The sequence below is a fragment of the Rhinolophus hipposideros genome (assembly GCF_964194185.1).
Source record: "Rhinolophus hipposideros genome assembly, chromosome: 7".
Taxonomy (NCBI): domain Eukaryota; kingdom Metazoa; phylum Chordata; class Mammalia; order Chiroptera; family Rhinolophidae; genus Rhinolophus; species Rhinolophus hipposideros.
In genome coordinates, this window is record NC_138053.1 from 73,703,756 (window position 1) to 73,847,934 (window position 144,179).

Consider the following 144,179-nt stretch of genomic DNA (forward strand, 5'->3'; position numbering starts at 1 on the left):
AGCCCTAGGAGAGAATATATTATGGAATAAAATCCTCAATAGTTTTAAATTTTTGAACAGTTAAATTTTGAATACCTTTCATATTCATCAGAGACAACTCTTAGAATCTGAATAGATTTAAAGACAGTATCCCATTCTGCCTTCTGGTATTTTTCATTGTCTTGAGTTTAGACCAATGCTAAAATCCGTGTAGATGAATTTAGTATTTGTAAAACAAGAATGCTTCAGTTATGTGACTAAAAAAAATACTTCATTGTGTAAATATCAGAAATAATATGTAGAGGATAAAAATATAGACATCTAATAAAAATAGTTGGTGTATAAGTCAAGGTTCATTGAGGAGACAAATCACCTAGTAACTTGAACAGGAAAAGTTTAATACAAGGGATTGGGGTATTAAGGGATTGGCTAGTAAAAATTAAAGAGAACTCTACCGAATGTGGGAAGAGCAGAAATCAGGAGCAGCCAGTACGCCTAGAGCTGAGATAGAGCACCCAAGGAAAAAGCCTCCCACCCCTGAAGCTGAGATGCAGATGTCAGAAAAGGTGTAGCGTAGCTCCCTGGATGTTGAAGTGTCTTGCTTCTGGAAATTGCTGGAAAGCCTCCAGAGGGATGACTGGGGAAGTCCTTCATGGGAAAATGCCCTGCCCAACAGCATTCTGCTGTGAAGCTGCCTGAAGGGGCTCTGGGGAAAAAGCTGGTCACCAGGTACTTCTGGCCAGTGCACATGGCAGGAAGCCGGCACTGGAGAAGCTACCCACACTGCAGGGGCCTGGCACTGGGAAATCCACCCCATATTGTAAGAGTTTGACCCTAGAGAAGTCACAGGCCTCTTTCTGAAGTTTACCAAGGATCGTTTTAACACAGCTTAGCGCTCTTTGACAGATCAACCTGAATAAAATCTGCTGACAATGTATTAACACCTTCTGCATATTACACACTTCATGTATTTCAATGTCTTGAGAGATTTTAGGAAAAGTTTGGGTTGAATTTGTAGTAAGTACATAGAAATCTAAGCCAGTGAAAAAAACATGACAAAGTATTAATTCCAGACAAAAACAAAAGTCTTTTAGTATAGGTCAATTATAATGTATATAATCCAATAAAGCAACTAGAAGATTCTCCATGTTAAAATTTCAGTCAAGTAATCTATAACCATTTTAGTAAAAATAAAATATACTAGAGTTAGAACAAATTCCTAACACAAGGGCCGGCCCTGGTGGCGCAGGCGGTTAGAGCTCCATGCTCCTAACTCCAAAGGCTGCCGGTTCGATTCCCACATGGGCCAGTGGGCTCTCAACAACCAAAAAAAAAATCCTTATTAAAAAAAAAAAAAAAATTCCTACCACGAAGAAAACAAAATTTCCATATGAAACCAACTTAATTTCTGAAATTAAAAGCTCTATGGTTCATAGTGTACTTGAATTTAAATATTTTGCTCTATGTGGGAGAAATAGATTAAATTAATAATATGTACTGATTACATATGTAAGGAATAATATTACTGAAAAAGAAAAAAATCAACATATTTTCTTATGTAATTTATTGGTTATTAAAGGAAACCACTAAAACTATGTAACAGCTCAGTTTTTCACAGTATATCCTCTTGATATGTTTAACATAACTTGTAACACAGCTGTACCATTGTAAGTCTTTCAGGAAATATAAAATATTTTAAAATATTTGAGGAAAATATTTTACAATGGAGACCAACCTTCCTTAATTTTAAAAATGTTTTAGATTTTCCTTATTTAAAAGCATTTAAGGGTCATAGATAAACTTTAAATGGATATTGCTAAGGGAAAGAAAACAGTGTGTAAAGACTACAATACTGTATGATTCCAATTATATGACATTCTGAAAAAGGCAAAATTAGAGAAACAGTGAAAAGAGAAGAGTTGAATATATGCAGCACATGTTTTTTAGGGCGGTGAAATATTCTGTATGATCCCATATGGTAGATACGTGCCATTGTACTGTTGTCAAAACCCACAAAACTTTATAGCATGGAGTGAAACTTAATGCATACAAATTTTAAAAAATCATTTGGGGACTGGTCCGGTGTCTCAGGCGTAGGAGCTCCGTGCTCCTAACTCTGAAGGCTGCCGGTTCGATTCCCACATGGGCCAGTGGGCTCTCAACCACAAGGCTGCCGGTTCAACCCCTCTAGTCCCACAAGGGATGGTGGGCTCTGCCCCCTGCAACTAGCAAAGGCAACTGGACCTGGAGCTGAGCTGCGCCCTCCACAACTAAGACTGAAAGGACAACAACTTGAAGCTGAATGGCACCCTCCACTACTAAGATTGAAAGAACAACTTGACTTGGAAAAAAAGTCCTGGAAGTACACACTGTTCCCCAATAAAGTCCGGTTCCCCTTCCCCAATAAAAATAAATAAATGAAATCATTTGGGAGGTTGTGGTGTAAGGCCTAATATTAAAACTCCATATTATGTGTTACCTTGACATTGGAAAAATTGGTAGAGCCTAGGATGTCCTAACTGAACACCCCTCCCAACTCTGCTCCCATAGGTAAGTTTCTCTAGCTATGCTACCCTCCTTACCAAATGGACTAGGCACAGTTATTGCTAACCCCTGAGTAGTGGGTTTCAGTTCGCTGGCAGCTTGTAGAATTATCCAAACAGCTAATCACATTCTTTACAGGAACCAGGGGGCAGCCCACCCTCTTGATACTACAAGGAGAGCAACCTCCATGTGGCCCTGAGTGCTATGTACTGCTTTCTTCCCCTAGGCTGTAAGTTTGTGTGACCAATAGATGCATTTGATATAATCTGTCGTGTGTTGGGTATTGTGTGTTTTGCCCTCATAACCCTAGGGAAGGAATTCCTCCCTCACCAACAAGGTGACTAGGAGGCAGTTAAAACAGAGGTTGGGGGATCCTATGATGAAATGCAGACTGTGACAATATAACCTATTTGAATTATACATGTATGAAACCACCTCACTGAAAAAGGTGGAGGGAATAGAGGCTTACCTAAGAAAATGGTGGAGTACAAGATTACCCCTTGGAAATGAGTGGGGTCTGTAAGATAAAAGACAAGAGGAGCTGTACCAAGCATTGGACTCAAGTTAATAAAATTGTTATCCATAGGGGTAAGGTTAAGAATTCTGATACTTCCGCAAATACATACTCAAATTGAACAATTAAATAAATGAATGTTAGGTAATGGAAGCTAGATTTCTTCCCGTTGGAGTGGGAGTTTACAAATAAGCTAAGGGAAGAGGATAAAATAATCTATGTGTAATGGATTAGAGTTGGTTATATGGATCAGTATGAAGTCATATTTAAATTAGTACAGATGGGGTGGTTCCACATATAGAAAAATATTTGGAACTATGGGTATATTTATTGGTTAGTATATACATACATATTTCCCTGCTCTGCCAGCTGAGAGGGTCTAGAAGCAACGACACTCCAGACACCAAATTTTGATTTCTAAAATCACTCTCCAATGAAAGTAACCAGGATACCTTGGGGCTGATCGTAGGCCTGGGGCAGGAAATCTACAAGATGAGTTTGGAGCATCTTGTAGTGCCAGAAAGTAATGAGGTGCTAAACAAAAGCAAATAACAAAAATGACATTGATGGAGGCATATCAAAGGGGTACATGAGCTAACTGAAAGAAAGATCACCTAGTGACCAAAGCTGGAACAATTTGCGCAATAAAATGAAGCAGTACTGGATTATAACCCAGTGCAAAATATTCATGAGTTCATACTGCTCTAAATAAATGATTGAGTAAATAAATAAATCGAAGAGACAAATCTGTAAAAAATTCCAAATAGTTTATTCAGATAACCCATTCATTCCAAAGGGTGGGAGCAGAACTCCCCAATTCTTAAGTGTGGGCTATGCTTAGTGACTTCCTTCAAAGAGTACAGTATGGAAAGGAGAAAAAAAAGAGTGTAACTTTACAGTAGATAAACCTGACAAACACTACCTTAGCCAGGTAATCAAGGTCAACATCAACAGTAACAAATCAGTTTGATAGTATGAACCCTTGTTAATGTGTGTTCTTCCTCCCCAAATCCCATAACACCAGTCTAACCATGAGAAAAACACCAGACAAATTCCAATAGAGGGGCATTCTACAAAATACCTGACCAATACACCTTAATAGTATCAAGGTCATCAAAACCAGGAGTATCTGAATAATTATCAGAGCCAATCTAAGGAGACTTGACAACTAAATGTAATGTGGCTCCTGGATGGGATTCTGAAAAAGAAAAATAACATTAGACAAAAACTAAAGAAATTGGAATAAAGTATGGACTTCAGTTAATGATAACGAATCAATATTGGCTCATTAATTGTAAGAAATGTACCACATAATGTAAGATGTTGATCATATGGGAAACTAAGTCTATGAGAACTCTGTACTATTTTCACATTTTTCCTATAAATCAGAAGTTGTTCTAAAAAAGTCTTTTAAAAAACAAAAAGTATCTGGGAAACCTAAAGAGTAATAATTCCAGCAAAATAAATAAATGAGAAAATAAGGAACTCGGGAAGGAAAATACAATAAATACAGGAATGAGGTTGGAATACTAAAACACATGCCTTTACCAGGTTCATTTTTGTTAGAGGTAGGCTGTAAATTTGGGAGAGCTGAAGTAAGGCTGCTTTGCATGTCTGCTTTTCCAGCACCCCTCAGTAGACGCCTGCACTGAGGACAGAGCAGCAGCAACAGATTGGAGGGAGCTAAACTGGGCCAGTATGTAAAGGGAGACCACACATCTCTGAGGCGTCAAAGCATAACTCGAATTTTCATTTATCCAAGGTCTCCTCGGAAGGATATGGCTAAAAAGAACTACTTTGATAAGTCACCTGGAGTGGAATAAGACCTCCCAACCTCACAAAATGCATGCTTAGATGGACTGTTAATGCTGTCCAAGAAATTAGGGCTGGTCACCACAGTGTCTGTTCTCTGGGACACTGTTTCAGCAGTCCTCTTTCTTTCAACTTAAATGTTGAAAAAATTTTTCAAGAATATTGTTTTGATGGGGACCAAGTCACTAGTCTGAATAGAGAGCCAAATTATTAGCCTGTTCAAGGTGTCGATGTTTGTCAACCCCTTGTATTACCAATTTGAGTAAAAGCACGTTTAACAACAACCAGAAAGAGGGCAGTCTAATTATCTCTCCCCCCAGCCCATGATCTCAATTGATCCAGGGGTACAATTTAGACTATCAGTCTACCCTTCCACCTATTTCCCTTAAAATAGAGCAACAAAGATCAATGTGCCTGATACTCAGTTAATCAACTGAAAGACAGCAGGGTTGACATTTTCTTATTATAAGGACCGTATCAGGACCAACCAACTACACCCACCTAGAGATAGTCCAAGGGAGTCCGTGAACGGTGCTAAGATTTCCCCCAGAAAACAGTTCTGGGCTTGTATCATTAAGGTTGAAGCTTAAAATTCGTCATCATGAAGGGGTGGCAAACATTTTAACCTGAAAAAAAATTCAAACCAAGAGTTAGGAGTCACCTACCCTAGTTAACAATTATCCACAAACTAATTTTAATCACTGTAACTTCCTGGGGACAAACATAAATTGACTACTTTTCATTCTGTGTCTTCCATAGGTTTATATTGCTTGCAGATCTTCTTAATTATTCATGTTCTCTAAGGAAGTGTTCTGTCCTTGGATCCCTTAACTCTACAAACTGGGGAGATCTCGTCCTCAATCATTGCCCTACTTCATCTGCCATTTGTTTGGTGATGATACCCAATGTGTATCTCTAGACTGACCATTTTTTGGAGTATATTCCTGGATATTCTTACCTGAATGTCTCCTAGATGCCTTAACGTTATGAATGGATTATTTCTATTGAACCCCTCTATTCCCCATCCTCCCAACAATCTCTCCAGAAACACAGGAGGTAATTAAGATTTCTTCCTTTCTCTCTCTGTCCACATCAATCTCTGTACCTCGCTAATTCCACTTCTAAATACACCTAGAATTTTTCCTTTTCGTACGTGGTGCTTGCCTCATCATTTCTTCACTAGATGATTGCAAGTCTCCTGTTTTACCACCACTTTGGTCTTGCTCTTCTCCAGTATATCTTCCATACAAAGTGAGAGTTTAAAAATATATTTTTTTAAAGTTAATTTTTTTGACTTTGTAATATATTCATAAGGTTTGAAAACAAAAAGTTGCAAAAGGATACACAGGAAAGTCTGCCCCTTGTGCTGGACTTAGTCACCCAGTTTCCCTTGCTAAAGGCACCCATAGCCATCAATTTCTCTGGTAAGGAATGTATTTCTAAAATGCATTGACTTCACATTCTCCCATGGCTCATCACTCTGTACGATAATGACCAAATTGAGAAGCGCATATGAGGCCTTTCAGGATTTAGTTCTGTTTACCTCTCCTTTCTTCTAAGGAGTCGCTTTGTACATCCAGATTTCATCCCCTGTAACCACTTGCTCTTCTCTACAAAGCCTAAGGCTTCCTTCCCTGTGATTTTGCATATGTTGGTCCCCTTTCTTGGGATGCCTCCTCCAAGTTCCCCGATACCCCATACCACCCTTTTCCTGGAGTACAAAGCACCATGTATGTCTAAATACTCCCTTAAATGGATTCAAGTTCAAACTTTTGTGGACCTCCACAAATAAAGGTTACGCCCTCTTCTCATAATGCTTTTTTAGGACCATATATATATTTTTATTACAGCACCTATGATATTGCTTTGCCTTGTTGGAGGCAGATACTGTGTACCTTTGCTTTTTGAGTCCTCAGAGTAGAGCAAACTGCCTAATACCTACCCGGTTGTTGTTCAATAAATATTAGTTACAAAGTAATGACAACTAAGCTAAGGAAATATTAGGCTGCATTAATAGCAGTGTAGTTCTCAGAATTTTTAGTTCTGGACACCATGTTTAGAGATAGGCATTGAGGAAGTGTAATATCCACCTGACAGTGCAGGGTCTACGCACACTGTGATGGTCTTAAGACTGAGGACTCACAGCTCCCTTAGAATCTCTGAAGGGCTACAGAGCAAGCAGCTGACAAGTAACTAATGCTCCTCCGAGACCGGAGGTTCTCCACCAGCGTTGGGTCATCCTGGTAGTCTTCATCAGCACTGTGATGTACTGCAACTTATTTGTGCTAATAAAAGCCGAAGTACTGAAGCATGAAAACTATTCCCCCCCCCTTAAACTTGAGTAGATTCAAGGCTACTTCTATAATGTCACTCCTGTCCACTTATTATGGAGTGACATAATAATAATTATTATTATAATTAATATTATTTCAATATACTTTGCTCTGATAGGGGCAGAGCTACAACTGATGGGTCCTGAAACTGGGTGTAAGCCAGTCTACCTTATCTTTGCTTTTACCCTGGAAAATGTTGAACATGTGAATATTATCTATCCTTGGGGAGGGGAGGGGGGAACTGCCATCCCAGATTATGAGCTCCTCCAGGGTAAGGAACATGACTTTTCATTTTCTATCTGTCCACAGTGTCTGGTGGTTCACAGATGCTGGAAGAAAAGAAGGAAATGAAGGTCTAGGGAATGGATCAATGGGAGAATTAAAGGAAGAAAGGGTGGAAGAAAATGTGACAACAATTTTTAAAAAAGAATGAAGGAAAGAGATAAAGCAAAGGATTAAAGGCAGCTCATTACTTTCTTAGAAACTGTTAACTGGATTCAGTTTTGAACACAACATAAGAAAAAAGGAATAGCAATAAAAGTTGCTTAAACAGATTATGGGAGATTGGATAAGGTGACTTCTAAGTTCCTATTCAATTCTTTGATCTATGATATTAGGTTTTATTTCCCCCAACTATGCTTTTGAGTAAATAGTGGCATTTAATGAATATTTATTAAATAGAATTATAATCTAAAATAATACAAAAGCAGAAACAAACTGATGTTTCTGCTAAAAAATAGTCTATATCACTTTCTTAATTGGGTCTTCAAAGTTTCATAAAGATATTGGCAGTGGGTTTTCAAAATTCAACTTCAGTTTGCTCCCTGGTAAGATGCTCTGTGGCTTAATTGGCACCATATAGAGCTGAGATACTTTTTTTTTCCTTTTAGGTTAAAAAAAATAACAGAAACTTGCTGGGCTAAATTCTAGACATGATGCAAATTTAAAATTAATTTAAGATGCTATTTCTGGGGGGAAAACTTAAAAGTTTTTTCCTCTAAGAGAATCCAGAGAGCTCTTTCTGCTTTATAGCGATCCAAAGAGCCTGAGCTGCAGAAACTCACAAGGCAAATGGGTAAAGGTGAAGAAACCAGAAAGCAAAAATTACAACAGTAACCACTGCCTGCCCACCCCTCCCCCACCCCAAATCTCACATCAAAGATTTCTTAACATTTTTGCCCTTCAAAACATGTGCTGTTCATAGTAGAGTAGGAACTGATGATCTATCCAAGGATAGTTGTAACTGTTCTCTGCTTATTTTATGTAATTCTAAACTCAAATGCTTTTGCTTCTCCTGCAGTACCTTGCTTGGATCAAAGCAGTTAAAAGATGGTACTTTGATGTCATAAACAGAAAAGTATATAAAAATCAGGAGAGTTGGGTAACATTCACTAGAAAAAAAGGTGATTATTTTTAGTCTTTTACTTTTTATACTATTTTCATGATGAGTCCAACTCTGCCTGACACTAGCCCAAATGCTATGACACTGCAAAATTGAGATCCTATAAACTGTTGTTTTTTGGGGGGAGGGCACTTGATTTTTGTCCATGTTAGAGGATTATAATTGACTAACAAACTCACTTAAAAATTCTATTACAAATAAGTATACTTTCTCAACTTCCCCTCTGATATGGCGTGATCCCATTTGTATTGATAATAGACTAAATCTTACTCATTTCTAGTACAATAAATATTTGTCAACTGATCTGGTTGATGCAACCGTAATCCTTGTTTTCAGTTCAGTTCAAGTCTGTATTTTACTGATAATCTAAAATAGTAATTCCTACACCTCAAAATATCTGAGTAACATCTCAGGCCCTGAACACAAATACATATCCCTACCCTGTTCCTTCCGACAGAGTTTGCTTTGGGGAGGAAATTTCAGGAAAGCGTCCAGCAGGAAGAGAGACCGACAACGTTACTTGAGCTGTCCAGGTGCCCAATAGCAACAACTTCTGGTTCACAGTAAAAATAAAAAGAGACGCTGGAGACTGGGAGGGTGGGAAGACAAAAGGGGATGGAAACTCTATCAAAGAAGCAAGTGACAACTCCCAGAGGTTTCTAGATCCCGTGCGCGAAGGGAAAACCAAAAGGTTAGACGACAGTGGCGGTGCGCTGTCTCCAACCCCGTTTCAATTCGCGCTGCACGAGTAACGAGCCGTCCGTCTGCCCTACCCGAGCGGGCTTCCCGGTGCCCATCTTCCCTCTTGGAATCACTAGGAGGGCGGCTCCCCCTCCCAGGGTGACACTTAGAGGCAGACACTCCCGCGGAGAGGACAGGAGCCAGGGGGCTGCCGCGCAGGTGGGCGGGCGGGCGCCGCAGGCCGAAAGGATGCAGGGCGAGGAACGGGACCCCGGCGCCCCTCCTAGCGACCCCCTCCCGCCCCGCCAGGGGGAGCGTCTGCGCCCGAGCGCGGGCGGCGGGGCCTCGGCGGGCTGCGCAGGGCGGCGGCTCGGCGGCGCGGCTCCCCTCCCGCGTCCCCACCCCCTCCCCCTCCCCGCCCGGCCGCCCGCCCGCCCCCGGCGCGGCCCTGCCCGCCCCCTCCGCCCCCTCCCGCGGCGCCATGCGCAGACTCAGTTCCTGGAGAAAGATGGCGACAGCCGAGAAGCAGAAACACGACGGGCGGGTGAAGATCGGCCACTACATCCTGGGGGACACGCTGGGGGTCGGCACCTTCGGCAAAGTGAAGGGTGAGGACCCCCGGGGCCGGCCACGGCCCAAGCCCAGGACCCAGGCGACTTCCGCTTCTCACACCTCTTCATCCTCCCGCGGCCCCTGCGCTCCCCGTCTCTCGGGCTCCGCAGCCCCGGTCCTCCCGCCGGCGGGAGCGGAGCCCAACGCGGCCGCCGGCTGCGGCGCGGCCCTCCCGGGCCGGGTGGGGGTGGGGTGGGACCGGTCACCATGGCGACGGCGGCGCCAGGGGCTGGTCCGTGCGAGGGGCGGGGATGCGGAGGTGCGAACTTTCTCAGGTGGGCGGTCGGGGGCTGCGCGGCGCGCTCCGAGTGCTGGGCGGGGGCGTCGGGGTCTCCTCCCAGGGCCCCGGGGAACCGAGGCTGTCGTCCCTCCGCTCAGGACCGGCCCATCAGTTCCCTGGCATTCTTCAGCATTGCCCTTATTTCTGTCCTCTTTAGAGAGGCTGTCTACTCACCTGTTCAGGCTGATTCTCCAGTGTGAAATCTGTTACCCCCAAAGTCTGGGGGTAGCTTAGAGAATTATTAAAAAAGAAAAAGAAAAAAAAGCCATCTTGTCGGAAAGGATAACTAATTTTTTTCGGAGCAGTTAACGAACATAAACTGGTCCAATACTTGTGATGCATGGTGTATATTCAGAATGCAGACTCCGTGCCTTTAGTGTATCTGAATTACCAGTTTTGCAGTCTGTATGCCAAACCCGGTAGTTAGTGCAGATGTTGCCTCCAGATAGTGTATTAGTTCATTAATGCAGCTCCTTTCCATGTGTTTTCACAGGATATTTATGTTTTAATAAACAATTTAGTGTACATCATTTGATTTTTTTTAAAAAAGTGTGGATTCTTTTACCCTTGTGTTTCAACACGGTATTTGAAAATAGCAAACTTGCTCCAATCCACCAATTGTGGCACAAGTTTAATTGCAAACTTTGTGACACATAATTTTTTTTAGGTATTTGACTTTGTTATTAGGGATGATGCAAAGGAAGGAAATACAGAACTGATAATAATTCATGCAAGGGCTTTGAATAAATAATAGCGTGTGACTTGAATATACTAAGCGCTAGGTAAATACTTGACTTAAAAGGAAAAAAAAGTTTGTGAAAGTCTGTACAGCGAATTAAATTAGTCTTGCCCTACTAGAGCTAAATAAACATTTTCTGATTTTATCTAGGGATGGAAGAGGAGAACTCTTCCTTCTCTTGTCCTTTCTGAGTCATAGAACTGGAAAATTGCTGTATAGCTCACAGGGAAGCAACTGCCTAAACCTTATGAAAATCAGCAAGGCCTACAATGTAAGAAAGTAAGAAGCAAATGCCAGAATAGGGTAATAACAGCCATTAGGGTGGGTCTGTATTAGGTCAGTAAGATGTTTCTGTGTCCTTGAAGTTACTTATTTTGGCTGTGCTGTCTCTACTTTTATGTTAGCATTTACAAACTTCTTTCTTTTAATTTACAAGTAGGTGCTGTGTTTCCCCCAAAATAAGACTTAGCTGGACAAGCAGCTCTAATGCATCTTTTGGAGTTAAAATTAATATAAGACCTGGTATTATATTATAAAGATATAATATATAATGTATTTATATATTATAAAGATATAATAATGATATAACATAATATATAATATATTATAAAGGTCTTTATATAATATAATACTGGATCTTATATTAATTTTTGCTTCCAAAGACGCATTAGAGGTGATTGTCCAGTTAGATCTTATTTTCGGGGAAACACAGTGTTTGTAAGAAATGCTCATTAATGCCCCCAACATAGTGATGACAATCTTGATGTCCACCCCTCCCAGAGTTCTGCTTGGATTAGGATGCTCATCATTCTCCTAATACAGATCTGAGCAGAGTCAGGTCTCATTTTCTTTTTTGCTAGGTGGCTTTTGGCATGACAGATAGGAAAGCAAGAGGAAATTTTTTGTTTTCTGGATTTGATCTGTCATGTGGCTTTGACACAGTGACCGCTGTTCCTTAACCTTCTCTTCCACACGTGCCTCTGTTGAAGTGTCCCACACACAGTCAAAGTCAGCAACCTCTCCAAATGTAGCAAGGACAATAGTAGTCAAAGGATCATAAGTTTCATAGGTATGGTTCAATTTGTTCATAAATACATTAGTTGATGTTGGTCAAAATCCTCAACCAGTACATTTTTTAAGTTGTTAATTAGGTAGGATGCTTTTTGCCCCATGTAATAGAAAGTCCAACTCAACCTAGGCAAGAACGTCTCTTCCCTTGGTTCTCTCCAGAGCAAGGAAGTCCCAATGTACCTCTCATGAGTCTTGTTGGTTTATCCAGTCCCTCTGGCCTGGGATGCCTTGTGTCAATGGCTTAGGCCTGTGTTCCTAAGTAGGCCCTAGCAAGGGAGATGGAATTACCCGTGGGGGAATATGGCCCCCTGTGGGATATGTGTGTGTGTCTGTTGGGGGGAGGGCATTTAAAAAAAAAATATTTTTCAGTTGCAGTTGACATTCAGTGTTATTAAGGGCATCTTCTTCTGAGGTACTTGGATGGTGTGAGGGGACAGGATAGACACCTACACAGAAATGGGTATTAATTATTAGGAGACAGGGGTACATAGGTGCTCAGTGAGCAGACAAAATTAGCTAGTTTACTGGTGACATTGGTAACTTACACTGGCCTTAATTCGGTAAGAATTCTTATAACTAATATGATTAGCCATATATTTCAATGGAGATAATTTGGAGTAGATAGAGCTTTTAAAATTAAACACATTGGTGAATTTAACATAGAAAAGAAATCTAGATGTGATATTGATACACAGAACAATTCCCAATGTAATAGTCCGTGCTTAGAGGAAATTTAATTTTGGGGAAGGAGTGGACTTTAAATTCATAGTGATTATTTTTTTCCTGTTACAGGCAAAAAAAATCCTTTGGTAATAACATTTTGAGGGGAAAGTTCAAACAGACAAGTAGGGTTAATTTGTAATTGTGCTTGAATTCTCTTGTTTTACTTCTAAGGTGTTGTTTTTTTCTGGTTGTCAAGGTGTTAGTCTCTACTCTCGTGCTGGTCCATTCCCCTTTCCTCCCAGGTAGAACAGTTATAAAAGCATGAGTGAACAAAGTCCTGTGACTACTGCAGTAAATTAAAATGGCAGTTTTTGTTAGTTTTCCAAGAGAAGAGAAGGCTGTCTTTTTAGTAGGGTGGGTGGTCTTTGGCAAAGAAGTTGTTTATACATAGAACCTATTAAGTTGGTGAGTATTTCTACATAAAACTGCAATTTCAGGTAAATAGGTGACTGTTCTTTTTGTGAATGAATCACATGGAAGTTATTTACACATATCTTTAATTAAAAAAATCTGTATGTGCACTAGAGCTATATATATATCAGCATGAGTGAATCTCAAGTATGTAAGGTTAGGCCACAAAAGCATAAGTACAAGAATATGTAATCATGTTATTTATATATATTTAAAAACATGCAAAAACACTCATACATTGCTGGTGGGAGTATAAATTGGTACTGCCTTGATAGTGTGAGAATATTTATTAAAATTAACCCAGTAATTCAACTTCTAGGAATTTACTCACGGAATTTATTGGGCTCACACAATAAAGCCCAGGAAACCGATTGATATAGTGCAGACCATACCCATGTATCCGAAGGGTTCTTTTTTTCCCTGAACAGTAGGTAACAACGTGGGAGATGATTCGAATCTGGGTAAAATGAGAATATAGACTTCGGGGTGGCCAAAGAACCAGAACAGATGTTGGTACAGGATAGGCTCTCCTCCTCCTGCCGGGTCAAAGAAGGTAGTATTTAGGTTGCTGTCAGTCAGTAGTATGGTAATTCCGGCGGCCAGGATGGGAAGGGATAACAGAAGGAGTACAGCTGTAATTAGGACAGACCATACGAAGAATGCTGTTTGGTATTGAGATAGGGTGGGGAGTTTTATGTTAATGATTGTAGTAATAAAATTGATGGCCCCTAAGATGGAGGATACCCCTGTCAGGTGAAGGGAGAAGATACACTCATGCATGTGAAACAATGAGTTATTCATTGCCATATTGTTTATAAATGCAAAAGATTGGAAGTAACCTTTCTAATAGGACAATAGTTAAGTTATGGGTTTTGTTTTTTTTGTTTTTTTAGTTTGGGATATGACCTTTATTGAGCTTATCCACCGGAGTGGAAATAATGTCTGTACAAAACCAAATGTTTGTTACTATAACTTCTGCATCAAAATTAAAATCCAAACAGTTTTTTAAAAACAGTCAACTCAATCAAACAAAACCCACTACTTCAGAATCAATAGCTTCTTTGAAGCCACAGTAACACTTAAATATGGTTAAGACTCGAATGCAGAAATTTGGTTGGTTGGAAAGCTAATTAAACTTCCAACTTGCTCAAATAGAATTACAAAAAGGCAAAATTGTGTTTTTCACAGAGATACAGTCCACTGGAATCACCAACACTGGACAGCTGTTAGAGTATTTAGAATCCTGAGATGATAAGAAATCCAGGCATCCTTTAGACAGTCTTCTGTTGTCCTTTCTTCCCAATCAGAGATTTGTGGATGTGTGGAATGACGCCACCACCAGCAATTGTAGCCTTGATGAGAGAGTCCAATTCTTCATCTCCACGAATAGCAAGTTGCAAATGACGAGGGGTAATACGCTTTACCTTTAAGTCTTTTGATGCATTTCCTGCCAATTCAAGTACCTCTGCGGTGAGGTACTCCAGGATGGCTGCGCTGTACACAGCGGCAGTCGCGCCCACACGTCCATGGCTAGTCGTCCTAGATTTCAGGTGTCCATGAATACGGCCCACCGGAAACTGCAAGCCGGCTCTCTGCGAGCGGGAAACCGCCTTTGTCTTGGCTTTTCCGGAGTCCTTCCCAGCCTTACCGCCAGCCATTTCAAATTCTGCTGAAGCTCAAACAAGCAAGGCAGAGACAGGACTAATCAAACACCAAGCGAGATCCCACCGCCTACTCCTTCGTCGCACCGCGATTCAAACTGCCAAGTTATGGTTTACCAATACCGTGATATACCTTGGAAACTAAGAAAAAAAAAAACACAAGATACTTTATATGTTTAGAGAGTAATTTCCAAGGTGTATTTTTAAGAGGAAAAATAAGGGGGTAGTAGAATAATGTGTATAGTATACCTATTGTATATATAAAAAGCAGGGCAAATATGTATCTAGTTGTAATTGCTTGCAACTGTATAGAGTGTCTTTTTAAAGATACATGTGAAACTGTTACAGTAGTTGTTCAGGAGAGAACCAGGTAGCAGGTATATTTCACTGTATATCCTTTTGTACTTTTGAATTGTGTAGTGCAGGTATTATGTGTTCAAAAGAATACAGAAAATTAAATTAGAAACATAAACGTATGAAAAACAATGTTACTGAATTGTTTATGGATTCATTTGTGGGAAAGACAAACACCACATTCAAGATAGTGGTTACCTCTGGGGAAAGAGGAGGGAGAAAGATCTGGGAAGAGTCCTGCTGAGCTTCAGTTTTATTTATACTGTTTTGTTGCTTAAGCTAGTGGTGGGTGAGACATGGGTATTTGGTTTGCCTTTTGGGATGCCTGAAATGTTTTAAGAAAAGGCAGCATTCTCAAATTTCTACCTATAGCTTTTAAAGTTTAACTCCTCTCCAGGATTGTGTTTTCCATAATACCTTTATAAGTGAGATTTTTATTCTTTTAATTTTAGAGTGGAAATGAAATCATTAGGTTATTTTAATATCTTCAGTAGATATTTCTGTCTTTGTGACATCTCTTTACTATTTAAAATCCTCTCTAAGTATGATCTTGTTTCACTTCAGGATTACATATCTGATTAGAAAAGCATTTGTTACAATGTTTTACAGTTTGAAAAAGTTCCCTTTAGAGAGCAAGAACAGGTTGTTACTACGGTGTCCCCCCCCCCCCCCGTATTATATTGTATTATATTATACTATATTATATTAATTATATAAGATCTGGTCTTATAGTAAAATAAGACAGGGTCTTATGTTAATTAATTTTACATTAGAGCTGATGGTCTAGCTAGGTCTTATTTTTGGGGAAACACAGTAACTAATATTTAGTTGACTAACCTGCTGTGATGAATTCTGGTAGCTTTTCCTATGAATGATATACAGGTCTTACATGCAGAAATACCTGTCTTCTATTTCGTTCAAAAGCAGCACCTTAGCACTACTGTCACAGTCCCAGTGTGCAGAATACAATTTTGAGTTTTGGAAATGGGGGAATTCTCTTAGTAATGCATATTCCTGACATGGTCCATTTACGACATCGATTGACTGTGGAACAGCAATTAATTTGGTGGCTGCAGCTGAGTTTAGTCAATGGAGAATCTTTAGTCTAGTTTTGATAAAAGAGTTCAGGTTTTGCTATTGTGCCAAGCCCCTTTTCCCCTCTCATGCACAGTGATGGTCTGGTATAGTGGATAGGTCAGAAGACTCGGAGTCAGAAAACCTGTCCCAATGGAATCACTTAATAGCTTTACCTCCACAAATTACATCATCTCTCTTTGTCTCATATTACCTGCTTCATAGGTTTATTGTGAGGCTCAAATGTGGTAATGTGTGTTTCCTGAACTATAAGACACTATATTTTCAAAAGTATTATGCTACTGAAATTCTAATATTGAAATATTTTAGTAATTGGGATCAAGGCAAATATTTCTGTTCCTATAAGTAAGGAAAACATAACAGATTATCATCATATGATGGCCTTAAATTACCAAGATTGCTGGGAAGAAAGAGGGAGGAAAAGAATAGTCAGAGGGATACTGCCTATACTGAAAGAAAATATTTTAGTCATCAATGTTGGGACATTTGAAAACCTTGGAAGGAAAAACCCATATCCAATTAAGCCTAGGAAATACCAGGTTAAACAAATTTTAAAAGGATTCTCTACTACAGGGCTTTTCAGAGCCTTTACGGTGTTAATATGCATAGTGAGAGTTTACAAAAGAGAGAACATATGTCCTTTCCCAGGACATAAGTCCTTTCCCAGGACAAAAAGATTATGAAATCTTTTTCTGTGGAGTTTCCAGTGCTAGTGTTTGGTAGAGCATACTTTAGAAAATCTATTATAATTTTAGTTTTATGACTTTTCTAGCCCATAGAAAATTAGAATCCCCAAATTAGAACACTGAAGAGGGGGCTGTAAGAGTTGACTCCTGATAGTCTGTGAATGGTGAGGCACAACTTCAAAGAGAAGAACACCACACGCTGGAACGTAATAGTCTAGGAGCGAGAAGTCCTGTCCAGGTAAGTAACTCCTATGGATGTCACTGTGTGAGGGCACAAGGGAGTAACTAATGCTCACACACACTGAACACCTGCTTGGTTCTGGCGGCATGTACAGTGTGTTCCATTTAAGAATACTTAGGCATGTGTAGTACAGTATAGAAAACCTGTTTTCAAAACTACTACTACTTTTGTTCGCTTGTTAATGGTGAATATCATATTTTAGAAAACTCACTTATAAACTGATAAGCTTAACTGTATTCGTTTCCTAGGGCTATAGTAACACAGTACCACAAACTGGGTGCCTTAAAACAACACATTTATTCTCTCACAATTCTGGAGGCCAGAAGTCCAAAATCAAGGTTAGCAGGGTCACAGTCCTTTTGAAGGTCTAGGAGAGAATCTCTTCTTGCCTATTCTAGCTTCTGGTGGCTGCTGGTGTTCCTTGGCTTGTGGTAGCAAAACTCCAGTCTCTTCCTCCGTTATCACATGGCCACCTTCTGTGTGTGTGTGTGTGTGTGTGTGTGTGTTTCTGTTTCTCTCCTCTTCTTATAAGGACACCAGTCATTAGCTATAGTGCTCACCCTAAATCTAGAATGATTTCATCTTGAGATCCTTAACTAATTACATCTGCAAAGACCCTATTTCCAAATAAGATTGAGTTCTGAGATGGTGGCAGGTAGACATGAATTTGGGGGGAGGGGACACTATTCACCCCACTATACTTGCCATTCTATTTTGTACGCTTATAATTTTATGCTCTTCATTTCTCCTTAATAATGCCTTAAGTTTTGAGAAACTTTTAAATTGGTTTGATAGAATGGATACAATGTCTTCTTGGTATCTTGTCTTAAAATACTGACATTGATGTAAGGTGGGTTTTTAGTAGACTGGATTCATTTTCTCATACAGGAAAAAGGTCATAGTAGCAGTACCTGGCATATAATAGTTGCAGGTACTCAACAACAGTTTCTTAAATGAACGAATGAATCAATTTTTAGAATAATTCTTATTAGCATAGGGGAATTCAGTCTATTTTTTGAACTACAAGACTATAACTTAAGGATTCCTCTAATATGTTAACTTCTGTTTGTTTTATTAAAAGGATATTTACATTTGTATTATTAAACTGTATAATGTCCTTTTGAGGATTGTCTTTTTTAGAAAGTTATTACACTTCACTCACTATTTTTGGAAACAGCACAAGTTTTTGAGACAGACCTAGATTCAAATTTTGGCTTTGCAGGTCACTAGCTGTGTAACTTTGGGCAATTATTTCACCTTCCTGTGCTTCATTTATCTGTAAGTGTTGCTAGTTATACCAATCTTCCAGGGTTAGTGAGAGTTCCTCATACACCTGGGTATGAAGTGGGTATGTCGTGAATATTAACTAGTAAATTGTATACCTACATTACAGCATAGTATAATGTATGTCACCTAAATTTAAATTTTTCAAAGTCTTCATTTAAAATGTATACTCAAGTAAATGAACCTGTGTTTTGTCTCTGTGCTCTCCTATGACTGAACAAGTATTCATATAGTTTTTAGGTAGTAGTTGAAATCCCTGTCAAGGACTTGGTGCTATGGGTATCTGTGTCTAGCAGTAGTAATCTGTTGAAAAAGTCAGGAGATGGGTTGAACTTTGGAAGCCACAATTCTCAGGATTGGTGATGATTGGAAGGGTGAGGATGGAACAGATTGGTGGGTTTGAAGTTTATGGGAATGGGAGCTAGAGGCATAGAAATGACAGCTATTATTTATTTAGCTCTTGTTATGTGCGAAGTGGGTATGTCATGAATATTAACTAGTAAATTCTATACCTAAATTACAATATAGTATAATATATCACCTAGATTTATATTTAAAAAAAATAGTCTAGGGGCAGCTGGATGGCTTAGTTGGTTAGAGCGTGAGTTCTGAACAACAGGGTTGCCTGTTCGATTCCCACATGGGGCAGTGAGCTGCGCCCTCCACAACTAGATTGAAATAACTACTTGACTTGGAGCTGATGGCTCCCGGAAAAACACACTTAAATAAAAGGTTTAAAATTGCCTTTAAAAAAAAATGAAATACCACCCTTAGTGTTATTCTAGGACATTGACCACCCTTTTACTGCCTTAAAATGTTCTCTTGTCTTACCCAGCCATGAAAAAGGAATTAGTTTACTAATGTCTCATTAAAAAAACCCAAACTAATCACTATCCTATCTGTTTAGTTATCAGTGTCTTCATGTATGCATTTGAACCATCTCTTTACAGTTGCTGTTGAGGCACCTGCCCGCTCCTGCCACCGGTTCAATTTTTGACTATATAATCATACTTTCGTGATGTCTTTTATTGTTTCAAAAGTGAAGACGTTATGCCTTTATATGTCTAATTAATTTATAATTTGATGAAATGCTCACATATTAAAAAAGTTTTGAGCTATATCTTGATTGGTTATTGATTTCATTCCGTTTATCCTTTTTTGGGAGGTGGGGGAGCTTCTAAGGTGGAATAATATTCTGCCCCTTATTACTCATAAGTTGAATTTTACTTGATTCCCTATTCCCTTCCCTCCTATTCTTGCTAGTTTCTTCCTCATTTTCTGGTATGTGTTCCATAAAATTTTGCCACATTTCTGTTGCAATTCACTGCTTTCTAAATTATTTTATTTTTTCTATTGCAAAATAGGTCTTGCTCTGCTCTTATTTCATAACTTCTGTATTCTCCTGTCACCCTGAAATAGTTAATTTTTCTTAAAACATTCATTTCTTGGGTGAGCTTCATGCATATTCTCCTCCCCTCCCCCCCCATTGTATTCTTTTGCACTGTAAAATGTGTTTGTTTTCCTCATGTTATAGTTATTGGTCATCTTCAAAGCCCAGGAAGGTCTGTGGACACCGGGTTGCTTTTCGTCTGTACTGTTTTCCCTGGCAGCATTAACTGTATTTAATGCCAGATGAATTAATTTGAGAAAATGTTTTGAATCTCCTATTCCAGTACCTTATTTAAGGACAGAATATACATCTAGAGTTTTGGATAAGCCCCAGTTGTTTCTTAAAGGTAACTGGGGTTGAGATTAAGTTGAGCAGGGTATGTATGATATGAGAGGAGACTGGTTGATGTGTGATGAATTGGAGTTCAGGCCTAAATAGATTCTGCTTTAATATTCTTTCCAAGTCTCAGTCAGCCAGTATTATCCAGTATTGTGCCTATTTCCCAGTCCTGTTTTAGCTGTGCAGTTAATGAGAAAAGGTTCCTAGTAAACCAGGGCTTGGAGATGTTGGGGGTAGTTTGGACAGGTGAGACTAGTACTTCTTCAGGGATTAATAAACTAGGTCTCAGAAAGAAGATACTTCCTGAGTTGGGTTTTAACAGTCAAGTTGACCATTCTTCATCACATCTGACTGGTATTAGAGATTGCAGAAAGCCTTATCAGAAATAAGAATGTGCTTGATTTCCACAATTCATTTTAACTGTGACAGGGTTTTCTTCCTCACTGATTTCATGTATATTTTTATGAGGTTTTGATGGAAGTAAATCCAGTGCAATCTGTTAATCTGCCATCTTTGAGGAAGCTGCTATAATTTCTTAGCCATGGATGGTTTTGAGATTAGTTGAGCTATATTACATATAAAGGATAGTTAAACTTAGAGATTCCTTTTAAATTGGAGTAGTTTAAAAATGGTATTTTTACCTTACGATTCTGTGATAATCCTTTTGGTTAGAGGAGACTATGTTGCAGTTGCACATTTGCTCATTTGCTGCAAAGATTTACGTTGTAGCGGTATTGTGAAGATTAAACAAGGATCTGGATGAAATGAAAGTTGAATTTAGGTGGTAGGTTGTATTCTTGAAAAGGAATCAGAATTAGGACTCTGATGTAAACAACATTTTTCTTTGAGTCTTATTTAACTTTTTTCTCCCTTTGTGAAATATCTGTAATTTGACCTTGGATTTAATATTAATTAAAATACTTGAACAAAGTAGCAAATGCTTAAAAAAATTTAAAATAATGAGGAGCTACCCCATCCCCTCTTCTACCCCTGCCAATTTGCAGGGGTAGTGGTGGGGCAGAGGACCCCATCACTCATTGTCTGAGATAGCCTGGTTGGGAAAATGTTGAATTGTTGAAAACCATTGAACCTGATGGTCTGTAGGTTCTCATCCGAAATCCCAGATCAAGCAGGAAAGCCTATTAAGATTGGAATAATGAGAAAAATTCTTTGTTTAAAATAATGTTTTAAAGACAAGAAGTTTAAAATATTAATGTTGAGTATTCAACTAAGAAATAGTAAAAAAATATTGTGTTAATCTACTAGGGCTGCCATAACAGAATACTGCAAACTGAATGGCTTTAACAACAGAAATTTATTTTTTTCTTCTTTTAAAAAACAGAAAATACATGCTTATGAACCATATTCTAAAAAGTTCAAGGGGTTATGGACAGGAGAAGTTTGTTTATAGCATGAGGGAATTTTTTGAGATGATGAACTGTTCTGTAACTGATAATAATGGTGGTACACCAATTTCTACATGTGTTAAAATCCACAGAACTGTATACCCAAAGAAAAAAGTTTAATTTGTATGTCTGATAGTTAAAAAAATGAAAAATAAAGAGAATTTAACAGAATAAAAAAGTATACAGCAAAAAGGAAATCTCTCCTCTTTCTCCCTTAGCTCACAACTTTCCTTGGTGGATAAATGACTGTTACCAGTTTCTCATATATTATCCCACTTAATCATTCTTAAACATATAAACATTCAGGGGTATATCAGACAGAATTGAGCTTAAATTTGCTTTGGTATTTTCTGAGAATGCTGAGATTACTACTCTTAGAATATGTCTAAATATGTTATTTATCAAGCCTGGCACTAATTTATTAAAATGATTTCTCCTACAGTTGGCAAACATGAGTTGACTGGGCATAAAGTTGCTGTGAAGATACTCAATCGACAGAAGATTCGAAGCCTTGATGTGGTAGGAAAAATCCGCAGAGAAATTCAGAACCTCAAGCTTTTCAGGCATCCTCATATAATTAAACTGTAAGATCTGATTATATTAAATATAGTCATATCGTTTTTTTTCATCGTTTTTGTTAACATGCTTAATCTGACAAGTGAGAAAGATAACTGACTCTCCTTGGTCTTCCCTGAGGATTTTGAAGTTTCTTCCTGTTCCTGTCTTTATCTAAACCCATTCATGGTCACTTCAGCCCGTGTTCCTGTTTTGTGCTTGTGCTTATCAGCAGTTATCTTTCTCATTCTCTTGTCTTCTGGATCAGTGCCCTTCTGATAGATAATGCTCAAACTGCCATTGCTGCAGAGCCAACAATGCTGCTGGTAAAAGCTCTTGATCCAAATTTCCATATAATATACATTAGGCCCACTGGAGACAGTGCCTCAGAAAGGGCTTTCCCCCATGATGCTTACGTCTGATAAAACAAATAACAGAATATCGGGAATACAGTATTTCAAAAAGGCAATAACATTACTGTTGTTTTACACTTGCCAGTTGTAGGGTCTTCAGATCATTTATTTACTGCTGCTCAGCTTTATTGTACAGGCCATTAATTAAAACTGCTTAGACTTTTGTAATGAACTGGCTGACTCAAAATGTTTCCCTCTCACCTCTTCTCACTTGTTGAGGTCCGATGACCCCTAACTATACATCTGCTCTGAAACCTCTTCCCTGACCTCCAGACTCGTATGCCTACTTTACATCTTCATCTGGATATCCACGAGGCACGTGAAACTCGGCATGGCACTAAACTCTGTTACCATCCAAAAGCTGCTCTTCCCACAGTGTTCACCATCTATTAATACCTGGTTCCTCAGGGCAGAAGCTTAGGAACCATCCTTAACATCCGTTTCTCTCCCTTCCTGCCATCCATTCATTTCTTCCTTCAGTATATCTAAAAATCTGACTGCATCTCTGTTCCTCATTGCCATCAGCCCAGCCTGAGCTCCCTTCATCTCATGGCCTGCTGGGGGTCTCCTGCTTTCCCTTTACCCTCTACACTCAGTTCTTCACATCACTGCCAGACTTACCGCTTTAATAGGCCAGATCACGTGACGATGGCTTAAAAGTTCATCTTCCTTAGAGTAAAAGCCAAAGAAAGCCTCATCATGGCTCGTAAGGTTGTGTCTGGTCTCCAGTTACCTCTTTGACTCCACATCCTGTTTCCCTCTAGCCTTCTTACCACTGCTTGACCATGCCAGGCAAGCTTCCACCTGGGGGACTTTGCACTTGCTGTTCCCTCTGCCTGGTTCATCTTTTTCCCAGATAATGGCAGTTTGCTCCCTTACTTCCCTGAGACTCTGCTCAAATATTACTGTATCAGAGAGGCCTTTCCTGAACAACCCGTATGAAAGATTCTCTTAGTTTGCTCTGTTTCTCTTCATAGCATGTCCCACCACCTGACATATTGCTTATTTATTTCACGTTTTGTTTCCTGGCTCCTAGAACATGAACTCCACGAGGGCAGAGTTTTGTTTTCTGCACTTTGTTCAGCTCCTAGCACAGTACCTGGAATATTACAGGTGCTTAGTAAATATTAATTGAATGAATGAATATACATGTTTTAATATTGGTAGATAATGTTTTCTCTCACCAGGTACCAGGTCATCAGTACACCATCTGATATTTTCATGGTGATGGAATATGTCTCAGGAGGAGAGCTATTTGATTATATCTGTAAAAATGGAAGGGTAAGCAGTTCTGATTTAATCCTGTATCTATTTTGTAACTCCCCTTATCCCTTAACTAGCTTCAAGATGTCAGAAAGCAATTTTGTTAAGAGGTCTATTTAGTAACCAATTTCCTTAGTCATATATTTGTTTAGAATCTAGAACTAGTAAGGATCTTAGAGTTTACCTCCTTAGCCTACTTACACAGATGTGTTAACTGAGACTCACAGTTTATATATTTGCTCAAGGTCACATGATTTATTGACAATTGGATTGAGACCCAGAACTCATGATCCTCAGACTTAATGCTTTGGTGGCATACAAATATTTTTAATATATATCTTAAAGTATATATTTAATCCTTACAAAATATATTATTTAATACTTATAAAGATCTAGGCCTTAGTAGTCAAACCTAGCCACATTTAAATTGCATTCATTTTTTTGGTTTCAGAAATCTGATGTACCTGAAGTAGTAAGAACAGGCTCCATGAAGGAGGTGGGAATTAGACTTAAATAATTTAGAGTTGGAAGGAACTTTCAAAGACATTTTGAACATATCTTAAGTTACAGATACAAAAACTGAATGCCCCCTGCCCATACTTTTTCTCACATCTGGCTTATATGGTATGGAAAAACCTCTTTCTGGAAGAGACTCATCTAGCACTGAGAATCCAGTTTTTTCCCCCGCCCAATCTAAAGGTCTCTAAATCATTCATTCATTTGTGCTATATAGCATGTTTACTTTCATCAAAATCAAACTCATTAACCAAGTTAATTTTGATTAACATGATTTATTTAAATTTCAGGTATTCCCCTTCTCTATTCACTGTAACCGTCTCTATTCACTAATTTACTGCCTTCTCTATTCACTGCCTCTCCCCACCCCCATGTTCTGCCTGGAAAAATGGAAACAGGCACAAGTTGAATTGGTATCTTGTTTTCCTTCTCTTTTTGCTTCCCTTTTACATTTCTTGGTCAGTTTGCTTTACATTATGGGAATTTTCTTCAGTTTTTACTTGTTGCGTATTAAAATTTCAGCTGTCATATTTTCTATTTCAAAGATCTTTCTTATTTTTTGAAATTTTCTTTTCTTTAAATAGCTTATTTTTGCTCCACAGATGTAATAATCTTGTATGTCTGAAGATGACCATTAATTTAAAAAAAATTTTTTTCTCTTCTTTTCTCTGTATTGTTTCTGTATGTTCTGTGCTCCCTGCTCCATTTCCCCCGCCCTCCGTTCATTTTATTGAGCTTTGTCTTTTGTATATTGGTCCTTCCTCAGATATTTGGTGATTCTTGGTTGTCCACTCATTTGAGAGTGAGGTACTAAATGCCAAACTTATGTGGGTGGAACTTATTGTAGTGGGCCTCCCCATAGGTTGATTAGGTAGGGTCCTGTCCATTTTATTAGGGTACATCAAATGTCAATAATTACAAATATCTTTCCTTAGATCAGATAGCTGCTTCAGAAGAACCTTCCAATTTCCTTGAGGCCATCATCTTAGCTGCCAGTACTCGGAAGCAGAATGGGGAAGAGGGCTGCAGGTGTCACTAGTTAGTATGTTGACTTTCACTCAATGCCCACGTTTTCCTTCTGGTGCCTCATCCCTGCTTGGCTTCCTTGAGGAGCTGGGGCATCCTTATTAAAGAGTAAATCCTGGGTCTTATTTCCCAGTAGTCTTACTACTTACAATGTCTTACTTCAACCCGTTGCCTTGTTTTCAGCCCACTTCTCACTTCTACCTTTAGAAATTCCTAATGATTCCAGTTTCTGAGCCTTTCCAGGGTTCAGTGTGCAGACAAGTTTATTATTGGTTTCTGTCCCTACGGGCTTAGGTGACAGCTTCCTCTGGCTAGTGAAGTCTTTATCACTGTTCACTCTCCAGCTTAGTGACTCCTCTGGATTTCTGCTGTCTCTTCTCTTGCTCTTTTTGTCCTTATATGCTGATGTCATTTTAGTGATATTGCAAGGAGTGTAGACCAAAGGTTCTGTATGCCATGTTTAACTGGAAATACGTTTTGACTTTTCTAATCTTCCTTTGTAGATTTCCCCTTCTTCATCCTTTGTACTGTGTGATTAACATGTATAATCTTCATTTTTGTAGCCTATCTAGTTATTTTACCTCTTATATTTTATTTAATCAATTAAATTGCTGACACATTAATATTTTCTTTAGAGGAAGGGTATCTCATGGTACTTTGATAGTTTTCATTTTGCTTTCAAAAAAATTATTTCATCTTTTCTCCTAGATTATCCATGTCACTTAAGGTATAAGACTCTAGTTTTAGAATGCTAATTTGTGACCTATGTTAGAGAATTGCATATTAGAGTCCTTTTCCTAGAGGATTAATACCTTATTTATTAAAAATGACTTCTTGGGAGCAGGAAATGTTCAAGTAATGGTTATCACTAAAGGAAAAAACTATTTTAAGTAAACATAGATAAATGGAAAGAGAAGCTTTTAAAGAATATTTTAAAAGTAATTGCAGCATAAGAAATACTTTTTTCAGTAAGCAGATTAAAGCTAAATGCCTTTATGTTTTATAAAATAAATGAATTAAGGATTTCCTATTGTTAAAATTAAAACATTTTATTTCAGTACATATAATAAGATGGTTGTTTGCTAATTCATTAACAGTGCTTAAATGTTACTTCCCCATGTAGTCTTAAAATAGTATCCCCACCACAACATAACACTTTGTGCCCTTATCCTGCTTTATTTTTCTTCAAAGCACTATCACTCATTGATGTTATATTTACTTGTTTATTGTATGTTTTCATCAACTGGATTAGGTCCTTTGTCTTATTCATTGCTTTATCATAAGTGTCTAAAACAGTGCATGGCCCATTGAAGGTGTTCAATGAATATTTGTTAAAGGAACGGACGATTAAATGTTTTGAATTTGTAGGGGAAAACATGCCTAGTTTTGACTCGTTTCAAGTAGAAATTGAAATTATTTGAAATAGCTCATGAGATATAAGAAAAGCAAGCTATTACAATGTAGTCATGAGAGGGATAACATTAGAAAGTTGACTTACTGATTTGGGTTCCAAGATCCTCTTAGCATTTCTGTTTTGTGCTGCATATATCTCCTCTGCATTTCCAAAGTATCTCCTGAGTGAGGTTCATTTGGAAGGTTTCATGCATTTTGGCCATTTTATAGGTTGGAGAATTATAAGTAGGATGATTTCTTTTGAAAGACACTCTTTTAAGATGCCTCTCTACTTTTCTTAGCTGGATGAAAAAGAAAGTCGACGTCTATTCCAGCAAATCCTTTCTGGTGTGGATTATTGTCACAGGCATATGGTGGTTCATAGAGATTTGAAACCTGAAAATGTCCTGCTTGATGCACACATGAATGCAAAGATAGCTGATTTTGGTAAGGAGATTTTTATAGTTTCATATGTTCATTATGTTTAACGAACATCAGTAGCATTCTTCAGATAACTTTTACTTTCATGTATAATAATAGAGTGAGTATCCCAAAGTAATACAGCCTCACCATCTTGTTCACGAGCAAACAGAAAGCAAAAAGATGAGGCATTCTCTTTTTTTAGCTTTATGTCTTTAAAATTGAGTTTTGTGACAGTATGTAAACAATTTAAATTTGTGGCAGTAGAGATAGAGACATTTGAAAGAGCCTATTACGTGTAAAGGAGAAGTTAGTGACCTTATTTCCAGTGTGGTGTTTTGATCAATTATGGAGCAAAAGGAAAAAGACCAGGTGGAGTTAAGTTATTCAAACTTTGAAAACCAGAAAGTAAACTATAAGGACAAACTTATTTTGGAAAAAAAGGTAATGTATTTTAAATGATAGGAAATAATTTCAGCTTGAGGAACATTATTTGGATTGTTAAAAATGAATTTACCTTCTCTTTATTTCCTATATAAATTGTCATTCACATTATTAAACCTAAGAGAAAAAGGAATCTCTGCAACTTTCTTTTGCTTAGCTTCAGTTCAGATCAGAGGAGACTGTTACAAATATCTTCCTCAGTTTTGAATATATAGTTTTTAATCTATAGATTAACTGAACAGTGCCAAGCAGCCCCGAACTGTTTTTTTGATTTGTTTCTTGGTGACTGGCTAAATTATTTGACCTCCTCATTCCTCATTGTCATAATTGTTTTTGTAGAGTGTATTTTTGAGAAGGCAGAGGTGCCTTGATTTTCAAAATGATTATTATGTATTTTTTAAAGAATCAGAACAAGGGTTAATAGAAACTTTTAATTCTCATCTGTTCTAAATTTCTTTCTTGTAATTTTTGTATTCATAAAACTTAAACATGCCAAGTTTATTCTAGTAACCAATAGCTTAATGTATACTCATTAAACTCCAAAAAAATGCACGAACTTTAAATGTTGAAAGATTTCAAATTTTAGGGCGTAATGGAAAACTATTTGGGAACAGTAAAGACTGTAGGATTTTGTTGTAGCAAAGAATAAAATGATTTATTACTTTATTGCAAACTCAGTTTTACTGTTTAATGGAGTTTTGTTTTTATTTTTGTCCTTGGGAAATCTTGAGTAGTTGATTTTGTGCATTTTCAGGTCTTTCAAACATGATGTCAGATGGTGAATTTTTAAGAACAAGTTGTGGCTCACCCAACTATGCTGCACCAGAAGTAATTTCAGGAAGGTAATATTTGACCCCCTCCTCCCCATGCATCTGTAATTGTCTGTTTCTCCTAGATTTTGTTAGTCTATAATGTAGTGTCTGATTCTAGTGAAAGGAAAGAAATTTCAGACTTATTTTTTTCTTTTCAAAAAAGTGTTCTTTAAGAATAAAACATAAGAGATTAAGGACTCCATTTAGAGAGGAGAATGTTGGTATCCGAGTCAATATGATATTAAAATATTTAGATAAGAGTCCGTACGTACATTTTTTTTCCACTGGTAGAAGAAATTGAAGGTTTAAAACTAGTGAGTTTTAAAGATAGGTAAGACATTAAAAAAATTGAATAATACAGAAATATCTAGTAGTTAGAAGTGGCTTACTATTTACTTAGGTGAAGAATTAAAAGTGTAATGTGTAGGGGTGGCCAATTAGCTCAGTTGGTTAGAGCGTGGTGCTGGTTTGATCCCCACATGGGCCACTGTGGGCTGCGCCCTCCTTGAAGGAAAAAGAAAAAAAAAAAGAAAAGTGCAATGTGTAGCTTTAATTTTTCAAATAGATGGTATTTTGTAGTAGCTTAATGTTTTATGATAAGGTGTCCTGGAGAATAGGACTCAAGTAAAAGTAAAATCTTCAGACTTTATTTTGAATTTTCATTTTTAAAATCTAGAGACTGCAATATTATAAGAATTCTAATCTCTCAATTTACCAACCTCATGTTAGAGAACACGAAGATCTTTGTACCACACAGCTTTTTGAATAGTTTAGATGATAGGAAAATTTAAGTTTTTAAGAGTAATTGTTTTTCACTATAACACTGAAATTGAAAGCAGAGAAGGTTGATTTTGTTTACTAGTTTTTATAATTAACTTCTACTCAAACCACGTTTCTTTGAATGTTTCACATCCTTATATTAATTCAGACTGGAGAAATTTTGTAGTTTTTTCTTCCTATTTTCTGACGCTTGCTTAGCCTGCTCAGAGAAATTATATTTCTGTAAAGTCATAGCTGTGAATAAGGCAGAAGTATCCTAATTTTAGATTTATCAAGCTTTATCTCTTTTAAAATTAACTTAATGTTTAGAATTCTTTATAAAATGATTTCATCTGTGTTGTCTAAATTCTTCTGTGAAGAAAACAATTCAGGATCTAGATACTAGGGGCAGTGCTAAATAAATAAAAAGAAATGTATTGTAATTATACATATATGCAATGGGCCATGACTGAAGTCTAACTTGCCTAGTTTGGATAAAGCTTTTCTGTGAGGTCTGGATGAATGAAAACTTTTACTTTCAAAATAGTATTTACTGATCATTTCAACAATTGATTTGAACAATTTAAAGAAATCTTTTGTCTGAAGCCAGACTTTGGATGGGTTATCTAACTATTCTGCACCTAATCTAGTGTATTGCAAATAGGTAGAATCTTCTGTGAACCAGTTAGCTTGGCTTCCTTCCCCAGCCTCAGGCCCCTTTTACCTTGGCAGGAGGTCTTGGGTTATTTGGGAGAGTGGGTTTAGAGTCCATCAGTAAAGAATATTCTCAGTCTCAGGTATGAAAGATCATTTAATCTCTCCTCTGTAACCAAACAACAGTAGTTTTAAATTCAGGGATGATCTGTTTTGTTCAAGATTTGGCCCTATTGATTGGGTCTCATGGAGGACCCCAGGAAGGTAGTAAGAATAGAATGTTACCTATAGTCCATAATTTCACCTCCCCCTCCTTCTGACTCCCCCCACCCCACTCGGGTTCAAGCAGTTGTTTCTCAGACTAGCTGTGTAGGACACAGCTCTCCGGCCAATGCTGGTATGATGAGCCTTGTGCCCCCCCTGGCTCCTGGCTGAAGTAGTCGGTCGCCAGTCGTCGGTCGGCCACTCTTGGGAGGTCTCGGCAGCTGCTGGCCACTCATGCTGGCACCCGGCCAATCATGGCAGCACACGGCAGCCCACGGCAGCTCACGCCAACCTCCAGCTGCTCGTGGCAGCCCAGCTCCAGGGAGAGCCGTTGTTAATCGTCTTTGCAGTAGATGGTGCAGCTCACTGGCTCATGTGGGAAATGAACTGGAGACCTTGGTGTTAGGAGCACAGCACTCCAACCGCCTGAGCCACCATCTGGCCCTACAATCCGTAATTTAAAAAAAATTCTTGATTTTTGTTTTCAAAGATAATATTGATACAATCTTTTATGTGTAGTACAGCTATTTTGTGTAGCAGCTATTATAGAAACTATATTCTGACTAATAATTACTTATGAAGTATCCATGTTTAAAAGTTTTGATTAAATGATTGACTCTTCAGTTACTAATGATTATTTAATCCACTGGGTATTTCCTGTTACAGATTGTATGCAGGTCCAGAGGTAGATATATGGAGCAGTGGGGTGATTCTGTATGCTTTATTATGTGGAACCCTTCCATTCGATGATGATCACGTGCCAACTCTTTTTAAGAAGATATGTGATGGAATCTTTTATACCCCTCAGTATTTAAATCCTTCTGTGATTAGCCTTTTGAAACACATGCTGCAGGTGGATCCCATGAAGAGGGCCACAATCAAAGATATCAGGTAATAAAGCAACTTGGAGATGATCAGATCTAATAGTATCAATGATACAAGTTAAGTGAAAGAAAAAGTTGTGGGACAGTATGTATAATGTAATCCTGTTTTTATGTTAAAAATAATGTATAGACTCATTTATTTAGGTATTTAAAAATACACACTATACTGGCTATCTTAGGGAAGTAAGATTGGTAGGAAGGAGGGCTTTTACTTTTTATTTATCATCTTTATTTGTTTTGAAATTGTAATAGTGAACATTATATTACTTTTTAAATTAAAAGAAGCTAATAGGAAATAACGACTGTTGGGGTGTTAGATTTTTTTGTAGTGGTTCTTTAAGTTTTCTGTAATATGCTTCATATTTGACTTTTAATGTATTCTCATAGCATTATTACTTTTTAATAGTAAATTTATGTGTTGCTATTTGAGTTCTAATCTCATGAATTTTACTATATTCTTTTGTTCATCTCAAGGAATGTGAAAATTTTAATGTAATCAATGACTTTTTTGATAGTAGTAGATATTAAATCACATATGAAATTGCTGTTTTGTAGGTAAATTTATCAGTATTGCCAGTTTCACATGGTTCAACCTAATAGTTTAAATAAGTAAAAGTGATGGTGAAAAATCTTACAAAATTTGGGTGAGCCATTTCTGATGAAGACTTTACAAAAAAATCACTGCAAACTATGTTTCTTCTACCATCATTGTTTCCTTCCTTTTTTTCCCCTTATGGAAATGTCCCTTTGATTTTATACTGACCAGACAGCACATCTCTCTGAGATGGAGGGACAAGGAAGAAAACAATCAGATGTAGATCTGGGAATAGTAAACAAGAAAGCATTAGGATATTGAAGAAGGAGGAAAGATTATATGTAGAACTTAAGAACTTGATCCCTTGCCACTTACTCCATGTGCTGCAGTCTAGCTAAAAAAGAGTGTGTGAATATCAGGGCATGATTTTACTATCTGATGAAAAGGACAAATCATTTTCTAAAATTTCTGTTTAAAAATATCTAAGCGAGATGATTTTTATTGTGTTTTACACATTTTTGCCAATTTACATGTAATAAAGTATGGACATTTCTTTTCCTGTTACTACAGCATTGCTTTCTCCCTCTTAAAATCAGGGAAGCTGCAGCATTTCTCCCAATATATACAATAAAATGTGCGCCAGAAGAGGAAAATTTCAGTTTAAAAAAACTATAATACAGTATGAGTATAAATATAAATGAATTAATATCGTAAATTCCCCAGTTACTTTCAGTCTCATCTTTACTCAGAATCTTTCTGACCCTGCCATTTTCTCTCAGGGAACATGAATGGTTTAAACAGGATCTTCCCAAATATCTCTTTCCTGAGGATCCATCATATAGTTCGACCATGATTGATGATGAAGCCTTAAAAGAAGTATGTGAAAAATTTGAATGTTCAGAAGAGGAGGTTCTCAGCTGCCTTTATAACAGAAATCACCAGGACCCTTTGGCAGTTGCCTACCACCTCATAATAGATAACAGGAGAATAATGAATGAGGCCAAAGATTTTTACTTGGCAACAAGCCCACCTGATTCTTTTCTCGATGATCACCATTTGACTCGGCCCCATCCTGAAAGAGTACCATTCTTGGTTGCTGAAACACCAAGGGCACGCCATACCCTCGATGAATTAAATCCACAGAAATCCAAACACCAAGGTGTAAGGAAAGCAAAATGGCATTTGGGAATTAGAAGTCAAAGTCGACCAAATGATATCATGGCAGAAGTCTGTAGAGCAATTAAACAACTGGATTATGAATGGAAGGTAGGAAAGAAAGAGCATTCTGGTCATTAGCACATTTGGCAAACCTGTAGTCTATAAAGTGTTTTATAAAAGAATTGCTTTTGACTTTATTTTTGTCCATTCATACCATACGCTAGGTTGTAAACCCGTATTATTTGCGTGTTCGAAGGAAGAATCCTGTGACAAGTACATACTCCAAAATGAGTCTACAGTTATACCAAGTGGATAGTAGAACGTACTTATTGGATTTCCGTAGTATTGATGGTATGTACATCACAAAACACCATAGATGACATGTTATACCTTGTTACTTAATTTGGCCTTTTAGACTTGGATTCTTTAGAAGTTTCTTGAACTGTTCCTAGTAACCCAATAGCAAAAGAATGGAAAATGTGAGATTTTTCTGCTTTTGTGATGACAACATTTGTGAATCTTGTTATTCTGGTAATCTTAGAGTATATATTATCCTTTTAAGATTATCTTGTAGAATCCTTAAAGCCAGATGCAGTCTGATCCTAAAGTGATAGTTTCTGCCACGTTTGTTTTTTGATGTGGTTCATTCTGGTAAGATAAAATGTTTTACTTAGAAATAAATGTTGACTTTTCTATGTGTTTTTATTATGAAATAATTTTCATATCTGATATTAATAATTCTTTTTATTTTTCATTTGAGGATTATAGTTATTAGCTTTTAGAGTTGAGTCAAGGCACTGTAAATAGATTTGATTAGTAGCTCACAGTACAAGGAATTATTTGCTGAGTAAGGTTTCTTGTAGGGTACTGAGAGAGAAATGTTTTGTATGGACTTGTGGTTATTCTTCTCCTCTGAACCAGCCTTTTCCTCCTATCCTGACACTAGAACATAATCAGAGATATGCATCCATTATAATTTTTGTGAGAGTTACATGATTCCAATTTTATTTCCCTTTCAATAAAGTAAATAATGGATCACTTTTGTGTGAAATATATAATGATTCCCGACACTAAAGCATTTTATGTCCAAGATAACTATCAGTTAGCTAAAAGTGACATTGCCAACCTTAAACCTAGACTGCTGTACATTTCTATTACCGACTGTCTTAAACAATCACAGACAACCTGATGGTCAAATCACTGAAATATTTAAAATTTTAAATTAGGTATTTTAATTGGTCATCAAAATCATGACCCTACTTCACAGTAAGATCTTAAAGTATGTTTGTGAAATTTATTAAAGAAACATTAATTATGTTGAAGACTGTTGTACTGTTTTAATAGTTTAAAAATGAAAATGTATACTTAGAATATATATCTCTGATTATCATTATGTGTAGTTTGCCAGAATATCTCCTTCTTAACTATTTTGATTGGTCATATTGAGATAATAAATTAATTGTAGAAAGCAGACATTTGATATTTTTTTTAATTAGGAAAAATATGTACCAAAGTGTGTGTGTGTGTGTGTGTGTGTGTGTATATATATATATATATATGTATATATATATATGTATATATATATGTAGACTACTTAAGGGACTTACAGTAATTGGTATGATTTTCATGACGTGGTTTGAAATTTACATCAGTGCAGATTTCCATGTATATGCTCTTAAACCTAACTTACCTTATCTATTAAAAAGCCTGTTGGAACACATTTGACTCATAATTCAAGTAAATATTCTTTCTCTACCTCATCGTTATGAAAGGGTATAGCTATATATATAAAAGTTCTTTCACAAATAAAGCCTTTAATTAGGTAAATGTTTATGGCAGTTCTTCATTGGCCAAATAAATTAAGATATGTTGCCATTTTTGTTCATTTAAGATTGTATGGAGTTATTAGATTAGATTCACCTATGAACTTTGTTTTTATAAACTCAAGATAGTATCAAAAAGACACAAGTTTGAGCTGTGATATGCTGGCCAATCCTGTTTGTCTGCTTATCTTTATGTCCAAATGGTATTTATCTGCTAACGCATACTAATGCAGCCTGAGACATGGGATGGGTTTTATTTTTCTCATTTTATTTGGATCAAATTCTCAACCTTAGGTTTACTAGCATCTGTCTGGGTTTACCAATGGAATGACTGACCATTTATTTTTGTATTGTGTTCCCAACTCTAGTTTTTCCTTGATTTTTGTTCATTTCCTTGATTGTATTCATTGTTGCTCTTTTACGAGATCTTAAATCAAATATGAAGAGGAAGTGGGAGAGTGAAAAGCAGAGATGAGAGTTAGGTGACTCTGTTCATTTGTTACTTATGGCAAATCACTTAACTTTTGGGGATTTATGTTTTCTTATTGATAAAACAATTGGATAAGATGATTTCCAAGATTCCTTCCAAATTTTAAGTTCATTTATTCTATAATGTTAATATGGGGGATTAATTTTTTTTTGCTAGGGAATGATGTTTATTAAGCTCCCAAGTTCTTAGTTTATTGGGTTCTTAATCTTGGAATGCAAAATTGATGAGTAGCTACATACTGTACCCAGTCTCGATTAGCCATCAGAATACACGCTGTGTGTAAAAACGGTGAGTGATTTATCAGAGATGCTTTGCCTCTATTTAAGATGGTATTCAAAACAGAGAGGCTCTTGATAGCTGGTCAATGGTTACACTCAAAGAAGGAAATTAAATAGTAGTAAACATTTTTTTGGGGGTGTGATGGATTATAATAAATTAAAATTTTTTTACCCAGATGAAATTACTGAAGCCAAATCAGGGACTGCTACACCACAGAGATCGGGGTCAGTTAGCAACTATCGGTCTTGCCAAAGGAATGATTCGGATGCTGAGGCTCAAGGAAAATCCACAGAAGCTTCTCTTACCTCATCTGTGACCTCACTCGACTCTTCTCCTGTTGACTTAACTCCAAGACCTGGAAGTCACACAATAGAATTTTTTGAGATGTGTGCAAATCTAATTAAAATTCTTGCACAGTAAACCTAAAACTTTGCTTATTTCTTTGATAGCAATAAGCATGCATAATAAATCATAGCCAAATGCTTCCATTTATAATAAAGTTATGCATAATTATAACTGAGGTTTGGCCTTTTGGAATGCATTTTGCACAGGGATTGGAACATGATTAATAGTTAAAAGCCTAATGTGCAAAAATGAATTAAGATAATTTTGTTGTTCATTGTTCAGTAGGCATATAGCATAATATAACACACAAGAATATAGGTCTCAGGCTCACTTGATTTTTGGCTGTTTTATATTTTAGTATACACAGGGCTTTGTAGAATATTAATTTACCATAAAGGCCTTCTATATTATTACATGTTGATGTGTTATATATTCGTTTCATAAATTTATTCAATAAATATTTGCCTAGACTCCCCAGAGAACTTTATGGGTGATTTTGTTTTCTGGGCTCTTTAACTTTTTAAATAGCAAGTATCTTCCAACAGTAGAGGCAGTCTGGATGACTCTTCCATGTCCCTCTCTTAATATTCTATAGTATAAGTCACATCAAAGATAGGAGACGTGAAAATTTTTTCTTTAGCTTGGTCAAGTCCAAAAACACACAGAACTAATATATTCAGATACTCTAGGCACTAAGTTTAATTTTAATTTGTCCCACTTTATTCTGTACATAAATTGCTCTTTTTGTCACAAGAGCTGAGTTGCATATACTGTAAATAAATCATGTTTTTGCCAATCTCACAAATTCCTCTGCTTCTCATGTCAGTCAGTATTGAATGTGTGCAAACATTTCTTGTCATTTGATTATGTATATTCTAAATTGATTCAGTGCACAAAAAGAATATCTCTTACTGTTTAAATGTTCAGATATACTTTTTATCCCATATTTTACTATAAACGTTTTTAACAACAGGAAATTTGAAAGGCTATAGGGTGTATACATGTGTATCTACAACTTGGATTTAATACTTACTAACATTTTGCCATATTTGCTTTGTATCTATATGTATATATAGATAGATATGTGTATATCTGCTTTGTTTCCCTGAATCATTTGGATGTTGTAGATATACTTATCACCCCTCAACTCTTTAGACATGTCCTAAAAATAATGACATTTCCCTTAAAAAAACAATTCTATTATAAAATTAGTAATTCCCTAATGTCATCTAATCATGCATATTTAGATTTCCCCAGTTTCCTCCAAATTTCTTTTATAGCTGGTTATTTCAAACCAGATCCAATTAGTTTTGGTTATGTCTCCTTAGTCAGGTATGACATTATTATTTTAATAAAATATGGAACAAATTGGTTAATTCTTCTAAATGGTCACAATTGTTTTGGATTTCAATTACTTCTTAAAAAGTAACATTATAGGAACTTCCTAAAGATGCTCCATCTTCCTAAGATATCTGATTTACATTATCTTCCTCTCAGTAATAGTATTACATAATAGGTGTAAATGAAGATTTAAAGTCACCTCAGATAAAACTGGTATCATGTATATGCTAATAAGTATTACCCATATTTGCCTTATACTATTTTAACTTCAAGAAATTGATTTTTTTTGTATTAATCATTTCTTCCATTGCAATAGAGCTACTTTTCTCTTTTAAGGCTTAAATTTAGGGTTATTTTTGGCAAATACAGTGAGCACCTGTATAATCAGACAATAATGTATTCAAATGTCATGATAGCTTGCATAATTACTGTAGTTATAGATTTGGCTCCAGCACTGAATTCAAAAGAAAAATCTTGGCTTCTTTTTGTCCAGGGATTGTTCTGTTCATTAAGATTCTCAAAGCTGTATAAAATAATAGGAGTACCATTTAAATATAAGTTCACAACTGTATTTGTAACTTGTATGTGGCCCTCTGTTTTGAAGATAACTGATTTTACATAGGTTCTCTAAGTGCACCATTATTCCTGATGTTAAGAACAGAAGACTGTATTTTTAAAATTACAAATTTGTATATAGAACTAAGACATTGTTATAATGTCTTTATAAGCTGTTGTGGGGAAGGTGGGGGATGAAAAGAGGAACCAATTAAATAGGACCTTCTAAAAATTGTTAATTTTGTAAACTTTGCTTCTTTTTAAGTTATTATGAGTCTTTTTAGTTACTGAGTTTTATTTTGAAGATATTTAAATATTGCACTTGTACACATAGTATGATAAATGCACAGACTATTGCAGTAAATTCTTTTTTAAGCTGGGATATTTGAAATGACAACTTTTGGTTGAGTATGTCACGGTTGCATCAGACTTTTCAAAATTTTATGTAGTCTGCAAATTCTTCCCAATGGAAGATGTAAGCGAGTCAATGCAAATGATTTTTAATCTTTTTTTATTATCTTTTCAGCAATTTATATTTTTTGTGATTTTATGCAACCATATTTTTACTTTGTCTTGACAACTGAAAGACGTATAAGGTTTTTGCCAGAAATGTACTGTATACATAGTTTTAAATATAACAGATTTTACTGATATGTAAAAATTTTGCCATTAAAATAAATGATTTCTCATCGAGAGGAACTTTTCTACCAGGTTGGGGGATATGGGAGCTTAATATATCTAATTTAAAAATAATTTCACTGAAATAAACTCCATTGCTTTTACTTTGATTATATTTTCTCTTGAGATGCTTTTGTAGTTTTTTCAGAGTTTTAATGATTTTATACAAAAAAATCCAGCCCTCTCATATCCCTGCCCCCACCCTTTTTGACCTTGTAGTGATACTTTCACACTGAATTAATCCTTGGTGCGATATGACTAGAGGTAGAACTCTATGCACCTATGTTATGACTGGCACATTTGGAATGAAAGAAATGTGTGTTGTTTAAATATTTTCTCCTTAATTCCTTCCATCTCCCCCACCCACAATAGAATTCTCAGTTTTATTTTGAGTTCTCCTGACCAGATGAATGAAATTCCGCATACAACATAACTGTAAATTGGTAGTAGGATAGAAATCAATCTTTGTGGTACAGTATTCTGAGATGTGTTCATGTTTGTTTTAAACAGTATATTTAAGTATAAAATTTTAAATACTTCGATTTAGAAAATGGATAATAAAAACATTTTTCATCTGTTACAATGTGCTTAACTTTTTTAATCTCTGGGAAAACTAAATGCAAAACAAAGCATTGTTTATGGTTGACCATCTGTGCCACCTTCCTTTTCAAACAACATGCCTAAATATAAAATACAGTGCTTGAACAGATTTTAGCACTTAAATGTGATTTTTATCTCAACTAGTTTTGATTTCATCTAAAAATCAACCATCTGAACAAAACATTAAGATATATATGATAAAAGCCAAAGCAACTACCGTTTATCACTGGTTGATAACATTGGATTTGGTTAGAATTCCGTTAGTGTTAGAATTTAGTTTAGTATTAAATCTTGTATCCAATGTGGCATTGTTAGGCAGGGCTTGTGCTAGATTGTTGGCATTCTAAATCTTTAAAATAGCTTGATGATTTTAAGAAAGCACTACTAAAGACTATTAGGAACACCACATAAGGTTCTTTTAGGGAATTTACATAAATTACTCCAGGTATTTACCCTGACTGTACAACTTTACAAGAAGTTCTCTTGTTTGAAAATCAATATTGAGCTGTTCTATTTATTCTGGAAGACAATAAATGTTAACCATGATAAATTTAGAGGATTTCTGGCAATTAGGAAGAGGATCATGTGGTCTATAAACAGTGTAGTTAAATGTATTAAATGTATCAATAGGCGCATCAAGAACATAGACCAAAGTAAGTAGGGAAGTGATGGGTGGATGTAGCCTATACCAGAGTAAAGTGGATCAAGGTTAAGTTATTTGAGAGATTTAGGAAAGACCCCTAGAAAGGGGTACAGCTTCAAGCACCATTTGATTACTCTGCAAACTATATCCCCTCAGATGTCTACTATGAACCAAGCACTACAAATGTGACTAAGGCATAAATCCTGCTCTGAGTGTCTTGTTAGGGATACACACACACACACACGCACACACACACACACACACACACACACACTTTAAAGACGTGTAGAGGCATTTACAGAAAAGTGCACAAATCATAAATTTGACTCGATAAATACTCAGTTTTAGGTTTGTAGTGAACATGGCCATGTAAACCTCTACCCAGCTTAATAAACACTGCCACCACCTTCGTGGTGGTGATATACTATCACTGATGCCCTATTACAGAAGCAGCACAGAACAATCCTGGTACGAGGTGGGAAGGAGCTACACAAGAGTGAATGCCAGGAGTAGGGGTCAATGGGAGACCATCCGGGATGCTGGCTACTGGAATCACGCACTGATATTTTGAAAATACTAGTTCACTTATGCAGGTCTTAACAAATGTTGATGCATATAATCCAACAATGTAAATAAGAATTACATCTGATGTCACCACTGAGCTCAGAAAAGTATGGAAGTATTGGGAAGTGTCAAGATCATTATGGTAAATATGTTTTCCAAAATCCTAATTTTTGCTTTAATTCTTGAATTTTATCACTGGCAACACTATCAGTTGTTTTGAAGTAACAGGCTCCCTTTGTTCGTTTTTAAGACAAGCCTGTCAAATACTCAAGCCTGAATAACCAGTTAAATCTGTCATTCTAAGTGAAAGTTGTATTCCATGAAGAAATCATCTATTTCAGTTTATAATGCAATCTCACAAGTGCTTTTACCTGAAACATCATACTTCAGTGTACAGCAGAAGTACTTTATGAATACTTCCCTCATTTTGTCATACAGAGTATTACAAAGAAATGTACTGAAGGGTCATTTTAATAAAATCTTGAGTGCTTCATAAAGGACATTTTTGAGTGGCTGCATTTTTTTTATTTTTTATTTGAGTGGTGGCAAACAACACTATGACTATAAGTATAGTTTATTTTGCTTTGATTCGTGCTGAGGTGCCAGCTTTACCCACTGTTGTTTTCCACTATCAGTGCAAATGTCAACATTGTGAAAAATTCAGGCGAATGTTGCCTTTACATTAGTGTGAACATAGTTCTGACTTTGAAAGGATCTCAGCGACCCTCAGGGGTCTGAGGACCATCTTTGGAGAATCACTGGTTCACATCAGCGGTTCTCAATGGGGCAGCGGTGGCAGAACGATTTTTCATCGGGTACATTTGACAATGTCTGTAGACGTTTCTGGTTTCTGGTGGCCACAACTGGTGGAGGATGCTAATGGTATCTAGTGGGTAGAGACCAGCGGGTGCTGCTAAACGTCCTCCAAGGCGCAGGACAGCCCCTCTCCCTCCAACAAAGAATTATCCAGTTGGAAATGTTACAGAGCTGACGCAGAGAAAGCCTGGTCTACAAAAATGGCCTGCTTTGCACCAGATAGCTACAATGATAAATTAACCTTAATTTTTCAATTTCCTCAAGACTTTCCACTGTTAACTTTTCCCCACGTATTTTATTTTCAAGACTTGAACCACAGCGTTTTTTGCAGGCCACAACTCTCTCTTCGGAGTCGAACTTGTTTCTTTTTCCCACGGGAAGCCCACAGTTCGGCCATGGCCCTCCCTGATCTGCCCCCCTTAACACTTTTTCAGTGAGTTTTGCCTCTGTCCTGCCGGCCTTATCAGCTAGCGTATAAACTCCTTAAGGGAAAGGTCACATCTTAATGCTCTAAATTCCCCCCCTCCCCCATCGTGTTCCCCGCGCCTCGCCAGCTTTACCTGCTGACGGGATGGGTCCCACAGTTTGGCCCAGCCCGCGTCTCGCTGAGCGCACCTCAGCCCGCACAGCCGCATTTCGCGCTCCCTCACTGCGGGTGCCCGCGCACTCGACACTCTTGCCAGCTGCTAGTGGGCGCTCCAGGCCCGGATGGTCTAGACTACAACTCCCAGAAGGTAACGGGGTGGGGGCGGCCGCAGTGACTTCTGGGATTTGTGGTCCAGGGGAAGGGATTGGCAGATGTGAAATGCTGTAAGACTCGCTTCTTCCAAGCCCTTTTCTTAGGACGGTTCGGACGCTCCAGGTTGGTCCACACTGTATCTAGGGAGACCAGATACCAAAGGTAGACAGGTCGGAGGTCGGGCATGGTAATTTCCGCTTCCGGGGGACAAAGGGCAAGAGGAATGTAAACACGGGACCAGGAGAGTGGTTATCAGGTAACTGGGGCTCCCCAGACGGTGGTGGAAACGGGAGGACGAGCAGGAAAAGGAGGCGAGAGGGTCTTGTGGTTAAGGGAAGAAGGAGCTTCACAAGTTGGAGGTGAGACTCAACAGAGCTGTGGCAAAGCCGGGACAGTAGGTTTCTAGAGAGAGAGGAGCAAGGCTGGGGGTTGGGCCCTCCCTGGCAGCGGCGCCCTGGGCGGCTTTTGCGCTTTCTAGGCGGTCAGTGCGGCTTTGACCTTCCCTTTGCTGTGGGAGGGGCGGACCCGGGCTCGCTCGCCCCTCGGCGTGGACGGCGTCTGCGGCTGAGGGCGGGGCTCGTGCGCTCGCGGGCGACGGTAGGGCCGCTGTTAGGAACTTCGCACGCTTGTATTGTAGTCGGAGACGAAGGGAAGTCGCTAATGCGCTTTCTTGCGGTGACTTTTCCGGGTAAACCGTTTCTCGGATTCCTCACCTCCGAATCCATCCCTGTACCCAGAAGGATTCTGTTTTGATTCCCTGGTCGTGTTCATCCAGTGGTTTCTCGCCTGGGGCGCTGCATCCTCCGACGCTGGGAAGACCGGCGTTCCCTGCCTTGTGATGTCAGGCCGTCAACCCCAAGTGAGCGCCGACCATAGGGATCTTCTACCAGCCAAGGAGTTTAGAGTACAACGGCGTTGTTTAGACTTTTCGTGGCATTCATTAACTATAATTCTGCATTAATTAAACGGATTGGTGTTGTTTTATAAGTTTAACATGCAACCCATGGGATTATGATTTACCCATATGATTTTTTTTTTTATCCTAGTGAAAAATGTAAAGCTTAGGAAGTTGGCGCCTTGTGCATCTAACTACAGATTCAAGAACATTTTCTGTATGAGAAGTTTTAGTTTAATGTTCAACTAGCCGTAGAGGAACAATAAATTCGTACTATTTAAGACACCCGAGTCAACTCGGAGTGTTCCATTTTCGAAGGCAGAAACTGTGTTGCAATTGTTACAGGACTCACTCTCCTTTAAAGCCTGACTAATTTTTTATTCTTCAAAATTTATACCCTCCAACTGAGCCTCAAGCGTTTCTTCTCTGACATTATAGCATCCTTTGTTTACTCTTTTACAGCACTTACCCTGTATTGTAATTGACTATAATCTTGCGGTCTTTAGACAATTTTGAAGAAAACATAAAACTGTATTAATGGCCTTGGTAACAGAGTCATGCTTTTTAACCTCAGTGGGCCCTTGGTACTGTTTGGCATCTTTACTCATCCCTTATTGTTGCTTTTCCTGTTCTCCACCGTGACTATTTCAGTTCTTTTCTGTTTTTCTCATGTCTGAGATCCATTTCTTTTCCCTTGACGTGGAGCAGATGGCTAGCCTCCTATTTCTTTGAGAAATGTGAAGCTGGGGGTATGAAATCCATCATTTTCTTTTCCTTCTACCTCGGAACTTGCCTATACTTTTCATTCAATGATTAGCTTTTGTCTGAGAGGAATGGTATTCTTGTCCCTCTCTTCAAGGCTAAACTTGTCAATTGCTAGTGGGCATCAGGACTTTATACTCCTACAGCCTCATTCTGTCTTGACCTTCACAGCCTCTGATCTCTAGAAAATCTTAAAGGATTTGTGGAGGAGAATGACAGACAAACCTGAGGCATCAAGACGTGTGGCTTTTTCATACGTGGTTGAGGACTACCATCTGTGGCCATACCTGTTTTCAACATTTATAACAGTGGTTTGGGTTGGAGGATGGAGGATGGTAATGGGAATCTGAATGACCTGTTTTTAAAAATTACATGTGGGTCTGTTTGCCTTTTTCTTTCCTCTTCATCCTGACACCTCCTCCCAATAATCTATACATCTGACCAATGAGTTATAATGTAATTTGCCTTTAATAAACACACTATGTATCCATCTGTATTAATAAGGTTCCAACCCATTAATAGGTGATGATTTTTGATGATTATTGCCTAGGTTCCACTGTTTAATTAGGGGTTAAAAATGGTAATATTTTGATTCCTGCTATTCCTTCTTCCCCTAATTGGAATACCATGTCTCCCCCCAAAATAAGACCAGGTCTTATATTAATTTTTGCTCCAAAAGATGCATTAGGGCTTCTGATCAGGGGATGTCATCCTGAAAAATCATGCTAGGGCTTATTTTCCGGTTAGGTCTTATTTTCGGGGGAAAACAGTACTTGCATAAAGGGCCAAGTTTGAAAGTTAAAGCTGTTTCTTTGTCATTTTCCAGAATGGCTTCCTTTGGATGGAAGAGGAAGATTGGTGAAAAGGTCTCAAAGCTCACTTCCCAGCAGTTTGAAGCTGAAGCTGCTGATGAAAAGGATGTAGCTGAGAATGATGAAGGGAACTGGCTCCATGCCATTAAACGTAGGAAAGAAATTCTCCTTGAAGACTGTGCTGAGAAAAGTAAACAACTGAAGGATGAAGGAGCCAGTATGGCTGAAAATAAAAGGTATGTTTTTAGAGTTTTCTTATAGAGAACAGTGTACATTTTCTGACTTGCTGTCAGTAATGGGATGGAGAGTTACAAATTCTATAAATTCATGTTTTAAAAATCTGGTCTAGGTGCTAAATTAATCAAAGAAATAAGAAGTTTTAAAGTCACCTTTTAATATTCCCATAGAATCTCAAAGTGTAAAAGTGTCTTCAAGATGCTTATAATGTCTCTGCTTTGCCATCCTTTTTGTTCTATGTAAAGTGGAATAACTGTTAAGTAAAATGTAATCAACTTATTGGTTGGTAGGAGATGGTCTAATTTCTGGAAACTTTCTCCTTGTGATATTATGTATCAGATAAATTAGATGTTTCCTGAACAGCTTTGATGATGTGTACACACACACACACACACACACACACACACACACCCAAAACATATATACACATTTTAAGAAAGGAAAAAACTATTAAAATTGTAATACTCAAAATATACCAATAATAAAAGATAAAGAAAAGTCACATTTGACTTCTGCAGTTACAAGAGATGCTCAAAGTGGTTACCATCAGCATCCAGACACTTCTGATTAGGGCGAATTACTGCTTGAGCAACATTGACCAAAGTGTCCACTTGTACACATTTTTTTTTTGGCACCCTCGGTGTGTGTGTGTGTGTTTTAAATAGGTGTTCAGTTATTTTTTTCTATTGACTTGTTATATACTTTAGAAGTATGGTTTGGTGCACAGGAATTTGATAATAGCTTCATTTATTCTTGGCCATTGCTCAGCTAAGCTCTTATACTTACATGCACCCTTTTTTCTTTTTTACTTTGCTCTTTTTTCCTGTTTTTCTTATTCCTTTTCTTTCTTCCTCTGCTTAGCTCTTTCAGTGGGACCAAAAACTATTCTTCCACAAATCTGTGTGAAAAGGACAAATTGTTTAGTAGATTGTGTAGAGAAAGCTGCAATTCTGTATGGAGGAAAATAAAATGATCTGTATCTAATACCACATACAAAAATGGTCTCTAGAAGGATCAAAAATCTCAATGTGAAAGATATAACTACACAGTTAATGAAAGAAAAATAGAAGGGTATCTTTATAACCTAGAGGTGGAGAAGGACATTTTTATTTTTAAAAATTTCAAATCTATATTAAAGTTGAAAGAATTGCCCATATTCCCTCTATGTGGACTCAGAATTCTCCCCCCCTTCTTCCGCCTCCCCCCCGCTCCCAATTGCAGTACAAGCCGTTGTTTCTCATTCTAGTTGTGTAGGACACAGCTCTCTGGCCCATGCTGGAATTATGAGCCTTGCGTTCCACCCAGCTGAGGCAGTCAGTCGCCGGTGGTCGCCGGTGGTCGGTTGGCCACTCACAGCAACTCATGGCAGCTCCCGCCAATCTCCGGCTGCTCAGGGCAGCCCAGCTCCTGGGAGAGCTGTTGTTCACAATCTTAGCTGTAGAGGGCACAGCTCATTGGCCCACGTGGGAATTGAACCCGCGACCTTGACTTTAGGAGTAATGCTCTCCAACCACCTGAGCCACCGGGCCGATCGAAAAATTTATTTTTTACTGTTTTTATTATTTTTATTATTAGTTTTAAGTTACAAAACAATGTAATAGACATTTCATTTTTCATAAAGTGATAAACCCCCACCCCCAATCTGTTGTCCCTCTGATATATATATCTATTACAATTCCATTGACTCTATTCTCTATGCTATACTCCATCTCCTGTGCCTATATATGTTAAATTGTAGTTGACATACAATATTATTCAGCTTCAGGTGTACAGTGCAGTGGTCAAGCATCAACACCATCCATGAAGTGGTCTCCCTAATAAGACGTGACCATCTGACAGCCTACAAAATCTTTACAGCATTATTGATTATATTCCCCAAACTGTCTTTCATTTCCCCTTGGCAATATTGTAGTTACCAATTTATGCTGTCTAATCCCTTCCCTTTCTCCCTCATCCCCACCCCTCTCCTATCTAGCAACCATCATTTTTTCCTCTATATCTCTGAGACTATTTCTGTTTACTTTGCCCATTTATTCAGTTCTTTAGATTCCACATATAAGTGAGATCATATGGTATTTGTCTTTCTCCAACTGACTTATTTCACTCAGCATAATGTTCTTTAGGTCCACCCATATTGTTGCAAATGGTAAGATTTCATTCTTCTTTATAGCTGAGTGATACTCTATTGTATAAATGTACCACAGTCTTTTAATCCAGTCATCTACTGATGCGCATTTCAGTTGTTTCCAAGTCTTAGCTATTGTAAATAGCTCTGCAGTAAACATAGGGGTACATATATTTTTTTGAATTAGGATCTTGGATTTCTCTGGATAGATACCTAAGAGTGGAATTGCTGGGTCATAAGGTAATTCCATTTCTAGTTTTTTGAGATACCACATACTGATTTCCAAAGTGGCTGTACCAATCTGCAATCTCATCAACAGTGTACCAGTGTTCCCTTTTCTCCACAGTCTTTCTGACCAGAGTGAGGTGGTATCTCATTGTGGTTTTTATTTGCATTTCTCTAATGATTAGTGAGGTTGAGCATATGTCTGTTGGCCATCTGTATGTCCTCTGTAGAGAAATGTCTCTACATGTCCTCAGCCCATTTTTTTTTTTAAATTGGGTTGTTTGTTTTTTTGGTGTTGAGTTGAATGAGTGTTTTATAAATTTTGGATGTTAACCCCTTATCATATGTATCATTGACAAATATCTTCTCCCATTCAGTAGGCTGCCTTTTTGTTTTATTAATGGTTTCCTTTGCTGTGAAAAAACTGTTTGATGTAATCCCATATGTTTATTTTTTCTTTTACTTTGCTTGCCCGAGGGGATATATCAGTAAAAATATTAACTCAGGGTAATGTCTGCAAATTTACTCCTTATATTTTCTTCTAGGAGTTTTATGGTTTCGGGTCTTACATTTAAGTCTTTAATCCATTTTGAATTTGTTCTTGTATATGGCATAAGGAGATGGTCCAGTTTCATTTTTTTCCATGTGTCAGTCCAGTTTTCCCAGCACCATTTATTAAATAGACTGTCTTTACCCCAATGCTTGCTTCTATTGTCATAGATTAAATGACCGTATATGAATGGATTTATTTCTGGGCTCTATTCTGTTCCATTGATCTATGTGTCTGTTTTTATGCCACTACCATGCTGTTGATTACTATAGCCTTGTAGTATGATTTGATGTCCAGTAGCGTGATATCTCCCACTTTGTTATTACTTCTCAAGATTTGCTGTGGCTATTCAGGGTCTTTTATGGTTCCATGTAAATTTTAGGATTATATGTTCTATTTCTGAGGAAAATATCATTGGTAGTTTGATAGGAATTACTTTGAATCTACATATTGCCTTAGGTAGTATTCACGTTTTAACTATGTTTATTCTTCCTGTTCATGAATATGGTATGTGTTTCCATTTATTTGTATCTTCTTTGATTTCTCTCTTCAGTGTCTTATAATTTTCTGAGTACAGGTCTTTTACTTCTTTGATTAAATTTATTCCTAGATATTTTATTGTTTTTGAAGCAATTGTAAATGGGACAAAAATTCTTTATTTATCTCTTTCTACAGACACATACACACATAATAGTATATTTATAATTTTTTTGCTGATCTATTTGAAAGTAAGTTGCAGATATTACGACACTTGTCCCCGAATTTAGCATGCTTCTCCTAAGAATAAGGGTATTTTCTTACCAAACACAATAACTATCAAATCTATGAAAATGAACAATTTTGTAATCTAGTGTCAAGTCCACATTTACTTTTCTCCAATTTTCACTTTTTGTATAGTTTTTTTTTAAAGCAATCAAGCAAACAGACCAAACAACAAAGATCCAAAGTCCACACATTGCATTTGATTATTTCTCTTTAGTGTCTACTTGGACCCACTACTTTTATCCCCCATGACATTGACTTTTTGAAGCATTCAGACTAATTTTCTATTTGATTGTTTCTTTAATTTTTCTTCTATCTCATGTATTTCTTGTAAACTGACAGTTAAGTGTTGAGATCTGATTTAAATTCTTATTGAACATTTTGGGCAAGAGTACTTTATGAAGTAATGCTTGTGCTTTATGTTGCATCATATTGGGAGGTAAATGACATCAGGTTGTAATTAGTGCAGCCATTGGAAAGACATGCATATGTCAGTCTGTTTGCAATATATAATGTTTACTGAAAAACTTTTATAAAAATCTTAGAAACATTTATCTTTGGTGAAGGAAATATATTAAGAAAATTGTACTTGACAACATGAGGACTGTTGATTTATTTGCACTAAATATACGATTTTTAGAAGACATTTGTATGGTCAGCAGGAATAGTATGTAAATAGGTTATTGGTTAGGACAGAATACTTTTCATATCATCCAGAGATCAAAAATTAGGCCTGTGTACTTTTGACTGGTATCTTCCAGGTGATATTGAAGAGTCTGAGAAATTAAAAGAAATAGTGCTGAAAAAGTACATCTTTTTTTTTTCTTAATTGGTAAAGGTGGTTAGAAGATTTCTTGTATTTTAATTTTTTTTTTTTTTTTTTAGATTTTATTGGGGAAGGGGAACAGGACTTTATTGGGGAACAGTGTGTACATTGAGGACTTTTTTTTTTTCCAAGTCCAGTTGTTGTCATTTCAATCTTAGTTGTGGAGGGTGCCATTCAGCTTCACGTTGTTGTCCTTTCAGTCTTATTTGTGAAGGGCGCAGCTCAGCTTTAGGTCTAGTTGCCATTACTAGTTGCAGGGGGGCGCAGCCCACCATCCCTTGTGGGAGTCGAACCAGCAACCTTGTGGTTGAGAGGACACAATCCAACCAACTGAGCCATCTGGGAGCTCAGCGGCAGCTCAGCTCAAGGTGCCGTGTTCAATCTTAGTTGCAGGGGGCGCTGCCTACCATCCCTTGCTGTACTCGAGGAATTGAACTGACAACCTTGTGGTTGAGAGCCCACTGGCCCATGTGGGAATTGAACCGGCAGCCTTCGGAGTTAGGAGCATGGAGCTCTAACTGCCTGAGCCATCGGGCCGGCCCTAGATTTCTTGTTAATCATTTTTGTCATAAATAAGTCAAAGTTGAAAAACCAACATTTTAGTTTTTACGTCTATTTTAATTTTGATTCTGGGTATAATCTGTTTTTAACATATTATACAAATATAATACATATATATACATATACATATTATAAAAATAACATACATTTAATATATTTAAAATGTTTAATATATTTTAAAAAATGATGCGTAAGCTATAATATATCAGCACCTCAAATTGGGACTGAAGGGTAGAAAATAAATAACATCAATGATAATTGACAGTTTAACAGCCTAATGTTAGATCGTGAATTTTCATTTGTGGTATTTTAGGCACAAAAGATTTTTCTCTTGTAGAACTTGGTGAGATTGACAATTTTTGTCTTAGAAGAAAAACCAACTATAAAAATTTCCACATTCATGAAATCACTTTCAGAACATCACTAAAATATCTTTAGAAATTCCTGTAAATGCTTGTTAAAAGATCGTTAACTTTGTTGTTTTTGCCTTTTTCTCTAGACCACACTAGTGTGTGGAAGGGAAGAGGTATTTAATGATTGCTAAGGGATTCCCTCTGAATTTCCTATGATAGTTGACGGACATCAACTTTGTAGATAAACAAAATAACTTGTTTTTTTGCCTGCACGTCAAGACTGAGTCATTTCACTAAAATCAGCTGGGTTAGATGTTTTATTCTAAATGGAGAACATTGTGAGATGATTTTTTTGTTTTTTTGCTTGTTAGCATTTGTTTTAGAGTAATGTACGACTTTAGGAAATAACTGAACCAAATTAAAGAAATCTAGTGGAATTGAGTAGTTTGACAACTCTATGCCTCCCCAAATTGAAATAATAGTTTAAAATATCTAAGACAATATTAAACTTGATTGAAAATAATATGAATAGTAGAAAATAATATAAGGAGAAATAGTGGAGTTAAATAAATTTAAAAAAAAAGAAACTCAATCCCTGTCTTCCAAATCAACTTCATCTTAAATCATTCTCATTTACACAGTTTAGTCACCCTAGCCTTCCTTGTGTTTTTGAATATAGTTCTTTTTTTTTAATACAGTTCTTATACCACTTCACCTTATAACTTCCTGTATGAAAAGCTTTATCTTCTGCTTTCTGATGTCTGTCTTCTTCTTCTTCTTCATATCTCTTGTCACATGTCATATTCTGAGCAAGCCACTCTTGACTACCCAGTCTGAAGTACCACCCATCTCCCTCTTTCTCCATCATATCAGCCTTTTAAATTTTCTTTTAGCATTTCTTCCTTTTTGAAATGACCTTACACACTTATTTAATTTTTCTGTTTATGTATTATTTGTCTGTATTCTGTAGAAATGTAAGCTTCAGGACAGTAGGGGTTTTGTCTGACTTTTGTACTGTATCTTCAGCTCTTAGAACAATTTGTGGCACCTTTTAGGCTCTCAATACATATTTATTGAATATAAAGCTGCTATTTTTGCTGTTTTTTTGTGGATTAACTACCATTTATTGCATTGTATCTATGGGAGTATATATTTTTAAACTCCAAATTAGAGCACAGTATTCTGAGAATATATTTTATATTACATCCCAACCACAAAGGACCTTTGGGAATAGAATTTTCCTACCCTGGTTCTGAATGAAAATATGGCATTTGAGAATAATCGTTTTTATCTAGGTCTTATTCTTTCCTCATAACCCATACTTCTTCCCCTCATCTTCCAAGTTGTTTTGTATGCAAAAGGCTTTTACGTATACAACAGGAAAATAGCAGGTTTTACAGTACAGTGTGTTAAGGGCTTGGGCCTTAGTGCCAGATGGCCTTGTTCCTTAAATAGCTCTGCCATTTACTAGCTTTGTAATATTAGGCAAGTTATTCAGCCTTTCTGTATTTAGGTTTCCTCTTCTGCAAAAAATTCCTACCTCTTATGCTGTTGTGATGATGAAATGAACTTATATATATGTAAAGTACTTAATATGGTACCTGCCAAATAATAAGTACTCAATAAATATTAGCTGTTATTGTTACTATTATATATTATAATATTGTCAGTTTTTCTGTATCCTTTATTAGTGACATAATTCCTCACTGGCAATGTTGTTTGCTTTATGGGGTTCTTGTGAGGCTGAAATCTAATGATGGATACAAAAATAATTTAAAAATAAGGTGTGGACTTCAACCTGCAGCCATGAGATAGTATCAAGAACTTGACTTGGACAGCCCCACACAACTAGAAAATTGGACAAGATATGAAACAACTGTTTTTAAACATTGGATAATAGCATAGGCCTCTGATCTTTGAGGGAAGGGACACACATGAGGTGATCACTGTGATCCCCTTACTTTCTATCTGAAGGCAGCTTCCAGACTATATAAGCCCATGGATGGGGAAACCAGATAGACCAACTTTCTGAGTTGAGGAGATAAAAGTCGGATTTTGGAGAGCTAAGGCAGCTAGAAGTTGTAGAATAGAGTGCCAGAGAAGAGGGAGCTACGTAGAGAAAGAGCTGCAGCAGGCTGTATGAGGTCCCCTTGAGGATTTGTTGAACATTAGCCCATGCAATTGTGGGGAAAATTCCACAAGTCCAGGTAAAAAGACTGGGGAGTTGTAAGCTGACCATTCCCAGAATTCATGTAGACCAGCGAGACAGATGTTCAAGCTTCAACCACCCAGAGTGGAAAATCTTTGGTGGTCACCAGAGACATTAACTGGAGTCCCCATGAAGTCTACTGTGCCTTAGTGGAATGACTGCACTATCTAGGCTACTCTAGACCTGTCCTAGCAGAGCTAAAAACCGGTTTTGAAGGGTTCAAGCTGATACACAGGTTATTAATTACATGTCTGAACAGAGCCAAAAATGTTCACAGTCAAAAGCATAACATTGGCAGTATCCAGCATCCAATAAAAAAAATTACTGGACATGCCAAGGAAGAGAAAATTGTGACCCATAACAGGAGAAAAATCAGTCAATAGAAATAGATTGAGAAATGACGTAGATGATAGAAGTAGTAGACAAAGAGGTAAAAATGGTAATAACTGTGTTCAAATATTTAAAAGGTAACATGAACCTAACCAGGAGTGAAATGAAAGATGAAAACAAATGGAACACCTAGAGGTGAAAAATACACTTTTTAAAAATAAAAAAAAATACACCAATGGGATAAATATGTCAATTGAGTCCTTCAAGAAGCAGATGCCAAGACCAAATTAAATAAACATCATGCAAAGAGTTTATTAGTGGAAGCACCTGTATGTGAGAAAATGGTAAGGGACCTGGGTACTGTGGGAGAGCTGTCAGTGTACAATGTTTGATCCCAAGGGAAGCAGAGAAGGAAGATTGGGTAGAATTATCACGGGCTATTGGACTGTTGGGTAATCTTTACGTCAGAGTCATCTGTCAGGCCCATGCCCTGTAAGAATGGAACTGTCTTAGTATCCCTACTGCTCTCAGTCACTGCAGGGAACAGCCATGGGGAAACTCCAACTTCCGGAAAACGTGGCTGTGGATTTAAGAGTACAGCAGCTGAGGTGGAGGTCCACTTGAGATAATGGAGTGGCATCTAGAAAGGTCTGAGAGAAAATCAAACTGTCAACTTAGAGGTCCATATACCACATAAATGTACTTAAAAAATAAGGCAACGTAACTTTACCATACAAACCAAAGCTGAGATAACTCATTGCTAGTAGGCCTACACTTCAGGAAATATTAAAAGAAGTTCTTTATGTGGGAGAAAATTATACCTGATGGAAATTTGTATCAAAATAGAAGAACGAAGGGTGCTGGAAATTGTAAACATATGGGTCTGAAGACTAATGTTGCGTTTTAAAGCTTTAATGTTCTTTTACAAGAAAATTGATTTGGGCAATGCTGTGAACCCCTCTGTGAGAAGCTGAGGTCATCATCAGATCTGCAATATTTAAAGTGGGTAGAAAACTGTTTCAGCAATGCAGACAATTACACATGTTGTAGGCGATGGTGCTGTTGGTAAAACATGTCTCCTGATATCCTATAAAACAAACACATTTCCCTCTGTGTGTGTGTTCCAGTTGTTTTTGACAACTATGCAGTCACACTTATGATTGGTGGAGAGCCATATACTCTTGGACTTTTTGGTACTACCGGGTAAGAGGATTACGACAGATTACAACCTCGGAGTTGCCCACAAACAGATATATTTCTAGTCTGTTCTTCAGTGGTCTCTCCTTCTGCATTTGAAAGTGTGAAAGAAAAGTGAGTACCTGAGATAACTCAGCACTGTCCATAGATTCCTTTCTTGCTTGTTGGGACCCATATTGATCTCAGAGATGACCCGTCTACTATTGAGAAACTTGCCAAGAACCAACAGCCTATCACTCCAGAGACTGCTGGAAAGCTGGCCGGTGAACAAAGTATGTGGAGTGTCTAGTATGTGGAGTGTTCCGCACTCACACGCAAAGGCCTAAGGAATGTATTTGACGAAGCAGTATTGGCTGCCCTGGAGAACCAAAGAACTGCAGGTGTGTGATGCCGTGAACATCTCTCCAGAGCCCTTTCCACACAGCTCGTGTCAGTATCATACTAAAAGCAATGCTTAAGTCAAACTAAAGATTAAAAATTAAAATTCATTTTTGCAATAATGACAAATGCCCTGCACCTACCCACATGCACTTGTGTGGGACAAGGCCCAGAGGTATGACCCCTTTCCCTCTCTCCATACTAGTTAATTTTGAGTACTTGTGTATTGTCAGAAAAGTGGTCAGTACTAGTTTTTGTTTTGTTGAAAATTTGTTTGTTCGAAAGTAAGGCATGCTTGTGATGACTAGTAACAGACTAACACAGGTTATTGAAGCTGCTACCAGGTTCCACTCCAGAGAGTAACCTCGGACATTTAGGTTTTCTGTTTTTCTTTTTTTGGTGGGGGGGAGTGTGTGTGGGGTTTGTTTTTATTCAGTCATTATTTAAAAAATTCAGTAAGCATTAGACAGCCCTTAAGGGGAGGAGGATAGAGTGATTCCACATTCCACTTCCTAGATCTAGTTTAGAAAACATGCTCTCCACTAGGTGCTCTTAGGAAGGAGGAAAATAAATGCCTCATTTAATAATATACTTCTTTTTAAAAGAGGAAGGGAGTAAGTACAAATTGGTAGTTAGAAAATAGTCATGGGGATATAAAGTAAAGCGTAGGGTATATAGTCAATAATATGGTAATAACTGTGTGTAGTGTCAGATGAGTATTAGACTAGACGGGGACTACTTCTTTTTTTTTTAATTTATTGGGATGACAATGGTTAGTAAAATTGCATAGGTTTCAAATGTACATTTCTATAATACGTCATCTACATGTTACATTGTGTGTTCACCACCCAGAGTCAGTTCTCCTTCCATCATCATATATTGGGGATGACTTCTTAAATTATATAAACATCTAACCACTATGCTGTATACCTGAAATTAATATAAAATAATATTGAAAGTCAACTGTAATTGAAAAATTAAAAAGGGAGGGAAGGTAAAGGGGAATAAGAGGTCCAAATGTCCAGGTATAAAACAAATAAGTCATGGGGATGTAATGTTCAGCATAGGGAATGCAGTCAATATTGTATAGCATGTTATGGTGTCAGATGGTTCTGGACTTAGGGGGATCACTTCTTTAGGTATATAAATCTTGAATAAGTATGGTGTAGCCCTGAAACTAATATAATATTGTATGTTAGCTATATTTTTTAATAAAAATCTTAAAAAATTTAAAAAATCATCCAAGTAAGTAAATATAATATTTTCCAAAATGACCAACTATGATCCAAAAATACTGTATTATGAGAATTGATTGGTAGTTGCCAAAGGCCGGGGTGGGAGATGGGCAAAATGGGTGGTCAAAAGGTACAAACTTCCAGTTATAAAATAAATAAGTCACAGGGTTGTAATGTACAGCATAGTGACTGTAATTAATAATACTGGATTGCCTATTTGAAAGTTGCTAAGAGAATATCTTAAAAGTACTCATTGCAAAAAAATACTTGTTTTGTAAATCTGTATAGTGACAAATTTTAACTAGATCTATCTGATTACAACTGAAACTGATGTGTCAATTATGCCTCAATAAAAAATGAATTAAAAAAATAATATACTCCTTTTTGAAAGATGCCTTTTCTCTCTACCCTTGAGTAGGTCCAGTATTTGATGAAACTTATGAAGATGGGTGGAGCCTGTCTTGCCCTTCCTCTTTTCTAGGATGCATTATACAGAAGGTGCCAGAAAAATGTATACACGTTTTAAGAAAGGAAAAAACTATTAAAATTGTAATACTCAATATATACTGATAACAAAAGGTGAATATGTCATGTTTGACTTATGCAATTACAAGAGGTGTTCAAAGTGGTTACCATCAGCATAATTTTAATAGTTTTTTCCTTTCTTAAAATGTGTATACATTGTTTTGGCACCCTCTGTATATGTGACTGAGACTTTCAAGGAAATTTATTTGCTGATTTGTTTTTGAAGTTAATTTCTAACTTCTTTCACTGATAAATGAAGAAAAGTATCGCACCTTTTGAAATACACCAAATGGATTGAGTATGTAATTAAAAAACATTTTTTTTCCATGTCAGTCATTGTCTTACACACTTAGCATAGATGTGCAGCTTAATAGTCTATAATATGGTGTTTCTAGAACACAGCTGAAGACCTGGTATATATGAGGGGTGGTGCTAGAAGACAGATGTCTGTGGAATGATTCACATCCTCTTTCAAGTTATGAGGATGGAGACCTGCTTCATTAAGAAGCTAGGAGTGCGGAGAGCATTTAACAACATAGGGACCAGTCAGTGGAATCCCCTTATTTCTGTTTGCATGAGGAACCCTGGAACAGCGGATAGTTTAATAAAAGTCATGAAGAGTCTTATGAAGATGCCTCTTCATAAGTGTTAATAGCGATTTTATCAGCTTATTTTTGTTGTAGTTTCCAATTTTTAAAAATGTTTAGGTAATCTCCACCTTCCCCAAATTTTAATTCTTGTAGATTCATTACTATTGAACCAATGCTTTCTCATGTTTCAATTCTTTGTATATGCATTCTTTTCAGATGTACTAAACAAACAAAAGCCCTTACAATTGATTTTGAAAAACTATAGCAACGTATTGGAGATTTGTAACATATAGAAGTAAATGTATGACAACAGTAGTTATAAAAAGCAGCTGGAGACAAATGGAATTATATTGCTGATAGGCTCTTACATTATACTCGTATGTAAAGTGATAGACTATTATTTGAACCTAAACAGTAACCAACCACTAAAAAAATAAAAAAAATTGAGAGACTCATAAGCCAATAATGGGGATGAAATGAAATAATGGGAAACTAAACATTTTTTAAAAGTACCATCCTCAAACAAAATTATTAGGAAAACTATTCAACAAAGTATGTGTTAAGGTACACTGAAAATTATAAAACATTGCGGATAAAAATTTAAGAAGGCCTTATGAGTTGACATATATGTATGTATGTGTGTGTGTATATATATATATATATATATATATATATATATATATATATATTTTTTTTTTTTTTTATGGATCAGAATAAGTTTTGTTAGAACGTTAGTTCTCTTCAAATCAAGCTGTACACTCAATGCAATCAAAATCCTAACAAGTATGTTTTTGTAGTAATTGGCAAACTTATTCTAAAATATATATGGAAATGCAAAGAATCTAGACTAGCCAAAATAGTTTTATGGAACAAAACATACATAGAGAGCTTATACTATTTTATTTCAACACTTACAACATTCTGTAACTTTATAGTTACAGTTATTAGTATAAGGATAGCATATATACACCAAAGAAAATAATATAAGATACAAAAATAACTCACATACATATGGTCAGTTGGTCAAAAATTAAAACTTCTGCTTATCAAAAGGCAAGAAGTTCAAAAGGCAAGAAGTTTCCTTAAAAGGCAATTAAGGAAATGAGAAGTCATGCCACAGACTGGGAGAAAATAGTTACAATAAATATCTGACATAGGACTTATTTCTAGAATTTATAAAGGATCTCACAACTCAATAAGACACTATCCAATTAAAGAATGGACAAAAAGTTTGAATTGAGGGTTTACAAAAGAAGACAAACAAATGGCTAATAAACAAGCAAAGTACGATTAGTCATAAGAAAATTCCAAATTAAAACCACAACATTACTACTACATAACCACTAGAATGCTAATATTGAAAAGATTGACAATGTCAAGTAAGGATGTGGAGCATCGGAAGCTTTCATACATATGCTCATGAAAATGTAAAATAGTTTTACTACTTTGGAAAACAGTCTTGCTGTTTCTTATAAAGTTAAACATACACCTTACCATATAATCCAGAAGTTCTGCTCCTAAATATTTACTCAGGAGGAATGAAAGCATTGCCACACAAAGTCTGGTCTAACAATGCTCTTAGCAGTTTTGTTCATAGTAGCCATGAACTGGAAACAACCAAAATTTCAATCAGTAGGTGAATGGATACATTGTGATATATCCATCCAATAGTATCCTATTGAGAAATAACAAGGAATAACGGATACATCCAAAACCATTATGTTCAGAGAAAGAAATCAGAAAGAGTACCTATAGTCTGATTCCATCTATGCAAAACCCTTTAAGGACAAATCTAAGCTATAGTGACAGAAGATCAGTGGTTGTGTGGGGCCAGGAATTGTGGTGGGGTGACTGAGAAAAAGGCCACGGGGAACTTTTTGGGTTGATAGAAATGTTCTTTATTGTGATGGTTGTGGTATTTACATGGGTGTATACATTTGTCAAAGCCCTTCAAAGAGTAGGCTTAAAATAGATACATGTTTTGGTATATAAATTATAGTTCAGGAGATTTGATTTAAAAAACCAAACGAGTGCTGATGAAGTGTATAATAATTCTGTATTTGTTTCATATCTGTCTATATGTTCAGGATGTATTTTTGTTTTGTATTTGCTATTTGCAAGTTAATTGCTAGAAGGGACATTTAGATTTCAGTAAAACTCTGACTCTGGATATTGCAGATTTTGGGGTCTTGATCATTGTATCACCCTGTCAGCTTTCTTCAATCCATCCTCTGCTCTGGGAGCGGTGGCAGAAGTGCACAGTCTTAATCTACAAGCTGGGTGGGGATTTTTGCAGTTTCGTGTATTCACAGATCGAGTTTGAATCTCACCACCTTGATTTTAGCATTTCAGGGGACATAAAGCAATCACGTAACCTTTTTGGGAATGGCTTTTGCTTTTTTTTTTTTTTTTTTAAATAAAATCATGGTAAGGATTAAGTGCAACAAAGTATAGAACAGCTTTGAACTTGTAATAATCCTTAGAGGGTTTAGAGAAGTAGGGATGCCTCTGGTGGAATTGCTTAGAGAAGGGGGCTGGGAGGAAGGTTGATGAAGGAAGGGAGCCACTTCTTTCTGGGATACGTTCTTTGGCCTCCTTGTGATTTTCTTCTTCTTTTTAATCCTCAGTATTTTCTCATTTAGTTTTATTTAACTCATAGAGAATTGTCGGAACACAGTGAATGTAACACGGTCCAAGTGTGTGAATGTCATCCTTCCTCCAAGGGGGGTGCCATTCTTTAGCATCAGTCACCCACTGTCTTATTTATTTCCTTAGTAACTAAGTGTAATGACTCTTAGAAAAATTTGGTTTGCAACAGAATGGTTTTTAAATTCTGAAGCTCTACCTTGTAGTACTCATAATTCTTTGTAACCAAAAACTGGTTACTCTTCTACCCAACCTCTAAGTAATTGGGGTTATTTACAGAGATGGTATAGTGAGTCTAGAGATTGAGTGTGGATCTTGAAGTCATTTTACCTCTGTTCAGATCCTAGCTTTATCATTTCTATCTGTATAAACTTTGACAGATTATTAACTTTTTAAGTATCAGTTTCCAGTTTCCTCCTATGTAAAGCAGTGAGATTTAGCTAATACACTATTGGGGGATTAAAGAACCAGTCCATGTAAAAGCTTAGCATGCACCTGGCACCTTGTAGGCACACAATACACGTAGTTTAGATACTATATTTTCGGATTTTATATGTGATTGGTACATTTCATGGAGTACTAAAGGTTTTTTTGTAAGTTCTTTTGTTCGGATATCTTTTTCTAGAATTATTACTAACTAGGATATGCCTTCTTAATAGTCACAGTGTGGGTCCTAACTTTGCTATGTTGGCTTTTAAGGTTTCAGCCACTAGGTGGTGATATATGGTTATGGAGCTAAGTGGTCCGGTTTTCTCTGTGACAATTAATGTGTATGTGTCAAGCAGGAATTTAATTCAAATTTGCCATAAAAATTTGTGTCTGGTCTAGAAACGTGTATCTACCAAAGTGAATTTGAGGGTGATTTGGCCATGTGACCCACATTCTGTTGAGTGCCAGCATGGATATATTTCATGACAGTGATCTTTATTTTGATGTCACCTGTTTCTCCCTCTTTTGGCGCCTTCTCACTGATGAACCTTAGAGCCTCCATTTATGAGCTTCCCTTGCCTCCACATGCTCTACTGTTGCAATTCTCTGCTCCTCTTTACCACAAACTTCATTTCTTGATGAATCATCCTCTCAGTTTATTCCAGTCAGGTTTCTGTCCCCACTAATCCACTGAAACCACTCTGGTGAAGGTTATGTGAGTTCCATCTTGTCAGATCTAGTCATCCTGTCTCTGTTCTCATTCCTGGACCTCTCACAGTTTGGCATAGTTGACCACTCACTCCCCTCCTAAAAATACTGCTCCCTAATCTACAGCACTGCTTTTTCTTTGTTTCCATGTCCACTCCTTAATCTCCTTTGCTTGCTCTTTTGCTCATTTTCTAAATATTGGTTGGGCCATAGTATTTAGGAAGCACTTCATGTCTTTTCCATTTACAGTCTTTTCCTTCTTAAACTTACATGGTCTCCTGCTTTCAGTACCATCGCTACACTGATGACCCAAATTTATGTCTGCAGTGCTGTCTTCCCACTTGAATTTGACTCATAAATCTCCGATGCTTACTTCATACCCACTTGGATGTCTAATTAGTATCTCAAAGCTAATGTACTGAACAGAACTCTTGATTTTTCTCCCAAACATCTAGTCTTTTCCACTCTTCCCTATGTCAGGAAAAGGCTCCACAGTTTACCCAGTTACTTAACCCCAAAGCCAGGAGTCAACTCTGCTGGTTTCTGTGCCAACCAGAGCTAATCATCCCACTCACCTCCAGCTCCCTGCCCTTGAGACAGCTCATGCGGTTCCTATGACCATAAAGCCCTGGCAGCTGCTGTGGTCGCCACAGACCAAAGAGCCGCTGTGTGTGGTGCTAACTGACAATGAAGGACCATTCATTATACCTTGACACTGGCCAGATTGGACCTGTAGGTGCTCTGAAGGAACTGGATCACACTTGTAGGGGAGACTTTAGTGGGAGACAGGGCCTGGGAGGGAGCCTGCAGGTTAGTTCTTTTTCCTTCTCTCACCTCCCCCTGCACTGGACTGTTTCCATGAGACAGATTTCATACAGTCTCTCTGTAGAAGCTTCACAAGATTAATAGTCATCTGTGCTGGTTTTTGAAGCTGTTGCCAGCTTAACATGCAACTTGTATAATATTTATCCTCCTTTCTTCCTGCCTCACTTCTTTTTTCCCCCTCACTCTTGCTTCCCTGGGATCTTACTCCCTGCAGATTTCGCCAGGAAGTGTAGGCCTCAGGCTCTGTTTCTCAGGTAACCCAAGTTAAAACATCATCCTGGATTCCTTTCCTTTTTTTTCTTTTTAAAAATTGGTCTTTCCGAAACTGACTGTTTCCCCCACAAACATGCTCCTTACCCTTATGTCTCTCTTTTTTTTTTTTTTTACAAAGATTTTATTGGGGAAGGGGAACAGGACTTTATTGGGGAACAGTGTGTACTTCCAGGACTCTTTTTTCCCCCCAAGTCAAGTTGTTGTCCTTTCAGTCTTAGGTGTGGAGGGCGCAGCTCAGCTCCAGGTCCAGTTGCCGTTTTCTAGTTGCAGGGGGCGCAGCCCACCATCCCTTGTGGGAGTCAAACTGGCAACCTTGTGGTTGAGAGGACGTGCTCCAACCAACTGAGCCATCTGGGAGGCAGCTCAGCTCAAGGTGCTGTGTTCAATCTTAATTGCAGGGGGCGCTGCCCACCATCCCTTGGGGGACTCGAGGAATTGAACTGGCAACCTTGTGGTTGAGAGCCCATTGGCCCATGTGGGAATCGAAGTGGCAGCCTTCGGAGTTAGGAGCATGGAGCTCTAACCGCCTGAGCCACCCGGCCAGCCCTCCTTTCCTTTTTTTTTAAACTCTTCATATCCAATCCAAGTTGAGTTTACTTTTTAAACATACTCTAAATCTTTTATCCTGCCCTCTGTTTTCATGTTGTCATCTGTCCTAATCTGCTGTCATCTCTTACGTACATTACTCTTGTCGCCTCCTAACTAGTCTCCTGTGCTCATTCTTACACCCCTACAGGCCATTCTCCTCCCCTCGGCCTGACTGACTTTTTCGGAATGTTAATCAGTTGAGGTCTCTGTGTTGCATAAAAACGTGTGGTGTCCCCATCACACATACAGTTAAATCCGTACTCATATAACCATGGCCTGCTGACTAGTCCCTAAGTGATTGTGCCTTTGACCTACCTCTGTCACCTCTCACTTCCCTTTCTCCTCCTACTGGAGCCGTACTGGTTGTCTTTCCTTTCCTTAACACATGGACTGTTTAGTCCTGTCTTGGGCTCTTTCTTCCCCTTTTCTGGAATGAATGAACTTTCTCCAGATCTTTAGTTGGCTGACGACTTTTTAAACATTCAGATCCCAGCTCAAATGTCTTCCTAGAGACCTTTCCTGACCATGCATTCTGAGTCGCCATCTGGGCTCTCCCTATCACATCACTCCACTTGTTTTTATCGTAGCACTTATATTTTAACTTACGTTTTCTGTCTTTTTCTGCCTTCTTTCCACAATCAAATGTTCTGGAATGTAAGATTTAGAAGAGTGGGGTCAATTTATATCTTGTTGAATGCTGCATTCTCAGTACCTAGACTATTATCTGGTCCAAAGTGGTGCTTAATAAATATTTATTAAATGAATAAGCTGATAATATAGAGCTCATTAAACTTGAAGCTATAATAAATTAGAAATCTAATTGGGAGCAAAGTAGTGAAACACTTGGACGTCTCTATCTGGTAAATGAGTGTGCTAACTTATTTGGCTTGATCACCAGCTGTTCCTTACCTTATTGTAGGGTATTATCTCATATTGCCCTGTGTACCCCTGGAGCTATTCATTCAGCTTCCTTCCTTGTGCTGGTTCAGTTGTGTCCTGTTAAGGTTGCCTTTAAACTGGCTGAATCAGACTGTGGTCACTTATTAACTATAGTGACCTTGATCCAAGTTTTTATCTTTTAATGCTTCCTACCGAACAGCTGCAGTAGGGCTGTGTCTGTTCAGTATGTTCCAAACTGAAGTTGAATTAAGAGATATGCTGTAGAAATTGTGAAAGACCATTTCTTTATTAGGTGCCAAGTTTCCTACGGTCCAAAATTGGAGGAACTAAGTGGTATTAGCCTTTATTTGTAGGCTAATGAGGGAGGAGAGGGAATTCAACAAGCTGGCAATAGTGAAGTAACTGTGTACTATCCCTGCTTCTCTTTCAACCAGTGGAAAGCAGCTCACGGTTCCTTTAAACCTTCGTGTGCCCTGTGGGCAGCAAAGCACATTTCATGTAGCAGTGCCTCTGCTTCCAGCTGTGGTTGTGTTTTCTAAGTAAAAGCAGCGCAATCGAGGGAGAGGACTTTTTTTTTTCCCTCTTCGAATCTGTGTGCATGTATGCATGCCTGCCTAATGAAGAGAGAAAACAAATCTAGTGATGGTCAGTGTCGTCTGGAACTTCTCAGTTTATTTTGTACTTTGGGAGAATGTAAACTTAGGTACCGAAGCAGCTTTGTGGGGGTGGGCATGGGGTAAGCCGTCCTGTTGCTCAGTGCTAGTGCGGTTGGCATGTTGGATAGAACAATTCTTTGTGGTGCAGGAGTGCCCTTTACCTCCCAGGAGTAGCCCTGATTTCCTGCCGCTAGCACTTCCATCTCAGAGTGACAACCCAAAATGCCTCTCTGTATTGCCTTAAATGTCTTCCATCGGATCATAACTACTCCTGTTTGAGTTAGGCAGAAAATAGGAACGAAGGCATAAAGGACATTTGACAAATGTGGTGAATTTTAACAGTAGTTGAGCCACGTAGAGCAGGAGTTGGCAAACCTCACCCTCTTCTTATAAAGTTTTATTGGGACACAGCCATGCACATTTGTTTATGTATAGTCTATGGCTGGTTGTGTGCTACAGCAGAATTGAGTCTTGTGGTTGTCACAGAGACTGTATGGCCCACAAAGCCTAAACAAGTCACTGTATGGACCTTTACTATGCTGACCCTTGGGCTAGACACCCAAGACCTCCAGCCTCTTCCTCAAAAGGCACAAAGACTCCTGAAGCCTCAAGCACCCCAGTTTCTTATGGTCCCTGTGCTATACCTGCCATTCTAATCTCCTGGTTCTTCCTACTCATATTCCCAATCCTCTAGTTGTGGAATTTCTTGGAATTTCTGTACATGGAATGGTGAAATGAAACAAAGTAAGGATTAAAGTGTTTGCTACTTTTGTCTTAGGGTAGAATTATTATTTTTTTGGAATGTATTATCAGCATGCTAATGCCTGTCTCCTCTTTTCATGTCTTCCATGCTTCTCTCTGATGCTTCCTGACTTCTCTTGGAGGAGGTAGGATGAATGAGGTAGATGTTTGCACTGTCTATGTGCCGCGCCATGTTCTGGGTGGTGTAGAGAATGCAAGGAAATCTGCCCTTTGATCCCTGAACTCATTAGTAAAGAAGATAAAACTTTTTACTTATTTCAGAAAATTCACTGTCTAGTGTAGCAAAAAGTAGAAAGGGGTAGTAGCTTTCAATACTATAACAACTAAGAAATGTCCTGTGCTAGGGTAGAAGTTGGCATCATTGTCTTAATTTGCTTTGGAAAATGACATTTATTCGGTGTGTGTACACCTTCATGTAATTTCAGAACTCCTCCCTACTGTTTCCAGAGTGAATTGATCTATCCTAAATTGTTTGTTCTTGTCTATAATGAAGTATAACCTTTTAAAGGCATGTTTGTTCTTTTGTGTAGGTAAACAGTTTAAATTAGTATTGAAAGTAGGTTTTATGACCTAACCTAATCCTACATCCACATAATTTTAATAAAGGATAGCAAGGGAAACTCAGAGTAGTTTAGTATTTATTTTTAAAGTATATTTATATCGTTTATGGGAACTCTAGTCTGTGCGTCATCTCCGCACTTCTTCCTGATCAGTTTCCCTTTCTCTAAATATGGCTGTCTTGAGAAAATATGCAATTAGGAAATATAGTTTTTTCTCTTTCATTGTTTTTTGCTTCTTTTTTCTTTCTTTCTGAGCTTTGCCTAAGCTGTGGGAAATTAAATTCCTTGTGATGAATGCTCATTGTATGTAACTATACATTATTTTGTCCTTGATTTTTTTCAGAATGCTACTCCAGATTTTTGACAGAGAAACTCAGAATATTACAGAGGTTTTCTTTTTTTTTCTTTCAGTTTAATTCAGGAAATTGATCATTGTCTAACAGTTGGAACCCAGTTTACCTACATTGGAAATCACATGATTATCAGTCAAGTTAGATCTATCTAAAACTGTTTTCAGTTGTTATTATAATGTCTATTTGAAGCCTCCCACAAAATCAAGGATGTAAACTAAACTTTTTTTTAATTGAGATATAATCGAGATACCAATGTATTAGTCTTAGGTGTACAATGTAATGATGCGACACATATATATTGCAAAAAATCACCACTTTATGTCCAATTAATATTCATCACTGTACATACTTACAAAACATTTTTTCCTTGGGATGAGAACTTTCAAGATCCATTCTCCTAGCTACTTTCAAATATGCAGTACAGTGTTATAGCTGTAATCACCATGCTGTACATTACATTTTCATGACTTTTTCATTTGTAACTGGAAATTTGTACCTTTTGATCCCCTTCACCCATTTTCCGCCCCCCTCTCCACCCCACCTCAGACAACCATCAGTCTGTTCTTTATGTCCTTCAGCTTGGTTTTTTGTTTTGTTTTTGTTTTTATATTCCACATATAAGTGAGATCGTACAGTATTTATTTTTTTCTGTCTGACTCATTTCCCTTAGTATAATACCCTCAAGGTCCGTCTATGTTGTCATAAATGGCAAGATTTCATTCTTTTTTATGGTGAATAATATTCTATTATATATATATATATATATATATATATATATATATATATATATATATACCACATTTTCTTTATCTGTTCACCCATTGATGGACATTTAAGTTGTTACCATATCTTGGCTTTTGTAAATAATGCTGCAGTGAATGTGGGGGAGCATATATCTTTTCAAATTAGTGTTTTTGTTTTTTTAGATAAATACCCCAAAGTGGAATTTCTGGATCATGTGGTAGTTCTATTTTTAACTTTTTGAGGAAACTCCATACTGTTTTCCATAGTGGCTATACCAATTTACATTCCCACTTACAGTACACAAGCGCTCCCTTTTCTCCACATTCTCACCAAAGCTTATTTTTTAATCTTTTTTATAATAGCCGTGTTCTAATAGGGTGTGAAGTGATATCTTATTGTGGTTTTGATTTACATTTCCATGGTGATTAGTGATGTTGAACATCTTTTCATGTACCATCTATATGTTTTTTTTTGGAAAATGTGTATTCAGATCCTCTGCTCATTTTGTAGTTGAATTGTTATTTTGCTGTTGAGTTGTATGAGTTCTTTATATATTTTGAATACTAACTCCTTATCAGATATGTGACTGGTAAATATTTTCTCCCTTTCCGTAGGTAGTCTTTTCACATCTTGATGGTTTCCTTTGTTGTTCAGAAGCTTTTTAGTTTGATGTAGTTACACTTGCTAATTTTTCTTTTGTTGTCTTTGTGTTCTGTGTCAAATAAAAAAAAATATCATCGCTAAGACTGATATCAAGGAGCTTACCTCCAGTGTTTTCTTCTAGGAGTTTTATGATTTCAGGTCTTATGTTCAAGTGTTTAATCCATAAACTTTTAATTTAAAATACTATTTACTAAACAAAGGAAAGTCACATCCAATAATAAAATCTGTACTGTGCCAGAAAAGTTATTTCTATCATTACACATTTTGGGGCACAATTATTATAAATATTATTAGAGACAATATAAAGCAAGGTGAAAACTTTAATGTTCTCGACAACATAATTTTTAATGAGGAAATAAAATGATGAATCTTAATATTAGCTACTGATTTGCTAAAAATGTAGCTGTATAGGAATAGCTTTTAAATTTGTTTTGGTATTGCTACATAAGCATATAAAATTGTGTGTTACAAATAATAGAAATCAAATAGAAATCTATCATGATATTAATGGAAAATGATAATCATTTGTAGTTATATTTTACCTAACAGACAAAAATGCTACAATATTTCTTCTCAAATGCGTTCAGTTCTCATATTCATGGATTCTGTATTTGTGAGTTCACCTCCTCACTAAAATATATTTATAACTTCCAAATCAATACTCATGTTGCTTTCAGAGTCATTAGTAGACGTGTAGCTACAAAAAATTTGAGTTACCTGATGTGTATGTTCCCAGCTCTGGCAAACAACGCCATGTTCTGCCTTCTTGTTTCGGCTCTCCTACTGTAAACAAGTATCCTTCTTGTGGTCTGTTTAGTGCTGTTTTGTACATTTTTGTGCTTTTTGTGGGTGAATTTGCTATCAAGGTTGCCAAGTGTAGCGCAGAAGTGCTCTCTAGTGTTCCTAAGCCCAGGAAGACTGTGATGTGCCTGCCACACAGAGAAAATCCATGTGCGGTAAGCTTCCTCCAGGCCTGAGTTTCAGTTGGCCCTGAGTTCAGTGTTAATGAATCAGCAATATACATTAAATATGATGTATTTAAACAGAAATACACATAAAACAATGTTACACATTAATCAATTTATAAAAATGTTGTGACCAGAACCTTGCAGGGGCTTAACCCTGCATTTCCCCTAGGAGCAGTGATTCAGTATTTGCTAAGTTAGTCTTTACGGCAACTTGATAAAGCATAACTACCAGGAATGAGAATTAACTATATCTAGATTAAAGCTTTTGAGACTAGCAGTGCTTTCATGTATGCTACTTTTCTTTTTATCAAGAATTTAAATAATCAGGACAAGTTTAAAATTTACTCTAAAGCTACATAAAATTTAAAAGTCTCTGATTCAGCAAAGATAAAATCATGTTCAAAATCATTTGACATTTGTTGTTTTATATTCTACTCCCCTCACCCAAATTAGCTTTTAGTACACTAATTTTTTACATCTTTTGTTACTGTCACCACCACAAAAGAAAATGTTGGATAAGCATCTTTAATGGGGTGACATACAGAGAGTAAAGCTGTTTGGATATGGAGTAAAGACTACTCTTTTAGAGGGTTCCTTGAATGATATAAAAAGAGGGCATTTAACTAAATGGGGGAATTTAGTGGAAGAATTAAAGAGTGAGAAGATTTTTTTTGGAGATAGTATCAGAGCAGAGTCATAAAAAACAAATGGGAACTGGCTGAAGAATGGGCAGAACAATGGACCATCTGCATCCACAAAGGACAGAGGAGGCCAGATACAGCCTCTCCCTGTGGAGTATCAAAGCTGGTCAGTAGAGCTGGAAGGACCATAGTGTGCGGGGTCAGGTGAAAGGAATGTTTACAGGTGAATGGAGACTTTGGAGCAGAGACCATGTCTAGGGTTGGCTGAATGCCTTGCTAAATGTAAGAGGCCTGAAACTCAGTGTCCAGAAGGTAAGCAGAAACTGTTGAAATATTTTAATCAGTAAAGTAAACTTGTTGGAATTCATGTTTTAGGAAAATCTTTCTGAGATAGAGTAGAAAATGGATTGGAGTCAGGCCAGACTGATCTGAGGAAGGCTGGACATCTGAATTTCGATAATCCTGACAAGGACTTTCTGAGGACCTGCAGTGAAATGTAGCAGTGACTGTGAGTTACAGGAATGAATGGCAAGAGAACTGACGACTAGTGTGACCTAAGGCAGGGAAAAGTCAAGTCAAGAATAACTTCAGGATTCTGTCTTAATTACTTCGTGGTGATGTTCTGTAAGCCAGGGGTGTAAAAGTAGAGTAAGTCTGGAGTATGAGATAATGATGAGTTCAGATGGCACATGTTGTGTTCGAGATACATATCCCTTCTTATATGCTTGATCTTATATTCCTGTGCAATTATCTGGATCTTGTTGTATTCCTGTGCAGTTTTCTTCTTGTTTCTGTCTTTGATATTTACAGAAAACCTTCCCAAATGAGTTGTCAGCATTCATTGTTCCCACTTTCTTACTTCCACTCCACTCTAGTCTGGGGTCCGTTCCCACCATTCGAAGAATTCTGTTTTGGTCAGTGTCACCAGTGACCTACGTGTTAGTAGATCTCTCTGAGGTATTCAGCACAACTTGTCACTCCCTCTCTGACAGACTTCGCTCTAGGTTTCTGTGAAATCACACACACTCCTGAAGTTCCTCCTTCCTTCCTCAGCTTCTCATTTGCCTTTGCCCTTTCTTCTGTGCTTGACCTCTGAATTTTGAAAACTCCAGCCCTGATGTCTTTTCACTGTTTTATCTACACTTTCTCTCTGTGTGATCTTACCCAGTCCTATGGTTTGTTTAATTTATTCTTAAGATTTTTAAAAATGAAAAGAAAAAGACAATAACGTGCTCAAGATTTTAAAAAGCAAATGCAGTAATAACAAAGGACACACAGTGAAAAGTAAGTCTTGCCCCACTGCTGTTGTCTGGTCTCAGTTCACTTTCCCACTGGCAGTCACAGCTAGCAGTTGCTTGATATACTGTCGAAGACACTCTTTACATTTAAAAGCATGTGTGTCTATATCTTAAAACATCATAAGTGTTAATATTCTAAATATATACATCATTCTCTGTTACTTAATATATCTTGGAGATCATTTTGCACTATTACATATAGAACTGCCCCTTTTTAGCATTAGTTTCAGGTACACAAAACAATGTAATAGACGTTTATACCCCTCACAAAGTGATAACCCCCCTCTCCCAATCTCTTACCCCTGTGACGTCTTATAGAACTGTCTTTCTTTTTTTAAAAAATTGATGTGCAGATCTCTTACCATTCAGACTCTTATTATACAAAATCAGGGACTAGAAAGATTTGGATATTAAGGGATACTTGAATTTTATTGCATGATGTATTATAATGTATGTATCCACCCCTCTTTTGAGAAAGGATGTTGTCCTCAATTTTTACAGATGATGTAGTGAATATCCTTTTAGAGATATAAATGTGCACACATACAGGTCAGTCCAAAAGAAATATTTGTAGAAATGGAATTGCTGAATCAAACTAGATGTGCATTTAAAAAAATACATTTTACTTTTTTTCCTTTTTTTCTTTTGAGTATATTGTTATCAAGGAACAGACTTGGCTTTTAAAGCTTACGTGCATGTGTGTCTCGTAGGTGCATAATGCATGTATAAAGACAGGGAACATGCATATAACTTGACATTAAAGTTTTCTAACTGTACATTATGAAAAATTTCAAGCACACAGGCAAGTTGAATGATTATACAGTAAACACTTGTTTACCTACCATCTAGATTCAGCGATTGTTATCTTGCTATATTTGCTTTATCTGTGTCTTTTTCTTTTTACTTTATAAAATTTTATTTATTTTTTCAAAGATTTTTATAAAAATATAGCTAACATACAATATCCTATTAGTTTCAGGTATACATCATAGTTATTCAACAGTACCTGTGTATGTTTTATAAAACATTTAAAAATAAGTTGCAGACCTCATGAAAGCTTATCCCTGAAATCTTTGATACTCGAATTTTCTATCATTAAGGACATTTTCTATATAACCATAATACAATTAGCATGCAAGGCAACAATAATTCCCTAATATATTCTAGTATCTAATACATACTTCGTTTTGCAATTGTCCCTAAATGTCTGTAGCTGATATTTTGACTGACGATCCAGTCAAGGCTGATTCATTGTTGCTGGTTGTTACGTGTTTTCAGTCTCTTAATTTATAGCAGGATCTACAAACTACAGTTAGAGAACCAAGTCTGGTCTGCCATCTATTTTTGCAAGTAAAGTTTTATTGGAACATGGCCCCATTCATTTGTATTGTAACTCTGGCTTGTGTTTACACTACAGCAGTGGAGTTGGGAAGTTGGAACAGAGACCATCCTGACTCTGAAGCCTAAAATATTTGCTGTTTGGCCCTTTACAGAAAAAGTTTGTGGACCCCTTATTTAGAGCATTAGAGCAATTCTCTCACCTTTTAATTTTTTTCCCATGACGTTGGCTTTAGAATTGACCCACAGATTGCTTTGTAGAACGTCTCTCACTCTGAATTTGCCTCATTTTTTGCCTCTGGATCATTTAGCTTTTTCCTCTGTCTCTTATAGTTTCTGTAAACTGCAAGTTAGGTCCAGCAGCTTTAATTCAAGTTCAGACTTTTCCTTTTCTTTTTTTTGCAAGGCTGTTTATGGTATTGTTTACTTTCTATTGCATCACATCATGATGTATATTCCGGATGCCCCTTTAGTGAGGTAAGGCCAGTTACAGTGTTTGGGTAGAGTGTCAGCTTTATGCTCCATTATGGAGATCTACGTCATTCTTTTCCCTAATGGTTTGAACATCCACTGGTGGTCTTGCCGAGATTATTTCATAAATTACAGTTTTTAAAATTGTAATATTCCTTCTGCATTTATTAGCTGTTTTTCCCCTTTAAAGAACTTTTCTTCATAAGCATTTGTTTAGAGGTTTGTTATTTTTTATTTCTAAGTGTTTGAGGGGAAAAAGTTCTATCTTTGTCCCTTATAAAGGTTTTGAAAATAATTAGTGTCATGTACATGTTCTCTTTTTATTTATGTAGTTTAAAAGTGTTCATGTGAAATAGAGGTTGTAAGTGTGTATGTGCACATGTATTTTGAAGACTAAGTTGAGGAGAGAGGACATGAAAGGCTACAGCTTTATTTGTGTTTTATTGTAAGGATTTTCCCCCCTCTCTGTAAGACTAAAAATAAAAATTTCAGATTATAATTCTAATCGTTAAATATGTAGGCTAGTTTCTAGAGGATTAAACAGCCTGAATATGATTTATGTTTTAAATATACTCTTACTATATTTAAAGAGTATTAGTGTCATTGAATATGTTCATTAGCGTAGAGATTACTAGTTCTAGTAACTAAACCGACTAGGAACTGAAATTAAGTGTTTTATAAAGCTGGCAGGTCATATTAATAGAAAATATGAAGGGGAGTAGTATCAATAAATACAATATTTATTTCTTCTCTCACTGGCTTTTTTCTTAATTAAAGGAAACAATGAGAATGATATCTTGAGTTATACAACCTTCCTTCTAGGGTGATTTCATTTCTAGTGAGTTTTACATCAAATACAATGCGTGTATTTGACCTTCAAAATGCAATTTTTCTTCTTCAAAAGTTATTATTCACGTCCCACTTCCTTCCAAAAGAGAATTGTAATGGCCAAAGGGTAATTTTTTTCTAGCTTTATTAAGATATAGTTGACATATAACATTGTGTAAGTTTAAGGTGTTCAGTGTGATGATTTGATTGTATTGCAAAATGATCAGAACAATAAGGTTAACACATCCATCACCTCATATAATTCTTTTTTTGTGGTAAGAATGTCTAAGATTTACTCTTTTAGTAACTTTCAAGTATATAAAACACGATTGTAAACTACAGTCCCCATGCTGTGCCATAGATTCGCCAAAATTTACTTACAACAAAGTTTGTACTAAAGGGTAATATTTAATGTCTAACAATAGAGGACCTATTTGAATGAGTTTTGCATTGAAATCGTAGTAATCAGTCTTTAAGCATTATGCTGTGGAGAGAAGGATTTGATGATTTAAAGACATGAGAAAAATGTGTTGTGTTTGTGTGTGTGTGTGTGATATATACAATACACTAAAATAAACTGGAAGAATATGCAATCAGATGTTAACTATATTAACTATGGTTTTGTCATCTTTTGGTGGTGAAATTAGGGTTGTCTTTAATTTGTGTGTGCCCACGCATGTCTGCACATACATTTTCCTCAAGTATCAACTATAAGGAAGACCTAATTTAAGAACATTGTGCGTTTTTTTAAAAACAATTGAGGGGCCGGTGGCTCAGGCAGTTGGAGCGCTGTGCTCCTAACACCCAGGTCGCCAGTTCTATTCCCACATGGGCCAGTGAGCTGCGCCCTCTATAGCTAAGATTGTAAACAACGGCTTTCCCTGGAGCTGGGCCGCTGTGAGCAGCCGGGAGGTCGGCATGAGCTGCGGTGGGCTGCTGTGTGCTGCCCTGTGCGGGTGGCCAGCGTGAGCAGCCGACCGAGGACCGGTGACCGACTGCCTCAACCCGGGGAGCACAAGGCTCATAGTACCAGCATGGGCCAGGGAGCTGGGTCCTACACGACTAGACTGAGAAACAACAGCTTGAACCGGAGTGTGGCTGGGTGGGGGGGGGGGCGGAAGAAGGGGGAGAAATGAATACCTCGTGTAAGCCCGCAGTGTGTTTAAGTTGCCAGCATAGATTTTCAGTTTTAGGCTGCCTTAATCCTGCACATGTGTAGATCAAAGAAGGAAGAGGTCCACTGGGATGGCAGATCCTGCTTTCCCTTTCTCTCCTAGCCTCAGGCTGTGGTTTTTGTCTCTTTAAAAGTCCACCAGCACATTATATATATAAAATTATAGTTGGCATTCATTAATGTCCAGCCTCTGGTGTCCAATGCCATGATCAGGTATCCACAGCATCCCTGAGGTGGTCTCCCAAACAGGTGTGGGGTCGGAGGGATGGTGGATGGGAGGAGGGGGGTTCACAGTGTGAGGGATATGGATGATGAACGTCTAAGTATTACCTTGTTTTGTACACCTGAAACTAATAAATAAATAAATTTATGAAAAAAAAAAATTAAAAAAAAAAAAAAGTCCACCAGGAAAGTTCAGACTTCTCGTTTCTTCTGTGTACGTTTCTTTTCATCTTCTCCTTTGCTAACTTGAGTACCAGGTGAGGTCCTGGCATCTTTTCTCTACCATCCTTCTTTTTCAAAAGGACCTTTTGCTTAAAGGAGGCTACTCTGTCTGGGGTGGGGGAGCCGGGAAGAAAAGATGGTAAAAATGGGACCCTTGAGGGGTTAGCATAAGAATCCAAACAGTATGATCTGATAGGTGGTAACCCTTCAGAAGCTGCTAATTAATTCTGTATATTTGATGATATTGTAATAGAGTAATTGGAATTCATACATAAAGAACTTTAATGGCTCCTGAAAAGGTGGCTTACTCTGAAGTGCATTAGTCAGTTTCTAAGCTAATATTAACACAGGAATAATCTAAAAGTAACTGTGAGCCTCAGATTCCCATTCAGGGTAAGTAAAAGTCAACAATGGGACACAGTAGTTTAGCCAACCCGTGTTGACCACCCGCTGAGCAGAGTTTGTGTGGAGAATTGTGAGCCAGCCACTCAGGCCTGTGCAGGCCAAGCTCATGGGCATTCCTGACCCTGTGCACAAGTGCTGGAGTCCGCAGAAAGCAGAGCAATGCAGGGATCTCCGAGTGAGATGGAAGGAAGAGCACTACAGGCCACAGCCAGGGAGACTGCATTCTTCACTATTACTTCCCACTTTGGGGACTCTGGCTCTAGACAGATACTCGAGTTTGGCAGAATCCTTGATAGAGAAGTAATTTTCAGCTAGGCAAGCTCTTAGAGATTTGATTTGTGACATAAGAAAATTTCTGGTGCAGGCAGAGTCAGAAAAAAACATAACATTGTGGTAGCACATTATAAAAATAAAAGTGAATAATAGTCACACTGTTCAAATCAAGGGCGGTTCCTAAAATTCAAGCAAGTAGTCTTTCACCCAGGGTGAACCAAGGTGTTTAAACAGCTATCTCTTCAGGACTCAGCAGGGGCCCCTTTTAGAGAAGATGCTAAGAGTGGTCAGGGCAATAGATCTGATAGCCATCTCTGCATAGTCAGGCTGGTTTGCCTGGGAACAAAGACTGCCAGCGTTTGTGGGATGAATCTTCATCTCATAGTTACAGCCTGCTTCTACAAAATGAAAAATAGCCACTGCTATAATCCGTTAACGGCAGTTAAAGCAAGCTTTGTAAAGCACACTCCCACCCTGTGGGCCCTCACCCCTGCTGCTAGTCATGGAACTGGCACCGTGGCAAACTTATTCTACGCTGCTGTAGCCCATTTGCTGAGATGGCATAAGACTCTGAAAATGGTATTGCACATTTGTATTTACTAGTAAAGGAACTCTATAGCAAGGTGAAATGAGAATGTACTTTTTTATGTTCTTCAATTTTATATTTTCTACCAAATTCTGCCGTTATTTCTTTAGTTCTCTGCTTTCTGCTTAATAATCAGTACCCTCAGCCAACATTTTGGTTGTTATGTTTGGTTTGGATCTTCACATATTAGGTAGAAAATTATGCACCAGAACACATACAGGGGAAATGAAGGGTGTGGAAAATAGGTAAGAAGACGTGATTCAGGAGAAGATAGCACATGACAGGGCTTAGTATACTGTGAGAGGTATCAGTGGTTACAACCCTGGTTTTTATTAGCGTTACTTGGGAACTTAAAAAAATATAGATGCCTGGGTCCTGTTCCCTGAAAATTTCTGTTTTAATTAATCTGAGGCAGGGACAAACGCTTGTGCATGCATGTGTGTGTGTGTGCGTGTGTGTGTGTTTCCCTTTCGTAATCTCCCTAGATCATTCTGTGTAGCCAGGAATGAAAACTTGTACATTGTATGTTTTATGTTTAGCTTTAGAAAGCAGAACTAGTAGTATTGAGGGAAAGTACAAGATAGAAAGTTTCAGCTCATTATACTGAAAAATGTTCTGGCAATTAGAACTTCTTCCTTGTTGGGACCATTCAAGTATACATGAGTTAACCACTTGTAAAGGTTGCTGTGAAGATGACTTCTTTGTATAAAATGTAGGACTTAGTTGTTCCTTAATTTTATTTAAAAAAATAAAGTGTTGCTATGCTTCTGCAGATTTGGCACGGAGTGTGCTAAGATCAGTTGGGCATATTGAGTTTGAGACATCTATGGGACATCTAGGTGGAGATGTTAGTTGATATATGGCTTTGGAGCTCAAGAGCTCTGACTGGGAGAACATCAATGAAAAGGTGGTAGGGGAAATTACCATCTCCGTACTGTTTTTCATTCGTTTGACCCGTGTCTTATGAACTTACCACGTATTAACAGTGATGAACAAGGCCTGGTCTCTGTGCTTATGGAACTTCTAGACAAGGAAAGTTAAAGCTGAAGAATCTTTACAAAATTACCTGAAGAATCTTAAATTGTTATCGCTGTTAGCTAGATGGCTGCAGTAGAGGCCAGGATTTGCAACTGGATTGTAAATTCCTCAAAAAACTTCTTTATAATACATCTGAAATGAATGACAATATATGCAGACATTAAGATTGATGAAAAAAAGAGAAATTCTGGTGGTGATTTCTCAGCCAGAAATTAAAAACATGGAGAAAGATTTCCAAGATCTCTTTTATTTCATTTATATTTTGCTTTTTTCCCCCTGCCGTCCTTTCTCTTCGTCTCTTAAATTTTCCTGCATTTTGTAACATCATTATGATCAGTTCTTGAATAGAGATATTTTTTGATAAACAATTATTCCTTGGTATCTGGTTTTTAAATTTGCTCAAGGACTTATGTGAAAATATGATATTAATGTAACTCTAATAACCACAGATATCGAGAGGCTATTCAGAAGTGGGATGAAGCACTACAGTTAACCCCAAATGATGCCACCCTGTATGAGATGAAATCACAGGTAATGATGATGGAGAATTTCACTTTCGTTATGAAATTGCACTATGTTTGTTTGGTAAGCAATGGTGAACCAAAATAGCATTTCCTTCCATTTCCTTTTTAAAATATAATTTACATGGGAAAAACATAAGTAACCATATTATTTATGGCTCTTCCTTATGTGTCAAGTTAGAAATTTGTTTATCTTCACCATGAAGTTAACTGGTTTTTCAACCTAACTGTGGTAAAATATGAGTAGATAGGTATCTTTTAAAAAGTCACTGGTGATCTCCTAAATGAATGAAATGTGTCTGCTTTCCTTGGAAATTAATTGTAGTGGGCTTAGAAATAACTTAGTTCCTTCAGAATGTGGATAGATTGGATTCTGGATGATGGTATTTCTCTAAAAATGGCCTACTCCTTAGGAAAAGGTCAGAATAGACTCAACTTATTAATAGTTTAAAAATAACATTTGTACTTAAAAATACATATCTAATATTTTGTGAGAATGTTGATAAGGAAAACCTCTTAAATTAGTTATCCAAGATGTTTCAAATTTCAGAGCATTACACGTATTTTTGGCAGGGAATAGTTACAATTCCGCCTTGATCTACACACCTAACAGATGTCTTACTGATGATGATCTCAAACATAGGACACATTCTTTATCAGCTTTCATTTTAGCTTATCCAGGAAAAACCCAAATAAATTATATCTATTGAGTGAAGTGCTATGAGGACCTTCATTTGAATGTCTTTAATTTTCAATTTTGAATATGTATATATTAAAGGCAAGATTTGTGGTGAACTGTGTGAAATGAGTTGTTTAATTTGTAACCTGAAAATGATGGTTGTGTCACAAATTTTGTGAAATGCATATGGTCCCAAAGATTGTAGATAAAATCCAGCCCTTTCCCATAGATGGAAGGTGGAGGGTTCTGGAATACACTGGTTTTTCTGATTTGTATGGTATGAAGAACTCAATAATGGGGAGGCCTGTAGAGTGTTTAAATGATTTTTATAGCAGGGAGATATTCACTAGGGATAGGATGGGTGGTTGAGCAAATTTAAATTTACCTAGTTTAACAGCAAGACCTGGGGTACCCTAAAAACTACATTGAAACCACATTGTAAGTAGAATAAATAGAAGCGGAATTGATACTTCAAATAGCTCAGAGCCACCGTGGCTAAAGTATGACTGCATGGTTTTGACTAGATGGATGATAGGGTTCAATAATTAGAAAGGGAATAGTTTATATTTTTATAGTTATTTCAGGAGTAGGAAGAAGAATATAATTCCTGGCCCTATATGGCAGAGGAGGGGGTCAAAACCACTGAAATGCTATGTTTACCAGACTAAAAATACATTTTTAAAAATAAAAAGGGTTGTTTATGTATGGTTATCCATTAGTAGTTGGCTAGTTTATGAATATTACTGACAGGTTTTGTTTCTTCTTTTTGGCTACAGGTCCTTATGTCTCTTCATGAAATGTTCCCTGCAGTTCATGCAGCAGAAATGGCTGTCCAGAGAAATCCACATTCATGGGAGTCTTGGCAAACTTTGGGACGTGCTCAGCTTGGATTAGGAGAGATAGTCTTGGTAAGGAAGTCAGAAGATTATAATGCTGAAATTTTATTTTGACATGTTTTTGATCAGCTGAACCTAGAAGTTAGTCGTTTATCAAACATATATATATGCAAAAAATGAATAGCAAACTATCTTTTAAAGGTATTAAGTTATAAACACAAATCAGAGTTATTACTGAACATCTTTTTCCATTATCAACACCAATTATATTATGGTTAGAATATTTTTCATGTATTTGAAATCATGGAAATTAAAAAAAAACACACAAAATGTTGGCATTTGGTAAACCTTATTTAAGTATAAAACCAGCAACTTTTAGGTTAGTTCTTTTAAATTTACCACATTATGACATGGTATCAGTATAACCATGGAGATGAAGCCACCAAAAAATTTTGCTAGGGAGAGAAAAGGTAGCATATGGGGGCGTAACAGTGAGAAATGGACTGGGAAGTTGCTAGGCTTAATGAGGGGAAAAATGGGGAAGGGTAGAGCTTATAAAAATGAAATATTCATTGTGTAAAGTTTACTATAAACTGGTATTTAGTGCATTTCTCAACTTGTCTGGACTATACTTTGTAGGTTGCAAAAGCCAAATAGGTGATAATTAGCTGTGAGAATCGTCCTGTTTTTGTTTTGGCAGGGCATACATATCCCTGACAACTAAATTCTCAAAAATGTAGTAGTGCCAATTTCATTTTTGTCATTAAATAAATTAAGATTTTTCATGCTTCTGTTGGCCTTTTATGGTTAAAAACAAAGCAAAACAATAAACAAAAGTTTCTTTAAAGGCTAAAATTATTGGTAAACCCTCAATTTAACTGGGCTAGCAATGGCTTTAGTAAGCTGTGGATACCTTAGGGTTTTCTGATACTCTTGTAAACATATTATTTCTGTTTACAAAAAAAGGTGTTTGTCATATTCTCAGAAATAATAAGTAGGGAATGTTGATGAGAAAAGAATTGATTGGAATAAAGTAACTTAAAAATGATAATCTAAAATGAAATTCACGGTGAACAAAACCAGTTTAAACAAAGGCCATTTTCTTTCCTTGCCATTTAATATAGACATCTTTTCTCTCCTGAAGTCCTAAACCATACCAGAGTTGGAAAAAATAAATTCAGGGAATTTGATTCTAATAGGTAAACAGGATTATAAACAAAAACTTATCATATAATACTTTTTCCAATTTCTCCTTTATTAAAAACTTAATTGGGGTCGCCAGTTAGCTCAGTTGGTTAGAGCACGGTGCTCGGAACAGCAAGGTTGCCCACATGGTTGATGCCCAGATGGGCCACTGTGAGCTGTGCCCTTCAGGACTAGATTGAAACAACTACTTGACTTGGAGCTGATGGGTCTTGGAAAAACACACTTAACTAAATAAAAGTTTTTTAAAAAAACCACTTAATTGTTATCTCTTTTGCTTATAAGTGCTTATGGTAATGGGGAAACAATCTCTAGGATAGAATGTTTAGCAAAAATTGCCCTATAAAGAAAGAAAATATACTGCAGGTGAGAAGACAGAGATACTTTGAATTAACCAATAAAAGTAAAATTAATATTTCAAGTTTTTAAAATAAGAGTACTAGTTCAATTTTTTTTCCTATGGATAAGATTCTGTCCATTATGTTGTGAAATTCTTGGAGAAATTAAAAGTGTTATTTTGTCCTTATTTAATATTTTTATAGGGCTCTACTTAAAAAAATTTAAATTTGTAAATTTTATATAAACTTAATTCTTTTGAAAGACTGGAATGATTAAAAAGTGACTTTACTCAATATCGTAATGAAGGGATACTATGAAAAATATATTGAAAGCAAGCTAAAATTTTTAACATCTAATAATTCTTTATACACGCATACACACACACACACACACACACACACACACACACACACACACACACACCCCTACACACACTGGGGTTGCCAAAAAAATGTGTACAAGTGGACGCTTTGGTCAGCGTTACTCAAGCAATAGTTTGCCTTAATCAGAAGTGTCTGGATGCTGATGGTAACCACTTTGATCACCTCTTGTAATTGCAAAGTCAAATGTGACTTGTATTCATCTTTTGTTATCGGTATATGTTGAGTATTACAACTTTAATAGTTTTTTTCCTTTCTTAAAATGTGTATACATTTTTTTGGCACCCTCTGTGTGTGTGTATGTGTATGTCTATATATATAGACACACACGTATATATGATTTCTTCTTTAACTCAGTTGTTATTTATTTAATTTCCACATATTTGTGAATTTTCCAGTTTTCCTTTTGTTATTGATTTCAAGTTTTACTCCATTGTAGTCAGAAAAGATGCTTTGTGTGTCTTCTTAAATTTATTAAGACTAGTTTTGCAACATAATGTGATCTATAAGGAAAATGTTCCATATGAGCTTGAGAATAATGTATATTCTGTTGCTGTTGGGTGAAATGTTCTGCATAGGTCTGCTAGGTCCCTGTGCTCTGTAGTGTTGCTCAAGTTTTCTGTTTCCTTATTGATCTGCTATAACTATCTTTCTCCTTTCAGTTCTGTCAGTGTTTATATACTTAGGTGTTCTGATGATGGGTGCATATATATTTATAATTGTTATTTCTTTCTGGGGAATTAACCCGTTTTTCATTACACAATGTCTGCCTTTGTCTACTGTGACTCTCAATACATGTTAGCATTATTATGATCTAAGTTCTTGGCTTCAAAGGTATACATTCCTGGTACCTTCCTGATCATGGTTTAGCCTAGGAAATACCTAGATTCATATATTTGCTGATCTGTAGAAGCTGAGCAATGCATTTGCGTTGTTTTGAACCATAATATCAGTACCTCTATTTTAATGGACTTCATCAGCAATTTATGTCAGTCAGTTTCTTTCACACCTTTATAACCTTTTTTCCCCCCATCATAACCATCATCTAGTGGTTAGGGTATAGTGCTAACTTGCATCCTTTAAAAAATATATATATATGTATATATATACACATATATATACATATATGTGTGTGTGTGTATATATATACATATATGTATATATGTATATATAGTGGATTATGTTCAATATACTCATTTTTTAAAACAAAGCCAATGAAAAATCCTGACCTTTTTCCTAACTAGGCAATTCGAAGTTTTCAGATAGCCCTTCACATCTATCCAATGAACCCTGAAATATGGAAAGAAGACCTTTCTTGGGCAAGAACGCTTCAGGAGCAGCAGAAGGCAACCCAGAGGATTAAACAAAGTGAAGCGCCAGCGGAAGTAACACATATCTCACCAAAGTCGATTCCTGACTATGACTTTGAAAGTGATGAGATTGTTGCTGTGTGTGCAGCTATTGCTGAAAAGCAGAAGACAGTTTCAGAAAATAAAACAATGGTTATTGTGTCAGCTTCTGGGACTGTAGAGACTGTAACTGAGAAGGAAGATGGTGCTACACCACCAGATGGTTCTGTGTTTATCAAAGCCCGATGAAGCACAGCAGGAATTAATTGAATCTGTCTTTTTGATTTAGGCATAGGGGGCATTTACTCTTGAGAAACAGGGTAAAACTCCTGTTTGTAAAATAAGTTTTTCAGATGAGACATAAAAACTAACTGGTAGAATTATTGTATAGTGTTTGGACTATGCTTTGATAAGTTATGATTTAAACTTCGTAAGATTAGAATTCTGAGTACAGTGGTTTTTGATTAATAAACTTAATCCAAATATATAAATGAATACATTTTAAAGACACAACTTGAAAAGTGAATTCTCGAATAGTGAATAACTTGATGGCCAGTGTTATTAAAATGTTGATCGTTGACTTCTGCTTAATGATAAAGGAGGTTGGTGATTTCTTCCCCTCCTAAAAATATACTGCTGTTACTATTCGCTCTTCTATTTTTCTTGTTTCCTTGGAGTAAGTCTGTCACAAAGCTTGAATATCTTTTACATTCATTGTGATTCAAAGTTGTCATTGGTTATATGTAGATTCTTTGAAAGTTGGGCTGGCAATGCATGCAAATATGTACATTCTGAACATTTTCTGTGTCTTCTCTTATTCTGATTTGTGCTTGTATTTTGACTTTAAAATTATGATAAGCGGTGGTAGTTCTTGCCTTCAGTGTTTGTTGGATGTGTGAAGTACTAACAAGTGTTAGAATGATGGTTTTATTTTTTAATTGTTAAAGTAGATAGTCCTTACCACAAGTGAGTCATTTTTAAGATGTGCTTTTTAAAAACATGAATGGCTCTTCTCCAGCTACATCATAAATTGTACTGCAGTGTTGTCCCAGTCAAAAGCAGTATTTTCTTCATTTTTAAAAGCTTAAAAACCTTGAAAACAACTTACCTTTTGCTTGTAACTTTCCAGCTGATGGTTTGGTAGTCCTTTTCTAGATAACTTGTTTGGAACTATTCAGTGAAATGAGAAATAATCACAATTTTAAATAGCTAAATTACATATTTCTAAAAATAAAAAAGAAGGGATGTTATTATTAGAGTGTCAGTGAGTGACTAACTTAGGCACAACATACATGGAAACTGAAATGTGATTTATAGTACGATCCCATGAGAAGAGAAAGATATATTGAAGAAATAGTTCTTTGAAACACCATAATTACATCCACAGATCAATACCGTCACTGCTAATGTGAATTATTATTTTTATACTGCATATATTGTAGTGTAATTATATAAAACTACTGGGTACTGTTACTTCTGATACTCAGGAAGCTATTATTGGTGTAAAATTAATTTTATCCTTTAGTAAGTTACTTTATTTTAAGAAATCTTACCTTGTTTGGAGCATATAAATAATGGTCTACATTTTTCTGAGATGATTTTTAAAATATGTCTTTTAGTGGAATGTTCACCTCTTTTTCTCCAGTCAGAGAAGTTGGCACTTGCCTTGAAAAGTATTATATTTTCCCCCAAAGTTATATTGGAAAGTTAGCTCTGGTTAGAGAGGTTAGTTTTAGAATGATCCAAAAAAAAACCCCTAAAAATATTAATTATATTTTATTTTGTTAAATAAGAAATATTCTCAAAGGGTAGATAGTTGGGTATCTAGAAAAGTGAGCACTTATCATTTGATATGTTTTTTTAAGTAATGGGTGTTTGTTTATTGTATAATTTGTGAATAGTTTTTGCTGTATTTTAAAGATTTGCCTATTTTGTGTTGCTAGCTTTTGAAAAATTTGATTGATTTATTTTTTTCTCATGTAAAAATAAAATATGTAAAGTACCTTGTATGGTGTCTCACATATGAAGTACTCAGTAAATGCTAGCTTTTTCTATGAAGACCTTGAATTAGTTTGGAGATAGCCTCTATTTCTTCTGACTGTAAAAAAGCAGAACTTTCTTTGTAATCTTTTCCTTATCTGAAAGTCAGAAGTCACTACTTCTGATATTATAGGACAGATGGTTTATCAATTGGGGATTCTTATTGGTATAAGGTCTATGTTTAACCCCAAAGAGGCAAGACCCAGGGTTGAGTGCATGTAGCCACTGGATTCTGTTTAAGAACACAGTGTTTCGTCTGTGTTGACTGGGGTAGGCCAGGTTCTTCTCTTCCGTACTCACACGTAAGACATAAGATGGTTTATATATGAGATGGAGGAGAGAAAGAAATAGTGAGTTATAGAGAAGGAAAGCAGCTCATTTCTCTAGGCCCCCAAAATGCTTAGCTAACACTCTTCTATGCATGAAGAGAAAAATATATATATTATTTATAAGGATGTGAATAGTGATATATTGACATTTACTAAGCTAGTTAACTGTAATAAATTCTTTTGAATCTGAAATAAAAATTGATGTTTGTGATAATATAAAGATGTTTAATATACTTTGTGAAACAACACTGAATACAAAAATTATACTGTATATAATTTGTATTTTTCTTGTTTAAAAATTGTGTGGCATAGACACTCATTAGTCAGAATACTACACATCCAGACCATGCCTGATAATTTGAGAATCACATATTATTCTCTAGACAACAGGTTCTTAGATTGTAGAGTATTTATCTTAAACGTGCTAACAAATACTACATAAACATTGAAAAGTCATGCATGGTATAAAGAACAGAAGTTAAATCTACTGCAGTTGGGGTCTGTGTACAAAATTTTATGGTACCCTAGTCTAAGAATGAAAACCTTTTAAGTTGGTGTTACATGGCAAAACTATAACAAAGACTTAAATAAAAAGCTTTGTCACAGAAAGCTGGAGTTTCCATGATTATAACTGATCAATCTAGCCTTTTTAGTTTGGAAATTGTGCTTTATGTAATGACGTCAACAGCTTATTTCATTGCCCTTCCCAGCAGTAGGAAATTGTCAATCATTTCTTTAATTTCAGGCTTTGTGAGTCAGAAGTGCTTCTAAATTGACTCTGGACTTTGATTTCATGACATAATATATCTAAATGACTTGTGAGTTGACACAAGAGCCATAGTTTTATAATTATCTTCAAATCAATGACTATATTAAAAGTGTGGATTTTTTTTTTGAGAGATTACTGTTAAACTGATGGTATATTTGTAATTGATGGCATATTAGGATTGAGAAAGTAAAGTGTTTTTTTTAACCAGTAATACAGAAATTTGTAAATGGTTTACTCATTACCAAAGTAAATTGAAATATGTCACTTTACTCATTTGCAATTAAATTATGTTCACTTGAATTGAAGAGTGGCCCTATAGCTAGTGTACCATGAATTGTGCCTTAATGTGTGCTGTGTGTGAACTTCACCTGTTTTATGTGCCAAGGTGGAAAAAAGGTTGAGAAATGTTGATCTATACTTTGTTGGGAAGGCAGAGGGTGGAGATGGCTTCTGTTCATAGTGCTTCTTTGGACATTCATTAACCAAGGAGTCCTGATCTGTCCCTTCCTTCCTCCCTCCCACCTCCTCAAGAGAGGGAGTTCGGGATAAATAACTGCTCTTTCTTCCTTTAAATAAAAGCTCTTTCTTCTCTTATTTTGGATTTGTCATGCATGCAGAGAGCCTATGAAGGTTCCCCCTCTGCAAGGAAAGACCCATGGTTGTGCAGGACTGCCCATGCCTTGGTGAGCAGGTCTAATTCTTGGTTTGATATTAGGTGGCCTTTGTTGGCACAAACCTATATTACATCCTCTAACCTAGACTTCTTCAGCATTAGTTTGATGTATTGAATCTATCTGCCTGACTCTGTCTCTCAAGTGGCTCAGAAGTCAGGGGACAAGGGGTATTAATATGACTCCCTCTAACCATGGCAAAACTTTGAAGTATAGTGCAGGTTATACTTCAAAATAAGCATGAGTCAAAAACCAAATAGGGACTTTCAAAAATAATTTTAGATTTTTTTTTTAAATCATGGAAATTTGTTCAAGATACCGTATTTCCCCGAAAATAAGACCTAGCCGGACCACCAGCTCTAATGCATCTTTTGGAGCAAAAATTAATACAAGATTGGGTATAATATAATATAATGTAATATAATATATAATATAATACCTGGTCTTATATAACATAATTTTTATTATTAATTTTTGCTCCAAAAGACGCATTAGAGCTGATGGTTCAGCTAGGTCTTATTTTGGGGGAAACACGATATTTAAAAAGTCTACTGACTTTGGAATTGTGATAGACCACAATATTGGCTCTAGATTTAATTGGAAGGAAAGAACGTGAAATGAACCATGATATCGTCTGCCCATCCTGTCAACTTTCTTCAAGTATAATTTGCATATAAGAAATGCACCCATTATATGTTTATTGTTTGAGGAGTTTAGACAAATGTAAACATCTAGTTGATCTCTATTACCGTCAAGATGTAGAATATGTCCACCAACCACAAAGTTCTCTAATGCTCATTTGCAGTCAGTTCTCCACTCCCAACAAACAGCACTGTTCAATTACTGATCTGCTTTCTGTGTCTGTAAATTGGATTTGACTTTACTGGAATTTCAAATAAAGATATCATACAAAATGTACTGTGTCTGACATTTGTTGCTCAGCATAATACTTTTGAAATCCATCCATGTTGAGATTCTTCCATGTTATTGTGCATTATCAGTAATATGTTCGTTTTTATTGCTGAGCATTATTCTATTGTATGGATGTACCACAGTTTGTAGCTTTTCGTATCTGTGGGACATCTAGGTTGTTGATGAATATCTCAAGTTTTGATCTATTATGAATAAAGCTGTTAGGTATATATGTCACAAGTCTACGTGTGGATGTTGTTTTCATTTCTCTTGGGTAAATATCTGGGGGTGGAATTGCTGAGTCTTGTGATAGGTGTATGTGTTACTTTAGTTGGAGATTGTGAAACTTTTCCAAAGTATTTGTACCATTTGCATTCCTACCAGCAATATGTTAAAATTTCTGTGGCTCCATATCTTTGTCAGTGCGTGGTGTTGTCATTGTTTTTCATTTGAGTCACCTTAGTGGCTGTGTTGGCATCTCATTGTGGTTTTAATATGCGTTTCCCTGATGGTGTTTAGCATCTTTCGTATGCTTGTTTGACATTTGTGTATCTTCATTTGGGAAGTGTCTGTTCAAATATTTTGCCCACTTTTTGTTTGGGTTTATCTTATTATTGAGCTGTAAGATTTTTTTCTATATTCTAGGTAAAAATCCTTTACATGTGTTGTGAATGTTTTGTCCCTATTTGTGCCTTGCCATTTTTTTTACACTTTATTTATTTATTTATTTAGACATTCAATATTGTATTAATTTCAGGTGTACAGCATTGTGGTTAGACATTTCTTGTATATAATTTAAGAAGTGATCCGCCTGACTAGTCTAGTACCCACCTGGCACTATGCATAGTTATTACCATATTATTGACTGTATTCTCTGTACTTTAAATCCCCAGGACTACTGTGTAACAACCAATTTGTACTTCTTAATCTCTTCCCTTTTCTCACTCACCCCAAACCCCCTCCCATCTGGTAACTATCAAAATGTTCTTTGTATCTATGAGTGTGTTTCTGTTTTATTTGTTTATTTTACTCTTTAGAGTCTACATATAAGTGAAATGACATTGCATCTGTCTTTCTCTGACATATTCCACTCAGCACAATACCCTCCAGGTCCATCCATGCTGCTGCAGACGGCAAGAACCCATTCCCATCCATGGCTGAGCAATATTCCGTTGTGTATATGTACTACCTACTCTTTATCCATTCATTCATAGACAGACACCCAGGCTGCCTCCACAGCTTGGCCATTGTAAACAATGCTGCAATGAACATACGGATGCACATGTCCCCTCAAAGTAGCATTTTGGGGTTCTTTGGGTTTCAGGTAAATGCCCAGAAGTGGGATTACTGGGTCTTTCTTTGTCTCCTGTTCTAACATTTGTTTTAAAGTCTGTTTTGTCTGGCATAAGTATTGCTACCACAGTTTTGTTTGTTTGTTTGTTTCCATTTTCATGAAATACCTTTTTCCTTTTTTTCCCTTTCCTTTCAGTCTGTGTGTGTGCCTTTTGATCTGAAGTGAGTCTCGTAGGCAGCATATGTAAGGGTCTTGTTTTTTCATCCAATCAAGCACTCTGTATTTCAATTGAAGCATTTAATCCATTTACATCTAAAATAATTGTGGATAGGTAGTTATTGCCATTTTATTCATATTTTTGATATTTGTTTTCGTCTTCTTAAAGATGTCCCTCTAACATTTTTTGTAATACTAGTTTGGTGGTTATGAACGTTTTTAGCTTGTTCTTGTCTGGGAAGACCTTTATCCTTTGATTCTAATGATTGCTTTGCTGTGTAGTCTTGGTTGTAGATCCTTGCTTTTCATCACTTTGAATATTACCTGCCCTTCTGGCAGAGTTTCTGTTTAGAAATCAGCTGACAGTCTTATGGGAGCTCCCTTGTAGGTAACTAACTGCTTTTCTCTTGCTGCTTTTCAAAGTCTGTCTTTAACCTTTGGCATTTTAATTACGATGTGTCTTGGTGTGGGCCTCTTTGGGTTCATCTTGTTTGGGACTCTGTTCTTCCTTGGCTTGTATATCTATTTCCTTTGCCAGGTTAAGGAAGTTTTCTGTCATTATTCAAATAGATTTTCAATTTCTTGTTCTCTCTCTCCTTCTGGTACCCTGCAAATGTTAGTATGTTTGATGTTGTCCCAGAGGCTCCTTAAACTCTCCTCATTTTTTTGGATTATTTTTTCTTTTTGCTGTTCTGTTTGTGTTTGGTGCTACCTTACCTCCTAAATCACTGATTTAATCTTCTGCTTCATTTAATCTGTTCATTCCCTCTAATGTATTCTTCATTTCAATTATTGTATTCTTTATTTCTGACTTTTTTTTTTTTATATATATTTTCTATCTCAGTTTTTATGTTTCCTATCTCTTTGTTGAAGTTCTCCCTGAGATCATTGAGTGTATGGAACTCTGCCTCTGTTAGATTTCTTGTCTCCATTTTGTTTAGTTCTTTTTCTGGAGCTTTGTTCTGTTCTTTTATTTGGGACATGTTTCTTTGTCTCCCCATTTTGGCTGCCTGCCTGTGTTTCTTTCTATGTATTAGGATAGGACTGCTATGTCTCCCAGTTTTAGTAGAGTGGCCTTATGGAGTAGGTGTCCCTTGGGACCCAGTGGTATAATCTCCCTGGCCACTAGAGCAGGGTGCTCCACGTGTGTCTCTTGTATGGGTTGTATGTGCCTCCTGTTGTAGTTGAACCTTGGGTGCTGTTTGCATATCACTAGGAGGGATTAATCCTCAGGCTGACTGGTTGTGAGGACTGGCGGTGACTACAGTGGAAGAGCTGTTGTGCAAGGGCTGACCCTACAGAGCAGTGTTGACTTTAGCGGGGCTCTGGTGCCTGCCCAGTCTGCCCTTTGGATGTGTTGTCCTTGGAAGTGGCTGGGTGATGCTTTGGCTGGGTCTGACACTGGCCACTGGGTATGCCAGCCCTGGGGCCTCCTGGGGGAAACGTGCTGCAGGTCAAGTTTAGCTGAAGCCTGTGCTTTGCCCAGGGCCACCTGGTATGAGCCACAACGCAATCCTCAGATGGCCGCAGCCTGCACTGGGCTTAGAGGTGCCTCGAGGGACCAACCTGTGAACTGAGGCTGACTGTCCTAGTGCTGTGTTTAGGGCTGCTCAGCCAGAGGTATGGGACATGCTGAAGCCAGATGCTGCTTGTTTAGGTTTTGTGAATCTTTGAGAGATTTTAGGAAAATCTGCAGCGTGAGCGGACAGGTTGTACAGAAAAGCCACTGGAAGCAGCTTGGGTGCGCCCAAAAGTTGGGTGCAGTGGGGTCCCTGGAAATCACTAAGTTGGGGTAGATGAAAAGTGTTAGCCAGTTTGATGGAGACTCAGATATAGCATCTGCACGCAGGGAGGGGGGAGGGCTCAACAAAGAAACAATGGCTTCCGCCAGCTCTTCCATCCGGGCGAAAGTTGCTCCTTCAGCCTTCACACCGAAGCCAGACAATTCAGTTTCTCCCCGTATGTCCCTGGCGCCTGCCTTTCAAGCTGCTTTGCCAGTGCTGGAGCTCAGAGAGAGTGAGTCCATAAGCAAGTAAGTCCGTGCACGGTCCTTTTAAGAGGAGCACCTAGGACTCTAGCTGCTCTCCTCACTCAGCCATGGTCTCCGCTGTTTTCACAACCAGAAGTTATGGAGACTTCTCTCCCTGGCACTGGAACCCTGGGATGAGGAGCCTGGTGTGGGACTGGGATCCCTTACTCCTCGGGGGGACCGCTGCAGCCAAGATATCACTCCCTATTTTTAATGGTCACACGTGGCTATGGGACCAGCCTATTCAATGTCTCTGTCCCTCCTGCCAGTCTCGAGGAGGCTTCTTGTGTATGTCCGTAGTTGTAAGGCTTTGCTTCAGCAAGACTTCAGGTGACTCTCAGTGGTAGTTGTTCTGTAGTTTAGTTGTAATTGTTGTGGTCCTCTTGCGAGCTCTTTGTCAGATTGCTCAGCTGCAGCAGTTTCTCAGAAGCAAGCAGCATCCCAGCCAGTGAGTTCTCCTGACTGACTTGCCAAAACTCAGGGTGGAAAAATAATTTTCCTCCCCCCTTCCTATGTTTTTCTGGCTAGACTAATAATCAAATTAATACAAGACAGATTTGCAGGAGAAAAACTAAAGTTGAATGACATGTATCTCTCCTGTGTATGCGGGAGAGACCAAGAAAATGGAGTAACTTCCCTTTTTGTTTTCTTAATGATACCTTTTGAAGAAAGAAGTCTTTAATTTTGATGAAGTCCATTTTTTCTTTTTCTGTTACGTTTGTACTTTGTGTGCTGAGAAATCTGTGCTTATTCTAAAATCAGAAAAAAATTGTTTTCTGCTAGATATTTTACAGTTTTAGCTTTCACAGTTAGGTCTGTGATCCATTTCAAGTAAATTTTTATGTATAGTAGGAGGTAAAGGTCAAGTTTTGTGTTTTGATGTCCAGTTATTCAAGCACTACTCATTGAAAAAACTATCCTTTCCAGTCGAAATCCTTGGTATCTGTTGAAAATCAATTCACCATGTATTGAAAGTTTGTGCTCTGTATTCTGTTACACTGATCTGTATGTTGATTCTTTTGCAAATACCACTGTCTTGATTACTAGCTTAAAAATTGTAGTCTTAAAAATCAGTGTGATTTTTCTAAATTTGTCTTATCACCCCAAAATTGGTTTGCTATTCTAGTCTGGTTTCTTTGCCCTTCCATATACATTTTAGAATCAACTTCTCTCTCTCTACATGCAAGTCAGCTGGGACTTTTATTGGAATTGGGTTGAATCTATTAATTAGTTTGGAAAGAATTGCCATCTAACAATGTCATATCTTTGAATCCATAATCATGGTACAACTCATTGTTTTAGGTCTTTAATTTCTCATAATTTTTGTTGTTGTTAGTTTTTTGTGAAGCGGTCTTGCCCATATTTTTAAGTTTATGCCTAAATATTTCATATTTTTTGATGCTATTACAAGGAGTGTTTTTAAAATTTCATTTCCTAATTTTATTGAGAAACACAGTTGATTTTTGTATATTGATCTTGTAGCCTATAAGAGTCAAATGTTCTCTCTTGCTAGGAGTCCATTTTTCTCTGGTTTCATTGTTCTGGAGAACAATCATGAGCTGATACTTGCAGCATTTAGGCTCAGGTTTGGTGGGGGAGTGGTGAAAGAGAGCAAACTTCATGGCTTGTATTGTTCTGAAACTACTACAAGTGATTTAGTGAAAATGAGTATTTCTGGGTTAACGTTTATGGCCAAAGGCATAGCCGACAGTGAATACAAATTTGCCTGGATTTTTCCATGGACCTTTGTGTTTGTGGCTCCAGTAAGAAACTTGTGGAGAGGAGTCACTGTGCTTTGGGAAAAAAACTCTTGCATTCCAAGGCCTTCTGGTCAAAGTACCCTTAATAGCTCTAACAATCTTACAACCTTTCCTAACATATTTGACCTGGTTCGTTAGATTGTCAAATATGAGGTCATGTTAAAATTACCTGTCTGCTATATCCTGTTGGGACCAGGTAAGATTTCACAGCTGCCAGTGAGATAATCAGAACTTTCTTGCACAGAAAATTTGAAGCTCTAAATGGTTTGGAACATGTTTCTCACAACAAGAATCCATCTTTGCACAACAGAGCTGGTAAGACTTATGAATAAATGTGGAAGATGAACGATGTTGGAGTTTTTCTTCCTTGGCTATTCTTTTAATAAGCCAGACTCAACAAGAAAAACATTGTGGACTGAATTGTGTCCCCTCCCAAGTTCATCTGTGAAGCTCTAACTCCCAATCTGACTGCATTTGGAGATAGGGCTTTTAAGGAGATAATTAAGGTTAAATGAGGTCATAAGGGTGGGCCCTAATCCAATATGACTAGTGTCCTTATAAGAAGAGAGACACCAGGGATGCCAGTGCACAGAAAAGGCCATCTGCAAGTCAAGGAGAGGCCACAGGAGAAACCAAGCCTTCCATTACTTTGATCTTGGACTTGTAGCCTCCAGAACTGTGAGAAAATACGTTTCTATTGAAGTTATTCACTCTGGTATTTTGTTAAGGCAGCCCTAGCAAGCTGGTAAAGACATACAACCCAATTAAAAAAATGGGCAAATGATTTGAATAGACATTTCTCCAGATAAGATATACTAATGGTCACTAAGGACATGAGTAGATGCTCAACATTATTAGTCATTAGGGAAATGCAAATCCAAACCACAGTGAGATACCTCTTCATGCCCACTAGGGGCATGAATATATAATCAGAAGCATGGACAATAACAAGTATTGATAAGGATGTGGAGAAATTGGAACCCTTGTACATTACTGGTGGTACTGTAAAATGGTACAGCCACTTGGGAAAATAGTTTGGCAGTTCTTCAAAAAATTAAACATAGTTATCATTATGACCCAGCAATTTCACTGCCAGGTATATAGAGAATTGAAAACATGTTTACACAAAAACTTGTACATAAATGCTACTATCTGCATTATTAACAGCCAAAAAGTGGAAACAACCCATCAGCCGAAGCCTAAACAAAATGTGTTATAGCTAGACAATGAAATATTCACCTATAAAGAAGGAATGAAGTCCTGATTCATGCTACAACATGGATGAACTCTGAAAATATGCTAAGTGAAAAAACCAGACAGTGAAGGCCACACATTGTATGACTGGAGTGAATGCAGATGGGTATGTGGTTTCTTTCTGGGATGAGGAATATGTTCTGGAATTAGCAGTGACAGTTGCACTCTGTGAACATACGAAAATAATTTACAGGATAAGTTTTATAATATGTAAATTATATTTCAATTAAAAAAAAGAATAAGCCAGAATCAGTGTTCTGGATGGTGAACCTGAAGTAAAGGATGAGTGAGATTTTGCCCTGAGTATTAGTAATGCTAATTTGTGAACGAGGCTTTTGTTTTTCCCCCATGAATATGGGTGATGAACATTATAATGTTTATATATATATATACACACACACATATACATATATATACATACATGTATATACCGTGTTTCCCCGAAAATAAGACCTAGCTGGACAATCAGCTGTAATGCATCTTTTGAGAGCAAAAGTTAATATAAGACCTGGTATTTATTATATTTATTATATTATACCCGGTCTTATAGTAAAATAAGACTGGGTCTCATATTAATTTTTGCTCCAAAAGATGCATTTAGAGCTGATTGTCTGGCTAGGTCTGATTTTTGGGGAAACATTGTTTAAATACACACACACACACACACACACACTCTTATATGAGTATGTAAATCTAGGTATTGTCTCATTGTTGGTATACATGGGAGAAAAACAAAAACCAGTCACAGTAAAATATTCTCTAAAAATATTATTTCTTAGGCATTGGTTAGCAAAAATTGGGGAAAAAGAACTATTTCTATTAGTGAAATAGAACATTGTAGAAGTTTGAGCCAGATGCTTGTTTTCTGAGCTATCCCTACCTCTGCTGAGAATCACTGTTCCATCAGGTCTGTGAAAATGACAATGTGTTTCTGACATCATCCAAAAATCTCTTTAAAAACTTGTGAACAGCGTACTATGACCTCGCTCCTGGGGATTACTGCTCTTGAAGTGTAGCCTCACATTGGCAGTGTCAGCAGCGTCTAGGAGCTTTTTAGAAATGTATACCCCTCATCCCAGACCTACTGAATCAGAAAGTTTGTGTTTTAGAGCTCTCCAGGTGACACTGATACATGCTAAAGTTTGAGAAGCACTGATCTAGAGAACTTATTAGCAGGAAGTACTAGTGTCTCGCCCTCCATCCGTATAAACCAGTGATTTTGAGTTTGGCTCTCAAGCAGATCGTGGTTTCTAAATACCATTTTCACTAAGTGGATCCAAGGCTTTGTACCACATTCTTGCAGCTTTTCTCTAAATTTCACATTTCAAATTAAAAAATTTTAAATATTCCAATTGAAAAAGATACAGATGATGATTTGAAATGAACAAAAGTCACACAGTTCTCCAAAACTGAGGATATGGAACTCAGATTGAGTGTATTTATTTATTATAATCTCCAAAATAATTTCAGTTGGTACAATTGCTTCTTAAAACCATATCACTATCAGGCTCAGAATTTCACAACCAGGCAATTCACAAAAACACTTTAAGCAACAAAACATGCTTAATATTTCTTTGAGAAAGTTTTCTCCAAATGTGTGTACAGCATTATTGGATGTGACACAAAACTATTAGAAGGTGACCTTTATGTGCCCAGGTTCTGCATCCTTTATCTTAGACTCTTTACATCTGTGAAAGGCTAATTAAATCAATCCTCTCACAGCTCAAAGTAAAGGCGGTTATGGTGCAATCTGTCTTCCTCTTAAATTTTAAAGGATATTCTGTATCATTCCTTAGGAAAGTAAAACTATGCACAATTTCAGGGGGAAAACAAGCTGCTTAGACTTTTTATTTTTCTATTGTACACTTCACCTATGGGTTATTCATTAAACTTTTTAAAATTTGTTACATTTTAAAAAGTGCCAGTTCATGGGGACAAAAGTAGAAAACATTTGCCAGCAGGTTAGATTCTCTTGAAATCAGTTTTCTGGATAAACACATGTAGCCATCTCTAAAAAATTTTCACTATGCATTCATCACACACAGTTTGGTAAGAATATCAGTATTTTGGACTGTAATTTTCATGTCTTAAAAGCTATTTTTCTTTATTCTTTTAATAGTGCTAAACTCTTTTTAAAAAATCTATATCCATTTTATACATGTGAGTGTCACTGTGAATATTCAACACCTTGGCCTGAACTTGTGTGTGAAAAAAATCTAACACCTGCAACTTCATTCAGCTGGTTATAGTGGGAGGAGAGGGGTTAGCATAATTTTATTATACCTTGTATTAACAATAAACCTTCTCACAGAGAAGAAAATACTTTAAATACATTAAATCATATTTACAACAATAAAATTCACATTTCATGCTTTAGTGAGACACTTATCATCCATAAGATAGTCCTCATAGTTTATTGAACTAGAGCCCTTCCATATCTGGCCTTCTGCTGTGTGCCAGATATAAAGCCCGTGATGGTATGAAAACAGCAAAACTTCTGCCATCCTCCTGTCAAGTAGAAAACTGAAGGTAGATCTTCCCAGCGATCAAGTTGTGACTGAAATCCTGTGTCACAGAGAGCTGGCAACCAATGTGTTTCAGACCTCAGGAGACACGTGAATCAACTTGATTGTTTGAAAAGTGCTCAAAAACCAGATGTTCTCTAATGTGAATCATAGGACAAAAGGAGCCCTTCTGAGCACAGCTAAACATGTCACTAATGTGTCTATTGCACAGGAGTGTAAGCTTCCAGAAACAGTGCTGCATTTCTTTCCTTAGCTACTATATACATTTTTCTGATAAGTTCAGTGTTTCATTGGGAAATGTGACTTGCAGGGAGCTCCCCTTTGGGGCAGGCCCGGCCCTGCTACTCCCCGCAACCTCGTCCACCAGTAAGACATTCTCCGAGTCCTGCCCCTGTGAGGATTCCGAGGTCTCAGAGATTCTCAAAGTCCTCAGGGAGGTGGTATCTGCTTGGGACAGGCTCATGCCAGGCACACCTGGAAGCAAATTCCTGCCTCCGAGGCTATTTTCGCTGAGGTCTGGCGTGTAAAGGAGGGTCTGAGATGTGCTGCTGATCTCCTTCAGTTCCCGGGACAGGAAGGAGCGAGAGTGGCCAGACATGGCAGAGGAAGTCCTCCTGCTGTCCGAGCAGTGCTGTCCCGGACTGTCTCTGTGGGACCCACCGATGCGGCAGAAAAGGCATTTGATCTTCTCGATGGCTTTACTGAGCACTGTCTTCCGCAGGAGGATATATATCCAGGGGTCCAGGATGGGGTTCACAGCAGCGATGCGGATGGCCTGCAAATCGGGATTTTTGCTGATTTCTCGCACTAAATGTGGCTGATACAACTGGTTGATGAACACTCGGACCTGCATAAATGAGATGCCCACAATTAGATTTTACCACTAAACAATTGGGGAAACATTGGCACGCAATGTCTAACTTAGCAACATTCGGTAACTGCCCTCTTTTCTGGTAATAAGTGTCAAAAAAAAAATAAAAAGGCAGCAGAAGCCTCAGAAAAACCGCTGATGGTACAACCACATTTATGTTTAGAGTTAGTATAACTTTAAATATTTTGGTAACTTACGAATATCTTTCCTAGATCAAAGATGGCATAAGAAAATGCAATGTGTGTACAGGTAACATAAGCATCAAGCAAGCATCAAGCTTCCCTTGAGAAGCATTTTATTAACTTCATTTCTGTGAGTGCTTTTAAGGTTTTGTAATTCTAATGAAGTATCAATTTTTTTCCTATAACCATTGATTTCCCTTATCCTAGTTGCCAATTTATATATTTAAATGAAACTCATTGTGTTCAGTCAACTAACCATCAAGTCATCACAGACAAGCCGAGAGATTCCTTTATGTTAGAGACTAGGAATAATATACTGGAAACTTTTAAACCAACATCTGAATCTCCTATGATCCAGAATGACCAGAGAAGTTTTTATTTTCTCTCTGAGCCTGTTCCCCAGTGATAATCATCTACTCTTATCAACTCTTCCTTCAAAAACCTGTCCCAGTTTCTCCCTCCAATTGCATTTCTCATCTGGATTATTGTATCAGCCAGGAAACTAGGTTTCCCACCTCCAATTCTTCTCCTTTCCAGTCTATCCTCCAAACTGCCACAAGATTATTTCGTAAATGCAGATCTGACTATGCTATTCAGCTTCTAACCCTTCAATGGCTCCTTGCTGCTTTTCAACTATATTTTTGCTTAACAGCTGCCACTCAGTGACTCCATCCTGAAACTCCAATCAGAATCAACTCCTCCTTTGTGCTTGTATAGCATTTGAACCAGTAAATAGCCAAGTGCTAAAGGAGCACTCCCGACAGACCAGTAGGAATGACAGCTCCTTGTAGTGCAGTCTGACCTATTGAAGGCAAGAGGCACATCTGCCAGCCCACTTCCGGCCAGGTCCGGCTTCAATGAAGTAAACAGAAGAAGACCCTAACAACTTGTTTGCTATTTTGGAGTCTCATTTTCGGCAGTTAAAAATATTTGCTCACTCACATTTTTGCATGCATGGACTCATTTAACAGTAAGCACTTATTGTGTTAGGCATTGTGCTAGGTTCTGGGCACAAAGAGTTCCATTAAGTGCCATAAACTTCTTGAGGGCAGTGAGTAGCCTATAGTGTAGAAGACAGGAAGGTAGACCAACTATTGCTGGGGTGATAGGAAATGAAACGGGAGAGGTATGTACTCAGAGGGCACAGCTACTCTGGACTGGAATGGGAGCGCATCAGAAGATGCTTCCCCGCGGAGAGAAAGCTTGCACTGAATTTTTGTTTTTGAATTAGTGCACTGAGTTTTGATGGATGAGTGGGAGTTTGTTAAATTTAGAAGGAAGGATATAACATTTCAAGTAGAGCTAATTTCATGTCCAGTCACGAAAGAATGAAATATGCCAACTTCTGGGAACCTCAAATGATTCAATGAAGAGACCATGAATTTGTGTAAACTTAAGGAAGAGTATCATTTTATCCACGAGAGAAAAAAGCACCCTGTTAAATGCACACTCTCAAATTTACCCTTAAAGAGATCTCTTTATCTCATCAAAAAATTCTTTGCAACTATGTATGGCAATGGATGGTAACTAGACTTATTGTGATCATATCACAATATATGCAAATACAGAATCACTATGTTGTACATCTGAAAGTAATATGTCAATTATATCTCAAAAACATATATATATGTATATATAAATTACTCTTATTTAAGGTATTATTATTAGTCTAGCTCTTCTAATTCCACTAGGACCTTTTACATAAAAATCTCACCTGTAATTCATATGAAAATAGAGGTTTCATGATAATTTCCACCAGTCTTTAGTAATTATTTAATAATTATGACTTGCCTTTGGTACTTATTTTAGGTGAGGGAGAAGAGGGCGAGTCTCAGCCCAGGAGGATGCATAAAAACCATAAAAAGAAGGAAGAACTCACAAAAGCAGAGCTGGAGCCATTTAACTAGGGGTGGATATCTCTAACTTGAACAAGACTTGAGGAGATTGCTACCATCCCTAACAGTATAATTATAATATTCACGGTGTATGAATCATTAAGAAAGAGTACAGATCTTTTGGAAAGATTTATAACATTTGGATAAAAGGAGAAAGTTTAAAACGTTTAAAGAAATTTCATTAATCTGTAAAACTCAACTCATATGAAACTTACTCCTAGATGATGCTAGATCAATGAGGTGTCACTGTATATCTATTTCTTCCGTAACTGGAATTTAGACCTTCATCAGATACAGGTCCACAATCAAGAAATTGTTATTGTTGTCCACTTGCTGTTCTTTTGTTGTTATTCATTGGTTTTTGGTTGCAAAACGTGACCTAAAGTGATTTTGGCAGCAAAGCCTGAACTGACGAGATTATGAGGCTATTATAGTTCTGTTGATTCCACTTGGTATGAATATTCCTATGGTTTGCTCCAGAGGTACTGTCTCAGTTCTGATGGAGATATTACATTGTTATACAATATGTTATTAAATTACTTTTCTAAAACCCAAAAAATTCGGAATTCTAAAACATCTGGTCCTAAATATTTTGGATAAGGGATTATGGTCTTGTAAATCTCATAGAATAAAATGATGAAATGGGTCTAACTTAGATGAAATTAATACTTTGATCTTTGGAAAACAGCTAAATAAAAATTGAACTAGAGTGAATGAGAGTAGATGATGACTTCTCTTAAAATACTTTTAGAAACTCTGCTGGGATAAATGATACTATCAAGAATAAGCAGGACTGATTTTTCTAGCTTTACAAAATCTAGTGAAACAAAGCTGCTTGGTTTCTTCCTACCATAATATTTATCGAGGTTCTCACCTGTTCCTGGGCACTGAGAGATTAATTTCCTTTAGGTCTATGGGCCTCTTTTCAGATGACAGAGGTTTTGAGGAACTTATCAAGGTTCCCCACTCTGTTGGTGGCCGACTCTGGTTGGGGCCCCAGGTCTCCAGATGACCTCTATGTTGGCTGGCTTTCTGTTTAACAGTTATTCCTCAGCAATGGGATTACTGGTAAAAAGCACGAGGCTTACATTTTACTCATATCACATACTGTTTCGAAGGATAAAAGAAATGATGGATCAAATCTGTTATTATCAGGTCCTCTCTGTGTGTACTAGGCTCGAGAAACAAACCTATAGCAGGGTTTGTGTGAACTTGAGACTTTCAGCCACTAGGTGGCAGTGTTGCTCCACTTGGGAGTTTTTGGTTCCCCAGAAATGTGCCACAGCCCTCATCTCTAAGACCCTCTTTTAGAACAGAATCTTGGTTAAGTCTGAACCTAGCATTTCTGGTATTTTTTAACACTTACATGTTTTGTTGCTGGTTGTTTCTCCCACCACTATCTCAAAGAAAACATGGTTACTACTGAAAGGAGGAAAAGTTTTGAACAGTTAAAATGGATATAAAAGGAATGAAATTTGTAGCTATTTAAAGGAATGTATTGGGGGTAACATTTTATTTTTTAAATTCCTACGACTTTTTAGAAAAGTCACAGTGTTATAAAAAATTAATAATGGGCTTTCATAATCAAAGATGATGGCAGGCAAGGGAAGAATTATCTCTGAGCCTCACTTCATCCACAGCAGTAATTAATTTTGACTTCTGTAGAAGGCAATGATAGGAAGCCCTATTTTATTAATTAATTGACAGGGGGAAAGGTATACAAATTTATTAATATTTTTTACATGCATAAAAGTACACAAAACAGTAACTGAAAGAAGCAGACTTTTGAGCCTATCTATATACCCTTCTTAACAAAGAAGAGAGGGTATTAGCTTCAAGGGAGGTCAATTGTGGGAACATAACTAGGAAATACATGGGAGACCTAATGGAAGATAAGAGCTATTTATTTTTTAGTGAGATTTATGCAGGCTCATCTTGGTACTTGTTCTGTATCTCATGATAAGGGTCACTCTCCTTCCTCATCCTGGTCCAGGGGAGGGAGAGAGGAAAGTTAGGCGATGTTCACAAAGGGAAATTTATGCTCTGCTTTTAGGCAGATAAAGGCAGAGAACCAAAGAAGCCCTATTTTAGAGTTCCATGGTGGGGGTTGGGGAGCTTACAATGAACACAAGCCACTGAGCCTAGTTACTTAATGTTGTTTCAGTAATGGGGACGTTCACAGGGTGGCAAAAAGATGAGTAGGAAAAGCAAAATCCCAAACTCAGGCAAAAACACGATCAAAAGTTGTTTAAATTATTTGAAAAGAATCAAGGCGAATGAGCTTGCATTTGAAGCATTTTTCAATGGAGAGTGACTTGAAGTAGAGGGCAAAAAAAGACAAAATGAACAAAAGCTCCATGTAGTTAGTAATGTTTGAAAATACAGCAATCTCTGTCTCACTTTACAGGCTACTTGATTTGCTCTTCCTAAAAGGCAAAACCCTGGATTATGATGGGAATATGCACAGCAGCACTTCAATATCATATGGGTGGGCGAAAGCACTTTCTGGAATTCTTGTCCAACAGGCCCTATATTTTACACAAATAAACATGTTCAGGCAGTTTACAGTGTTGGAAGAGTGTGCTGCTGATAAAACAGAACCTCTGCGTCGGGGAAAACACACCATAAAAAAATTCACCGAATACAAACAACAAATAGAATCTCTTGCAATTTTAGAAGTCAGTCTATATTTTAGTAGTTGCAGATTTATGCTTGTGGTTTATTGTTAATATTGGCATACATTATAATATTCTCAACTTCGTGAGGATGACTAGAGACTAGGGTGCAGAAGCATAGGAACATAACTTGGAGAAAATATGATAAATTCAACAGAAGATGTGATGACAGAAAGCTATAAGGAGGCTATATGCTGTAGACACCCAAGCTTTGGAATCAAACCAACCTCTCTTCAGATGCTGGCTCTGCTCCTTATAATATAACATATTTGTTGGCTGTCGTCACTTTTTGGTAACCCATATGTAGAAACTTGGCCACTGTGGAATATATCAGTAATTTGAAAACCACAGTTTAGAGGTAGCTTTGGGGGACAGTTAATGTCATAGTATCAAAAACATGCACTTCCTGTTTAACCTGCTGGCAGGGAATGGTTAATTGAAAAACAATGATTACGTTTTGATTAGACTCATTTTCAGTAACTGACTGTCAAGGTAGAAATGCTTTCCAACAAATGAGAAGATCCTGTAATTGGATTTGTGTGTGTATGCTACTTGTTCTGTTTCAAGCACATAAAAGGAATTATCTGTGTGTGCTCAGTTATCTGACTTGGGAAGAGTCCCAAATTGACACAGCTGTTACTAGAAATTCTTACCACTTTTTCTTTTTTTTTTCTTAGTGACAAAAAAGTATATCCTTAAGTAAAGGATAGTGGAGTTCTTGACTGGGTGGTTCGAGCTCGGTTCTCCTTCCTTCTGGGTCACTAACTGGCCAGTTATTGCAGGCAAGTTACTTAATCTCTACAGATCAGTCTCTACATCGAAAATCTATTTCTGAAGGTTTTTTTTGTTTTGTTTTGTTTTGTTTTTTTAACTCTAACTTTCAACATTCTACTAGGAGACTGTAAGAATCACTTCGGCTCTGGGGAAAAGAAATCTTGTTAGTAGATAGTTCAATAAAACCAAGCCTTGGCAGGTCAGCAAAGCATGGTGAAAAGAGTGTTAGACTAGGACTCACCCACAGCCACCCTGTAAACTGCATAATAATATAAATTCTTCATTTGCAGTTAAGGAAATTGAAGTGCAGAAAGAGTGAAACTATTGGCCAGCCCTATTGACTTCTGAGAGCTTTTTTCAATGAGGTAACCCCGCCATGTGGAAACACCTTACTTTTATGTTAGCCTGCAGTTTTCAAGGTACTATTAATAGGTCTGCAATTTTATGTTACAATTAAAAAACTACTTTTAGGAATTGCTATTTTTTAAACTTAGCCAAATTTATTTGAAAAATAATCAAATTCTTCAGGGTCTGTTGTAACAGTACCCAAAGTATGACATTACTCTTGTTATCTATAGACATGATTTCTTCTCATCTGAAATCCCATCAGCTGTTTTTATGACTCCACTTCCAGTTGCCTGCAGTAAACCAAAGTGTATCTATTTATGCAGATATCTATTTATGCATCTGCCCTAATAAACCTTTGCTGATCTAATACTGGTGAAGGCTTTATACAATTAGTTTATGGTAAGCAACCAAATAAACATTCACAGGAAGCTATTTTCCTAAAGACCTAAGTTTCAGGCAGAAGACTAATCAAATTGGCCATTCTACCCCTAACAGAGATGAATACTTGTTACTTCAGAGTAAGAAAAAAAGAAAATAAACAAGTAAGTAATGAACACAGCCATGTTTGCGGGGGTGGGGGGTGGGGGGTGGGGGGTGGGGGGGTGGGGGAGTGGGGGGGGAGGGGGAGAAGGGGAGATGCCTTTCCAGATCTTATAGTTACGATAACTGTTTAGCCCTGAGGCAAAAGATTTGCTTATAATTGTTCTTAACATTAGTAATGGCAAACTTAGGCACCAGAAGTTGATCTAGCTACAGAATTTAATGCCGAACCTTATGAGGCTGTCGTGCTTGCATATTTCTAAAAAAATGCAATCCCTTTTATTTGTCTTAAGTGTATACTCTTTCATTTCTTCAGCTTCTTCCGTATTTAAAAAAAAATCCAGAGGTTGGATATAAACAGAAGAATAGACAAAATGACAAGAACCATCTTCCCACTAAATCTTGTCAAATGATCCTTGTAGATTGCACTCACACCTTCTCTGTTCATTGATTATGATTCCCTTTATAAAATTTTGCAAGTTCAGCACAGTTCCTGTATCCACAACTAATTTCCCAACCTTTCTCAAATTTCCATTCCAAGCTCTATTTGAGAAACATATGTATATTGGATAACAAATTAAAATTTACTTATGCTAAACTCAATTATCAACTGCTCTTTAAGAGCCACTGTAGTTTTTCCTTCTCTGGTGTCCAAAAGACAAAAACTGGGCTGCTTTTTACTGACTGCCTGCTTTCCTTATACATTCTATCAAGCTTTTTGAAATTCCAAGTAAACTGTATTTGCGCTGTTAGCCTTCCTAAAACTTTTAAATGCTTCGAAGGGTTTGATTTTCCTCAAACAGGATTAGCAACCAACTTGATAAAGTTAAGAAAAGAGATGCTTCATTCGTTTTCTTGGAACTGAAGATAGCAAGGACTGTTTTAAATGTCAGAGTTCTGAAACTTTTAGCTTAAATTACAATAGGAATATGAGAAACATGAAAATCCAAGAGAGCTATAAGAGGAAACCAAGCAAGACTATAGTTGTGGATTAAGTTTCCCTTTTAATCCTTTCACTAATTGCTAAACTGTGGGTGGATGGATAGTATAATGACTTTATTGCATATCATTAATTTACAATTCAGTTGATTCTGAAATTAGATTTTGGTAACCAAAACTAAAGGTTAAAAACTGAAGCTATTACTACTTGTATGATTCCTTATTACTTACAAAGGTATATTAGAGCTTCACTATGTGATTAGTTCTTAACTGAGCCAATTTCAATTTTCAAGGTAAAATTACTTAATATCTACTACATGTTACGGACTTTATATAGAATGGACAGTATTTGTTATTAAAATGTGGTTAATTTGCAGACCACAAATATAGCTCGTATAATTTCTTGCCTCTAACCTCTCCAATAATTTCAAAGGCTTTTTGATAAATGACCCTGCACTATAGAGCCAGGTCTGCCACTTCAGCCAATAAGATGAATTATGCATTTTATGCCTCTCTAGATGCTGGAAGAAAACAATTCATCTGTGACTGTATAATCAATAGCTTCACATGCTTACCTCCAACTACAACACATTTAAAAAGTACGTGCGTGTTGCTAACCTTCCAGTTCTAATTCCTCTGTTCTTTAAAGTGGATATTCTGTAAATAACAACCACTCACTTTGTCATTTATGGTTCTGTAAAACATAAGGCAGAGGCCAGACAGAGAAGGGAGTCCTAGCAGAAGCTGTGTCATCTCTTCCAAAATCTCACTTTATTCTGAGTTGCCATTGCACATAGTAAAATATATTTATGTGGCTCAAGTGTGACTTAACTCTGTAAATTATATTGGGTCCTGGAATGGTTTAGAGGCCCTTCTGACCAATTATATTTACTTCTGTTTATACAAATTGGCAAGAAGCTACTGTATGCTGGCTCTCAGCCACCTCTAAGTTCCTTCCATGTACAGTCACTCTTATCAGAAATATAATATTTTTATATTAAATATCCCTGGACAGTACTAATAAGGGAAATAAAGGAATAATAGACCATTACATTTATTTTCTCTTGCTCCCAATCAGCATAAAAAAAGAAGTCGTCTCTTGAGTTGATAATTTAGAATTTCCAGAATGCAGTGTTTTGAGAGATGAAAAAACTCAGAACTAGTTGCTTTTAAGAGATACTCTAAAGTATTATGCATCTTCCCATTGGTTTCTGGTGCATTCCATTTTAATGACAGGCAAAGTAGAGAACTAGATAGGCTTTCAACCTTACTGCTTATATAACATTTTAAAAGTTAATCCAGACGCAATTTTAAAAGAAGGTGATGTCCTAAAAATGAAGTGTACCAAAACTCAAACACACACACTGTACAAAAGCCAAAATTAGAAGCATTCTAGAAGGAAGACATGATGTAATACTATAGGGTTTGGAGTCAGAGGAGTCTGTTTCATCACAAGATACAGAGTTTGGACTACACTTCTCAGTTGTTGAGAATTCATATTCAATAACCCATGTCCATCAGCCTGCCCTTAATAGCACCCCTGAGAAATCTTGCTTTTCTGGTCACTACAGAGAAGGAAGCAGCCTGAGTCTGGGCCATGCCCTGTTTTGGAACTGTAACCCATACCTACAGTGAGATGTTCTCCCAGTCACACCACGGTAAAGAACAGGGAATCTAGCTCCACAGTGTAGTTCTGCCAGATTATTTTAAGCAAGTCACTTCCTATGGAAAGTGAGGGTGTTAGACTAAACAGCATTTAATATGTCTTCTAGCTCTACATTCTATATAATCCAAACCCCCAAATCCTACATAAATCAAAACACCCCAAATCCTACTGCTGGAAGGAATGATGTACACCAAAAGAGATCACCACCCCTGACGTTTTGAATTCTGCTGTTCACCGTGTGGAGGATGGGCTAAGTCACAGTGCAGCGGTTTGCCCTGCACATCTGAGAGAAAGGCAGGAGTTCCCGGAAGGCTCAAGGCCCTTGTCAGACAGCAAGGGGTAGGGACTGTCCCGGGACTGAAAGGAAACTGGGCTTTCGGGGAAAGAAATTCGGGGACGTAGGGGAAAAGCACCCGCCGCATCTCGTTAGGGAGGCGACCTGCAAGGAGATTCGGTCAGCTCTGAGAAGCCGAGAGTGGCCATCTCAGCCAGGACCAGGAGGAGACACCCGGAGGAGACCTGCCTACTACCAAGGCGTGAGAGGGAAAGCGGGGAGCCGGAGCCACAGGAGGGAGGTGGGTGCGGGAGAAGGGCCGAGTGGGGCCACTCACCACCAGCGGGATGGAGCAGATGAGCACCACCAGGGAGGTGGCGATGAGTAAGATGACCATCTGGATCTCGGCGCCCGCGATGCGGCGGAAGCTCCGGCGGCGGCGAAAGTCGCCGAGGCGCGGCAGGGCCGGGGAGGCGGCGGCCGAGTTGCCCCGGCAAGAGGCCAGGGCTAGGGCTGCGGCGGCCACCGCGTGGTGCTGCTCGGTGCCCAGCGAGGTGCGGCGCATGAACTGGCGGTGCATACGGAGCAGCGCGCCGCACACCAACACGTTGCAGAGCACGGTGGCCAGAATGAGGAAGGAGCTGAAGCCCGCGTACATGTAGGAGAAGGCGGCGTGCGCCGTCACGTTGGTGGTCCAGTCGATGAAGCACCAGGTGTCGGGGTACTGCAGCCGCGAGCTGCCGAGGCCCATGTTGGGCAGCGCGCAGAAGAGCACGTTGGACGCATAGACCGCGAAGAGCGTGAGGCCCGCCAGCCGCTTGTCCACGTAGTGGCTGTAGAAGTAGGCGTGGTTGATGGCCAGGTAGCGCTCGATACTCATGGCACAGATGATGCTGAGGCCCGACAGGCCGAAGAAGAGCAGGATGAAGGTACTGTACTCGCACAGCGCCTGGCCGCCGGGCCACTGGCCCTTCATGTACGTGGCGATGGTCACCGGGCTCACCAGCAATGTGCCCAGCAAGTCAGTGACCGCCAGCCCGCACACCAACGTGTAGAAGGTCGTCTCCTTCTGCTCCTTGCGCGATTTGCATAGAACGACGATGGCCACCAGGTTGCCCACCACCCCAAAAATGAACATCACCGCCGGGATGGTCACCGAGCTGTTCGGGTTGAAGGAGGCGGACGCATTGGTCTCAGGTGTGGACATGGCGATGGCTGGGGGTACGGAGCCTTGAAATGCGAGGCTGGGTCTGGGGGTGGTGAGAGAGAGAGAGACAAAGGCGCGGTAAGCGGAAATTACGACTTGCAAGGTGTCAGACCCGCGCCCAAGACACAGGAGGCTGATGAGACGAGGGGAGCAACTCGATTCTACCATGTGGATTGTTAGCCACTTGCCAACTGCGGCTACCGAAGGCTCCAGGTTCGGATACGTCTTGCCAGCAGTACCACTCTGCTGGCGTTAGTATCTGTAAGTCGATACTGCCATTCTCTCTTCCTCCCCCAAACCCAACTTCACTACCAAGATGAACAAGACGTATCTCAAGGGAAAAGTGGCTCGCTCTAACTCCCGACCGATTCTGAGTCAAAATTCTCATGGAAAACAAAGTATGAAAGACAACTTGGAGAGCGCGCTCTCTTCTCCCTGGCTCCGCTCCCGGAGCACCCACCCACTGCTCTCTGCCCAGACCCCGCCAACCCCGTCTCACCTGTGGTGACCGCGGCGGTGGTCGCAGCGTGAGCCCCCAGCGGCAAGCCTCCGATGCCCGGGACCCTCCTCTAACCTGCCCTTAGCCTCCTCCCGCGCAACGTGGAGCTCGCCAAGTCTTTGCCTTCTCAGAGCCGCGTCTCGGTGGCCGCCAGTTTTCTGAAACTGGAGTCAGTGTACAGCTTTCAAAAAACGGGGGAACAAGAAGGGCAGTGGCATGGGTCAGTGAAGTCTGCTCTTGGATTTCTTTCGTTCTTTCTTGCTATTTTTCCGTTCCTTCCAAGAATATCCGAGCTTTGCGGAGCCCGCAAATCCCGTCCGTGGGCGGGCAGCCCTCAGGTGTGCGGTCGATCGCGCAGGTGGCACTGAGCCTCAGTCCCCGGCTCGGGCCGCCCTCCTCCACAATCCTGGGCAGCGCGAGCGGCTATTGGGGTTGGCGGCTGCCGCTGAGGCCGCTTCTGGCGCCCTGTTGGTGGCTTGAGGTCCTCTGGGCCAGAGGCTCTGACCTGACACCGTTCATCTTCTTCCTCTCGGGATGCCGGGTCTCGAGCTGCGCTCTTGCCCTGGTAGCCTCTGTACAAACTTTTCTCTTGCTTCAAGTTTCCCTGGCGGAGGCGGGGACACTCTGCGCGGCCCGGACGCCCATTGGTCGCATGGGAAGGGGCGGGGCGCGCCCTCCCTCCTCTGCGCCTGGAGGTGGCTGAGCTGGAAGGGCGGGGCTCCGGGCTGTGCGGGTCCCCCCGCGCCGCGTGGGGACGTTCTCCGCGCCTTCCCCGCCCTGCTCCGGCGGGAGCGTGGAAACAGGTCCCGGCGCCTCAGGCCAAGTGGCCGCTGTGGGCAGGGAGCCTGGGAAGCCGGTGCTCTCCCGGGCACCCTCATAGCCGCTGTGCACTCGGCATCCAGGGGGGCCCAGCTCTGAAACCAGCATCTCTGCCTCACTGCCTCCTGCTCCGAGTAGGCTGTTTCTCACACCGCCTACACGCGAGTCGCAACATCTGGGTGCTGGGAAGGGAGGTCCACTGCCTTAGGACTCCACCTTGGAGCGGCGGAGGTGTGTGTACGCGCGCGCACTCGCGGCCCCAGGAGGAGAAGTAGGGATCAGTATAGGGTATGTGTGTGTGCGCGCGCGTGGCACCCGGGCAGAAGTAGGGTGCGCGCAGCGGACGGGGTGGGTGCCTGGGTACCAGGCTTGGGCAGGAGAAAAAATAAAGGAGTCGTGCTCTCACGATAAATGGAGTTAGTTGGCAGTGCCCAGGCTGTGCTGCGCTCCATAGGGCAGCCCCAGGCAAAACAAACAAACAAACCCCAGCAAGCTCTCTCCGCAGGCCGGTCGTCGGTATCACCTGGGAGAGTTAGTGAGCCTGGGACAGCTGCCTGTCTAACCGCTTAGACCTTTCCCCTCCTGGGAACGTCTCCGCCCAGTAGGAACGGTTAAACTAAGCTCTGTGCCTTTGTGCTTTTCACATTAGACACCTTTACCATGAACCCTTTGAAAGGCTCACGCAGGGTGAGACAGGGATTTGAAAGTCATGCGTGGAAAGGAGTTCTCCAGTCATTACCTCCATGGTTAACTCTTGGAAAAACCTATTTGCTCGATCTTTTTTCTTTGAATTATAGTTTGACTTTTTTTGTGGTGGGAACAGTTTTTCCGTATACTCTTTATTCCCTCCTTTCTGCTATGGTTCCTAAAGTCAGAACTGAAAACAGACAAAGAAGATTGTAACACTTTATGGTAATTATAACTGCTTCACCGGGTTTTTAAAACCTTAAAGGGAGACTGGTGTGGGCCTTCATACAGTTTAAATTCCTAGAAAAACACACATCTGCTAGCCAACGTAAAAAGAATTGATGGCGATTGGTCCGTTCCTCAGGGTCTTCTCTTAATCATCACTATAACAACCACTATGCTTCCTTTGAGTAGTAATGTCGAGGACGGGGATCGTGTCAGCCCTGAAAACAAATCAACTCTAGAAACAGGAAACTGCACACTCTACCCGCGCCCTCCCCCGTTCTTCCCTAACCACATTGCATCACTCTCTCCTGTCAGATGGTTGTCAGTAAATATATGAAGGGGAGATGGGAAGTTCCACCTATACTCGTTTTCTGCTAATAAAAATAATTTTCCAGTTTTCGTTCTATTTGAAGTTCCTAAAATGGAGAACAATTAGGATTGGTACATATTTTAATATAAATCAAAGAGTATATTAAACATAAAAACTGAGTCACACTGCTAAGATAATTACATAATAAGCTGAGATAGTGTATATTACAGGCTTTAGCCTGTTATTGATAAATTGTGCTTGTTATTAACGGTGTTGTTTTTCTTACCAGTCCTTTAAATTTTCTTTCCACAGTAGCTTTAGGAAGATAAAAATAAATAAGAATCCAGGACACAAAACTAAAACAATATAATGAGGTTTAGCTGTATCCTCTTTTGGTGAGTGATTCTCTCTCTCTTTTTTTTTTTTTTTTTTTAAGATTATGTTGGGGAAGGGGAACAGACTTTATTGGGGAACAGTGTGTATTTCCAGGACTTTTTCCAAGTCAAGTTGTTGAACTTCTCAGTCTTAGTGGTGGAGGGCGCAGCTCAGCTCCAGGTCCAGTTGCCCTTGTTAATTGCAGGGGGCACAGCCCACCATCCCTTGCGGGAGTCCAACAGCAACCTTGTGTGGTTGGTTGAGAGCCCACTGGCCCATGTGGGAATCAAACTGGCAGCCTTCGGCATTAGGAGCACGGAGCTCCAACCGCCTGAGCCAACAGGCCGGTCCCACTGGTGAGTGATTCTTAAAGCTTAAGTTTAGCCTTGGAAAGTAGAAGTCGAAGATTTGAGAAACAAGTCATTCTTAATTTGAATAAAACTGGGACAGTATAGTTCAATTTCCCTCGCACTCTACCTGGAATCTACACTGCAAAAAGAAATGAATTGCCAAGATTATGTGAGCAATTTTTGTCACTGTTTTTATATTTTCAATGAAGAGCTTTTTATTCTAAAAATTGTTTTCTATCCCCCCCTTTCAGTCTCAATCCCTACTTCTCTGCACTGGAAGACCCTGGTTCAGCTCTTCAGAACTGTCATTAAATCTTCTGTGAAGGTTTGAACTAGTCTAAGAACGGCCTGTGTGATCAATTTGATTTCTCTCTCTAGTTCTAATTTGACTACTATTTTGAGTAAACACCATAAAGTGGGGAACCTGTTTAAAAGCAAAGGCTACTTGGGGGTTACCAGCCACATTCTTTTGGACTCGGTTGAACCTTCGTTGGGTTGAAGGAATGGGTAAGAAAGGGGATAATTCTTGGGAGGAAGGCAATCAGTTGAATCAGATCTGGTCTGGACTCCTTACTAAGCCAAAGCTGGCCAGCTCTTAGAGCATTCCGAAAGCCCTACCATTCATGTAGCAAAGCCTGTGCCAATTGTGTTTGTTCTCTGTCTTTCATGACAGGCCATTCGGATACTCATAACAGTGAAAAGGGCATCTAGCTGGTGCAAATAAAACAGGGCCCTTGGACACCTCAACCTTCCACATGCTCACCCAGTTGGTTCAGTGAATTACACGAATGCCATTCACCTGACATTGGGCATGAAAAATCCACAATTGTGTTTGTAGCCCTAATAATTGCCCTTCTATTTTAATGGTGCATTTCAAATGTGTGCTCTCCTAATTATTTTCATTTTCTAAGCATGAATTTTATGCTGAGTCTAGTGTGTGGAGTTGTTACACATGTGAGTACTGTGATTAACTCCCCAACATCTTCATGTAGTGATAAATGACTGCTGAGGAGGCTGATTGCCACCAAGTGATTGCTTCGAGCTGCCTCCTTCTCTGCTAATTACACTCCTCAAAGTGATGGCTTTCTTCCTTTTTTTTTCTTCTCCCCTTTTTTTCTCCAAACAAATGTTTACACTGCACACCCATTGTGGATTGGACTAATGAGCAAAGAAAATGGATTCTTTTCTTACTGTTTGTGGTGACAGAGCCAGGAGTGCAGTTTCCAGGTTCTCGCCCTCACGTGGAAAGGTGATGGCTCAGGTAGTAAATGGCCATCAACTGTGATTGGATGGCCATCAGCTGTGACTAGTTGGCCGTCAGCTGTAACCAGTGAGCCATTGGCCACTAATATAACTGCTGTGGCTACGCTAGCAGAAAAATGGGGGCTAGCAAGAAGATGGTGGCTGAGCTACCAAGCGGAGCAGTGAGGGTTGCGAAGAGTGTGGCTCCTGCTTCCTGTGTTTCCAACCCAGCCGCAAGCGAGAATGTAGTGGTATGACTCCCCTATCTATGGCTCCATGGATGTTCCTTTTTGGCCTCACCATATCCTATGTTCTTGTGTGGGGAGCGGGAGCTGAGACCCCGCAGGCCGCTCTGCATGACACTGTTGCTCAATTTTGAAGATACAGGTGGAGGAATAATGCCTTATGATTTCAGGCAGAAGATGGACATTCTGATTATATTTCAGTTTCTTCTCGCACCCTGTGAATGGCTGTATATTATACTACTTCAGAAAATACACAGACAATCCCTGGTTTAATCACCAACGGCGGCATCATCTGTAGCTTGTTTATTACTTTCCATAGCATTTTCACATTGCTGTGATCTTATTAGTAATCTCCTGAGGGTTTTAGGTAGATGTGATGCAGACTGCCATGTTTTACTGAATCCTATTTCCATTTCCTCTTGAACACATAACTGTATGTTATTTCTCATACTTGTGGTTAGGTGAAGCCCGTGTGACTGGATTTCAGCCAATGGAATACAGGTAGAAGCGATGTGTGCCACTTCTAGGCCTGGTCTCTAAAAGACCCTGATTCCCCATGCTCTTTGTCTTCTATCTTCTCTCAACAAGATACAAGGCCCTGGTGTACTGCAGAGTCATATGATAGAAAGTGACTCGGTCCGTGAATGTCTGCAAGCAGTGGGGACTGCATTCTAATCCCAGTGACTCTCATTGGACAGTGAAGTGAAAGAGAAACAATCCACTGAGCCTTGAGGGGCTATTTGTTTCAGTTGTTACCCTATGACTCATACAGTATGGTTGGAATCATCTCTCTTCAGTAATGACAATGTAGGAACAGAGAAGCTGTGTGAGTTGCTCAAAGGCATAAGAATTAGTAAGAGCAGCTGAAATTTATCCATTGCTTAGTCTGTGTGAGACACTGTGCTTAATGCTTTATACATGTGCTTTATACATCTAATCCTCACAACAAAGCTATGAGGAAGGTACTACACAGTAATAGCCTCATTTAACAGATGAGCAAACTGAAATTTGATTTAGGAATGTGGAAGACGTTGTCATTTTTTAAAAGACTACACAGCATCGGGAGATGGTGGTGCGGTGTGGTCCTGCCGTAGAAGTGGCTACCAGTGTGAGGCATTGTGGGGACACAGTCCCAGAGAGCAGTTTCCAGGCTCTCCGCCTCACGTGGAAAGGTGCTGGCTCAGGTAGTAGATGGTCATCAGCTGTGACTAGTTGGCCATCAGCTGTAACCAGTTACCCATTAGCCACTGATATAACTGCCGTGGCTATGCTGGGGGTGGGGTTGGTTGGTTGGCAGAGAAGCAGATGGTGGATTGCAGATCATGCGGCTCCTGCTTCCTGTGTCTCCAACCCAGCCGACAGCGAGAACATAGTGGTATGACTCCACTATCTATGGCTCCGATGGTGTTCCTTTTTGGCCTCACCATGTCCTGCGTTCTTGTGCGGGGAACAGGAAATGAGACCCTGCATGGCATGTTGTCAGGCGGGGGACCCTGCTCGCTGCGCCATTTGTCGTGCAGGGTCTCAGCTCCCGCTCCCCGCCCAAGAACGCAGGACACGGTAAGGCCAAAAAGGAACACCCACGGAGCCATAGATAGGGGAGCCAAACCAATATATTCTCGCTGGCGGCTGGGCTGGCAGGATCTACATAATCTGCCTAACAGCAGTCCGTGCTTGCCAGCCACCATCTTCTTGCTAGCCCCCATTCCTTTCTTGCTAGCATAGCCACAGCCGTTATATTAGTGGCCAATGGCTTACGGGTTACAGCTGACGGCCAACTAGCCACAGCTGCTGGCATCTGATCACAGTTGATGGCCATTTACTACCCGAGCCAGCACCTTTCTATGTGAGGCCGAGAGCCTGGAAACTGTTTTTTGGGGTTTTGTCCCCACACATGTGGTGGAGCAAGCAGGGTATGGTGTCGGCCAGAACTCTCCAAAGGGCAGGAGCAGTTTGTGCATATGAGCACTCAGTCTCAGGAAGCCCATGAGAAGCAGCGCTGGGAACCTGAAATGTGATCTGCTTGGGAGAAACATGATCCCTTGGTGAATTGGTGGTCCTCTCTAGCCTCCGGATGGCACTCCGCCCTATTGGTCAAAGCAAGCGTTATCTTCCTTTTGGTGGTCTGCTACTGACATGGGCTCCTAGAGTTGTGGACATTTTACACCAAGGCCTCCACCCAATCGGATGCCTGGTGCAGCGAGCACGATTCTGGCCAGGTAGGAATGGTGTCTGACTCTGGGCAGCAGGACATGTGGCCCCCACGCAGTGTGTGGTACCTGGGGTCACTATTCTCAGGAGTTGAACCCCCGAGGAGGGGTGGGAGGACATGGACGGCTCTCCGGCCAGCATGGAGAGGGCCCTGCAGGTTCTAGCTGAGCTGTTGCTGAGGAAGCGAAGGGTACAGCCAGCCATGTGGGCTGGATGTTCCTCACCACATTGCATCGTAACGTGGAGGACATGCTTAATGAAATAGACCAGGAGCGGGACCAGAGACCCTGCATGACAGGCATCCACACCTGGATTAGGTGTGATGGTGGCTGCGTGCTGTTGCCCGCCTTCCCACTGACTCTGTGTGTCTGGTTGTCTTTCCAATAAATGATTTTCCTGCTTAAATTGATCGTACTCAGTTTCTGTTGCTTGTGAATATAACCTTACCCTGTACGGAGAGATTGAGTGAATTGCAGATCACAGTGCTGATACATGGCAGAACAAAGATTTTAATCTAGATCTGCACCCCTAACCTCTATATTTCTTAGCCCAACTGAAACTCCAACCATATGACTTTGTCCTCTCTTTTTCTCCCTTATTATCATTGGCTGTAGGATAAAGAGAGTCTGGGTTAAAGGTCATAGTAGGTAAGTTGCTTAGTGAAAAGAAGTTTTTATTAAGTTGGTTCTTTTGAAGTTTAAGTAATTTATAATAATGAATACAAATAAAATATCTGGCTCATATTAAAAATAATAAATATTAGTCTATTATTGTAGTTATTATTAATATACAATTTTGTCCCCAAAATTCACTTCTGATGATTGTATGGTTTGCTGTTGGGCATACATTGTTTAGAGGGCATCATGATAAAGTTACCGTAGGCAGAAAGCACAGGGCTGTGGGGAGAGAGGAGAGAGGAAAGGAAGGAGGAAGTGCGGGAAGCAAAAACAGGAGATGACATCATTCTTAAGAAAAAGTGCAGCTACAGCTAATTGTAATTGTTAGCAGCATGGACAGGAAAAGATGTCCACCTCTTGTGTCGCCATGACAGTTGCTCCAAGGGAATCCTACCTCCCACTGGGAAGAAGTGGTCAGCAAAGACCAGCCCTGGGAACGCCTGTGATTCCACCCCTGAATATTTCACACCCTCATTCAAATATAATCCTAGGTTTCTTTGTTCTGTGGGTCAGTTTGTCCTTTTTCCTGGCCTGCCCACACCCATTATTTGGGGAGTGTATTCTTTTCTTTTAATAATCCTCTGTTTGGCTTAGTTCTCGTGGCTTATTTTGTGCATCCTGGAACGCCTTCCTGCGATGGTACAAGAACCCCTTTTTCTCTGTCAACAAGTTGAGTATATATAACTGTGATAAACCCATTTTTGCCTGGGCCTAACCCAAAACATCCAAAGACTTCCAAAAACATCCAAGGGTTGTGTACATAATCACAAAGAGTAAATTAAAGTAATATTCATATAATTTAGGCAATATCTTTCACATCTTTTTGATGAAAAGGAAGGAATTATTTTCAATGAGATGACTTATATTGCCTACTTATACTGCTTCACTTCATTAGATAATTGCTCAGGAGTACATTTAATATTGACTGTAATCACAGGGTAGATATTAAAGAGAGAGTGAATTTCACCCCAGATGCAGAGTTCACCTGGTTCTCTTCCAGAATAAGTTTCTGATTTCTCATTTTGAGATGTTTGTCAGAATAGCTGCATGTTTGTTTGGGAGAGGTGAATGCAAATCTGCCTGGAAACAAGGAGTCAAAATGATGACCTAGGGGGGTGGGGCTGACTGACCACTGCATTCTTCCATCTGCTTCCACTACCTCAGCACTAGTTAGGGCTCCACTCCTAAACACCTCTGCCCCCCCCCCCCCCCCCCCCGTAAAAAAGAAAAGAACAAAGCCACCATGTTCCAATACAAGATAAAGGTACAACTTCTCTGAAAATAATGGTATATTTAGTCTAGCCACCACCACCTATCTCTTTGCTCTCAGGAAGCAGATGCCAAAAACAGAAAGCAAAAAATCCTTCACAATATTTCTGACTTGAGTTTATAATCACTTAATTTTGTATTTTATGTTGAGTAATTCACCACTTCTGCAACTATCAAGACGATAACAACTTCTGTGATGTTTAAATGATCAAATACTTCTTTATGAAGCCAAAATCAACTCTCCTGTTAGTTTGAGCCAATGCATAACGATAAAATGGAGAGTGTTGTCAGTAACATGAAAAAACATCAATCGAGTATAAATGATGTGTGAGGGATTATACTAAATCCTTTACATTTATCTTAGATAAGTCTATTGTAAACCTTCAAAGAAGGTGGCATTGTTCCACCTACCACCCTATCAGGATGTAAAGGCAGTAAGAAAATTTTCATTCATTTGGTGCATCTCTTTCACGGAGATGGGGTGAGAATGGGAATAAACACAAAAGATTAATGTAAACTCAGAGATGCAAATGGAGGGAGTGAGAAAGAGTCATCTATCCCTTTTTGTCTTTCTCTGCTTATTACAGACATTGCTAATCAACATCCTTCTTCCAAGGGCCCACCACCAATCAACTAGCGACAGCAGAAGAAACTTATTTGCCATGCTCCATTTAGCATGTGATGTGTACAGACTGATTTGAAGAGACCCTAATATGTGGTTTGGTAAACCTACGAAGGTATGGTATGTATGTGAGGATCTCCTTGACTATGCAGTTATGGGAAGGCTATGAAGATCTTTCATCAGGATTTCTGCTATGGAGGGAGAACTTTGTGCCACAAGAATATGAGAGGGGTATATAGTAGGAGAGAGATTGTGATCATTAAATATGTAACATCACCCTGGATGGAGGGTGCTGCAAAGCATGGTCACCCCAATAAAAAAGAAACCTCAAGAATGTCTGAAATGTAACAGTATAATAAATGCCTTTATGCAAAATCCCCACATTTACAATTTGGGGAGTAGCAGAACACAAACTGAAGGGGCAGGAATGGATTTTACTTGAGTTAAATTGTGACATTTAAATCTGAATTTTTTCAGCTCTTAACGAACAAGCTAAATTTTCAATATCTCAAAGAGAATTTTGGGAGCCAAGTAGGGAGTAAATGATTGAAAAAAAGATGAATTGCAATCATTAAAACATATCTTTACTTTATTAAGTAGATACTTTATTACATATAAACATACATAAAAATGAATATTTGGGAAATTGAATCTTTTAAAACCAATGGCATAAAGTTTCCTATAGTAATGGAGTCCTTTGGGGGATGATTTCCCTAAAGGATTAATTTATTAATTACATCTATTTTGTCTTTTGTTCTTGATGCTTGTGCATTTTAATAATTCTCAGTTGTATAAAGTAGAATACTTATTTTTAATTATATTTATACAAGTTGAGTTCTTGTTTATCTCCTTTGCCAAAATGGTAAAATGCTATTTATTTCTTGGCTATGAATGTATGTAGTGCAGTACACAATTTATTCTAGAACCAGAGAGAGGAGTAAACTCAATTTTTAGTCTCAGTTTCTACCTGCTTATATGTTTCAGAGAATTAAACTTACTCAGGCTGATTCTGTTGCAATGCGTTAGTGTTAAATGTGAACACTTGCAAGAGCTGAGTCATTTTCTTGACCTCCAGGGTTTGGTGAGGAACCTCAGAAAAACATAGCTTTCTGAATGAGAGAATAGAAAGCATTCTATAGAAGAAAAATTCACTTATAACTTGATAACCTCCAAAGGTGTGGAGGAAGAATGAATATATTGAAATTTTGATTTTTGGTACAAAAATAAGTATTTAAGAGTAATGTACTCAACATGGTCTGTGATGCGGTGCATGGTTGGATAAAGAACACCCTGTTCTTAACACGTCAGTGTTCTTTCTTACTAATGTAATGCTTAGTTTCATCAGCATAAGTACTACTGAAGATGGTATTACAGCATTTTCTTTGCCTTGAATCTTAGTTCTGAATTTTATTTGAAAATGCAATAGAAATACTTATATACTTTGTTTTAAAGCATTAATAATTTAGTAACAATGGGATGCTTTCCCCATGGTAACACAAATACTTAAAGGTAAAAATGCCAGACATGAAAAAAGTCCTTTTCAGTGTTTTATATCAAAGCATTTGAAAGGGGGGAGGTTGGAAAAGAGAAAGAAGGAGGAAGGTGGGAAAGAACCAAGAGGGAGGGAGGGAGGACAGAGGGAGGGAAATAAATCAGTTACACATTTTCTTCTCACAGTCACACCCACAGATCAAATGTAATGATGTGATATTATGGGCATGTCACTCTTGAAGCCACCTAAAAGCTTTAAGGCAGCAAAGATAATCCTGAAAGGAAAGGTTGTGTGTCATCAACTACTATTAATAATATAGGAGATTTGGATGACTTTTTAGAAGTTATTTATATTCTTTTAGAATGCCCAGTATCATTGCAGATGTTCCTTTCTGAACTAGGTGAGTGTCCTTTCCCCAAGAGACTGACCCTTTGAAAATAATAAGAAGAAATATTATGCTTCTCTACCCATTCTTTTTTCCCCATCATAAAAACATTCTAAATATGTTAATAGGGATACAGTTTAAATTATTATAGACAGTATCTAGTTTTATAATTTATGGGCTCAAAAAGAAAAACTTTAACCTTTTGAAGATTAATACAGCTTAGAACATGTTCTCAATACTGATCCTAACAAGAAGAAAGTGTTTCATGGTCAAATACGTTCCAGAAATGCTATGCTGTATTCCCGTTAGAAAGTCTTATTGCATATTGTTAGGCCCTGAGATGTCTAACAAATAAAAAAATTCAGAACTGTTTTTTTTAATTTTAGTTAGCATCCTGCAGGTTTATTTCATCATGCACTCTTTCATCAACAACACCTATTAGCAGGGTACAGTTTCGAATTCTTTGGCACACATGTGGGAGATCTTTCCAAATATTCAAAGGATGGTTTACTTTTCTGGGCAGTGATTCAGAGACAAACATTGTAATTTCAGTAGATACATATTTCTTTTGATGGGTTAGGAAAAATGTACATCTCATTTATGATTGTATGGATACTGGTGCTTAGAATGAAGCTAAATTGATGTATGTGAAAAGGAGTAGATTTAAAGAAAATATAAAGTGAATAATGTAGTAGAGATAGTATATAGTATGGCAAAATCACGAAGGTGGTAGGTGAATGTTTGAGGGTTGAGAAATGCTGGTTTAATCTGTAAATAAGTTGTAGTAACATGGATATACAGAGGGTGCCTAAAAACGTATATACATTTTAAGAAAGAAAAAAAAAAACTGTATTAAAATTGTAATACTCAATGTATACCAATAACAAAAGATGAATACAAGTCGTGTGTGTACGTTTTTTGGCACCCCCAGTATTCAGTATGCATGCAATTGTACCTCCTATCAAACTCTTACTCATTTTGCTGAGGCTACTTTGGCCTTAGCTCACAAGTGGCCAATTCTTTACATGCCATTCCCTTCTTCAGACTGGTTGTCAGGAAGCCTGGGGAAGAGGGGTAGTGAGCTCTCTAATTCTGGCTTAAGATAATTTTGTGACTGGGAGGAAAAAGCTGTTCTAGACCTCAGTTTCCCTATCTGTAAATAGAGAGAACTGGATTGGAGAATATCTATGGTGGACTTCAGCTCAACAGCATTGATGTGAATGGGAGGTTATAGTGCTGGCCTGACCTCAGGCTCCCTGGGACTCAGGGACGGCTCTTGTTTCTGCAGTTCTGGAGAGTTGTAGCCTCCATTGCCATCCTTACCAGGAAAACAGTGGACAAATGTTGCACTGACTGCACCTTAGTCAATGTTGACCAGGCTGTCACGCTAATACTTTAGTCCCTGGGTGGCAGAGCAGCAGAATGTTTCATTCCTTGACGCGTCATTATTTGGGGTCTCCTTAAGCTCCTTTCCTCAAAGTAGCTGAACCAGATTCCTGGATTGGAGCTACCTTTGTGTGAATGGAGCACCTTGAATTTCTAACTCCAGGCAATTCCCTAAAGGTCTGGCAGGAGGATTAGACTCTGGAGGGCAAGGCTTACCCTCCTTTCCCTCTACCCCCCAAAGATTTTTGTTATTTTGGAGAATTGACATCAACATTATATAGTATTTGTCTTCCAATCTGGTCTTGTTTTAAATTTTTAAAAACACGACTTTTTTTGTTACATTTATCTGTACAGTTTTTTGGTTTTCTTTTGATTTTTAAAAAATGATTCTTGATTGTTGTGTGGATAGGATCCTGTCTCCTATTACATTTTCTACCTGCTTATTGTTAGGGCAATATAATGTAATGGTTATGTGCACAAACTCTGCCAGGCTCTGTCACTTCTAGCTGTGTGATCCTACACAAGTTTCTTAACCTATCTGTTCCATAGGGTGCTTTTAATCTTTAAAATCAAGATCATAATACTAACTGCTTTCAGGATTACATGAGTAAATGTATTAAAAAGCACTTAATACAGTGTCTGATATATAGCTCTCAAAAACTGTCAGCTGCTATTATTACCACTGGTGTCTAGCATAATTTTTGGTCAGATTACTGAACTGTGTTTTGCGTTGGTACATTGTTGATTGTCTTGAAAGTTCTAGGTTCATAATTATATGAAAAGAATATCAGGTGAGCTACGTTCTTCCTTTCATTTTTCTAGAGGAGTTTTTTAATGGGATCTTCAGCACAATGTCACGTAGTAGTTGAGATGATTTCTGTGTCTTTGTAGTGAAGATTCTAACCTTTTACGTAATCAATATACTGTAATTTGTAATCAATTTTATGTCTTTTTTTTAACTCGGCATTTTAACATGAGCCTTTTTCACGTTGATAAACTTTTGGTAATTTTTTTTTGAGATTCTAATGAAAATTTCATGTTTTAAAATATGACATATATACACATATATTAGTATGTAAAATATATGTATAGTTTAAATAATGATAATGTAAGGAATATCCGTATACACCACACTTAAATAGAATGTTAGTAGACACCTAGGGGTCCCTTGTGCCTTTCCCCAGTTGCATGGAGAATTTTTAGCAATTATTTCTTTGCTTTTCTTTTTACTTTTACCACCAGTGTATATGTATCACCATATAGATGTATTACAATCTACTTAGTAGCACCCTTATTGTGATTATTTAGATGGGTTTATATTTTGGATGTTGGGAATAGCTCTTTTTCCATATTGATGATTATTTCCTTGGGATAGCTTCTGAGAAGTGGAATTACTAGGTCAATAGGTATGACTGTTTTAAAAGCTTTGAACAAATATTGATTGTCAAATTGCTTTCTAAAAGGCTTGCATCAGTTTATATTTCCAAAAAGCAATGTATATGAGAATCACCGTTTCAGTTTAACAGCTGTCAACACTGAGGGTTATTAACGTGAAAGGCAAGAAATATCATACACCTAAGGAGGTTGAAATTTTTTTATTGACCAGTTAATTTTTTTGAAGGATACTCTGTTCACATATCACAAGGGTTTCGCTTGATAAATTTTTACAAAATGAACACACTTAGATCGAGAAACAGAACATTATCTACCCTCCAGAAGCTGTCCTTGTGCTTACTTCATTTTAAAGACCATTTTGTGTGCTAAGACTTCTGAAGAAAACTGACTTTGCTTTGACTAATTTAGTTTTGACAGCCCGCAGAAAGTTTTCAAATCATGAAGGATGAATGATTTCGAAAGGTTTATATGTATTTAACACTGTTACTCTCCTCATAAAGTAAACTTGGAAATCTCTTTTTTGAAATGGCTTCCTGTTATTTGCTTACCGGATAACTTTGCATTTACTCTGAGTTTTTCTGCTAGCCCTGCCATTGTATCCTGTAGTGCAGGTACTTAAATTCTATTGCATCTAAATAGGGATTACCTCATGGTTTATTGAAGACGCAGATTCCAGGGGCCCAGCCAGGACTCACTGAACTAGCATTTGCCTTTTCAGGAGCACCTTGGGTGACGCTGATTCATACAGATGGCTCTGAAGGAGTTACCTGAGGAAACCCTTTTCCATTGCATCACCTCAGTTTTTAAAATATGCAATGAATTTTTTTTTTTCTTTCGTCCCTTCTAGGCTTTCTTACTGTAGACCTAGACACTTGGTAGTTAATATAGTGGCATAGTTTGTGTCACCAGAACAGGAAACCTCTAGCTCAGAACACACCCTTTGATTGCAACATCTTTAGAACTGACCTGGTACAATGAGTCTAGCTTTTCAAAGGATCCCTCTTATCTTATTTCTCTTGGCAGTCCTATGGGTATGTTATCTGTATTATTGTGGTAGCCAGGTAAAACGCTGTAACTTAAGGTTTTATAATACATGTACTATACAAGTAGCAATAAAATACAATCAAACAACTGACCCTTTCCTAAATAATGTTCTGTTTAACCTAAGTTCACCTCTTTGGTGCTGCAGCTTTGTAATTTGATCATTTTATAAAATGGTTGATAATTCAAATTTCTAGGCCAAAGAAAGGTTCAGAAAATTATCCCTCTGTTTCCTTTCTCTAGACATTGAGTACACTAGAGTTCATGTAGTATTTTTGGAGAGTCATTTTAGGAAAATCAGAGTGATTACTAAGCAGTCAAATATTAGGTAATAACTCACAGAAAAATTTTAATGGGGTGTGGCTTTTGCTTTCAATTTTCTTAATAGGAGATTTCGTTGGTTCTGCTGGACTTGATGGATTAAAGTCTTATCGATTCTATACCTCTCAATATTGTTTAAATCCACTTATTTCTATCTTTACTACCACTAAACTGATCCACCTTCTGTTCCCACAGAAAGAGGCTCCTATCTGGTTCCCCTTTTATTCTTGCCCCTTGCCTTCAGTTCTCCACATGACTTGCAGAGTAGTCTTTTTAATAAAATAAATTGAATCATGTCATTCCACATAAAATCCTTCAGAGGCTCCTGAAAAGTCCTCATCACGGCCCACACGATCCTGCATAATCTGCTTCTGGCCTTCCTTTCCAACCTCAGCTGAATCCCTTCTCCCTTTTGCTCATCACACCCAAGTCACATTGCCTGCCTCACTCTCTTGGTTCTTTGACCCATCACTCAGGGTCTTTGTGCAGCTCTTCCCTCTGCCTGGAAGTCTCTTCCCACAATTTTCACCTGGTTGAATCTTGCCCCTCTTTTACATCTCTGTTTAAATGCCTTTTCCTTTGAGAGATCCTCCAAATCTAAATTATGTCTCTCCCATTGCATATTCTTTTCTCTCAGTATTTATCACAATCTGTAAATATAAAGGCAAGTGTTTGTTAATATCTGCCTTTCCCACTAGTCTGTTTTGAGAGAAATGATTATGGTTGTGTTTGTTGTTCATCATTATGTTCCTGGTACCTAGTGTAAAACCTGGCCCTGAATAAATAAAAGTAAAGAGTTATAATTATCCAGTATATTAGTTATCTACTGTGGTGTTACAAATTAATGCACAAACTTAGACATTTACTTAAAATATGTACTCAAGACAACAAAGAGTTCCACCACCAAACCAGTATTACAAGAAATGTTAAAGGGACTTCTAGAAGAAGAAGGAGAAAAGGGAAGAGGAAGTAGGGAAGGGGAAGGAGAAGAGGAGGAAGAAGGAGAAAAATATTAATAATAAAATGGCAGTAACTATCTATCAAAAATTACTTTAAATGTAAATGGATTAAATGCTCCAATCAAAAGATAAAGTGGTTGAATGAATAAGGAAACAAGACCCTTACATGTGCTGCCTACAAGAGATTCACTTCAGATAAAAAAGGAACATACTTACTGAAAGTAAAGGGGTGAAAAAAAGATATTTCATGAAAATAGAAACAACAACAACAACAAAAAAGCTGAGGTAGCAATACTCATACAGACAAAATAGATTTTAAAACAAAACAAAAGCTATAACAAGAGACAGAAAGACCCAATAATCCCACTTCTGGGTATTTATCTGAAGAAATCCAAAATGCTACTTGGAAGGGACATGAGCATCCATATGTTCATTGCAGCGTTGTTTACAATGGCCAAGATGTGGAGACAATCTGGGTGTCCATCAATAGATGATTGGATAAAGAAGAGGTAGTACATATGCACAATGGAGTATTACTTGGCCATCAAAAAGAATGAAATCTTGCCATCTGCAACAACGTGGATGGACCTACAGAGTATTGTGCTGAGTAGAGTAAATCAAATAGAGAAAGACAAATGCCACATGACTTCACTTATATGTGGAATCTGAAAAACAAAATAAATGAACTAAACAGAAACAAATGCATAGATACAGAAACCATTTTGAGGGTTCCCAGATGGGAGGGGTTTTGGCAGGGGCTGGGTGAAAAAGGGGAAGGAATTAAGAAGCATAACTTGGTAGTTACGAAATAGCCCTAAGGATGTAAAGTACAGCATAAGGAATACAGTTAATAATATAGTAATAACTATGTATGGTGTCAGATGGGTACTAGATTTATCAGGGTGAAAACTTCCCAAGGTATATAAATGTCTAAACACTATGTTGCATACCTGAAACTAATATAATGTTGTGTGTCAACTGTAATTGAAAAATAAAAGAAATTATTAAATAGAAAAAAATACAACAAATTTCTTATCTCATAGTTTTGGTGAACCAAGAGTTTGGAGTGGCTTGTCTGGGTGGCTCTGGTTTGGGGTCTCATGAAGTTGCAGTCAGGATTTCAGCCAGAGCTGTAGGCATCTGAGGGCTTGAGTGGTGCTAGAGAGTCTGTTCTAAGAGCGCTAACTAATGTTTTTGTGGGTTATTAAGGCTGTATGTCAAAGGCCTCAGTTATATGCCACATGCGCCACTCTATGGGGCTATTTGAGTGTTGTCCTAATATGGCAGCTGGCTTCCCCCAGAGAGGTGATCAAAGAGAAAGATTCAAGAAGTAGATCATCTATGTCCTAACTTGAGCAATCACATATTGTCACTTTTACTACATCCTATTTGTTAAAAGCAAGTCACCAAGTACAGGGCAAGGGAGAGGAAATCCCATCTTTTGAAGGGAGGTTTATCAAAAATTGGAAAATTGCCACAGTTCTTCTTTTGGTTGCAAATTATTTGCATGGCCCCCACATGCAAACTACACTGAATTCCTCCCACTATCCCCCAAAAGACTCATTTACATTATCAGCCCCAAATCCAGGATGTTTGTTTCAACATAAGGTCAAAGTGTGGAGCGACTCCTTGGGTATAATCCCTTAAGTATACATGTAGCTCCTTTAATATCATTCTTCTTGATCTTAACACCTGTGAACTGAAGGGACAAATTACCTTCGCCTCCCACAGCCAACCTACCATAGTGGGATGTAACTACTATAAACAATCATTAAAAAAGAAGGAAAATGGAATGTGTACAGGAGTTCTTGGTCCATGGCAATTCCAAAATCCAGCTGGACACAGGTTAGAGTTCTTGATTAGGAATCAAGTTCTGGAAATAATTTTTCATGGCTCTTGCCTCCATCCTACGTGCCATTTTTTTTTTTTAATGAAAGATAGTATGTATTTGCAGTTGAGTAGTTTTTTGCAGCCCTTTTCCTGCTTGTAGAAGTTTGGGGGGTCTAAAGGCTTTTTTCATCTGTACTCTCTCTGTCCCTGTCATCCAGGCTGGTGGTGTCTTCTCCAATGTGACATATGTAAAAATGTACGTATCTACAGGCAGATACATTATATGGTGGGAGAGATTAGTTCTGCTGTGGGCAGGGCAAGACTCCAAAATAGATGATATCTAAGCAGCATTTTCAAGAATGAATAGAAATCAATTAGGAAGATCACACAGAGAGGAACAATATGAAAATAGGGAAGAGCATGTGCAGAAAAGCCCTATGGACTTCAATTATAATTTATATCCAGGCACATACACATAATTTGGCATAGATAGAACATATAACATATCAAGACTGGTGTGTGTATGTGTGTGTGTGTGTGGCTCAGACTTTGCAAAATCTCTGCTTCAAGATGAGATAGGATGAGCATAGGACTTGGGACCAGATAGCCATCTCACTGATTTCGCCAACACCTGTTAATGAAGTGACTTGGGCAAGTCACTTAGCCTTTCTGGACCTTGATTTCCTCATCTGTAAAATGGAGACAATAACAGAACCTACCTCACAGGGTTGTAGTGGTGATTAAATGAGTTAATATGTGTAAAGCACTCAATAATGCCTGCTACATAGTGAGCACTCAATAAATATTAGTGGCTACTACTATAGTTCTTAAGGATGTGTCCTCCCTACCCCATGAGACATGTAATTCATCTCTTCTTTGTATATAACATTACACGTATTTTCATGTTAATTATCTAAGTATTTCTTTGAGTTCTCTTGTTTAATTTTGTGTATATAGCAGTCACCCTTCCCATGTATATAAGTTTGACTCTGCAAACAAAATATAGCAGCTACAAAATTTGCATTACCTACTCGTCTACTTATTAATACTTTCTATTTCCTCTGTCATTTCCAGTAAGTTGCTAAATAAGCTCAGCTATCACAGGATTACAAGAATAAACGTAGAGGTTTCACACACACACACACACACACACACACACACACACACACACATCCCTCATGAAAAATAACCTATAAATTATTTCTTAAAAAGAGACAGGACTTAAATTTCTTAATGGCTTTGCATCTTTTTCCTGAGGCCTGTCTTGATTTCTTTTAGTTCCTGGTAGTACGGCTTATATTAATTTACGTGACTGTATAAAATATTATCAGAGATCTTTAAAGGAACCTACTAGACTATAACAGAGTAGTCCCAGGAATATAGCTCTTGATTATAAAAAAAGGTGATGAACGTAGTATTTATTACTTCCGACATATTTTCTGTGATCTGGCTGGCCACCTTGGCTTTCAGAAGAAGACTGAACTTGACCTTACAAGGTTGGGAATCAGAGGTATGGTTTGTTAGCTTTGCCTTCATTAAACCGGTGCCATAGAGTAGGAGCAAAGATATCACTGCCCCTTTGTTACCCTTGGCAATCCTCCCTTTTCTCTTTTGTGATAAATTACCCACCCTTTGGCCTCTGATTATCCACTAGAGAAACAGGTTATTGCTTTGTGGAAAGAGGGGAAGTATATTATCATTTAATTTTAAACTGCAAGGCTTGGCATATTGTATCAGGAACAAATAAATCTGAACAGCTACTTATCTAATGTTTAAGCAATTCTGGGCTTCTTTTATTAGGACTTTATGGAAGTCTGCCTGCAAAGGCTGCCATTCTGCACCAGTTGGCAGATATTTAGGTTAGGAAACCATGACTGGGTCTCCAGCTTTAAAAATAAAGGAGGTGTCTCTTCTTCCAGGGAGTGAGACATTTGCTAGAGGAGTGCTCACAGAATATGGAGGCAGTCTGTAGAGTATTGCAAATGTGTTTTAAAGGAGAGTCTTCCATTCAAAGCAGGAGTTTTACACACTAAATTGCCAACAGTGGATAGTTCTTTGGAGAAGGATTTGGTGGATGGTCAGCAAGTAGAGGTAGCTTTCATGTTTAATTATATATATAACATTTAAGCAATTCTGGGCTTCTTTTATTAGGACTTTATGGAAGGCTGCCTGCAAAGGCTGACATTCTGCTCCAGTTGGCAGATATACTCATATTGTTTGATATTTAAAAATAGTGATGCAAATTATAGTTGTAATAAAAATGATTGTGACAAAAGCTAGAGGCTCTCAAATGCTTTTGATTTCAGAGAGATACTCTGATCCTTTACACTGTCTTTGCTAAAAATAAAAAAGTTGCCAGCATTTCTGCATGTGTTTCAGAAATGATTCTCTCCCCAGAGCTATAGCTTGTATTTTAAAATTAGGCGTGCTTAAATAGAGGAGGAGAAATTTGAGAAGGGGCGGAGGTTAGGTAGAAAATGAGGTAACATGGAGAAACCAGAATTCTGACTATGGGTAATTGGCTTTGTGGGAGAGGAAAGCAAGCGCCTCTGTGGGTGTCTTAGTTTCCTGGGGCTGCCATAACCACGTACCACAGACTGGGCAGCTTAAACTACAGAAATTTATTTTCTCATAGTTCTGGAGCCTGGGAGTCTAAGGTAAAGTTGCCAGCAGATTCCGTTTTTGTTGAGGTTCCTCTTCCTGGAGTGCAGGTAGCTGTCTTCTCACTGTGTCTTTACCCGGTCTTTCCTCTGTGGGTTCAAATGCCTGGTGTGTCCTGATCTCTTCTTATAAGGACTCCGATCAGATTAGATTAGAGCACACCTTAACAGCCTCCTTTGAACTTAACTACCTCTTTAAAGGTCTTATCTCCAACTACAGTCCCATTCTGAGGTTCACACATCAACATATGAATTTGGGGGGGGGCACAATTCAGTTTATAACAATGAATATACTCTTCTAGAGCTTTTTATTTTTTTTTTGCAGATTTCGCTAAGAATGGGTTGAGAAGGAAAATAACTACAAACATTCAGACTCAAATTCTCTGATTATAGTTTACTGAAGACCAGTAGATCTTTGTGCAAAATAAAGAAAATTAAAACTGAAGATCAAATTGAGATGCAAGCAAAGTCATGCTACTATACATTTAAGGCATGAAGAATAAGCAAGAAATCGTAAATTTACAGGGGGAAGGAAATTACCTTGTTAAAAATGCTGGCATTTCTGAAGTTGGTGTGCCTTAGTTTGAAATCTTGCTAGTATTATAGTTAAAGAGCCTTATGTTACTTTATCATTTTTTAAAGAAAAGCAGACGTGGAAAGAAGGATAAACATTAAGCACACAGAAGCTTTAATAGAAGATGTTGTTATTCAGTAACAAAGGAAATATTTACCTGGTATCCAATTCAAAATTCTTTTAGAAGCATTATCAGAGAAATTTAACCATCACTATATTTTGTAAAATATTTATATGATTCCGTCAAGATTTGAAAAGAAATAGCACCACAATTATAATAGAAAATATAAAACTTTGCCCAATTTTCTGACTTTGAGTTATGCCAAGAGGTTTTGATATTCTTTAGTGTTTAGAATGCTGAGTGTTCAAATTATTTCTAGGAGAAGTTTTTGGTTACACTTACTGTCAGCCTCCCAATTTGACATGTACCATGCGCTGCCTGTATTGTTGCTTTTTTTTTCTTTCTATGTAGCCTGGCACAATGTAGGTAGCTAATGAAATATTTTATTATCAAGGTCAAATAGAAGCCGATTTTCTCATACATTTGACTCTTGTAAAACTGAACATGTAAACATAATTATAAAAATTACATTGTGACTGCACAGTTAAGTCTTTAAATATTGGGTCAGTTGTCCAAATGATTATCTTAGACCCCCAAACACTTTAACCTGCAATGCTTATAAAAGGGAGGCTAAAAGGTTGTTTTAATTTCTTTTCTCAACTTACCTGTGTTAGGTACAGCATAGTGGTAACAATATGAGCTGCTGTGCTCATAATCCTTGCCACTTACTAGCTGTGTGACAATAGGCAAGTTACTTGCTGTCTGGGTTTCTCATCTATAACGTGGGATAATATTAATATCTATCTCTTAGCGTTTTCTCAAGGTTAAATGAGTTGATCAGTAGAAAGAGTTCCTGGTGCATCATAAGTGCAGTAAGTATTGGCTTTTTTAGATTTCTTTATCAGTTCACTGGAATAGGTGTGTAGACCCTCGCCTGACCCCCCACCCAGCTAATTTACCTGTCTCCTGTACTTGTGATGGCACTCAAACAAACAAACAAAACAAAATTATTTCACTGATACATGTATTCCACGAGCAAAGTACATTTTTAAAATTTTAATTAATTAATTAATTAATTTTTGAACAAAGTACGTTTTAACCTGGGAAATTAATTTATGCTTCCCAGGCCAAATTTCAGTTTCCCAGCAGAGCATCCTGCAGAAACAGGGGCTTCCTTGGATCTTTTATAGTGAGTGCTATGCATGATGAATGCTCAGAAAATGCGATGACTACAGGGAAGTCCAGATAGGATTGATCAGAGTTCATTAGAATGGAGTCACTTCAGAAATGTGATTAGATCACAGAATGAGCTTTTTTTCAGAATTCTACAGGTGTGGCTCTGATGTTGTGGGTTACGCAACAGAAAGGATTGAGGATGCACTAAGGCTTTAGGAGTACTCGTTTGGCAGCCTGTTCAGGACCCATAGGGCAATGTCCAGCTGTTAAGGACTACCTTGTCACAAATAGGTCAGTGGAATCACAAGGAAGCTGTGTGAGTGAGTCATGATTTATGGCAACGGAGAGATATCACCTGCCCCCCTGCGGGACATTGCCTCCTCTAGGAGCTAGGGTGCCTTGCGGGCCCATCCTGAAGTTAACCAGTCAGATCTTATTAGAGGTCTAACAATGGCTGTATGGCTTTGGGCTTGTCACTTAACCTCTTCGGACCTCAGTTCCCTCATGGGTAAGTGAGGGGATAGGTCAAGGTGTTCCTTAAATTATCTTCCAAATCCAAAGGCCTATGATTCTGCAACAGACATGGAGAGTCAATACGTATTTCACAAACTTACTAACACTTCTTCATAAAAGCAAAATCAGAATTTCTGCAATGATATAGTTAATTCATATTTTAAAAAACCCTGTTCTGTGATGAGAAAATGAGAACTGAAAATTAGCTTATTTGGACTTCTAATTTAGTTAGTTAGTTTATTTATTTATTTATTTATTTATTTATTTATTTATTTATTCATTCATTCATTCATTCATTCATTCATTCATTTATTTGCCTTTTGACTTTTAGGAGAAAGAAACAAATCTAAAGAAAACAATTTATTATAAAAACCAAATATTCCAAAATCCATTGTCAAGGCCAAGCACAATTCAGTTCCAGTTCCTATAATTTTTACATCTTTAATATGTTACTGTTATAATTGATGCTTAGTAATATGTTCCTAAAATATCAAAGGCAGGTTAAATTACTTTAACTAGGCTATACTTCTAAGTATATGTCCCAATATATTTTATAAACTGGCAGATGTATTTTAGAAAGCCTTGTGATCGTAGCTGCAAATCAAATGGGTTTCCTGTAAAACCTTAATGAGGTAATACAATTTACCAGACCAGAGTTCGATGAGAAGTATCGTACTTTCACTAATAATCTCGTGTACCTTTAGGCAGGTCTCTTCACTTCTCAAATCCACTATTTCTTCTTTCTCCTATTCAAAAGATCCAGTTATTTTTATTCTGATTCTGTCCCCAAATTCCCTCTGCCCCCCCACAGTCTCTGTAATACCAGTGGATACTATTATATGCTGGCATAGTGGCAGTCGCTGGCAAAGGAAACGTTGGCTGCGGTCCTCTGCTGCTTGCAGAGACTTATCTTGGGTGGTTTCATCACCCCCATAAGCCCTGTCCAGAGAATGGATACAGAAATTAGCAGAGAAGAGCTGTAGATGACTGAAACCTGAGTTAGTTGCTTAAGACAAGGCTGAAATTTTCCCTAAATTCAATCAAATACCTAGCAAATATATGACAAAGGATAAAACATGGTCCTGAGAAATGTATACCCTTAACAAAGGAAGTTAGGGCTGATATATCTGAGATATTCAGAGAATTCTTCAATACCGAACTCTACGGCACTAACTGTAATTGCGTTAGAAGTCATGGAAGGGAGACATTTGGGTTTGGGGTCGTCAGCAGACTCTGATGAAGGAATATGACCTGTAGAGCATCTTCAAGGAAGAATAATGTGTATGATGCTTTAGTGCATTCATTCATTCAACACATATTTATTTAGTGGCTATGATGCATTGAACTTCTCTAAGTGCTGGGAATATAGCAGTTAACAAAATGGGAGGAAACTTTCTCCACGCACGGCTTTCATTCTAATGGAGGTAGGTAAGAAGATATAATAAGTAAACTAGATATCATATCAAATGATGAAAAATACTATGAAATTAAAAGAACATTTAAGTTAGTAAGGTAAGAATGGAGAATGCTCTAAGAAGTGATTTAATCACAGGCAGTATCAAGCTAACTCATTTGTAAATGAAGAAACTGAGGCTCAGAGGGGTTAAGTAACAGAGCTAAGGCCACCCAGTTTATTAGCAAGAAAGGAATAAAATCCAGGCTTACCATCTCCTAATATGCACACACCTTCTAGATGGTCATGTCACACTGTTATAGAGCTGGGAGTGTGCCGAGCTTCTGTGGGACGTAAGAGGGCAGACACTTTGTAGAAGATACAGTCAGACAGGAAGGACAGTGCCAAATCTAGAAAGCCAGAGAAGTTTGGATTTAATGTGGTGATAGGAAAGACATGAATAAAATGATCCTTAGAAAAATTTGAAAATATTTAGTTTGTTATTAATGAATGCTTTTCTTAAGTGATTGCCCTCTTCTCTCTTTTCTTCTTTCCCATAGTGCCCTGAGAAATAATTCCTCTGTCTAATGCTACTTCCATCAGGTAGAACAGTGATGGTTTCTGAGACTATCACAGACACTATGATATGGCTTGTTTCAAAACCAGAAATAAGGCATTTTGGATAAATGCAAATATTTCACTGTAGTCCCACCTTTAGGAATTAAATGACTGGTGAATGAACATAGAGTGAGAACTACATATAGACACTAGATTTGGTTAAAATGAGCAAGATGAATCAGATGCAGATTAAGAGGTGTTGTTACTCATACTTTTTATCATAAATTAGAAGTTAGTACTTAAGTTTCTTCAGGAGCCAATACATGAATTACAAACCCGATCATCCAGTTCCTTAAGCAGTCGGTTGTTGATTCACTTTCATTTCAAGTTTTCAATAATTGAATGGGGTAGGGTGGGGGGGTAGAGGGGGGGAGAGAGAGAGAGAGAGAGAGAGAGAGTTAGAGAGAGAGAGAGAGAGAGACCACCAACAAATCACACAAACGAGGATTTATTTGCAGATATAAAGATGTTGTAACAATAAGGTAGGTACAGAAATAGCTTTAGTTTTTACTTTTCTTTGAGAAAGAACAGGAGCTTCTTTCTCCTGTAGGAAGGAGAAAGAAGTAGGAAGAAAATATATGCTTTAAAATACTTACCACAAGTTCAACAATCAGAAAATTATCAAACAGGGCAAATAAATCTATGGTTGTAGCTGCAGGTAACATATTAGATAAGGGTGCTTACTTTGGCCTAAATCTAAAGCATGTCTTTTTCTTCCCCTCATTTTTCCGGGTGTAAAGCATGTCTCACTTTGAATGTGACGGGTATTCTGGGAAGGCTCCAGGCACTTGTGTATAGGGTTTAACCAGGGAATTGTTACCCTTTATTATATGCGGGTCATGGAATATATTCAAGGATTTAGCTATGCATTTTGGGGCCAAGCAAATTTTTAGGAAATGGTCTAAGCCAATGAGTCTCTAATTTCAAAGAGATATTCAATGTAATACAAAGGGTACTTAGATTTTTATGTCACATGATTAGGGTGGGGGTGGGATATTAGCTCTAACACTCAGTTGCAGGTCATTGACTATTGCAATTTTTCCACCTAGTAACCAGAATCACTGTGCAATTAATGCAAAGTAACCCTTATTCAAAAAGAAGGTCCCTCTTACACGTTCACTTGATTTCAGCCTTCTGGCCACCTGGGGTTAATGATCCATGAAACAAAGAGACCTCTAAGCAGTGAAAAAAAAACCTATCACTGAATTTTAGTATGCTATTAGAGATCAGGAGAGGAGTCACCCTCAGAACTTTATCCAGAATACATAGAACATGAATAGCAAAATTTAAGTGCATGGTCACACGGGGACGTGCACAGAAAGGTTCAGGCACAAGATAGATGGTCATTCATTCTTTTACTTCCCTCAGTTATTCATGCCAAGTGTTTCTGTCTGAGATAATTAAATATATATGGGAGGGAGAGTTTAGATAACTTAAAACCCCTCTCAGGGGTCTATATTATGCTGAATGGCTTGTCCATTGGCTTATAATAAGGGTTCTGAGTAACTGAGAAATGATTTAAATCCATTTACTGTGTTCAGTAAGGTATGTAAGAATGTAATGTTTAAGTAGATTTCTGTCAAAATGGTTAAGACAAAAATTTATGTATTCAGAAAACAAGCTGATGGTTGCCAGATGGGGGTAGGGTAGGGGATGGGCAAAAAGATGAAGGGATTAAGAAGTATAAATTGCCAGTTGTAAAAATGATCACAGAGATGTAAAGTACAGCATGGGAAATACATTCAATAATATTGTAATTGTGTATGGTGTCTGGTGGGTACTAGACTTAACAGGGTGATCACTTTGTAAGGTATATAAATGTCTAATCAGTGTGCTGTACACCTGTAACTAATATAATAGTGTATGTTAACTATAATTGAAAAATAAATTTAGAAAAAAAGAAAGAACAAAAAAATTTGTATGTCCAAAGAGGTAAAGTTAGGCTATTTAGAAAGTGCACTTATGTTACGGGTTTTTCGTTCAAAGATAAGGAGAGAAAATTAGTACACTTATGCAGCACACACATACTATATATACAGAGGGTGCCAAAAAAATGTATACACATTTTAGGAAAACTGTATTAAAATTGTAATACTCAATATATACCCATAACAAAAGATGAATACAAGTCACGTTTGTATTCACTGGTTACCATCAGCATCTAGACACTTCTGATTATGGCAAACCACTGCTTGAGCAATGTTGACCAAAGTGTCCACTTGTATATATTTTTTGGCACCCCCCGGTATATACTCAGCAAAGTGGCAGGTACTATGTTTGGTGGTAGAGGTTCTACTAGATGACTCAGGGCATTGAAGCCTCACCAGGGCCTTGAAGATTTGTCCTGTGGCTACCAGTATGCAAGATATTGGGGTGATGGAATTCCTTGCTCCCATAGAGTTGGCAAGGGCAGTGAGGGTAGATTGATGGGTCAAGTTGGAAATCTGAACACTTTTTCCTAATGGTTTTTAGGTTCTTCAATAAGAGCAGCTTTGCTTTTGCATAGATACAGTTTTATATTTGGTGGTTAGGTTCCAACACTGGCTCATGTTAGTCTTTTTATTCCACTCTGAGGCACTGAGTTCTGGAACTCCCACTTAGTAAGAAGTTTTGGAAATACCTTTCCTATGATGGAGTTGCCAAACAATTGATTCAAACCATTACTACTGTGAGGGTCTTGGAAAAGATGGAATTTAGATGGTCCAGAGTAGATAGGGGCATTCCAAATTGCTGGACCTCCAAGGACAGAGGAGATAGGGTGGGGAGGGAGGGAGTATAGGTGTCCTAGGCAGGGAAACAGCTGGACAGAATGCATGCGTAGAGCTGTGATTCCTGGCCTTGACTGCACATTTCAATCACCTGGGTGCTTAAAAAAATGCAGATGGCTAAGGTTCTCTAGAATCTCCAGGGCTGAGCCTAAGCTGGGTATTTTCAGAACTTTTTAGGTTGACAATGGGTTGAGAATCACTGACTTAGAGTCTGGAATGAACCTAGTGTGTTTGGAGGACATGAGATCAGTCCACCTTCCCCTGTGAAGCAGCCCTGGGCAGGCAGGAAACGTCTCAAGGGACTCTGAAAACTGGTCTCATCTGAAGGTTGATGGAAGGCCACTAATTTTTTTTTTAGAAGCAATAAACAAGAATAAAGTAGTATTTTGTGGCATTTCATCTGTGGGTGGGGATTTCTAAAGTTACTAAAGAATAGAGATAAGACTATCAGTGAAGAGGTTATTAATATTACTCAGACATGAGGTCATACGTCCTTGGATGGGAACCGTGGGAGCAGAAACAAGGGTACAGGATGGAAGAAACTCTTGAAAGTTGAAATGCTAGATTACGTATCTTGTGGAATAAATGAATGGAAGAGGATAAGAGGTTAAAAGTACCAAAGAGGACTTCAAAACATGAGGTTCAGCAAATTAACATTACCATGGTGAGAAATGGGGGAAGGCTGGAGGAAGGAGTTGCTTTAGGCCAAAAGATTGATTGCATTTTAGATGTTACATTTGCGAGGACAGTTATAAGGACAACAGTTAACATTTTTCTGCCTACTCTGCCTGCGTGATGGAACACATGCTTACTTCTCTAGCCTTTCTAGCACTCAGGGTCTCTGGTCATGGCCACTCCTTGCAACTCTAGGGTTTTCCACAAGCCCTTCCCCAACCTTGTTTGGGATCATGTACCCACTCTTTTCCTGACCACATCCTACTCGTACTTAGTTTCCTCAAGGACAATCTTTTGCCATGCCACTGCCAAAATTAACTTCCCTGTTACACTGTTCAGCATTTTGTCTATAGATGATTCCTTCATAGCACTGTTCCTTCATAGCATTGTGCTTGAGCAATGATTTGTTCAAGAGCTCACTTCCCCACTCGATGGGAACCTTTGTAGAGGCAGAAACCTTATGTTTCACTCACTGCTGTATTCCCAGGGTCAAGCTCTGTGCCTGTCACGTAGAAAGTGCTTGAATAACCAAATGGATATGTGTCAAGAATTTTGCATGCAGTAACTTGTTTAATCTTCACAACACTATGAGGCATGTACTATTCATAATCTCATTTTACCATAAGGCAGAATATCTTACCAAAGTTACACAGCTGGTATGGAGCGGGACTGGAAGTTGAATTCTGGTTTCTCTGGTTTCCAAGCTGGGTTTTTTTTTTAACTTCTAGGCTATTCTGCTGCTGCCTAGTGATTGCATATATGGGAGCTTGGGAGTATGAGAACAACTGTAAGAAGACAGAAAGGGGGGGATGCAAAAGAATGAGTAAGGAGTTTTAGGAAGATTAGAGATATTTGAATATGAAGAGATCTTAAAGTTCATGGAAACCAAACTCTTCATTGCACAGAAGAAGAAAATTGCTCCAGGAAGTCAAATAGTTATTGTTTGGAAGTGTGCCAGATGTCAGTCTCCAACTTCTGGTTCTGTGCTCTTTCTATACAGGGCATATGGGAGCAAGTTGTTTGGGGCCAATGAGTGGGCAAGTTGCTTTGACGTTAAGCCCCAAGTTGAAGACAGAGGGAAAAGAAACCAGGAAGGAACCGAAATGAGTACTGTGGGTAAATGGAGTGTTTTGTGGAATGATTACACCATAACCATCTTTTGTTGTAGAGACAGAAGTAGCTTGCCTTAGATGTTGGTGTCTTAGATTCCTTTCACTTTGGTTCTTACCTTTTGCCAAGATATTGGGGTAAGGAGATAATAGTGATGCCTTTGTTTCATGAAAAAAATATGGGGCTTCCCTAACATTCTGGGATGGTTGTTGCCTAAATGTAGTCCCTCTACCACTTCCCAATTTTGCCAGTGAGGAATCTAAAAGGTAGGAGGTAAAGGACTTGTCACTTTTGGATAAGAAAATGGGTAGCTAAGAAGTAATAAAGAAAGTGGAAAAGAGAGATAAGTATATTCACCTGTTACCAGAAATAAATTTGGGATATATGTCTTGTATAGGTCCAGGGTGACCTAAACCTGTCAGTTTGACATATATTTATAAACTTCTTGACTCAAGAGTACCCGAGTATGGGCACCTAGCTTCAGTCTTACCCTAGGGTTAGACTGATGCCTCCAAACTCTTTTTTATCTAATTTTGGACTTCTACGACTAGGCAGGAGTTACTTCATCTTAGGAAGAAGAGAGGTGGTGCTTCCTTTTCTGGGACCTTCTCCTTAGGGCATCTGCTATGTTATTGGGGCTGCCACATAACTGCTTACATCACTGCCAAGCCCAGAACAACGGGAGGATTAGAAATGAGAAATCCATGGCTCAGTGCTCTGATCTGAACTTTATTTACATAAATACAAATACTGTAGACTGCTTTTACTTTAGTTCTCTTCAAGGTGATTCTCCATGTTTACAACTTGGCTACTCATGCCAGCATTTCCCTGACATAAATGTGTGCTGCTATTTGCCCCAACATGTTAACTCCCTGTCCATTTTCACAGTGTTGCTGTGAGAGAGCATATGGCAAGAGTCAAATGGGTGCTACCGTATTATTATTACTTATTATAATTATTATTTTTATGATTATTATTATGTGTATTTGATGGAAGCTGAAGTGCAGATTAGGATAATTTCCCTGAAATTATGACTAGTGAGAAGTTCTCCTACAGTCTGGTATTTTCAGCATTCGTCTAACAAAGCCAGGAATTTATTTGGCATCTGTTTCTATGGAACTCAAAGTAATTAACAGATGTGATCTAATTACTCTCCTAAATCTCGGAATGTAGCAAGCAGCAGGGCATATCCACCTGTTAGAAGTTTAGGATCACCAGGGTGGAGGTGAACAGTTTTCTCCAGATCATGTCTTATTTGTGGTGGAAACTTGAGATTTCTTGCTTTTTGGTGAAGTTTCTTGGCTTTGTCTTCATAGGTCAAGGTGTGCTTGTGATTTTGCTTTGTCTCCCACAGGCAAACTTTCTCCCTAAGGGATTATAGTTCATAATACTATAATGAGAGTGGGACAGGAATACAGTTCTTAAGGTTAAGACTTATTCTACTTCCTTACAGAGTAAAATAAATTCAGAACCTGAGCCAGAAAGTTCTAGAATTCCTTACTTTAAATCAACTGAAAAGTAGAATGAATATGATTGAGGCTTATGATAAGGGCAAGCATATGATTTATCTTGCCAAATACGACCCTTCTGAGAGTAGAAGAGAACACTGTTACCGTACAACAGGTTTAAGCTGGGCCTGTCCTGGGTAAACCAGGGTTGTGTGGTCACTCTACTTAAGATGGTGGTGGTATTTTCTCCCAGAGCTGAGTGCTTGGCATATTTCATTCATTAAGTTAATGTGGAATAAAGTCCTAGTGTAGGTGCTGTGAGAGAAATAGATATACCAGGGGTACCAAAAAAATGTATACACATGACTTGTATTCATCTTTTTTTATTGGTATGTATTGAGTATTACAATTTTAATACAGTTTTTTCCTTTCTTAAAATATTTTTTATACATTTTTTTGATACCCTCTGTATAATAGTTGCATGCCTCCTGCCCTTGGAGTTTATAGTGTTGTAAAAGAGACAGCTATTACTAAATGTCAGAACTATACAGGTATGTTTTTTTTTTTTTATCTATTTCTCTCCTCTCATGATTTTAATCTCAGATTGTCAGCACTTCCTTATTTAAAAGGAAATGTTGTAATATCTTTGTTAACTTCATTTAGTGAGATATAATTTACAGAAATTCAGTTCTTTTAATAAAATGTTTTCCTTTTGCAGTTGATTATACAGATGTTTTCAACTATATTCTTCTTATGAACCATAACAATACTAGATCAGATAGAAATATTTTGATGGTAAAATATGAAATGATGTTTTACAAAATCGTATCCACTTAATTTAGTAAGCATATTATCTTGTGTACTGCTTTCAAGTTTAAAAATAACTTTAATATATATACTCACTTATATATCCATCAGGGCAGGGGCCATCTCTATCTTATTCAAAAGGAAAACCCCAGCAATTAGAACAATGTCTGGCACATCGGGACTACTCAACAAATATTTGTAATGAATACTTTTTCTATAATATTTTTATTTTATTTATTTTGTCCAAGGAATCATTTATTCAAATGAAATCTTGTATAGATCTCACAAACAAAACTGATCCTAGTAGACGTTTTGTGGCTTAAAGGAGGGCATGGTCTTGAGATCCATGTCCCACCTCTCATGACCTCCATCTTTTGGAGCAGATGTAAAAACTGTTCGTCAAAGATATGGAATCATGGAGATAAAAAGAGTGTTAGATCACATAGCCAGAGAGCTCATTTTGTCTGAACATGAAGAAAATGGAGCCTAGTGAGTCTGAATAAAATGCTGAAGATCACTTGTGTGATGTGGCCAGGATAGGCCCTCAAATATCTTGGCACCAAGGCAGAAATTTTCCTATTATAACCAGAACTAGATTAAAGAGAGAATTAGGTAGGTTATCCGGGCAGCTCTGGTGGAAGCCAGTTTTCTGGGGAGCTGGACATTACGGGAAAAGTAATAGAAATGGAATAAATTATATGTACCAGAACTTTTCCCTGAAAGACTATCAAATTTGATTGGAAGATATATTTTGATAAGTTATGTGCATGAGAGGTGAGGTCCTTCCAAGCGGTATGTTTGAAAAACTGCAAATGAATAGTCCTGGAACTGCTTTCATGGGAGGATGTGCCTGGTTACTCTCAGGGTCTTTGTGTCAGTGGTTTGAATTGGCAGATTTGGGGTCAGACGTACTGAGTGAAGAACTGAGCAGAAGACTGTCTTTCAAATGCATATTGAATACACGTTGAAAGAGTCTCAGTTTGAAAGGGTGCTAAATAATTAGCTTCCCAGAACTGAAAAGTCTGGGTCCAGTCCAGATGGCAGAACTCAGATTTTCCTCCTTTGCATGTCAGGGATTGAGACAATTCCCCTTAGAAACAGAAATACATGTTAGGTTGTGATATTGTAGTCATATAGATACACTGAGAGACTGCAAGTGTTTTTCCAATATTGCCCTCGCTGAAAGAAGATAAAAGTCTACTAACCTGATAATAACTTTTAAAGATTTGAACAAACATTTGGGGTCACTTAAAAAAGTTTAAAATTGGCTTCAGTCTGCAAAAGTCAATCAGCATTATCAAAAGATCCTTATGGTATTATATTAATGTTTTCCTAACAATTTTGGTTTTGGCATGCTGTAGAAGTATATTGGATATCAAAACCAATACATACATTAGATAATACAATTGACAAAAACAAAAGGATTATGAAGTGGTTCTTGCCTTTACTATGAATTTTACTTTTGTGTTTTTTATTCCATTCTGTTTGAAAAGTGATGGTCATGACCCAGTAAAATGATTTCACAACTCTGTAATGGGTCATTACATAAAATTTGTAAAACAATGCTATAAACAATATGAGAGGAATCAAAGGTGACCTTTCTGAAGGAGACGGAATTTGTAGTCTATTTGGGGAGAGCAAACTGACTGACATTGGAGTATATTTTAATTAATTATTTGCGTGACGCAATTTAAAAATGATGGGTGTTCAACTTTTATTGGTGTGTTTTCTGTATTGAAATACACAGATCTAGGATGAAGAAAATTTTTCAAAAGTATGCTTATTTTATACTGGGTTTCGTGTCCCCAGAGGCACCTCTTTACATATTATTACATCTCTGAAACTGGGGTGTATTTTACAATTGATATTTTTCAATAACTAGTTCTGGGAGGCTAATTCATTTTTCTGTTGTCTGGGCATATGCAATCTTGGTTGTAATTGCTGGTAGCATGATTGGACAACTGAAACCCTTCATCAGTTCAGTCTATAAGCTATTTGAAGAAGGAATGTGAATCTTTTCTAATAAGGAATTCAGTCTAGTAAGTGTCAGCATCAAAATGTGCAGAATGTTGTTAGTGGTTTGGAGAAAAATCTCAGAAGCAACAATGGTGCAGACTTCTGGAGTAAAAGGCTGCCTTTGCAAGGCCATTGTTGATACAATGTGTAAAACATATTGATAACTGTGCAAAAGGTGATTTAGAAAAGCTGGACTCTAAATTTGGAGAAGTTTTAAGGTTTTTTTCACCCAAAATTTTGCTTACATATTCTTTTTTTATTTACATGTGAGGGATATATGATTTTAAAAAAGCAAGACAAAACTATGCCTAAATAAATCTAAGAGAGGTTTTGAAAGAGGCTATTTAATAAAATTTTATGTGATAAGAAAGCATTGTGTCACAGTTTAATTGATAGCATTTTTTCCTTAGTAGCAACATTAAATATCAATGGCATCTTATACTCATGATTAGTCATAAGCAAATGCACATCAAAACCACAATATGATACTGCTATATACCTACTAGAATGGCTAAAATGAAAAAGATTGACAAAAAAATAATAATAAAAATAAAAAGACTGACAAAACCACTTGGTGGGTGTGGCACAGCTGGAACTCTCATGCATTGCTGGTGGGAATGAAAAATTAGATAGCCACTTTGGAAGTCAGCTGGTCACTTTTTAAGAAAGTTAAGCACACTCACTTAGCATATGTCCTGGCAATTCCACTTCTGGGTATTAATCAAAGAAAAATGAAAACATGTCCTCACAAAGACTTGTATGCAAATGTTCATAGTAGGCCTACATTGGAGGCAATCCAAATGTCTATAAGCTGTGAACAGATAAGTAAATTGTGGTGTACACATATAATGAAATAGTATTCGCAATAAAAATGAATAAACTATATATACATACAACATCATGGACAAATCTTAAAAAGGAAAAAGCCAGGTGCTGAGGTCTTTATATTGCATAATATCAATTATATGAAATTCTAGAAAAGGCAAAACCATAGCAATGGAATGCAGATCACTAGTTGCCAAAGACCAGGGACTGGGCTTAGGAGACTCTACCAAGTTGTATGAGCAAACTTGCTGAGATAATGGAAATGTTCTTTGTCGCGATTGTGATGCTGGTCACAACTGAATCCATTTGTCAACGTCTCTGAATCGCATAAGTAAAACTCATAATTTTTTTTGGATGTAAATTGTACATCACTAAAACTGATCAAAAAAGTAAATAAAAAATATCTTAGATTTTATGAAACACGGATTTTTCTCTATTTTTAAAACGAATACAGAGAATAACAACAGCAGAAAGAGGGAGAAATCACTCAGATGGGCACTACACAAAAATAACCTTTTAAAACTGTTAGTTTTTTTTCCACATTAGTGTACTTTTACATTTTCCCCCATGCATGGTTATACCATAAGTGTCATTCCTAACCTTTCCTGTGGAGTTGATGTTAGACGCTTTGCAAACTGAATGAGAGTTTCCATAGTGTTCCTGGTTGTTGATCTTATTTATGCTAATGTTTCCTAACGGGTCTTCATGTTTAGGTTCCGGTAACATCTCTCTGTGGAATGTGACTCAAAAAAATGGAAATATTTATAATAATTATTTTAAATCATGTCTCCCAATTTTGATCATTGAGAAAGAACTCTAGCACAGAGCTAAAATATATTATTTAGAGGGCATTTTAGGACCAAGTTCTAAAGATAGGAATTGTTAGATCCTGAGATATATACAATAGTTTGGTAATGAGTAAAACCATGTTGAGATGAGAATGGCTTCATGGAATCTTTTCTAGTTTAATTTTTTTACTTAAAATAAAATTTTTTTACTTAAATAAAATTTTTTTACTTAAATAAAATTTTTTTACTTAAAATTAAAAAATTATGTAACTGATTCTGTAGGTTTTCCTCGGTAGTAAAGGAATTAGCAGTGACATAAACTGAATCAGTCCTTATTTTGCTTTCTTCTCTCCTGACCTGGTGTAGGGGAGATGGCTTTAGTATATCTGCATGTAGATTTGTAGTTATGAACTCAGGCCTAGCAAGTGTTGGGGTGAGGAAGTTTTAAGGGACAAGATCCAGACCCCCACCTTTGGAGCTATTCTGACACTGAATGTTTGATACACCTTGTTTTATATAATAAATTGTGTTTCATGGATGTTCCCATAGCTGTGAATGGGGTGAAGGGGAGGCCTCTTGTTCCTAAGAGCCAGGCGCACTCAGGTGTTCCTGGGACTGGGGCAGTGGTGGAGGAGAGGCGGTTTCAGGTATGGCCCCCGTTCTGGTACTGACGGGCTAGTAGCTTCTGAATGTGGAGACTGTTATTCCAAGGCTAATGGCTTCTGAATTCTAGTTCCTGAGCCCAGGATCTCTCTCTCTTCTATTGAGGATTTGGTATAGGTTTCTTTCAGTCCAAGTTTCTTTCTTTATTGACTACTGTATAGTAGGGACTTTTCGTAGGTGATCTCATTTAAGCCTCACAACCACCGTAGGAGACGAACAAATCTTTCTCGTTTCCATTTCAGAGATGAGGAAGCTGAGACCCAAGAAAGCTGAGGATATTTCCCAAACCCACACAGCTTGTTAGTCAGTGAAAATTTGGGCTGCCTTCACTATCACATGGGGAATTTCTTTCTGTTTGATTTGAGAAAAGGAGCCACTGCCTTTCACCTGGGATAAGAGAAAGGCATCTGATCTCAGCACTGATGCTTCTATGTAAATTAATTATTTCAGCTTTATTTTCCTCAAAATTTTATAGGGCCTCAGTCTTCTCTCTTTTGTATTCTTATAGTGTGGGACCTTGGGCAAGTCTCCCTTTTCCCTTTTCCTATAAGAAGAGAAAAAGGCTGCCTGAAGAAATGCACAAGTTACTTTACTTCTCTAAGCCTCAGTTTCCCTATCTGTAAAATGTGGATAACAACAATACTGATCTCATAAGGTTGTGGATGTTGGAGATAAGGTGTGTAAAACTTTGAACAAAGTCAGAATTTCAGATTATTGTTATTATTACTATTGTATTTAGAGAATTTTTTACATACAAAGGGAAGTGGAGACAGAAACTTGTATGTGGATATATTTCTCCTTACTTCTTGTACTTAACCTAGATGACCAGAGAACTTGATGTATGATATTTTTGGCCTGATTATTTATTTTTTTTAGTGGGGAATATTGGGGAACAGTGTGTTTCTCCAGGGCCCATCAACTCTAAGTCGTTGTCCTTTAGCCTAGTTGCGGAGGGTGCAGCTCACTGGCCCATGTGAGAATCGAACTGACAACCCTGTTGTTCAGAGCTCACACTCTAACCAACTGAGCCATCCGGCCACCCCTGATATTTTTGACCTGAAAAAAATTCTTCTAACTTCCTTACTTTTGTGAGTTGTGAAATTAATTGAGAGAAAATCCAGTAGCTATGAAGATTATTGACTGAAGGTATTATGGAAAATATGTTTAGTTTCCTCTCAACTTGGTTTGGTTAAAAAATTAAAAGAAAACCTTTTGCTGTTATGCAGTGTTGAGATAGAAGCTATAAGTCAAGTTTTGAAGTATAAGTGTTAATATTTATGGGTATCTAAATTAAAGTAACTTTTTTGTGTCGTGTAGTGGAGGTATAATGGCTGAATCCCCCCTTGCCTTGCAGATTTTTTGTTTGTTTATTTGTTTTTTTTGGTATTAGAATATGAAGGAAAGACTTTGACAGTTGAATAACATCTCCTAAAATAACAAGTTTAAAGAATAACATTCAAATTATTGGCATATAGTATTTGAATGCTATATACAAAACATGCTTAAAAACATGGCATCCTAACAATTTGTTGCAAGAAATTCCTGTGTACTGGTCGTGTAGAACTGGTCTGTATGTATAGAAATAGCTCTTCCCATTGG

At 38.0% G+C, this 144,179-nt stretch overlaps 4 protein-coding genes and 1 pseudogene across 10 annotated transcripts; 3 read left to right on the forward strand and 2 right to left on the reverse strand.

The window, feature by feature from the left end:
- Positions 1-9,746: 9,746 nt before the first annotated feature.
- PRKAA1 (protein kinase AMP-activated catalytic subunit alpha 1) lies at positions 9,747-38,746 on the forward strand (the record flags this gene model as incomplete). Of its 2 annotated transcripts, XM_081053239.1 has the most annotated exons (10): positions 9,753-9,873; positions 16,984-17,135; positions 22,000-22,141; positions 23,713-23,806; positions 27,025-27,169; positions 28,341-28,428; positions 30,742-30,966; positions 32,274-32,760; positions 32,877-33,003; positions 35,420-38,746. In XM_081053239.1, the coding sequence occupies 7 exons, from the start codon at positions 23,747-23,749 to the stop codon at positions 35,662-35,664; spliced, it is 1,377 nt and encodes a 458-aa protein (XP_080909365.1). In that variant the 3' UTR covers positions 35,665-38,746. The 2 variants fall into 2 exon arrangements, with proteins under 2 accessions (XP_080909364.1, XP_080909365.1); XM_081053238.1 differs by lacking the exon at positions 16,984-17,135 and having other exon boundaries at positions 9,747-9,873.
- Positions 13,177-41,477, reverse strand: LOC308499597 (histone H2A.Z-like). Of its 2 annotated transcripts, XR_013993613.1 has the most exons (3): positions 41,347-41,477; positions 35,550-35,599; positions 13,177-14,903 (listed from the first exon to the last, which is right to left on the reverse strand). XR_013993613.1 is itself a non-coding variant. In XM_081053240.1 (2 exons), the coding sequence occupies exon 2, from the start codon at positions 14,757-14,759 to the stop codon at positions 14,373-14,375; it is 387 nt and encodes a 128-aa protein (XP_080909366.1). In that variant the 5' UTR covers positions 14,760-14,903; positions 35,550-35,599; the 3' UTR covers positions 13,183-14,372. The 2 variants fall into 2 exon arrangements, 1 of the variants encoding a protein (XP_080909366.1); XM_081053240.1 differs by lacking the exon at positions 41,347-41,477 and having other exon boundaries at positions 13,183-14,903.
- An 88-nt stretch (positions 41,478-41,565) lies between these two features.
- TTC33 (tetratricopeptide repeat domain 33) lies at positions 41,566-82,984 on the forward strand. Of its 3 annotated transcripts, none has more exons than XM_081053243.1 (5): positions 41,566-41,648; positions 44,009-44,230; positions 76,118-76,199; positions 77,645-77,776; positions 80,871-82,984. In XM_081053243.1, the coding sequence occupies exons 2-5, from the start codon at positions 44,010-44,012 to the stop codon at positions 81,222-81,224; spliced, it is 789 nt and encodes a 262-aa protein (XP_080909369.1). In that variant the 5' UTR covers positions 41,566-41,648; position 44,009; the 3' UTR covers positions 81,225-82,984. The 3 variants fall into 3 exon arrangements, with proteins under 3 accessions (XP_080909369.1, XP_080909367.1, XP_080909368.1); XM_081053241.1 differs by having other exon boundaries at positions 41,567-41,781; XM_081053242.1 differs by lacking the exon at positions 41,566-41,648 and adding an exon at positions 41,734-41,884.
- LOC308499600 (cell division control protein 42 homolog) lies at positions 53,198-53,837 on the forward strand (annotated as a pseudogene). The gene has a single exon. The product of its transcript is annotated as a cell division control protein 42 homolog (transcript).
- A 10,668-nt stretch (positions 82,985-93,652) lies between the features above and the next one.
- On the reverse strand, positions 93,653-107,218 carry PTGER4 (prostaglandin E receptor 4). 2 transcript variants are annotated; one of them, XM_081054238.1, is made up of 3 exons: positions 106,645-107,218; positions 105,276-106,188; positions 93,653-95,621 (listed from the first exon to the last, which is right to left on the reverse strand). In XM_081054238.1, exons 2-3 carry the CDS (start codon positions 106,143-106,145, stop codon positions 95,031-95,033), a joined length of 1,461 nt encoding a protein of 486 aa, XP_080910364.1. In that variant the 5' UTR covers positions 106,146-106,188; positions 106,645-107,218; the 3' UTR covers positions 93,653-95,030. The 2 variants fall into 2 exon arrangements, with proteins under 2 accessions (XP_080910364.1, XP_080910365.1); XM_081054239.1 differs by lacking the exon at positions 106,645-107,218 and having other exon boundaries at positions 93,661-95,621; positions 105,276-106,288.
- Between the last annotated feature and the right edge of the window lie 36,961 nt (positions 107,219-144,179).

Excerpts from the sequence above, each read along its gene's own strand:
- PTGER4 (XM_081054238.1), bottom strand. The coding sequence starts at position 106,145 with ATGTCCACACCTGAGACCAATGCGTCCGCCTCCTTCAACCCGAACAGC. Across the intron at positions 95,622-105,275 it reads TCTGCTCCATCCCGCTGGTG|GTCCGAGTGTTCATCAACCA; the intron begins GTGAGTGGCCCC and ends TCATTTATGCAG.
- TTC33 (XM_081053243.1), top strand. The coding sequence starts at position 44,010 with ATGGCTTCCTTTGGATGGAAGAGGAAGATTGGTGAAAAGGTCTCAAAG. Across the intron at positions 76,200-77,644 it reads TGTATGAGATGAAATCACAG|GTCCTTATGTCTCTTCATGA; the intron begins GTAATGATGATG and ends TTTTGGCTACAG. Across the intron at positions 77,777-80,870 it reads GATTAGGAGAGATAGTCTTG|GCAATTCGAAGTTTTCAGAT; the intron begins GTAAGGAAGTCA and ends TTTCCTAACTAG.
- LOC308499597 (XM_081053240.1), bottom strand. The coding sequence starts at position 14,759 with ATGGCTGGCGGTAAGGCTGGGAAGGACTCCGGAAAAGCCAAGACAAAG.